This window comes from Engraulis encrasicolus, chromosome 3 (assembly GCF_034702125.1).
Source record: "Engraulis encrasicolus isolate BLACKSEA-1 chromosome 3, IST_EnEncr_1.0, whole genome shotgun sequence".
Classification (NCBI taxonomy): Eukaryota; Metazoa; Chordata; class Actinopteri; order Clupeiformes; family Engraulidae; genus Engraulis; species Engraulis encrasicolus.
The window spans coordinates 6,281,116-6,416,115 of record NC_085859.1 but is presented as its reverse complement, the minus strand read 5'-3'; the positions used below and the strand labels follow the sequence as shown (position 1 = coordinate 6,416,115).

Here is a 135,000-nt window from a genome sequence, read left to right as displayed (position 1 = left end):
GCAATGACAGAGGTAGAGAGAGAGGGAGGGAGATAGAGGGAAGGCGAGAGGGAAGGAGAGGGGGAAGGAGAGAGGGAGGGGGAAGGAGAGGGAAGGAGAGAGAGAGGGAGGGAGAGGGGGAAGGAGAGAGAGAGAGGGAAGGAAGGAGAGAGGGAGAGAGAGGGAAGGAGAGAGGGAGGGAAGGAGAGAGAGAGGGGTAAGCAGTCAGCCTCATTAATTTTCATCAGCAGTCGGCCTGCTGCGTCTTAAATAATGTATTGATCGCTGCGCTTGTTGCTAATTCCTTCCATCGGAGTGTGCATGTGTGTGTGGGTTTGTGTGTGTGTGTGTGTGTATGTGTATGTGTGTGTGTGTGTGTGTGTGTGTGTGTGTGTGTGTGTGTGTGTGTGTGTGTGTGTGTGTGTCACCGTTATCAGGGTGTATTATATGCTGTGACGTCAATGCTCCATTCATTTCAACGGGGCTCCCCAACGTTCGCACGTCTGTTATTTTTCGATAACGGACGGGTTGGTCTAACAGACCGCTGTCAATGGCAACAAGACTTTTCACTGCTAAAGCGACTTTTCAACAAGACTCTAATCAGCTGCTGTGATAGACAACACCTGTTGTCCTTGCTTAGCAGTGTTCCACAACGGCACTGTTTTGTTTTGCGCAGCAACAATCTTAACATTAAATAGGCCTACAGAAATGTCCCCGCCATGTGTGAATCATTTAAGTATATCCATATAATAAGCGGGTTAACTTTCGGCGAGTCGGTCGCTTTGTGGAATAGCAGCACTTCAGAGAGAACAAGACCCCTCCGCTCCGCGTCGGGGTCTAAAGATTCTCTCTGTCGTGCTGCTATTCCACGGTAGCGACCTTCTCGCCGAACGTTAACCCTTACGTATAAAGTGGTGATGGTGTTCTGACAGATGAGAGGCCAGAACCAGCTGTCTATTCGCCTTGACAGACAAGAGTCCCTCTGCACTGCAGTGTGTGTGTGTGTGTGTGTGTGTGTGTGTGTGTGTGTGTGTGCGTGCGTGCGTGTGTGTGTGTGTGCGTGCTTGCGTGTGTGTGTGTGTGTGTGTGTGTGTGTGTGTGTTTGTGTGTGTATGTGTGCGTCCGCATGTTTATGTGTGTGTATGTGTGTGTGCGCGTGCTTGCGTGTGTCTGTGTGTCACACACACACACACACACACACACACACACACACACACACACACACACACACACACACACAAATGAGTGCAGCAAACTTGCCGGAGAAGCACAGCTCACGTCATCAACTGTACTTATCTTCCCTTATCTTCCAATCCTGTCCATTGTATGGGGCCGCTGTGGCTTAATGGTTAAGGAGATGGGCTTTGGATCAGAGGGTTGCAGGTTCGAATCCCACCCTTCCACTCCATGGCTGAAGTGCCCTTGAGCAAGGCACCTAACTCCACATTGCTCCAGGGACTGTAACCAATACCCTGTAAGTGGCTGGGATAGAAGGATCAGCATGGTGTAATGTATGTAATCTATGTTATATGATTTATTTGAAGACGTCTAGTGGTACATGGAGGTCCTCAACAATGTAGGCAACTCAAGAACTGTAGATCAGTAGTTGTGTTCTCAATTTTTTCTGAAGAAATTCACTTTGAATGGGCCTTTGCTCTCAACACCCCACCAGAGGCCCCTGTTGGGCTATATGGCCTTGGTAAGAAACACTATGCCATAGCTAGATCTTGCGAGTTTGATTTTCAATCCACAAGTTGTGGATAGTTATTCTATTCTAGTTAGGTTGCATAGTGCCTTTTTAAAAATGAATTCAGCTTGCAATCCACAAAATGTAAAAAGTATGCCTATATTTGCTGGAAATCTAATATTCATATTTCATGTATGAAAAGGAGAATTTCAGGGAAGGTTTGGGAAACCGTTTTCTTTCTTAACACAACACCAAATCAAACCGACATTGCATGACTGGAATGAAAAATTGCTGAAAGAGTGAAACATTCTCAATAGGAACATTCCCACAAAACAAAACAAGTGACATTGTTGGTAAGCTGTCGATGCATTATACGTTTTTTAAGCAATGCTGACACAGGAATTGGAGTGGACTGATTATAGAAGAATAAGTTGGTTCATGTCTGTGACTATGAAGGTATCCCCACTCCACAATAATGCCATATTAGTGATTATAAACCCCTTGATTGCTTTTCTTTAGAGCCGCTCTATATAGATCTATAGCCTAGAGCATGTTAAATAAATCTTTCTAATGATTATTCTTATCTAGGCCTGGTATTGACATGAGTTTGATAAGGGGAAACACCTCCTTTTGTCCCCACGAGATTTAAATATGTCTAATTGTTTTAATCTGGTCATTTAATAGTTATTGTGGACCTTATTATTGTGTTTCAGTGAGTGGAGAGGTATGAGCATTTTTTTTGGTGTAGCCTACACAAATATTGTACAGTCAGGGACACATAATAGGCCTATTCTATTCTTTTTTGTTTGTTTGCAGAAAGCTATGCTGCAACATATAGCACACATCAAATGTTTTCTTGCAACCCTTTCATATTTATTTCATAATCACATCTTTCTTTCTCCCTCTTTTGGCTTGGATCGCGGAACTTTTGTTTTGAAATGTGGTTACTTTTGGTGACGCTTTTCACATATCCGTTTAAGTGTTCTAGATTCACGCTTAGCCTACTTGCTGACAGGAACCACGGGATTTCTATTTGTAAATAAAGCGAAGGTTATGTATATAACCACGGTTCTATGAGTTCCGGATGACCGCCAGGCGGTGCTTTCAGCACTGAATGTTCATCACATGCTTGCATGCAGGTCGAGTCTTAATATCAACAAAGTCACATGGTGACCCCCGGGTGACGTGCACGCTTGCCCTGGCATTAATTGCGTGCTCACCCGGAAGTCAATGCTTGGCAATCTTCTCGTCAGCATTCCGAGTGACTGCCAAGGCCTGGCGGTCATCCGGAACTCATAGAACCGTGGTTATATACATAACCTTCATTCTATTTCGTTCCTTCTGACCGCCAGGCGGTACCTTTCAGCACTGGATGACGTATAACAAAAAGGTCACGAGGAATACCAACGCACCCAGCCTGAGAGTTACGAAGAGCCTTGAAGGGTCGCCGCGGCCAAGGAGCCATGCGTCACCACGTTGACTCGATAAAACCGGGCAAACGTACAAGCCGATGTCCACGATGCAGCGGCACAAATGTCGGGGAGCGGGATTCCTCTCAGGGCCGCCCACGATGTAGCCACACTCCGCGTGGAATGACCCCGAACGCCATGAGGTGCTGCCTGGCCGCTGTAGGTATAAGCACAGGAAATGGCATCCACAATCCATTTGGACAGCCGTTGCTTGGACAAAGCTTGACCCCGCCTACTCCCAGAGTGGCAGACAAAGAGGCAATCGGACTGTCGTGAGGCAGCAGTCGCCCGCACATATAATCCCAAGGCTCGTACAGGGCATAGCAGGGTGTCGGTCAGCTCGCCGTCACCCTCCTGGGATGAAGAGCGGAAGGCAGCCAGTCGCAGAGGCACGTTGACATATGACGATGGCAAGACCTTTGGTAGAAACGAGGGGTTGGGCCAAAGGGTAACCCCGGTGCCATCAGAGCTCCACCGCAGACATTCCTGGCTGACCGAGAGGGCGTGCAGCTCACCCACTCTCCTAGCTGAAGCCATAGCCAGGAGGAAGGCAGTCTTCAGAGAGAGCCACTTGAGGCCAGCCTCCTCCAGAGGCTCGAAAGGTGGCTTGCGCAACGCCTCCAGCACCAAGGGCAGGTCCCACGGTGGTGTCGGGTCCCGTCGCTGAGGCCTCAGCCGTAGCGTGCCCTTTAGAAAACGCTTAACTAGTGTATGCGAGCCCACTGTCATGCCCCCCACTTTGGCATGCATGGCTGATATTGCCGCCGTGTACACTCGGATGGTGGAAGGCGCAAGACCCTTGTCAAAAAGGGACTGTAGAAAGGCAAGGACATCAGGTATAGGACAAGACGTCGGCTCCAAATCCCGTCCGACGCACCACTGAGTAAACAGGCACCACCTGTTGTTGTACAGCGCAGTGGTGGAAGGTGCGCGAGAGTGCGAGATGGTATGCGCAACGGCCGGATCACACGCAGCTAGCAGGGGGTCAGGCCCCTGAGAGGCCAAATCCACAGGCGCAGGCATGCCGGGTTCGGATGCCAGAGCTGACCGTCCAGCTGAGAGAGGAGGTCCAGTCGGTGGGGAAGGCACCAGGGCTCCCCGTCCAGCATGTGGTACAGTATCGGAAACCAAGGCCTCCCGGGCCACCTGGGTGCCACGAAGAGGACCTGGTGGCCCCCTCTCCTGATCCTCTCCAGGGCGGGCAGTATGAGCGGGAGGGGCGGGTAAGCATACAGCAGCGTCCTTGGCCATACGTGGGCCAGCGCGTCCTGGCCCAGCGGACCCACAGGGACCCCGAGCGAGAACCATAGGGGGCAGTGAGTGGTCGCGAGGGAGGCGAAAAGGTCCACCTGCGCCCTCCCGTATCTGCTCCAAATGGCCTGTACCACCTCCGGATGCAGTCTCCACTCGCCAGGAGGAGGCTGTCCTCGGGAGAGGAGGTCGGCAGCAGAGTTTAGAATGCCGGGCAAGTACACCGCCCTCAGGCCCAGGGAAGCAGGCGCTGGGATAGTCTCAGGGAGGACCGGGACCTCGTCCCCCCTTGGCGGTTGATGTGGTGGACAACAGAGGTGTTGTCCGTCCTCACCAAGACATGCCTCCCCGCAAGCCAGGGTAGAAAATGTCTGAGCGCCATCATGACAGCCAGTAGCTCCAGGTCGTTTATGTGCAGGCGCTGTTGTCGTGGGCTCCACAAGCCGCGGGCGGTCCTGCACTGCCAGACCGCACCCCATCCGGACAGAGATGCATCCGTGGTCACCACCTCTCTGCGGTGGGCGATCACGCCCATGGGAACACCTTGCGTCAGACGAGAGCGCCTCCTCCAAGGACGAAGGCACAGTAAGCAGCTGGACGTCACACTGATCCGTCTGTGACGGTGGTACTGGGGGTGCAAACCAAGGTCGTTCACCCACACCTGGAGAGGCCTCAGCAGGAGGAGGCCGAGGGGAACAATGCGGGATGCCGCAGTCAGCATACCGAGTAAAACTTGGAAGGAGTGTAGGGTCTGTGACGAGCCCCTTCGGAACAGACTCACCTTGTGCAAGATGGCGTCTATCCGTGGATCGGACGGGCACGCAGTCATCGACCGGGAGTCCACCAGGATGCCGAGGAAGATTGTCCGCTGCGCCGGCGTCAACAAGCTCTTCTTCCGGTTCACAGAAATTCCCAGCTCTGTGATGTGTGCAAGGAGCCTGGCCGAGTCCCGGAGCGCCTGCTCTCTGGACTCCGAGCATACCAGCCAGTCGTCGAGGTAGGGGAACACCCGCAGCCCGCTGCTCTGCATCGGGGCCAGCGCCGCAGCCACGAACCGCGTAAACACCCTTGGAGCCAGGGATATTCCGAATGGCAGAACGTTGAATTGGAACGCCCTCCCCTCGAAGGCGAACCGCAGATATTGCCGGTGCCGAGGTGCAATCGGCACGTGGAAATAAGCGTCCGTAAGGTCCACTGAGGTGAACCAGTCGCCCCTCTTTATGCCGGACAGGACGTCCTCTGTGCGCAGCATGCGGAACTTTAGCACCTTGAGGTGCCTGTTCAGGGGCCTGAGGTCCAGAATGGGGCGAAGCCCGCCCCCTTTCTTGGGAACGATAAAATAAGTGGAGTAAAACCCACCTTCTTGTGAGGATGGCCCGAGTTCTTGAATCGCATCCTTCTGCAGGAGGGCCTGGATCTCCTGCCTCAGGGCCAGGGCCGTGATGTTGTCCTTGACCCTGGTCATCTGTACCCCCCGGAACCTTGGCGGCCGGGACCCAAACTGGATGCTGTACCCGCGGGATACCACAGACAACACCCAAGGGTCGGGGGTGGTGGCTTCCCAGTGCGCCAGCTGGCGACTGGTGAAGCGACCGACCGCCGGCGGGGGGCAGTCATTGGCGTCGCCCACGCCTCCCGCCACCCCTAGGGGGGCGCGAGTCAGGCGGTCCGCTCCGACGGGTCCGGGGCCTGGAGGGTTGCTGGCGAAATCCAGAAGACTGTGATGGCCGAGGCTGCGAGGCTGGAGACGGTCTCTGGGGAGGCTGACGTCGAGCTGGGCTGGGCCACCGACTCTGAGCGGGGGTCCGGCGAAGACTGGCAAAGTCCCTCCTGGCCTGAGTGACTTGAACGCCACGCTGAAGCGCATCTTGGGCGGCTGGTCCAAAGAGGTGACGGTGGACCACTGGTAGAGAGCGGAGGGCCCTCCTACATGACTCAGACAGAGGCGACTGAGCGAGCCAGACCTGTCTCCTCGCCATGGTCAGGTTGGACATGACTCTTCCTTGTTCCCTGGACATGTAGGCAAATGCCTGTAGTAGCGTGTCTGAGAGATCCCGCACAGACGAGTCGACCTCCGCAGTCTGGAGGGTCTGCGACATGGCCAACAGGAGGTGGGACATAGAGTTACCAATGCGCGCAGCGCGCGCAGCTGCGTCGTAGCTCCTGCAGAGGAAGTCATCCGTGACACGGCACTGCGGCCGCGGGCAGCGAGCATCTGGTCTCAGGGCCTCGTCCGGCGAGACTATCAGGGCAGCCAGTGTAGGCTCGATACAAGGCATGGAGTCAATGCCATAGGTGGAGGCCCCCTGCATATTGGCCAGAGCCCGGTCATCGCTGGTCCGGTGTGCAAAGCGCCTCGGATCCGCCCAACATTTGTGCAGCTCCTCTAAATACGGGGCAGACGGGGGCACGCAGAATCCTGCAGGGCCGGCGGGCTGCTGAAAAAATGCACTCTGCGAAGCCGATGCCGCCGGTGGCACATCCAGGCCCAATCGTGCCAGGGCCACCTTCAGGGTGGGCCTCACCACCGAACCCTGGACTCGCACAGAGCCCCTGGGGGAGCTCAGGGCAGAGGTAAGCCCAGCATCGTCATGGCCAGTACCGTCAGACAGGCCCTCCCATTCGTCGACCACTGCCAGGTTCTCAGAGGCCGCGGTCGAGAGGATGTCGTCTTCGCGGGCAGACACCGCCGGGGACAGTCGCGGGGGACCTCTCACCACAGACGACGAGGTAGCTGCTCCAGACGAAGTCGCTGCAGCCATCAACTCGGGCTGTCGTTGACCCAGGAGAATAGCTTTGAGTTCGGCAAACTCAGAGGCCATAGCATCCACTCTCTGAGCCACGAGGTCCACCCTCGACAGCTTTGCTGGCGCCACGCCTTGAGGGTCTCTGGCCTCCAGTCGGCGCCTCTTCTGTTGTCCAGCGGGCACCCACAAGGGCCAGTCGCTCTTGTCGGGCGGTGACGCTCAGGCAGGAGCAGTTCACACACGCCATCTCGGTAAGGCCTTGCCGCAGGTGTTCGAGACCGAGGCAGGTTGGACACTGGTCATGACCGTCATCAGGGTCGAGAGGGACACGGCAGTCGACACAGATGAACATAGCTGCGGGCGAAACACAAAAACACAAGCAGAGAGACAGGTAGGACTCAAAAGGCACCAAGCCAATGCTCCGCCACAGGCAGGGAAAAACGGGGCGGAAAACACCCACGCACAGCAGCAATCGCAGCCACAGGGGCGCAGACACCCACAGGCTCCACGTACCACCAGGGCGAAATCACCCACGGCCGGACTACCCCCGGCAGGCTAGAGAAGAAAGCACAGTAGACAAACTGAGCGGAAACACTCAAAAACAGCCGAAACAGTTCAGAGGCATATAAAAGGGGTTAATAAACCAGCACAGAATATGCGCCCTTGGCCTCAGATCACAAGAAATCAGACAACGGCAGGCTAGGAAGTGGAGCGGAAGCACTCACGCACAACAAGGTCGACCGCAGCAGCGTAAACACACACAGTCAAACGAGCACAGGACTAGAGCGGAATCACTCACAAATAGCAGTCGCAGACGGAGCGGCGCACACGCCACAGGCCAAGCCAACCTAAGGGAGGCGACGTAGAGCGAAAAAGCCGACAAGCAGGCAGTAGAAATAAAACGTACACAAAAGACGGAGCGAAAACACTCACAAACCGCCGCGGCAGCCGTAGCGGCGCACACACCACAGGCTAATAAACCGATATACACGAAACACTCGTAAAATGAGGAATACGCAGGAAACAGAGCACAACAGGAGTGGAACCACTCACGCACAGCAGCAGCAAAATAGCGACAAAATATAAGAGCGAAACCACTCACACCACCGCAGCCGTCGCGGTGCAAACACCTGTAGGCAATTAAACAGAAAAACGGAGCGAGGACACTCACGCACAGTAGCAGATGAGGGAAAAAAATCCCACGTCAAACAATGAGAAAACAAGAAATAGAGAACGGAGCGAAGCCACTCACCACAACCAAAAAAAAAAAAGCCATAGGCCAAAGTACCACCGGCGGCCCCAGGCAGGCCCGGGCGAAGCAGCCCACGGTAAACAATGCAGGGGCACCACTCGCAAGGAATAAACAAAACGGCTAGGCGAAAGCACCCAGGCAGACGTAAAGAAACAGCGAGTACACAAAGTACGAAAGTAATCTCCAAAACGCACACGATAAGTAGAAGCGAGATAACGCGAAAACCTCTGCGAACAGGCGAAGGCACCTACATCAGGGTAGAAGGCCGAAGCCAAAATGCTAACGCCAGATAACAGCTAACGGGCGGAAGCACCTGCGTCGCAATCAAAAGGCCACGGGCAACAAAACGCCCACTGTACTCACCAATTGAAGTCCGAAATGCGTTCACGGCCGTCAGGAGGGCGAAAAAATCCGCAGCCCCAAATACTTACAAGTACAAGACCGCTCACAGGAACGCAAACAACAGACATGGTTATCAGACCTGCGTCCTAGCGCACGAGAAGATGAAAAGCATTGACTTCCGGGTGAGCACGCAATTAATGTCAGGGCAAGCGTGCACGTCACCCGGGGGTCACCATGTGACTTTGTTGATATTAAGACTCGACCTGCATGCAAGCATGTGATGAACATTCAGTGCTGAAAGCACCGCCTGGCGGTCAGAAGGAACGAAATAAAGCAGCTGTGCAGGAAACTTCTGCAGTGCCACAGGCACGTTTGCTTGGCATTTTCTTCCAGCATTCTCAAACCTGTGCTCGATTTCGCACCGAAAATTAAACACATACAAAGCCGGTAAGACCATGTCACAGTCTTGGCGAGAGATAGTCTGCTTGTGTTTTCTGCGCTGTAAGGCATTGAAATGAATGCAGGTTGACTGAAGACCGTTTGTGGATTGTTCATAGACAAGAGCACATCGTGTAGGCTACATCGTTTGGTCAATGTCATTACAATTTGCTTCAATTTATGATTACTTAATGCGAAAACTATATAGTAACTAAGTAATACGCAACAACGGGCATGTTGTTGTTGACCTGGCTGTCACGTTGGTTTGACACTGACACCAGACAGAAGTGGTTGTGTAGTTCCAGAGCACAAGCACCAGGTAGTAGGCCTACACGGCTCAAAAGGAGGTCCAGGAAAAAAAATATGTCAAGGCGAATCTAATTGGCTAGTTGGGTATTACACTATATTGGTATTGCACAGAGGCTCATAGCTGATGATCCTGAATTCACTTTCAAATCACCACTGTAACAAGTCAAAGGAAGATCAAACATATTATAGATGCCTATGTGAGCAAGCTAAGCTAAGAATATTAGTAAGTTAGGAGGATAGGGGAGAGTAATTACTAGCCTACTGCCTTCACCCATGTGGCGGGTCAGGAATCAACCTTTGGGTCTGACTCCCTAACCGCTTACCCATGACATGTTGTAGCCAATACTTTTATCCAAAGGAACGTACATTCAATGTATTTATATTATAGTATTATTACATTATGACATTAGCTGACACTCTTACCCAAAGGGACTTAGAGATATTATAGGGTATTGTTTACAGTCCCTGGAGCAGTGATGGAATAGGTGCCTTGCCTAAGGGCACTTCAGCCATGGAGGGAGGTAGAGAGGGATTGGAAGGTGCTGGTAAGGGTGGGGGATTGAACCTGCAACCCTCTGATATACAGTCCAACTCCCTAACCATTACACCACGGCTGCCACAAGCAGGGTTTTGGTTGCAGTCCCTGGAGCAATGTGGGCACTTGGATGGTGTCAGAGACGACATACATTCCTAAAGTTAAGGAGTAAGTTATTTGCCGTCACATTTGTAATAGCTTTTACCCAGCAGCCATTACTGCACTAGGTTATGCTGCCAAAGCATAGAGTGCATTCCAATATGCGACCTTGCATCCTCCACTTGTGCTTGTGGCCTTGCCCCGCCTCCTGGCCCCTCCTCTGTGGAGAAAACAATAAAGTTTCCCAGCTGTCAGCCCAGCCACAAGAATTTTTGGGGGACTATTCTTCATTCACCATCCAGTTTGCAAATGAGAAAAGGACTTTACAATTGAGTTTTTGCGAGATATTGAAATTAATTGCTGTTGTCAGTGATGTCATCATGACGTATTAATTCCTGGTATGAGGCCACAGGCACAAGTGGAGGACGCAAAGTTGCATATTGGAATACACACATAGTTTTATACCTATCCACTGGAGTAGTGTGGATGTGTGTGGATGTCTATGGCTGTGATACAGTGGTATGAGAAAGTTCGGGCACCCTTTTGAAAAATCATTACATTGGTTTATCTCTGGTGGAGCTTTTGAAGCTTCAACTGAAACCTCATTTCAACATGTGTTAAACCATAGGGAAAGAGAGACATTTCAGTTCTGAAATCATTTTAATAGGTGTAGCCTAACACAAACAATGTTGGGTGGTGTAAAGGGGTGGAGAGTAACTAATTACTTTTACTCAAGTATTGTACTTGAGTAGCTTTTATGAGTACTTTGTACTTTTTAATACTTTTACTTGTACTTGAAAACATTTTGACCCAAGTACTTTACTCAATTACAATGGAACCTGGCCTGAGTACTGAGTTAAAAAATAGACAAAATGCTGAGAGACAAAACCATGCACAATAATGCCACAATCCGCCGGGAATGAAAGATTGTGCAGGATGGCACACAGCATTTCCACTATTTTACTATCTTGTATCAATGTATTGGATGATGGCTGGTGCCAAGCAAGAGATAGAGGTTATGGAGGACGATATTCAAGAAAAATAAACATGCATTCTCAAGAGGAAAGCTAATTACATTTTAAGTGAAGTACTTTTTACTTTTACTTGAGTAGATTTTTAGATAGGTACTTTTACTTGTACTTGAGTAGAATTTAGGCAAAGTAAATATACTTTTACTTGAGTACACATTTTCTGTACTCTTTCCACCTCTGGTGGTGTATAAAAATAGGCATGTCCGTAAATGTGGACACTCAAAAGTAGGTATGTGTGTAAGGTGTGTGGATGTGTGTGATTGGACCACATGGTTATGTGTGGGATATTTTGTAAGCACTTTTTCCAACCTTTTTAATTATTCCAGTCCAGTCCTCCTGAAGTACACGGTTACATGCACAGTTATAGGCACACAGCAAGCATATCACTGGCCTTTTACTTTTATTATTACATTACACTGAGCTGATAGCCTGATAAACCAGACTAAATGTGGATGTCTAATTTAGTCTGGCCTCGATGCATAATAAATTCCGAAGATTGTTGATGAGAACAACCTTCCCTCAAAACCCTGCCCGCTTTGATTCAAAACACATCTTTGCGTTGTAATCGGTTTGCCAGATTCATGGCATTCTGGCTTCATTGAATCATTATGCGAGGCCAGACCCACCCGTAGACAAAACATTTTGCCGTCCAGCGGGTGGCGCTGGTTCACCAGGCTACCTAGCTGACGCTTTCCTTTTATTCAAAGCGACTTGCAGTTGTTATTATTACAGGGTATTACAGGGTGTTGGTTACAGTCCCTGGAGCCGTCTGGGGTTAGGTGCCTTGGTACAGGGTGTTGGTTACAGTCCCTGGAGCCGTCTGGGGTTAGGTGCCTTGCTCAAGGGCACTTCAGCCATGGAGTGGGAGAGGTAGTGGAAGGGTGGGATTTGAACCGGAACCCCTCTGATCCAAAGCCCATCTCCTTATATGAGAACATTCTGCAGAACTTGAAATGTTAGTGAAAAAGAAGCAAAATACTAAATACTCTTCTCTTTTTGCAGATTAAACAATGTACGAGAAGCCTGAATTGGACCAAGACATTAAAAGCGAAGAGGATGAGTCGTCTACTGCTCCTGACTCAGGGTTTCTGAAAATTGTCATTATTAAAGAAGAAGTAGAAGAGGAGGAAGTGGAGAAGGCACTAACTAAGGAAGATGGGGCAGGAAAGGAAGAGGAGGAGGAGGGAATGGAGAAGGCACTTATTAAAGAAATAGTAGAAAGAGAAGAGGAGGAGGAGGGAATGGAGAAGGCACTTATTAAAGAAATAGTAGAAAGAGAAGAGGAGGAGGAGGAGGAGGAGGAGGAGAAGGCACTTATTAAAGAAATAGTAGGAAGAGAAGAGGAGGAGGAGGAGGAGGGAATGGAGAAGGCACTTATTAAAGAAATAGTAGAAAGAGAAGAGGAGGAGGAAATGGAGAAGGCACTTACTAAAGAAATAGTAGAAAGAGAAGAGGAGGAGGAAATGGAGAAGGCACTTATTAAAGAAATAGTAGAAAGAGAAGAGGAGGAGGAGGAGGAGAAGGCACATACTAAAGAAATAGTAGAAAGAGAAGAGGTAGTCCGGCGGATTAGACACACAAAAGGGCCTAATCGTGCACTTTTGAGTAAAAGCATGAAAATTGGTACACATATCCTTCTCGATATGCTGATTAATATTAGCGTTGGAGGCGTCGCGAAAAATGAAGAATTTTCAAGATGGCCGCCAAATCCAATATGGTGAACCCAAATTAATGAAACTACCTGACATGTTGTTGTAAAAGCATGAAATTTGGTACATATATCCTTCTTGATATGCTGATTAATATTAGCATTCGAGGCATCGCAAAAAATTATGAATTTTCAAGATGGCCGCCAAATCCAATATGGCCAACCCATATTAATGAAACTACCTGACACTTTGTAGTAAAGGCCTGAAAATTGGTACACATGTCCTTCTTAATATGCTGATCAATGTTATCATTGGAGGCGCCGCGAAAAATGCTGTATTTTCAAGATGGCCGCCACGTCCAATATGGCCAACCCATATTAATGAAACTACCTCACACTTTGTTGTAAAAACATGAAAATGGGTGCCCAGTTACCTCTTTATATTCTGATTAATAAAATAAATGGAGGCATTGCAAGAAAGTTTAATTTTCAAAATGGCCGCCAAATCAAATCTGGCCAACCCATATTAATGAGACCATTGAATTTTAATTTAACACCCACTTTGTAGTAAAAGCATGAAAAATGGAACACATTTACCTCTTGATATGCTGATTAATATTTGAAATGGAGGCATAGCAGATAAAACCCGAATTTTCAAGATGGCCGCCAAATAAAATGTAGCCAACCCATATTAATTAATCCTCCAGGCACATTGTGGGATATACAGTACCTCTACCAGTTAGTGACGACTGCATAGGCCTTGTGTTTAATATGCCTCTCATAACTACAAATTCAAAAGGGTCAAGCTTTCAAGGTTGCTAGACAGAAAGTTCAATTGATTTGTCAATTCATGGACATGGTTAAGACATGGTTAAGAAAAGAAACCAATCATTAATTACTATAAAGTTTTCAAACAAACGGCAATCCTGTCCCATGCATGTTGTATGGGTATGTCTTGCCTGGTTAACACCAGTTGATCTCACAAGTGAGATACTCTGGAGGTTACATATGCAATTTCTCATAGGAAAGGTGTGGTTTAAAATTACCCATGGCCGTTAATTGGGTGTTACGAATGTTTCATTTGGCATATGCATAGCACAAAGCCAATCGTGTCAGTTGTATCTATTCAAACAAACTGCAGTCATCGCCTTTCCACCCCTCCCCGCTCTCTGAATGGAGCCCAAGATGTGGTACCCTTGCTAAGGGATGGAATCCATGCTGTCTTTCAGATCAGAACGATTGCGCAAAGCAGCATGGGATTCCCCAGGCTGTGGTATATCCTATGGCCAACATCATTCAAACTGCCAATAATGCTTAATTAAAAGATACACACGAACTTTGAATGAACAGTGAATGGCACAGTTGGTGCAAAGTCAACTCAGGGTATGTAAATTTGAGTAACCTTGAGTGAAAGTTTACTTGTACAGTATTAGGATTCATTTTTTGGCTATAATAATGGTGTGCCAGATTTGGCTCATGGTTAACCCAAATTTCTGTATTTGTAGTTCAAGTTATGCAAACTATGCGTCATATGCAAGGTGAAGTTGATAAGATTTGATTTAATCCCCATGTTGAGGGGGGACAAGATTTTGTTTTGTTACTTACAGTACTTGAGTGATGGTTGTGCACACTTTATTGCGATGATAAATGTATCAAATCCATTGAAAATGTGACTAAAATATTTATTGACTCATCAAAGACTACAAATGTTATTATGTTTTTACTACAAGTACAGAAAAATGTATACTGAGATAGATACAGGATATTTTATGCCCATTTATGCATCTATGGGTTGCCCATATTTGATGTGGGGCCATCTTGAAAATTCTTTTTATTCTTTGATGATGTTAATACAATAAAAAGATACATGTGTTTTCATGCGTTCTCGGCAAATAGTGCCCTGGTTTCAGTACTGTAACACAATATGTAACACTACATATAACTATATATATATATATAACATTGGTATTGATGTTTCGAAATTAGGCTATGTTAGGATCACTTTCAGAGTAATCTTTTTTAGGACTATTACTTGTGTGTGTCTGTGTGCGTGCACAAACTTTCTCACGTGAACCCTTATAGATTATTGTACACATCACTAAGTATATGTGTGCTGATTGCATGCTCCTGCTACAAAGTGCATGGTGGTTTCACTAATATGGGTCAAACATGTTTCATTTGTCTTGAAAATTCTGATATTTTTTTCATACCTCCATTCCTAATATTAATATTAATCTGCACATAAAGATGTAACTGTGTAGGCTACCAATTATCATGCTTTTACCACAAAGTGCCCGGTAGTTAATATGGGTTGGCCATATTGGATTTGACGGCCATTTAGAAAATTCTGTGTTTTTCACATCTAATATTAATCAGCTGAAAAAGAAGGAATTGTGTAACCATTTTCATGCTTTTACTACGTGCATAATGGATTCACTCATCTGCTATACAATTCCTGTTATATGGGTCGGCCATATTTCATTTGGTGGCCATTTTGAACATTTCAATTTTGGTTTTACGCAACAATTCCATTTCTAACATTAATAGGTACATCATAGAGTATGTATTTACCAAATTTGAGGCATTTATGACGCAGTGCATGATGGTTTCTCTCTAATATGGGTTGGCCATATTGGATTTGGCGGCCATCTTGAAAATACAGAACTTTTCGCGGCGCCTCCAACAATAACATTGATCAGCATATTAAGAAGGACATGTGCACCAATTTTCAGGTCTTTACTACAAAGTGTCAGGTAGTTTCGTTAATATGGGTTGGCCATATTGGATTTGGCGGCCATCTTGAAATTTCATAATTTTTCGTTACGCCTCCAATGCTAATATTAATCAGCATATCAAGAAGGATATATGTACCAATTTTCATGCTTTTACAACTACGTGTCAGGTAGTTTCATTAATTTGGATTAGCCATATTGGATTTGGCGGCCATCTTGAAAATTCTTAATTTTTCGCGACGCCTCCAACGCTTATATTAATAAGCATAGGAAGAGGTATATGTGTACCAATTTTCATGCTTTTACTCAAAAGTGCATGATCAATTCACCAATCCGCTGGACTAAGGAGGAGGAGGAGGAGGAGGAGGAGGAGGAGGAGCTGGAGAAGTCGTCTAGCCTTCCTGACCCTGGATGTCCGTGGATGATGATGATGATCAATGAAGAAGGAGAGGAAGAGGAGATGGGGTACAGTAAAGATGAAACATTTGCAGAAAGTAAGAAAGTCAAGTACTTTTTTCTTCATAAACATAGACATTGTTGACGTGTTATTTTATTCTTTGGAGTGTTTTTGTTGGGACTCTCTTTTGAACTGAGGAATGTTTTACATTATAGTAGGTGTATGTTAAAGGAATACGTCACCCCCAGGTCAATTTGAGTGTCTCCCATTGTCCCAAGACTTGAATGAGTGGGTGGACGCGTTTGGCAGGTGACCGCAGCCATTGGCCCAATCTACCAGCACTGACCCTTGCTGTAGTGTAGCAGCTGCAGTCTTAAATTGCCATCGAAAGATTTCGGCCAAAGTGGATGAATTTCTTCAACTTTTTTTTCAGGTGTGGAAAAACAGTCGAAGCACAGACAGTGTTTTCCAATGAGGTTCTACAGTGTTTGCGCCTCACAGCCGTGTCATGTACATATTTAGGACAATTAGTGAATTACATTGTGAGTGAATGTGTTGACCTATTGGCAAAACAGAAAACCTGCTTAAAAAAAACCCTTCATTGCACTACCTCCCCGGTCGCGTCATAACTCATTACCATAATATTAGCTAGCTTTTAATCACTAACAATCGTTGTGGTTGCCCAGGAATTAACTTACCCTCGATAGAGAAATGATGAATTCCGTCACTCCGGTAGCTTAGGTCCCTTTTGGTGTGAACGCACAGTTAATCATGGCATGCCTGAAAAATACCTGATTACCTGGGGGGGTTGGGCCAGGTATTGCAATGATCCGTTCTCTGTGTGTGCCTGTTGGGGGTGACACACACACACACACACACACACACACACACACACACACACACACACACACACACACACACACACACACACACACACACACACACACACACACACACACACCAGGTGCATCTAGCCAGGCGGGCAGGTTTCCATCTCTGATTGCTGTTGTTTATATTGCAGGGGATGTCCAAAGTGTCCAGTCTAATGGAAGTCAAAGCGGAGAAGAAAAAGGATGCACAGAAGGAGTCCAGAGAAACACGACAGACAAATGTGATCAGAGCAACACTACAGCCAAATGTCATCAGTGCTTCGAGTGTGGAAAGATCTTTAGTAAACTGTCCACTCTAAAAAAACACGAGGTCATCCACTCAGGAGAAAAGCCATTTGAGTGCTCTCAGTGTGGAAAAAGATTTAATGTCATGAGCAATCTAAAGGCACACCAGCGCACACATTCAGAGGAAAGACCGTGTCAGTGCCCAGTGTGTGGAAAGAGCTTTCAGGACACTGCACACCTCAACAGACATCAGATGGTTCACGCAGAGGAGAAGCCGTTTCAGTGCTCTCAATGTGGAAAGGGCTTTGGTCACATAAGCATTCTCAAGCAACACCAGTTGACCCATTCAACGGAAAAACCATTTCAATGTCCTCAGTGCGGAAAAAGTTTTGGTGGAAGGAACAAACTGAATTATCACCTGAAGATTCATTCAGGGGAAAAGCCATTCGAGTGTTTGCACTGTGACAGCAGCTTTGGCCGCATGAGCGATCTCAACAAACACCAGAAACTGCATTCAGCGGAGAAGCCGCATCAGTGCTCTCAGTGCGGCAAGAGCTTTGCCGTAATCAATTACCTCAAGTCCCATGAACGCATTCATACTGGGGAAAAGCCATTTCAGTGCTCTCAATGTGGAAAGAGTTTTGGTCACATGAACAGTCTCAAGAGACACCAGATGGTGCATTTAGCATCAAAGCCAATGCGCAGCGTTCGCAATGCGGAAAGAGCTGTGGTTTGATGGGTCCCAAATCAGTGGTTTAAACATTAATATATGTATATTGAGTTATTTTGATTAAAACAATACATATATACAGTACAGAGCTGTACACTGACTTCTTTTCATTGTGTCAGTGTCATTGTTTAGTGTTGTCCCAAGAAAATATGTCATTAAAGAGCTGTGGGAATGTGAGGGGTGCTCACTTTTATGAAACACTGTATGTGCACTCATTTTGCATACGGTTGTTCAGATTTTACAGAGTCAACATTTGTTTTGTATCAACCATGAGCTATCTCAAGTAAAATCATGGTGTGCCTAGGGCTGCTCAATCATGAGAAAAGTCAATATCATGTTTATATCAGTCAATATTGATATCATATCACAATATAAATTTGATATATTGCACAGCCCAAGGTGTACCTTATGTTGTCCTTATATTTCACAGCCCTAGGTGTACCTTATGTTGTCTGGAGATATTTCCAACTATGTGCGCAAGGGTGCCAATGCTTATAGACAGCACTGTATGTGCACTCTTTTTGCATGCAGTTATTAAGATTTTACAGGATTACATTTGTTTTTCTGTTTCCTACATATTTTACGTTGAGGATTTCCGGAGTCATTGAAAGTCCACATACATGTTAATGTAAATCTGACTCTTCGATTTAGCGATAGTGTGGGTCAAGAAGAATACGAGTTCGATAAAACTGTAAGCTTTCATTTTTCCCCATGTGAATTAATTTTGTTGTTTTGAATTTGGTTGTTAAATAGTTGAGGGCCTTTGTGTTAAATAATGAATGACAGGATCATGTGAGCATTTTTCTTCGATTAGCCTAATGGTAGATGTAGGCCTATGTTATTATTATCCCTCTTGTACACACTATGTTAAAACATAAAGCGGGGATTGTTGTGATATGTGATCTAACTGCACTATTACCCTACGCGGAGTAATATATAGAATGTTGGCCGCGCAGTTGCACTATATTCTGTGATGTGTCTATCAGTTGTTGTTAGTTACCAGTTGCCCAGTAAACAGTAATCAGCTGAGCTTTATATCCGAGACTCCTCGTCCTTGTGTCTTAAGTTATTATTATACAATAACACTTCATGGTGGCAGCGGAAAAGGATCGCTAATAACGCCATACATCACTGCTTTGCATGACGGAAGTAAACAAGATTGTCCGTGGATAACTTTGTTTTCGACACCGGTGAAACCCCAACGGCAAGCTAAGTGGCTAACGGTTTACGCTCGAGCCCAGTAAGGTAAACAATGGCTTCACATCTACCAACAATGAACTGGTCGGACCCAGATCTAAGCGAGGCAATAGCACTTTTTAAGCAAAAGATGTGCCTTTACATAGAGGATGAGGAAATAACCGATGAAGCTAAGAAAGCTAGGAAAATATGCCGAGGCATAGGAGACGAAGGACTCAAAAGACTTAATGCTAGCGGACTCAGCGACGAAAATAAAAAGAAACCGGAGCAGTTATGGACGTTTTTCGAAGGACAGTTAAAATTAAATGTGAACTTTAGGATACACAGACTTCAATTAATGCAATACAGACAGAGACCCGACGAAAGTATCGATGACTTCATTACGAGAGCCCGAACGCAGGCGCTGAAATGTCAGTTTGACGACGCTGAACTGAATGAGCGCCTTATTGAGCTCATTATAGCCAGTACCCCTCACGACGCGCTGAGGAACGATCTGTTCAGCAAACCCAAAGGCTACTCCATCGCCGAAGTGTTAACAGAGGGGAGGAAATACGAGGCGCTGTCAGCTGGCAACGAGCAGTTAAACCAACTGGGCATGACCACTGCCGAAAAGGTCCACGCCATCCACCGAGGACGGGCATGCCAGAACTGCAGCAGAACCCATCCACCGCGTCAGTGTCCTGCCTACAACGACGAATGCTCTGCGTGTGGTGCGAAGGGACACTGGGCGAGGTGCTGCAGGAAGAACAGACAACAACAGCCAGGCTACACTCCACAGAGATCAAGTAAGCCCCGACCACCACCACCACCACCACCAAACAAGCACTACTACAATCAACACCAGGCAGCCAGGGGGAGATACAAGCCACACCATAGAGCCAGAGTCGATGCAGTCGACTGTGAGGACTCAGAGGATGAAGACTACTACCAACAGTTCCACTCCATTACCATCAGCGAGAAATGCATGCACAGCATCAGCAGCAATTCACCCAGAGACGAAGCCTACACGACACTCAGCGTGAAGCCACCCGATGTACCAGGCCATGGACACACACTCAGGCTGAAAATCGACACAGGGGCATTGGGGAACACCCTTCCACTGCGAACATTCAGGCAGATGTATGGCAACGACACAAGTGCATACCAACGCCTGCAGAAAACCAACATGAAGCTGTCAGCATACAGTGGACATGAAATACGATGCCTTGGTACCATCAACATCCCGTGCCAGTACAAGGACTCCAGATGGGTGAGCACCAAGTTTTATGTTGTGGACGTACCAGGGCCCGCTGTTGTTGGATTACCCACCAGCGAGCTGCTTAACCTTGTGACACTGCATGTAGACACTGTAAAGAGAAAGACTGGCAACATCAAGAAAGAAAGACAACCACCACAACATTTGAAAGTAACCACCTGTACTGATCTCATGAGAGCGTACCCCAATCAATTCGACAAAATTGGCAACTTTGAAGGAACTGCAAAGCTCTTACTGAAGCCTGACGCCGAACCATTCATAGACCCACCAAGAAAATGCAGCATTCATATTAAAGACAAGCTCCAAGGTGAACTCGACAAGCTCGTGCAACAAGACGTCCTGAGAAAAGTAGAACACCACACTGACTGGTGCTCCAGCCTCGCGTACAGCACGAAAAAAGACGGATCCCTGCGCATCTGCCTCGACCCTCAAAAACTCAATGCCAGCCTGAGGAGATGCCCACACAAGATACCCACCGTGGAGGAACTGAATCCCAGGTTCGCAAATGCAAAGATCTTCAGCAAGCTGGATGCGAAAGCAGGATACTGGTCCATACATCTGGATGAAGAGTCCCAAATCCTCACGACGTTCCGCACTCCCTTCGGCAGATACTGCTGGAAACGTCTACCATTCGGGCTGAGTGTGTCTCAGGATCTCTTCCAGGCCAAGATGGACCAAATCCTGGAGGGACTACAGGGCGTGGCCAGCATCGCAGATGACATCGTTATCTATGGGAAAGATGAAGAGGAGCACGACAAGAACCTGACAGCACTGATGGAGCGCGCTGCAGAGGCAGGTATGGTGTTTAACAGTGACAAGTGTGTCATCAAACAGAACAATATTTCATTTTTTGGCAACCTGTACACTGACAGTGGCATTAAACCAGACCCCGCAAAGATTAGAGACATTCAAAAAATGCCAACACCACAAAACAAAGATGAGCTACACAGATTTTTAGGCATGTTAACCTACCTTGCCACATACAGTTGTGCTCATATGTTTACATACCCCAGCAGAATAAACGCTTTCTTCGCGATTTCTCACAAAATATGAAGGATTACACAAAACCTTTTTTTTCACTCATGGCTAGTGACTGGCTTAAGATATTTATTAGCAATATTCTGTGTTTACTCTTTCAAAAGCATGATCACAACCCAAACTACCCAAATGACCCTGTTCAAAAGTTTACATACCCTAGTTTCTGATGCTGAATATGGCCCTGTTTAACATCAGGGACCGCTCTAAATTGTTTGTGGTAGTTGTGGATAAGGCTCTTAATGTTCTCAGATGACAAAACAGCACATTCTTCCTGGCAGAATGGTTGTTTCCTATAATATCTTTGGGTGTCTTGCTGGAACCTCACATTTGAGGTTTCCCCTGAGTGGCTCAATGATGTTGAGATCAGGAGAGTGAGATGATCACTCAAAAGCCTTCATTTTATTCTTTCTGAAGCTAATGACGGGTTAATTTGGCTTTCTGTGTCGAAATATTGTCATGTTGGCACCGTTGGAATTTCAATTCAGAAATGCAATATGAGGAGTTTGGTTGGAATCAAGCCAATGGGCAAGGGAATCATTGCATTGCAATGATCATTGTAAGGGAAATTGTTCAGGAGGCATAGGACAACCAAAAAATAACTTCAGGTGAAATATAGGACAACATGAAAAAATGTTTTAAACTGTACAGGAAAGAGGCACTTGAGGAAAGATGGGCTGTTGGGGGTTGCCAGGAGAAAGCCATTACCACAAAAAAGCAAACATGTTATTTTGCATATGATACACCAAATAGCACAGTGAGAAGCATCAAAATGCCTGTGACAAAGTCATTTGGAAAAATTAGATCAATATGGAACTTTTTTAGGCCACTATTAACAGTACCATTTGGAGAACAGTCAATGGAGCCTATGATGAAAGTTACACCATACCCTTCTGTGAAACATGGTCATGGACCACTGATTTCATGGGGACATTTGAGTTACAAATGCATTATACTTTTGATCCATACTCGCAGAATGATGAATACATTGCCCTGTGAAAAATACTGGAGGAAACTTGACACACATCAGCCTTGAAACTGCACATGGTCCATTGTTTGGACATGCCAACATGACAATATTTCAACACAGAAAGCCAAATCAACCCGTCACTAGCTTCAGAAAGAATAAAATGAAGTTTTTGCGCGACCGTCTCACTCTCCTGATCTCAACATCATTGAGCCATTCAGGGGAAACCTCAAATGTGAGGTTCCAGCAAGACACCCACAAATATTATAGGAAACAACCATTCTGCCAGGAAGAATGTGCTGTTTTGTCATCTGAGAACATTAAGAGCCTTATCCACAACTACCACATACAATTTAGAGCGGTCCCTGATGTTAAACAGGGCCATATTCAGCATTAGAAACTAGGGTATGTAAACTTTTGAACAGGGTCATTTGGGTAGTTTGGGTTGTGATCATGCTTTTGAAAGAGTAAACACAGAATATTGCTAATAAATATCTTAAGCTAGTCACTAGCAATGAGTGAAAAAAAAGGTTTTGAGTAATCCTTCATATTTTGTGAGAAATCGCGAAGAAAGCGTTTATTCTGCTGGGGTATGTAAACATATGAGCACAACTGTACATACCAAAGTTTGCAGAGAAAGCGCACACACTGAGAGGACTGCTAAAAAATGACGCCTTGTGGCTGTGGGAAGCTGACCACCAGAAATGCTTCGATGACTTGAAATCTGCCATCTCAGAGGACGCGTGCCTGAAGTACTACGACGCCAGCACACCCCTGACACTGGAAGTGGACGCATCACAGAAAGGCCTTGGCATAGCACTGGTGCAGAACAACAGACCCATCGCTTTCGGATCCAAGACCCTGACCGACTGCCAATCCAGGTACAGCAACATAGAACGTGAGATGCTTGCAATTGTGTATGGAATGCAGAGATACCATACTTACCTGTATGGGAAGTCATTCACTGTGATTACAGACCACAAGCCACTCGTCACCATCTGCTCCAAGCCACTGCATGCTGCACCACCCCGACTCCAGCGCATGCTGATCAAGACCCAAGGCTACAACTACGAAGTGAGATACCGACCTGGCGCCGAAATGGTCCTGGCAGACACCCTCAGCAGACTTCCGAACCCAGAGAACGACGGCGACATCGAGCTGGATGAGCGGATAGACGGCATCAAGTCAAGTCAAGTAGGTTTTATTGTCAATTTCTTTACATGCACTGGTCATACAAAGAATTTGAAATTACATTTCTTGCTTTCCCATACAGACATAGACTAATTAAGGTAAGGACATAGACAGTATAGACATAGACAGTACTTATACATGGACTTAAGACAGTATGGACATAGACAGTGCTCATACAGACATTTAAAGTGCAAGACTGGACAACAGAAGACTTGTAGAGGACATACATTAAGAGGTATTTGTTGTGTTTTGTGCTTTTCCTAAAAAAAAGTCCTTTATAGCGTTCTGACATGGTAATAGTAGCATTTTGAAGAAAAATAAATATAAAAAGGTCTGTCAAGTACACCAGCAGCAGTGTGTGTGTGTGTGTGTGTGTGTGTGTGTGTGTGTGTGTGTGTGTGTGTGTGTGTGTGTGTGTGTGTGTGTGTGTGTGTGTGTGTATGTGTTTAGTGCAGGTAGAAGGTGCGGTGTGCGTCTTGTGTGTGTGTTCGTGTGTCTGTGTCTGTGTGTGTGTGTGTGTGTGTGTGTGTGTGTGTGTGTGTCAGTGTGTGTATGTTTGGGTTTAGTGCAGAAAGTGCAGTGTGCTTGTGTGTGTGTGTGTGTGTGTGTGTGTGTGTGTGTGTGTGTGTGTGTGTGTGTGTGTGTGTGTGTGTGTGCATTGTTTTGAGTTAGTGCAGGTTGAAAGTTCAGTCACAAGTATAGTAGTGCAGGTGGAATGTTCAGTCGCAGATATGGTGGTGGGGGGTGGGGGGGGGGTTGTCAGTGGCCTTGCTGGCTAGAGGCTGACAGTGGGGGGGGGGGGGGGGGTTGTCAGTGGCCTTGCTGGCTAGAGGCTGACAGTGGAGGGAGAGTGGGTTGAGTGTTCAGCATCTTGATCGCTTGGTGCATTGTGCTGCTCGCCAGCCGGGTGGTACGGGAACGGAGGCGCCTGTACCTCTTTCCAGAGGGCAGGAGGCTGAACAGTTTGTGTGCAGGGTGGCTTGTGTCTTTGATGATCATCAGTGCTTTCCGGGTGAGGCGTGTGGTGTAAATGTCCTGCAGGGAGGGGAGTGGTACTCCAATGATCTTCTTCGCTGTGTTCACAACACGCTGGAGTGTCTTCCTGTTTTTCTCCGTGCAGCTTCCTCCCCACACTGTGATGCAGTTGGACACGACGCTCTCTATGGTTCCTCTGTAGAATGTTGTCATGATGGAGGGTGTAGCACTTGCCTTCTTTAGTTTGCGCAGGAAGTAGAGACGCTGATGGGCCTTCTTCGCCAGTGATGTAGTGTTGGTGGTCCAAGAGAGGTCGTCGCTGATGTCCGACGCACAGTTTGAAGATCCAGAGAGGCTCACCATCGCCATTGTCAACTTTTCACCTGAAAAACAGGACTCTCTGCGAAGCCAAACTGCCGACGATCCAAACCTCTGCGCGCTGACAGAACTCATCCAGCAGGGATGGCCTGAAAACATCAAGGACTTACCAAAAGAGCTACGCCAATACTGGTCCTTCAGAGATGAACTTTCCACGGAGTCAGGAGTCATCTTCAAAGGGAGACAGGTACTCATCCCTGACACCATGACTGCAGACATACTCGCACAATTACACATAGCACACCAAGGCATAGAGAAAACACGTAGACTGGCAAGAGAAAGTGTGTATTGGATTAACATGAATGATGACATTGAAAGAGTCTGCAGATTGTGCGATGTATGTAAGGAAAACCAAGATGCCAACCCAAAACAGCCTCTCAAGCCACATGAGATACCATCCAGGCCGTGGCAATCTATAGCCTCTGACCTGTTTGAAACCAATGGACGCCACTACCTATTGACTGTAGACAGATACACAAAATACCCCCTTGTTGATGAAATGCCCACTCCAGTATCCAGTCATGCAATCACACAAAAAATGCAGTCCTACATGTCTCTGTTTGGCCGGCCAGACGAAATCCTTACAGACAATGGAGCACAGTATATGGGACAATCTTTCCAAGCCTTCGTGAAAAAATGGGGAATCACACATGTCACCAGCTCTCCCCACTACCCCAAAAGCAACGGGTTCATTGAAAGGCATGTCAGACACATCAAAGGCATCGTCAAGAAGACACTTCAGGACAAAAGCGACCTCCACATTGCCTTGCTGCAAGTCAGGGCAACACCAATCGACAGCAAGCTGCCTTCACCTGCAGAACTGCTCTTCGGCAGGCCTGTCACCACCCTACTCCCAAGCCGAGCAGAGCCGGGGAAAGAACAACACCATCAACACCTGGCCCACAGAGCAGCTGCGATGAAGGACCACCACGACCGCAGCTGCCGCAGAGAACTGCCTCCACTCCAGCCTGGACAGCATGTCACGGTGTGGAACAAGGAGAGGAGGACCTGGCACCCAGCAGTCGTCCAGCAGAAATGTCAGGAGCCAAGGAGCTACATCGTCCAGACACCCAATGGGCGCATGCTGAGGCGCTGCAGGAGCCACCTACGGGGCCCCTACAACACACCCGCACCCACACAACAGCACACCACACAGACACAGCAACAGCACACTACACAGACACAGCAACAGCACACCACACAGACACAGCAACAGCACACTACACAAGCACAACAACAGCACACTACACAAGCACAACAACCTGCTGTGAGCAGAGCACACTTGGCAATGCCACAAATGCTGGGTGAACGGCGAGGTCACAGTGAACAGACAGAGACTGCACCATCCTGTGAACCTGTAAGTAGAGCACCACTAAACACCAACTACCCTCCGCCAGTCCGTACACGATACGGAAGGGATGTGGTCAAGCCAGCGCGCTTTAAGGACTACGTCCAGTAAGACATGTTTTTCAACTTTGTTCAGCTAAGAGACTGAGTGAATGATTTTCTAAATGAGAAAAAAAAAAGAGTTCCAGTTGTCAATTTATAGTGATTACCAAAATTGAACAATATCAGTCAATATGTCTTGAATTAATCTAATATGCTTACTCCTTTGAATTATATGGGTTACAACAATGCATTAACATCAGCATTGTAGGAAGTGTGAAGGTAACTTGATAGAAAAAAAACATGCATATAATTTGCCTTTTGCTTAACAGTGAAGTTGAACTTTTTAAATGAAATATTTATGGTTGAAGTAATACGAAGTTAATGTATAAGCTTAGAACTTAATGAAATATTTATTGGATTGTTTTTTTTAAGCTAAACAGGGGGGATGTTGTGATATGTGATCTAACTGCACTATTACCCTACGCGGAGTAATATATAGAATGTTGGCCGCGCAGTTGCACTATATTCTGTGATGTGTCTATCAGTTGTTGTTAGTTACCAGTTGCCCAGTAAACAGTAATCAGCTGAGCTTTATATCCGAGACTCCTCGTCCTTGTGTCTTAAGTTATTATAGCCTAATACAATAACACTTCAGGGATGCTTTACCACAGATGTCTATTCTCAGGCCCTGGGGTCAAATTTGGCCCACAGAGTTATTTTATTTGACCCTCGACATTATTTCAAATGTGTATTACAGTTGGCCCCATTCACATTACATTAATTTTATAAAATCACTTCAACACGAAAAAATGTGTGTGTGTTACATGCTCACACAATTGCATCAGTGATATCTCTTGGACATCTCACTTACAACACACCTTGTAGGCATCATTTGAGTATTTTTTTGTAATGTTCAGATCGATTTTATGGCAGACTAAGATTTTGGCCCACTGTTAATTTGAGTTTGACAACTGCTTTACCATTTTGTCAACTCACTCCCATCTTTGGCGGTCTAACGACCTTTATGAAGTGATTCTTCCTTCATCTTGCCTACGACCAGAGCCATACAGAGGGTAGAGTTACGCAATTGGAGGACCAGGAATTAAATGGCAGCTCCGCCTTTCAGCGAGATAAGGGTGTTCCTAAAGCGGCTGTCTTTCCATAGACTCAACATAGAACCACCACATTAACAGCCAAAAATAAGGACTAACGAACTATACTGCGGGGTAATCACCACAAATATGTAAACCAACAACTGTCTCGGTGGTGATAATCAGAAAAGTTTACCATCTGTGATGTTTATCTGAAGTTATTACTATGAACAGCAAGTCTTGTCATATTCCCTGCATTGCATTTGCTATGTGCTACGCCCACTGCTAGGAACTAACATTCGCAACGCTGAGCAGTACTGAGAAGCTAAAACAGCTAATTTTGCTAAAGAGGAAGTCGGCCTAAGCACACGGCGGAGATTGCCCGACTCTACCCTCTGTATGGCTCTGCCTACGGCGGGAGCTTTTATTTTGACATAGTGATTGGATTGTTTATATTTTTCTGTATCCGGTTCAAACATTCTGCTCTACAGCCGTGATCCTGCAGCAGTGCAACTACGAGGTACAAAAGTTGCCTTTTTTCTTTCAACATTCTGCGAGTACCTTGTGGAATAGAAAACCAAAAACTGGACAGACAGCTGGTATGACCGCCGCAATATCCGGTTCAAAACATTCCCCGCCGCGAACCTTCAGCAGTGCGATGGACAAAAGTTGCATTTTTCTAACAGCATTGATTCTGCGAGTTCTGTTGTGTGGTATTGAAAACCAAAGACTGGACTGGCAGCTGGTATGACCGCAATACCACGTTAATCGAAGATTTCCTCTCCCACCTCCTTCCAGACCAAGGTAGAACATGAAAGCAGACATGAGTAGCCTACCATAATAAACACGGCGTAGCTCGCTGACATTTCAGCATGCTACAAACAACGTGAACAATGTGAATCAAGGGGTTTAGTTCAGCTGCAAGTAGTTCTAGGACTCCCCAAAGCTTAAACGTAGCCTATCCTCCTTGGCGTTGTGTGTGAGGATATTTATTCATTCATGCAACTTCTCTCCAGCAATTAAATTCAGCTTCACAATAGAGCTCTACGAAACTCTACGTAGCCTACGAAAAAGGGTTACTGTCAGGGCTCTCCAAATGCTGGTGAAAACTCAGTTTGGCTGTTAGAAGAGAAAACATATTAGTCACCTTGACTGATACAGAGTGTAATAGGGCCTATGTGTGGCTAGTAAGATTTAACTTCCACTGGCTAGAATTAGCTTCTGATGAAAAAAGTTAATTTAATTTATAGAGCTCTGGCCCTGGTTACTGTAATGTTCACAGATGGGGCATCAGACACCTACATAGGTAGGGTTGCCACCTTTCAGAAATAAATAATAAGGGACACTTGATTGTCGCGCAGGGTTTGATGGTCCTTTCCCAGGGGGAAAAATAGATGCAATTTACTGCATTATAACCAAATTGTGGCCCGTTTCAGCCTTAGTTATTCATGAAATAAGGAACAAATAGCGTCCCGTATCAGTTTGATAAGGGATTTAACTTCCAAATAAGGTACGATTCTGTACCCTGCTTCTGTGCCTTTTGAAAAGTATACACTGAAGGACCCACAAATACAGAATTATGAATAATTGTGTGTGTGTGTGTGTGTGTGTGTGTGTGTGTGTGTGTGTGTGTGTGTGTGTGTGTGTGTTGTAGGTGAAGAAGTGGAACTGTGCCGTGGTGGATAAGAAGTCAGCTTCCTTCATCAAGGAACTCAGACCACTACGCCAACAGTGCAACGTGAGCAGAGAGGAAAGAAGAAGAGAGGGGAAAGTTCTATTGGCCTGTATTGTTACCTCACCGACGCCGTCCGCCATTTTGATTTTGGTAGTCAAGGACGCGTCGCCAACGGTTCATTCATTCAGCATCAGTCAAAAACATGGCTAACACCGATCACAATTACGCAAAGGACCCAAATGCCCCAAATACACCAAAATATATAGGCACACAATGTGCTGCTGTAGGGTGTTACAAGTCCACAGGAAGGAACAAGGAGGTGGCATTTCATTCATTTCCCAAAGAAAAAAAAAGGTATAGTTTCGTTTTGATAGCCTAAGCCTGATGTGCAGATGTCAGATGGGCACAATGATATTTGAGCAACATGATGAGAACATTGTGTGTCAAAAGACATAACTTTGTGTGCTTAACTTCTAATGCGAGCACAACATTTAATTTTCTAGGCCTACCGAGTACCTTTTTTCACTTCTGATTTAGAAATGCATACTGTCGATGATCTGCAAGGAAGGCTGTTTTCAATGTCCAGCACCTCCCACCACAGTTTTAGCATAGCATACGTCACCTAGAAACTATTATTTTGCTCGTATATAATACGCCAACGACGTGCCACATCAAGTGCTATATTAACTAATTGTCTTACCTTAAAAGGATGTGTTGGGTAGGCAGATGATGCCACCGTTATGTCGCCGTAAAACAAAGTTGGATAGCCTGCTAGCGCAACAACCCACTGCATGATGAATCGAGGCGCTGAAATGATCTGACAACTGTGCAGTGGGCTTTGTTTATTCGTGTTATGATGATGCCCACATATGCATCTAACATTTTCCTTTCAAAATTTAACTCAATTAACTTTAAAATCGCCAGACTAAACATATCCACGGCAAAGTATCCAGTCCTTGTCCTATTGAAGTGGAGAAACTCACATAGACTTTCCTCTGACGGAAACTCAATTTCAACAAAAAAGCCAGACCCCTATAATTTGTGTTGTATCTCCCCCTAGTGGCAAAATAGAAAACATGAACCAGCGCAAATGTTAACCAAGGATATCTGTGATATTAAAACACACTACTGTTATTTTCTGCAGGTGTGCAGAATGGATTAATAACATCAGGCGGGAGGACCTATGTGGTTTACAGACCGATGAAATGAAGCATAGGAAAGTATGCAGTGACCATTTCGCCATTTCACAATTTGTGAACCCATTGGACAGGTAGAGACATTGCCATTTCATATTCTGAAAATGACACTTGATACTCTATAAGTTTTCAACATACTGTAAACCCAGATGTTTAGCCTGATTACTTGTGGTAATGTTGCAAATTCAAAACACACATATTCACAAAAAATAATTTAAAATTTTGGTTTTCTTTACAAAAAAAATACAACTAATTACATATTTAGAGAGCCACACATTGAGTGCTCCTCCTCTACCATTGCTGGCTTGAATCAAGCATAAGGCTTTTGCTCCTCACAAGCAGAGAGCGTCGTCAGGATCCGCAACAGGTTACACACACTGTATGACATGGAGAATCATGGCTTGTATTTATGTTCCTTCCAGGATGCTGCAGTCATTCACCGTCTAGCCATGCCCCCTGTTCACCAAAGGCCATTCCAGTCCACTAACAAGAGGCCATCCCCCTCAACCTTTAAGAACTTTGCCATGCACTCAACAATTTGTATATTGCTGCACTCTGTATTGTGCATGTATTTGTTCTTTCCAGGATGCTGCAGTCATTCACTGTCTAGCCATGCCCCCTGTTCACCAAAGGCCATTCCAGTCCACTAACAAGAGGCCATCCCCCTCAACCTTTAAGAACTTTGCCATGCACTCAACAATTTGTATATTGCTGCACTCTGTATTTTATATCACTGTGTATGCCTCCATCTTTTGGACTTTCATGGACTCATTCTGTTGCAACAGTTGAGATCCTTCCAGAACTGTAAGCTTATTTACATTGTCAGACCCCTTGCCTTTCATTGATGTTGACTGTGCATTGAACTATTGTCATTGTTTGATGACCTCTTTTATTTTTTAATTTCAACCCATATATGTTTGAAAAGTTCTAGACTTTTTCCATGGGATGTCTTCGTATTTGCGGAGTCACCTTATCCTGGTGTCATGTTTTCTGTTGATTGCCATTACCATCCTACATGTGTCTTCAAACCAAATCATATCTCAAATGTATTTATACATACTATATCTAGTTGACTCAAAGTGCTTTGGTGCCCTTGTCCTTGTGTTTGTCCTCACATTTGCCTGGAGTTCACATAATATTGTAAATCCTCCTGGATTTCACTTGTGCTTTAGCATCTTTATTACCTCCTTCGATTTACCCCCCCCCCCCCCCCCCCCCCCCCCCCCCCAATTCAGTAAAGACAAAATAAATTTGAGTCTTTCCCAGTCTTCATCGCAGTCTGTTCATCTGAGTGGCAAAGCCTTTGTTCATTGTACAAAAAAGTCAATATATGTTCATTTGTGCAACACTAAAGTTTTGATTACACCTTCAACATTTTTTACTCAGACAATTCATAACTGGGCTTACAGTGTGTTTGTAGAAATATAAACATTACAATACTTTGCATTCTGCAGGAAATCTGGCCTACTGCCAATGGCCGTACCCTGGCTAGTAGACTGTCCCAACCCCCCTAAATCTCAAGACACAGTTCGTCCACCACCCCGAAAACGGGTCGCACTTGAAATTGAGACAACAGACTCAGAGATCCTGGATAGTAAGTGATTTAATGGCAAATTTTTAATTATTTTTTTTTTTACAAGGAATGTGTAATCTATATAAACAATGCTAATTAAATAAACATAGCCATCATCAAGTTTATCTCTTCAGCATGCTTTTGACTCTTGATCATTTCACCTCAGTAGAGCTGATTTCAAATGAATGTATGAGTCCCCCTCTCAGCTGGAGATGATGTGCTGCGGGTTGTTCAGCCAGGGTGCCAGGGTAGTGCGTGAGGTGCATGTTCTGCTGTCCCAGGAATCTTGTACAGGTGGCTCTTCACACTAAATCTGCCATATGTGGTGAGGAGTGACACAAAAAAGAAAAAATATGCATTATTGTGTTAAGCTTACATGCAATGTTGACTGAGTTGCTAAAAAACTGCCAAACTTAAGGTATTCTCTGAGTTGCAGAAAAAAGTAATGCATTGCTGTAATTAATGCGTTGCTGGTTATGGTTTATCATTTCCTGCCACTGACTTGAATTAAGTATTAGTAATGTATCATTGTTTCCTGCTCGTGCGTGAAAATGCCTTAATCAATGTATAGTAGACATTCAAAACATTTGACTCCCAAGTCAGGTAAAAAACACGTTTCGCCTCACATGCGTTGGCTCCCAAAAAGTTAACTGACATCGGTCATGAAAACACCTAGAAGTACTCTAGGGGCCTACAACAGTCAAATGATATCATGCACATTTCCTGTTCACGTCAGGGTGAACATTAGGAGTGAAAATGGAAGTTTGGAATAAAAACCGGAACAACACAGCAGCAGAACTAACGTTGGTTTAGTGTACTTAGGCACGTATCCTTTTTCTGAAGAACTAGCACTTCTAGAAATTACACATGCCCATCGGACAAAATGTTCGCTGGCTGATGAAAATTTATGAAACTGGCCGGGAGACTAAGGCTAAAATTCCAAACAACGACTGGGAGGAGATGTGTTAACTTCCATTTTATACTTACGAATAAAATAGTTATACTCAACATAGGCCTAATAATTTAACATCATAGACACTTAGCTGTCCATGGAGATATGCTAACGTTAACGGCCGACACACATCACCCACTGTCCAGAAAGATCCATGAATACAACCATAATATTAAATCCATTTGATGACGAATATAAAGATAATGACGAACTTACTGCTAAGTGGATAGTTACTTGTCATATTTATGCAATACAAAAACATTAAGCCACTTGCCTTTTCAGGAAGAGTCAGCGTTGCGTCTAGAAGTTCCCAAAAAGGAACTTTTTTGTAGAGTTGCCGTTTCCAGTCATCACGGGTTTTTTTTTTAATAAAACGTAGAAATCAACTATTAATCCCGTATCAAATGAATACAATGCGAAATAAGTGAATTTGATGAAAATGTGGTCGACAGAGAAAACAACACACGGTTTCATTCCTCACTCATGTATGAGTCTGAACATTGTGTTATTTACATGGAACGTCCATATCTAACAAAATCAAAATGGCGGCGCGGTGACGCCATAGAGGCAGCTGTTTCCGCTCTCTTCTTCTTTCCTCTCTGACGTGAGGACACACACACACACACACACACACACACACACACACACACACATCCAATCCGAACTGAACTGATGCACATATGCACACTAGGAACTCAGACCATCACACCAACAGTGCAACGTGAGGACACACACACACACACACACACACACACACACACACACACACACACACACACACACACACACACACATCCAGTACAAGCACACAGTCTTTCCACAAGGTTGGGAGCATGGAATTGTCCAACATTGTGGGAACCGTTTGGAGCGCACCCACTGCTCCCTTTCGGGTGCCATTAGAGGCTGCGCCCCTGCATGGGTGAGGCATAAATGCAATTTCATTGTGTGCAGTGTGCACTTGTGTGCTGTGGGGTGCTTTGTCACATTGACAATGGGAGTCAGAGTTTCACAGTTGGGCTTTCACTTCACTTTTAATTACTAGTAGTGAAAATTGATAGTGAAAATAGTGAAAATTGATGGTGTGGTGTTAAATATTCATGAAAAAACGTTTTTGATGAGCAGCATAAATTCTAGAAATGATTTGCAAATGAATGCAAATACATTTTCCAAAACTACTTTTAAACATAGGCATGCTTTTTATGAGTGTCATATTTTTTAAAATTCCAGTTTGATGTCTCATTTTAATGAAAGACGAAACAAAATACTAAAAATGGCTTGCCATTATACTCTTCTCAACTGGCAGATTGCACAATGGATGAGGCGTCTGAAGTGGACCTTCAGCGAGACATTAAAAGCGAAGAGGATGAGTCGTCTATTGCTCCTGATCCAGGGTTTCTGAAGATCGTCGTTATTAAGAAAGAAGAGGAAGAGGAGGAGGAGGAGGAGGTGTCTAGCGCTCCTGTCCCTGGGCATCAGAGGATGATGATGATCAATGAAGAAGGAGAGGAAGAGGAGGTGGAGTACGGCACAGAGGGTCAGTACTGAAGCAATAAGCCACAAGAGGCTGTGTGTTGTGCTCGATTTACAAAGGGTAAGGGGAGTGGGGCACGATGCGAAGTGGAGTGCTGTAAAAGTCTCCTTACCCGTTTTAAATAGAGCACAACCCATGGGCTCAAGTAGCTCATTGCTTATCTTACACTGCTACACTTAATCGCTGACCACATTTCTTTAAAAAAGCTTTAATAACTATTATTATATGGTGTGACGTCATCGGTTGAATGCTCCATTCATTTCAATGGAGCTCCCCAACGTTCGCACGTCTGATATTTGAGATAACGGACGGGTTGGTCTATATCAGACCGCTTTCAATGGCAACAAGACTTTTCACTGCTAAAGCGACTTTTCAACAAGACTCTAATCAGCTGCTGTGATGGACAACACCTGTTGTCTAGGCTACCTGTTGCTTAGCGGTGTTCCACAACGGCACTGTTTTGTTTTGCGCAGCAACAATCTCTTGACATTAAAAATTATAATAAACGTAACATTAAATAAAGAAATGTCCCCGCCATGTGTGAATCATTTAAGTATATCCATATAATAAGCGGGTTAACGTTCGGCGAGTCGGTCGCTTTGTGGAATAGCTCCGCGTCGGGGTCTAAAGATTCTCTCTGTCGTGCTGCTATTCCATGGTAGCGACCTTCTCGCCGAACGTTAACCCTTACTTAATTTGCCCTGCGGCGTTCAGTTGACAAATTTGAGGAGAGGAAAGATTAAGCATTTTCAGACAGTAGAAGACAGAGGTACAACAGGTCAGGAAAGATGTTGTTACAGTCATTGATGTACACAATACATCTCATTGTACTGTCTATTTTGCACGTTTTTATTTTTCTAAAACTGGCATGTACAGTATTGTACTGTGTAGTAGTGCTGGAGCTGTAGTGATATTTTGAGAGTTCAGCAATTTTAGAAAATGAAAATGCCAAAGCCGTGATTTTGATGGCCATCTTGAAAGTTGTCTGTCTTGCAAGTGTTGACCCCAGAATTTCATCACTTTTGAATTCATGTGTTCTTATTAAATCAAGTCATAAGCTTTTTTTAATTTTAGTTCAACGGAGTAACTTCCTTTTTCATCAGAGAGTCACATAGATGTTGATATGTGACATGTTTTATATGTCAAGTAAAGGAAAAACCTTTGACATGTCTGACACAAAAAGAAAATTAATGCCTACATCAGTTCATGTACAGCAAAGGTCAAAAGTTTGGACACACCTTCTCATTTCACGCATTCTCTTTATTTTCCTGGCTGTACAACAGCTAGAATTTATATTTTTTGTTAAGCACATAATTCTACATGTCTTCGTACACAGGTTTCATGTCCCCTGTTAAAATTCACAATGTGCTGTAAATAGCCATGAAAATGAAGAGAATGCGTTAAATGAGAAGGTGTGTCTAAACTCTTGGCCTGTACTGTACTTACATTTGAACTTTTTAGTGACTATGTAGAACACCAGAACTGCATTGGCACAAGTCTGGTAAGATTGTATGTGGAATAACCCTTTAAAAATCATGACATGTCTGAAAAGGGTTTGATTTATTTTGCAGGTGAAGCCCAAAATGTCCAATCGAATGGGAAACAGAATGGAGGGAACAGTACACATCATCAATCCAAGGACCCATTCCCATGCTCTGTTTGTGAAAAGAGCTTCATTTACAAGGTCAGCCTGACGAGGCATCTGCTAACTCACACCGGAGAGAAACCATATCAGTGTTCTCAATGTGGGAAGGCGTTTAACCAGGAATCCCATATGAACAGACACGAGCTGACCCACACAGGGGTAAAGCGATTTCAGTGCTCTCAGTGCGGAAGGAAGTTTGCTCACATGAACAGTCTCAAAAGACACCAAGTGGTGCATTCAGGGGAAAAGCCGTATCACTGCTCTCAGTGTGGAAAGGACTTTGGTCACCTGAAAAGCCTCAAGAAACACCAGAGCCTGCATTGCATTTATAATAAAGCTCATGCAAAGAGTTCTGAAAGCACATAACAGGTTTGAGCGGGCTTCACCCAACATTTTTCTCCCTTTTTTTAGGGTGCTCACAAAAATATTGTAAAGCTGAAAATTAAGAAAAGGTTGCACCATGCATGTCCTTGTCTTATTATTACAGACATGTTTTCTGCCTAAGCCCATCTATAATAATGAAACAAATGTAGGCATGGTGTGACCTTTTCTCACTTTTCAGTGTTCTGAAAGCGGAAAGAACTTTGAAAGTGAAAGCCGAAAGCTCACCTGGGGATCTCCAACTCCCATTGTCATTATGACACGGCACTGCACAGCACATAAGTGCACACTGCACACAATGAAATTGTATTTATGCCTCACCCGTGCAAGGGGACAGCCCCCGATGGTGCCCGAAAGGAAGCAGTGTGGGGGGACAGTACCATGCTCAGAGTACCGCAGGCATGGAGGAGGATGGGAGACAGCACTGTTTAATTACTCCCCCCACCAACCTGCCGGGTCGCGAGTTGAACCGGCAACCTTTGGGCTACAAGTTTAACGCTGTAACCGCTCACCCATGATTGCCCAATGTTCTCAATGCGGAAAAGAAATTTGGTTTGATGGACGGTCTCAAATCAGTGGTTGAAACATTGACTTATTTTTTTCATTACATAAAGTGTCATTGTTAAGTGCTGTCCCAAGTAAATATGTAATTAAAGATTCGTACAAATGTGAGAGGTGTGCTCACTTTTATGATGCTGTATGTGCACTTGATTTGCAGGCTTTACAGGGTCTACATTTGATTGTTTTTGTTTCTCGTATATGTTATGTGGAGGATTCCTAACCAAAGAGCAGGATATTTACACTCGCCTCCAAAAGAGTTGTCACCTACCCATCTGTTTGGAATAACAGCTAATAACCTGACTTTCAATTAATCACTTGGCTTCAGAAGTCACTCATATGAACGCTACAACCCTCTCGAATGAAAATGAATGTACAAAAATAAATTTCATGCACCAAAGAAAGATTGACCCTTTAATGACCACAGACAGGGCAGATTTTGACAAGACAAAAGTTTTGTCGCCTATCGAACATAATGTGAAAATGAGCAGATAAGTCACTTCAAAACACTTCAAATACGCAGATTGGGTGTCATACTTAATCACTGAATCACTCTCACCTCTCCAGAAAATCAACTTTGGCCTTAGGTGTATGTTTAGGGTCATTGTAATCATGGAAAGCAACACAATGAAAATCAATGGAGTTCAATGAGAGATGGTGACATATTTGCTATTCGTAGAGCAATACATTTTTAACTTCCTGATGTAATCAATGATAAAAGCCCTCACACACCAGCAGCCCAAGCAGCAAAACACGTTTTCTGAACCAATTGACACGTTTTTTAACGGTGCCATTTAGGTGTTGAATAAAACCAACGTGTCAAACACGTTTGTGGAACGTTTTTTTTGACACGTTTGCAAAAACACCTTTTAAAAACGTTCAATACACGTTTAGGTTTAGTGTCAAATGACACGTGAAAATACCAACGCATCTGACACGAAATCTGAACGTACAAATCTGGTGTCAAAAGACACGTTTCTTAAAACACTGATCTGACACCAAATTCAAACATGCAGTTTTGGTGTCAAAAGACACGTTTTTAAAAACACTGATTTGACACAAAATCTGAAAGTACATATTTGGTGTCAAAAGACACGTTTTTTAAAACACTGATCTGACACTAAATTCGAACATACAGATTTAGTGTCAAAAGACACGTTTTTTAAAACACTGATCTGACACTAAATTCGAACATACAGATTTAGTGTCAAAAGACACGTTTCTTAAAACACTGATCTAGCACCGAAGTCCAAATTGTTTATGTCTGAACTGGATGCAGCTGTGCAGCTCGCGCCGCGGTTGTGGCCGGTTGCTAGGCGACCGCTCTGATTAACTGAAAACTCACTTCTTTTGCCGGACCTGACAGATCTTCACCCTCTTGATTTCTCCGTAAACTTTGACTATTGTATCCGTCATCTTTCATATTTTCACCTTCTTTGACTTTACCCGCATCCTCTTAACTACCAACTATCAACCCTCCTTTTGACAATTTCTCTTTCTGGATCGACGACGTGAAACTTCAAACGTGAAACTCCGGTGAGTTGTAATTAGCATTTCGCTAATAACATTTGCTCATTGGAAACAATGGGGGCTTTTTGACTGTAATGAAAGTGGTTTCCATACTTATAGCCTACCGTTACAAACATTGTTTGTACTAGACTATTATTTAAGATTACTACAGGTGCCACCTCTGTATCATTTTATTAAGGTGAGAAGACATAGAAGTATGTTAAGATTTTGTTTCATATTTCATACACGAGTCCCTTGAACCCAACGGACATTACAGTGAAATCCTCGCGACCAGCAAAGCATGATTTTAGAGTGGGCTCATGCAGCTGCGGCCCATTATGATTTGTCATGAGTGAGCATCAGTTGTTGAATAAGTTCTTCTTTTCATGTTTCAGGTGAAGCCAACTCAAGCGTCCTCTTCAACATTGACAACAGAAAGCCCAGACTGCACTCTCCAGCCCAAGTCCAAGTGGCAGCTTGTTTTTGTTTTCAAATAAATACATGCATTACACATATGCATTTGTTCTTTTGCATAACTAGGCTAACTAAGGCTATAATAATAACAGTAGTAATAATGGTAATGGCCTCATAAATGCTATAGGATAAAGCATAGGCCAAATTTTAAGCCCCTAACAGAAAAACAAGCCCATATGGTGCTGCGGCAGGTTTATTTTTGGTGTCAAAAAGAGGTGTTGAACACGTAATAAAACCCAAATGTACACCTTATTTGTACGTCCGTGGACGTGTTTTTCCGAACGTGTTGTTTGACACCATTATGAAACGTTTAGAGAACGTGTTGGACACCAAAAAATAACCCTTTCAGAACGTGCTGAGCACGTAATCGGGAACCTACAAATTAACCATATCTGAACGCAATTCTGAACCTATTCTGAACCAATTCTGAACGTGTCACTCACCAAAAATAAACGTTAAAAAAACGTGTTGGGCACGTTAATTTGCTGCTTGGGAGCATGCATTTGAATAAAACTGAGTTGAATAAAACTGAACAGTCATTTTTCCCTATGTGAATTACCTTTTTTGTTTTGAATTTGGGTGTATTAAATGGTTATTGTGGGCCATGTGCGATTCACTGTGTAGAATGAATGATCATGTTAAAAAAAACAAACAATTTTTCCCTTTTTTTCTTGACCAACTTTGTGCCTTGCAGAAATATTTCGTATAGTCCTTGGCGGACTAGTGGGCCTAGATAGAGACTTTTTGTAAAGTGATTCCTCCTCCCTATGTCGGACTTTTGTTTTGACATTGTGGTTGGATTTTTGTTTATAGTATTCTCTATCCTGTTCGGACTTCATGATTCCGCCAGTGCAGGCGCGAACCTTCAGCTGTGCAAGGGACAAAGGTTACCGTTTTCTTTCAGAATTCCCCTAGTTCTGCGTTGTTACTGAAAACCAAACTGTGGACAGACAGCCGGTAAGACCGCAAACCGTGTAATCAGCGACTTGTCATTCGCCACTTCTTTTTGCACATCACTAACTGTCCAATGGAGTCAGTGTCCATAGTAGCCTACTGCAGGCCTACACCGTAGTCATTGTATTGTTTGGGTCAATATGATTGCAATCTGCTTCGTTTTGCGATGTTCGGTGGCGACCTCCCGGTACACAGACTGTGTTTTGACGTTTGACAGACTGGCGTGGCGTCAGACAGAACGTCTGCGTAGCCTGTAACGCTGCATTCCAGAAAGTTTTCCAACGGGGTCCCACCTAAACAACCCAGAAACTGAGGTAGAGCATTAAAAAACAGACACAGAGGCGTAAGCGTAACAAAAACACAGTAGGGATAATTCCTATGACAGCTAGCCAACATCATGTGAGCAAATGCTATCGTAAACAAAGATTTATAGTATCAGCCTATCAAGAGGACTCCCCAAAGCAGAAACGTAGGCCTGTCCTCCTTGGGGGTGTCGTGCCAAAAAGTGAGTGCCTGCCAGAACACGAGTGCCCTCTTTGAAACCAATGACATTTTTGAGAGAAAATTATACCATTTCTTGCAGAATGAATTACATAATTTATGAACTAAAAATATGCTTATGAAACATTACTCGTCCTGCACTTAATATGAGCTATTTGAATGAAACTGTAACATTTGTTATGACAATTCTTCGATTCTTTCATGGAAATAATACTGAAATTGTAACCAGTTCTTTGTAATACTTCCAGAAGGAATGTAGATGCTTTATTGATAGGCTTTCCATCTTAAATTGTGTCAGATTTATCTGCAAAAATGGGTAAAAACTATCTGAAAAATTGGTCATCGGTTTCCATTGGTTTCAATGAGGGCACTCGTGTTCTGGCAGGCACTCGCTTTTCGGCACGACAGTGGCGTGTGTGGGAAGATCCATTCATGGAACTTCTTTCCAGAGGAATAAAGTTTAGTTTCACAAACAAACACTGTAGAACACATGGGTTACTGTAATGTGCACTTGTTCTCAGGGATGGGGCTCATGTTTTGGCGTTTTTAAACGAAAATTAAATGTATGGTGGAGATCGTTTTTCATATTGGCATATTGTTCATTTTCTGAATCAGCAGAGTGTCCCAAGTATCATGGTTATGAATTGTGTCCTTGGTGTTTTTTTCATGCCAGAGACAGACGAAAGCATACAGGTTAGCCAATTCTTTTGGGAAAATGTGGGCTATATCTGGTTTAATGAAGTGCTGTTACCTCTGTGTATATCAGACAGATTCAAAAATGAAAGCCTGAAAGGACCCCTTTCCAATGATAGACTATTATCAATACCCCCAACATGAGCCTAAAGCAGATAAACATCTGATCTGATCATCAAAATGAAATTGATCATTGATGTATTATTTATTACACATTTAAAAACTAACTCACCAAGCTGCTGTACAGTGTCTACTAAAACAATAATACAATAACAGTAAAGCAATTAAGCTGCATAATAAAATATTTTGCAGCATAAGGGCAGCAAGCATTGAAATATACAGTGAGTCCAATATGTATTTGATCCCTTGCTGATTTTGCCGGTTTGCCCCCTTATAAAGACATGATCAGTCTATAAATTTATGATAATATGTATTCAAACATGGAGAGACAGAATATCAAAAAGAAATTCAAGAAAATAACTTAAAATAATATATTTTAATTTATTTGTATTTAATTTAGGCAAATAAGTATTTGACCCCTCTAGCTTAAGAAGATAAAGTGCTTTGTGGCAAAGCCCTAGTTGTCTAGCACTGAGGTCAGATGCTTCTTTTAGTTGATGACAATGTTTGTGCATATAGTAGAACATATTTTTCTTTGCAGATTATCTCTAAAACATTAATAATTTGTGGCTGTAGCTTGGCAAATGGGAGGTTCAGTTCTCTCCATAGAATTACTATAGGTTTAATATTTGGAGACTGTCTAGGCCACTTCACAATTTTTAATATGCTTCTTATTGAGCCACTCCTTCGTTGCTTTGACTGCATGTTGTGTATTATTGTCATGTTGGGAGATCCAAAAATGGCCCACCCTTCAGTGTAGTGGTGGAGGGAAGGACGTTTGCACTCAGGATTGCACATTAGATGTCTCCCTCCATCCATTCGTTGACGATGTGAAGTCGTCCTGTGCCTTGGCCAGATAAACACCCTCAAACCATAATGATACCAATTTCATGCATGATGGTGAGGAGGGTGTTCTTGGGATCATAGACAGCAGTACTCTTTGTCAAAACACATTGAATTGTGTTAATGCCAAACTGCTTGATTTTGTTTTCATCTGACTACAGCACCTCCTTATCATATCCTAAACCAGTCTGATGTCCGTTGGCAAACCTCAGGTGGGACTGCACAGGTTCCTTCTGAAGTAGAGGTACCATGTGTGCACTACAGGATTTTAAACCTCTGTGGCATTAAGTGCTACCAGTAGTTTTCTCAGTGATTTTGGTCCCAGTAGCTTTGATATCATTGCCTAGTTCACCCCGTACAGGTTTAGGGTGCTTTCTTCCTGTTCTCTTGATTATCAAATCCCTACAAAAGGTCAAATTTTGTATAGAACCACAGACAGCCTGATGGATAGTCATTTTGAATTCCTCACATTTTGAAAGAAATGCATCAACAGCTGGGTCATTAATACCCAGTCTCTTTCTTGTGGCTTTGCAGCCCATTTAATCTTGTTCAGATCTAAAATCTTGTCCCTGATATCATTTAACCGCTCTTTGGTCTTTCCCATGCTGGTGAGGTTGGAGTGTGACTGATTCACTCATACTATGGACTGATTCTGCTGATTCAATGTGTCTTTTATGCATGTTAGTATGTACAGGTGTCTTTAATTCAGGTGACAAGTTGATCGGAAGTGCTCATCTGGTCTGTGGGCCCGGAACTGTAATCAGTTGGCAGGGGATCAAATACTTATTTTGCTCGATGAAATGGAAATAAATTAATATATATTCTTTTAAGTTAATTTCTGGATTTTCTTTTTGATATTCTGTCTCTCCATATTAGAATACATATTATCATAACAATTATTGACTGATCATGTCTTTGTTAGTAGGCAAACCAACAAAATCAGCAAGGGATCAAATACTTATTGGACTCACTGTATTTGTCTAAATTAAATAATTGAGCTTTATGCAAAGTTTACGGACCTTGAGACCGTTTCATATGGCCTTCGACATAATTTTAATGTTTTGCAGCGTCATATGAGAGGAATCATTTTGATACTTTAAACAGTGGCTTTAAACCTAGAGATGGTGGCCAGAGTAGGCATTGCAATTATGCTGCCCATTTCCAAATTTTATATTTTCATTAACATTTACGAAGTAATAAAGTAATATTTACTGGACTAAGCAAATACAGCAAGCCTATTACAATTTCTGGGTGGCGGACATGGAGAGAATCGACCTACATGTATTTTATGTAGGAAAAATGCAATTTATTCATAATGAATAATTAAAAATTGATAGTAGTGGTAAATATTCATGAAAATCATTTTTGAATGGGCAGCATTCATTCTGGAAATAAACATCTTGAAATATTGCAAACTCTACCTTTAAACAGGGGGCATGCTGTTTTATGAGGCTGCGATATTTTTTAATTCCAGTGTGATGTCTTATCAGAGATTAGAATAGAGAATCTTTGGTCTTATTTCAATGAAAGAGGAAACAAAATGCTATAACGGACTTGCTATTGTACTTCTTTGTTCTTGCAGATCAAACAATGGATGAGAAGCCTGAATTGGACCAAGACACTAAAACTGAAGAGGATGAGTCATCTACTGCTCCTGACCCAGGGTTTCTGAAGATCGTCGTTATTAATGAAAATGGAGAAGAGGAAGAGGAAGAAGAAGAAGAGGAGAAGGAAGAGGAGGAGGTGGAGAGGTCATCTAGCGTTCCTGTCCCAGGGCGTCAGAGGATGATGATGATCAATGAAGAAGGAGAGGAAGAGGAGATGGAGTACAGCACAGAGGGTGAGTACAGGAATGAGGAAGCATTTACAGAAAGGAGTTGTTGATGTACTACACCTGTCTATTTCACATTTGGCATGCACAGTAGGCCTATTAGTGTAGTGCATGGCTGCTGAAAATTAACGCCAAAACCGCGATTCTGATGACTCTGTGGCCATCTTGAAAGATGTCCGTTTCTCACACGTTGACCCTAGAATCAGTTCATTAAAAAATTATTACATTCAAGTTTCAAGTTTATTTAGCCATATCAACCGTATAGAAATACAATTGCTAGGAATGCACTTTGGCGAGCTCACACCTCCAACAATACAACTAGAAGACTAAAAACTAGGGGGGCGGGGGATTATGAAAGAAAACAAGGGGGTACGTAAATTAGTAGTCAGGGAATGACATACAAAAACATTGAAGACATTGAAAAGTGCATTTCGTTTATTACCTTATTTGACAGGAGCCATGTATAAGACAATTGTGGTACTAGAGTTACTCAGCTATAAAGCTAATTAGCATCGGTGGTCCCTGGGCAGGGAGCTACTGAACAAACACACATTAAAAACATGCACAATACATGTCCTATTGTAGCCACTAGAGGTACACACTAGAGCAGCAACATCACACTAAAACAGGGTTTCACAAACTGGGCTGCGTGGCCTCCTACAAGGGGATGCGCGAGCTGAATTGTGCAATGGCTGATATGTGTGTTTTTATAAGGTATTAATTAACATGAAGTAGTTTTTAATTTTATGGTAAATTGTATGCTTGAACAAACATCAGTTCTATTGGAAATTAGGATTCCCAAAATGACTGCACAATTTGTGACGATTTGCGCAGTGAAACCATACTTAAGTGGCCATCAGCACACCAAAATATTTGTTCAGGGGGTGCGTGAACCACATTGAAATGTACAAGGGGGTGCACGGGTAGAAAAGTTTGGGAATCCCTACTCTAAAACATACATCATACTAAGACATAAAGACATACACTATCGCATGACATAAAAAGCAATACATATACAAGGATACACATACCATATGGCAATGCTTATTGTAATAAAGCACATTAGTGATCACATCTTTGGTTAGCTTTTATCCATGCCTTTAGTGATGCCTTAAATTGGTTGAAGTTAATGTTGTTTCTGATATGAACAGGAATTGCATTCCATCCCAACAGAAAAGGCTGATTGGTTGTACAGAACACAGTTACATTGTGCACAGTAAGCAAGAGAGGTGGGAATGCCAGGTGGTGGATTATCTCTAAAACGCATATGAATGCATATTCACGTGGCGGGCTTGTCAAGTAATGACCGTTAGAAAAGTATGACCTGCCTGAAAAATGTTCTGTGTTTTATGTTGCAGGTGAGGGTCAAAGTGTCCAATCTGATGGAAGCCGGAATGGAGACGACAACAGGAAAGGAAGACGTCGTCAAGCCAAGCCCACATTCCCATGCTCTGTTTGTGGAAAGAGCTTCACTCACAAGATCAACCTCACAAGGCATCAGCTGATTCATACTGGACAGAAACCATTTCACTGTGATCATTGTGGGAAGACGTTTAACCAGCAATCTAGCCTCAAGAAACACCAGACCATGCATTCAGGAGAAAAGCCATTTGAGTGCTCTGAGTGTAAAAAAAGGTATAGTTCTAAGCAAAATCTGAAGGTTCACATGCGCACACATTCAGGAGAAAAGCCCTACGAGTGTCCACAATGTGGGAAGAACTTTACTTACGAGAGCAGCTTCAAGAACCACCTGATGAAGCATTCTGGCGAAAAGCCATTTCAGTGCTCCAAATGTGAAAAGAATTTTATTTTAAAAAGTGAACTCAAGCAGCACCAGATGATCCATACAGGCGAAAAACCATTTCAGTGCTCTCAGTGCGGAAAGGGATTTAGACTAAAATACAAACTCAAACTTCACCTGAGGTCCCATACAGGGGAAAAACCATTTGAGTGCTCACAATGCGGAAAGAGTTTTAGTGAAAAGGCCACTCTGAAAAAACACCAGAAATTTCACACAGGGGAAAAGCCATTTCAGTGCTCTGAATGTGGAAAGACATTTGGCGTAAAGAGCAAGCTGGACATACACATGAGGATCCACACGGGAGAAAAACCATATCCGTGTTCCCAGTGTGGAAGAAACTTTCGCCACCTGGGTGACCTTCAGAAACATCAGAAACTCCATTCAGGGAAAAAACCATTTCAGTGTCAGTACTGCGGAAAGACTTTTGCCATAATTAGTTATCTCAAATCCCACGAAAGGGTTCACACAGGGGAAAAGCCCTTCGAGTGCTCTTTATGTGGAAAGAGGTTTAGTCATCAGAACAGTGTCAGCACCCACCAGAAAGCCCATACAGGGGAAAAGCCATTCGAGTGCACTCAGTGTGGAAAGGTATTTCGTCAAAAGAGCAATCTCAACAAGCACCTGAAACTGCATAAAGGAGAGAAACCATTTGAGTGCTCTCAGTGTGGGAAGGGCTTTACTTACAAGAGCTGCTTGAAGAAGCATCAGAAGAAGAAGCATTCTGGTGAAAACAGCAACCAAAAACTTGATAAAGAGCTACTTGAGGAAAAGAGTGGAAAGAGTTTTGGTCCTGAGAACTCTCAGGAGAGCAGTGTGAAGAGGGCGATGCCGTCCGAGGAGAGACGCTTTCAGTGCTCTCGGTGTGGGAAGACGTTTAACCACCAGTCCAACTTGAGAAAACACGAGGCAATCCACTCAGGAGAAAAGCCATTTCACTGTTCTCAATGCGGGAAGGGATTTACAGATGTGTGCAATTTCAAGAGACACCAGATGGTCCATTCTGGAGAGAGGCCTTTTCTATGTTCTCAGTGTGGAAAGGGATTTAGTGAAAGGAGCAAACTCAATGAACACCTGAGATCCCATTCAGGGGAAAAGCCATATCAGTGCCCTCAATGTGGAAAGTGCTTTGGTCAAAGGAGCAATCTCAAGAGCCACCAGAAATACCTCCACACGGGGGAGAAGCCGTTTGAGTGCTCTGAATGTGGAAAGCGATTTGGTTTTAAGAACAAGCTGGACATACACATGCGGACTCACACAGGCGAAAAACCGTTTCCATGCCCACAGTGTGGAAAGAACTTTGGTCATCAGCACGATCTCAAAAAACACCAGAAACTCCATACAGGGGAAAAACCATTTGAGTGTTCTCTTTGTGGAAAGACTTTTGCTTTAATCAATTATCTAAAATCCCATGAAAGGGTTCATACAAAGGAGAAACCCATATGAGTGCTCTCAATGCAGAGAGTTTTGGTCACTTTTAATGATTAGCAGATCCAGGTCCATTCATGAGATCCGCAATTTTCTGAAAGTGGAAGGAGCTTTATGGTTCCATGGGCAGCCCTATTGAACACATGTTCCGCTCTCACAGTGATTTGAAAGTCATGATAATCAGGCTGGTTCTAATGGCCTCCAGGAGATCCAGTAAGGGCTTCCGCACACCGGCCCCGACAAAGTGCTAAGCACTGCTCAGCTAAAATTTGATTCCATTGTTTTCAATAGAACCACGCACACTGGCGCCGATGTCCGTGGACATTGGCCGATGTCGGATAGCAATTAGAGACGAGTTCNATTTTGTCGGCNCCGCCCATTGACTATCAATGCAATGTTTGTGTGAAATTTGGTTTGGTGGTCCGAATTCTGTCGGAAGCAAAAGTGCGCCGCACTTTGTCGGAGCCGGTGTACGGAAGCCCTCATACTGCTGTCAGGCCGGGGTCCAGGTTAGTGGCATTAAAATGTGGTCCAGGTTAGTGGCATTAAAATGTGGTCCAGGTTAGTGGCATTAAAATGTGGTCCAGGGTTGTGGCATTAAAATGTGGTCCAGGGTAGTGGCGAGCTGATGCTTGTTCCTGCACCCAGCTCAGAGAACGACTCACCCTGATACCGGGCTGTGCACTTCACTGCATGTGACCACTTGTTGCCCGAATGAACCTGCTGACATCTGTACTGTCATATAGTTTCCCAGGTAAAAAAGGATTGGTAACACTTTACTTAACACGTCATGAACATGACATACTGTAATCAAAGAAGCTGGATCTATAACAAGAAGCGTCATTTTGTTTCCTTTCCGGTATCCACTTTATGTCGGGTGAACGCCCCTTTAGGAGGCCTTCGGTTAGGAGACCTTCGGAGTCCTGAGGTTGAGAATCAATGAAGTCCCCTTAGCGCTGTAGATGGCGGTAGCGCATGTCTTGTGCAAACACCTCAAAAAGAGAAGAAGAAGCAGGGGACAACGCCCCCTTAGGAGACCCAACTTGAGCACACGCTTTTGCATTGAGTGGGCGTGTTTTGCGTTATCTTCCTCTTATCCAGTATTTTTGCTGTAATGGTGTTTTAACGTTGTCATAACACAGTCCTGCATCAAATGGTAATGCATCCCGTGATGGTAAAGACAGCCCTAACCATGTTAACTTTTCATGACCATAAACCTTTTATGACATTGACATCATGTTTATGACTCGTCCATGTGTCGTGACTCTGTTTTGACGCTATTATGACATTGTTATGTTATGTGTATGACGCCGGCATCAAGGAAAGTGCAAGCAAAGTGTTTTCCAGTTTCCATTGTGAACTATCTTGGGCATTTTGGAAAGCATGCATTTTCTGTGTGAATATGCCCGACAGTGGTAACACTTAACAATGATGTCCTCTTCACAGCTTTATAAACACTTTAGAAATAATTCACTAATTATAAACAAAATGTTTACAAATATTTATAAATGGGCAAGAAATACTATGCTAACACAGTAGACACAGCACACTCACGGCGGTCCTGGAAGTTTCTCCTCCAAAGACCAGAAGGCATGAAACCACATAAAACTCACATAGTAGAAGTTGATTCCCACTCCACTGTGCGGTCATAGTTTGGTTATTACTCATTTACAAACACTTGTAAATGCTTAAATATGAATTGTTACAACATGTTAATAAAGTGTTTATAAAGCTCTGAATAGGACACATTGTAAAATGTTTCCCTCAGTTTGAGATTAAGTGCAGGAAAGGTCACCAGCATGGTCCTCTGCCATCAGATGTAAAGCCCCATACTAGAGATATTCTAGACAGAGATAAGTCATTCTAGTTCATTTCTGGTATCCACTTTCTGTCGGGTGAATGCCCCTTTAGGAGACCTTCGGTTAGGAGACCTTCGGAGTCCTGAGGTTGAGAATAAATGGAGTCCCCTTAGCGCTGTAGATGGCGGTAGCGCACTTCTCATGCAAACACCTCAAAAATAGAAGAAGAAGCAGGGGACGACGCCCCCTTAGGAGACCCAACTTGAGCACACACTTTTGCATTGGGTGGGCGGGTTTCGAAGCCTCTTTATTACTCCACCCTCTTTACTCCCCATACCATGCTGTATTTAGCCCCATACCATGCTGTATTTAGCCCCTGACCATGCTGTAAGCTTATTTAGCCCCATACCATGCCGTATTTAGCCCCATACTATGCTGTATTTGGCCCCTGACCATGCTGTCTTACGTTTCATACATTTGAGGCTGTCACCTGACGTCTTGTGTGTCACAGTGCCACCTTAATTTAAAGGAACGTTCATTATTTCAGGAAATAATTGGCGTATCTGTTGTTAAATCCTGATAAAATATGCAGGGTTTTTTTTTTCTATGGGTTTGCAATAACCAGTTTAACAGTATGGCCATATTTAATGTAGCCATGGATTAGCGCGTCTGGTACCAAATTAAGCACCATCAAATGTACTTAGAGAGCACTTTAAAAGCATAATCAAATATACTTAGAGAGCACTTTGCGATGAATGTAAAACTCACCAGAGTGCAAAACAGTGATCACTTGTGTCTTGATGCTATTGGCAGGGCTTGAGTTGTAGGGGGATGAGGGGGGATGCCATCCCCCCAACAATGAAAATGGTCTTAAATCGTCCCCGTCAATGAAAAATGGTCCTTTTTTTATTCACATATTGTGTTAAATTTGCACTTCCAACAACTACATTTTCAAAATTTTCTCGGGGGAGAAACCCCCTAACCCGCAATAATCTGAATCAATCTCTGACCATCTCCCCTGCTTTGTTTTTACAACTCGACCACTGGCTATTGGTACCATTCATGATGCAAAAACATGCTGATAATGCCAATGAAAGCGAAGTGAAAGTGAAAAAAGTGAAAGCCCATTGGGAAACTCCAACTCCCATTGTCATTGTGACACAGCACTCCACAACACACAAGTGCACTCTGCACACAACGCAATTGCATTTATGCCTCACCCCTGCAAGAGGGCAGCCCTCAGTGGCGCCCCACGGGGAGCAGTGCGGTGGGACGGTACCCTGCTCAGGGTACAGGGCGGGTTATGCTTCCTACTTGTGCCACAGAGTGAGCTTGTCGCAGCCATGATGCAGTTAATTATATCCCCGAAACGCGGAGCGTCGGGGATGTAATGGTTTTGCGTGCGCCGCCGCCGCCGCCGCCGCGTCCGCCGCCGCGTAAGGTCTTTCGTGTTAACGCGATAACTTTTGAACGGATGTTTGGATTTGTCCCAGATTTTTTGGGTGAATGCTCTAGGGCAGGTTCATGAACTGATTTGAATTTGGAGGTCAACACTTTCAAGATGGCTGAATTCAAGATGGCCGAATTTTTGTTTGGTCCATAACTTCTGACCGGGTGGATGGATTTGTCCCAGATTTGGTGTGTGAATGCTCTAGGGTAGGTTCATGAACTGCTTCGAGTTGGGAGGTCAACACTTTCAAGATGGCTGAATTCAAGATGGCCGAATTTTTGTTTGGTCCATAACTTTTGAACAGATGTTTGGATTTGTCCCAGATTTTTTGGGTGAATGCTCTAGGGCAGGTTCATGAACTGATTCGAGTTTGGAGGTCAACACTTTCAAGATGGCTGAATTCAAGATGGCCGAATTTTTGTTTGGTCCATAACTTCTGACCGGGTGGATGGATTTGTCCCAGATTTGGTGTGTGAATGCTCTAGGGTAGGTTCATGAACTGCTTCGAGTTGGGAGGTCAACACTTTCAAGATGGCTGAATTCAAGATGGCCGAATTTTTGTTTGGTCCATAACTTCTGACCGGGTGGATGGATTTGTCCCAGATTTGGTGTGTGAATGCTCTAGGGTAGGTTCATGAACTGATTCGAGTTTGGAAGACAACACTTTCAAAATGGCGGAATTTTCATTTGGCCCATAACTTCTGACTGGGTGGATTGATTTGCCCGGTAACACCTTATTTTAATGGTTCACCATTTCAGTGAATCTACCATATTAGGTACAGTGTAATAACCAATGTAACAATATTTAATACCATGTAATACTAGTGTAATACCAGTGTAACAATAAGCAATATCAGGTACAGTGTAATAACGAGTGTAACAGTATGCAATACCATGTAATATAGTGTAATACCAGTGTAACAATATGCAATACCATGTAATACCACTTGAGCACAAACACATGATGTAGGCTAAGTAAAAAAATTACATTGTATTAAATGTTGTTACACTGGTTATTACACTGTACCTAATGTGGTATATCCACTGAACCATTAAAACAGTATTACCATTTGCCCCATTTTTTGCTTCATTTTCACAATAGTCGTTTGGTTTTAAGCCTAGGCACGTCATGTCACGTCTGTATGTATCATATACGTTTACGAAATGGTGGACGGGAGTGGTAGGAATGATGGGGGACTGGAATCGTCGCGTTTCGGGGATATACCTTAAGCAGTCGAAGGCGACTGCACAGGCAGTCTAGTTTTGCTTTATGCCCTGTTTTGAAGCACGGTCTGCGCGATGTCATTCCACGCTCAAACTGCCTTCAATACAAAGAGTAACCTAGACATGTCGGTTGTTTTTTAGCATCACAGACTCGACGACAATGAAAATGAAACATTAAATCTTTATATCACGTGCATGTTTGATCGCACTGGCAGCCACAGTGGTAGTTTGGAACAAAGAAGTGGCTCATTTGTCGAGGACGAAGCGGAATGTTTCCTCGACCTCGGAACCACTGTTCAACTGTCCAAATAACTTCAGCGTCGTTGCAAGCGCATGTGTTGTCATTGGTTCGTGTAAATAAATCAAACCACAAAGCACGGGCAACTTATTTAATGAAGAGCCCACAGTCCGTAGACCGACGAAGGTTAGAACAAGGAAGTAGCGCTTGTTCTCGACTCGAGGACAGAGCAGGCTGGTCGAGAGGACCAATCAGAGACCTATTTTCGCCCTTTCACGCCGTCGCTCCCTGCGTCGAGACACAATTTTGGGGAGGTGCCCCAGAGTACCTGCGTGATGGGGGGGGCTTCACTACGTTAACTGCGCGGCTCACTGCATTACGACGCAGGGACGCTGGACTGGAGGCATAAACCACCCTTACCTCAGTCATGGAGGAGGATGGGGAGAGCACTGGTTGATTACTCCCCCCACCAACCTGGCGGGTCGGGAGTCGAACCGGCAACCTCTGGGATGCAAGTCTGACGCCCTAACCGCTCACCCATGACTGACAATGTAGGTGCTGAGACGCACCTAGAAGAAAATGAAACGCACATACGTACATGTGTAATACTTGGAAATGCTGCCAGTATGAAAATCGAAAAATGGTGGCCTGTTTCTTTAAAAAGTGAATTTCTGTATTATTTTCATGTTGAGTGGTGGTGAAATGGCTCTGGTTTGGTCATATTGTTTAATCTGAACAAATTTTAAAAATACTTTTGTAGAAGAAGGTACCGCACACTCTTGTCCATCGTGCTGCAATTTATTGACAATTTGTCAATAAATTGCAGCACGATGGACAAGAGTGTGCGGTACCTTCTTCTACAAAATTGATCTTGCACCCGCTACCTGCACCTCGAAACCTCTGGTGTGCGTTGGTTTCCTCCCTCAAAAAATACAGTACTAAAACACCAGTGGGTTTATACACAGTTGTTTACACCCATCATTCAATGTCATGGGCCAAGCGACCATCCTACGGCAATGAAGACAACATCCACTGTGGATTCTCCAGTGTCCCATTCATCTCTCTAAATCAATAAATGGTTTCAACTTGAGTTTCCTACTTGCAGCTAAAAATGATAATCATGATTATTTGGATCAAAATTGCAATTACGATTATTAATCACGATTATTGAACAATGTTTTGGCTTTAAAGTGATACTGCCCATTTTTTGAAATAAGCTTATTTTACACCTGCACTTGAGTTAAATGATAGGGTTTTACCATTCTCCTGTACTTTCAACCATTCTCTGGGTATGGCAGTGCAAATTTGACGTCTAAGCTAGCAGTTAACATGTAGATCACCCACTTGTGTATCTATAGATACAATCTATTTTTTTTTAAAGAAATCTCCATAAAATCTGCTACTTTCTGCTCTTTATTGTATTTATAGACATTTGCATTTCAAAATGATGTCCAATCACTCAGAAAACCGTAGGCCTAGGTGCCAGCCCCAGATAAGGCCATTTTTATTCACTACCATGATATTAGGGATGGCGAAAATTACAAAATATCTTAACCGGTAACTGAGACATTAACCGGTGGTTAACCGGTTAACCGTCAATCTTAAATGATATAACGTTAGCGTGCCTGATAGAATTTTTAAAATTGCATTTTTCACATAAGCCTTTCTTTTTGCTGCTCAGACAGGACCTGTCATGTCCAGCCAGTGTCGCCAGATGGAAAATGCTGAATTATCGTACCAAAACCTCAAAATTATAGTTTTTTGGGGGCTTTTTGGGAGGAAATTATTATTATAATTTATTACCGGTTATCCGGTGGCAGAAAATGTAACCGGTTATCGTTGATCCGGTCGACTATCGGTTAACCGGTTACTGGTTAACATCCCTACATGATATGGGAATATGACCTCTCCAGCAGGTTGAGCTGGTCTTTTTTACTTGCCCTCTCTTCTGACTCTTCCTTCTGCACTGTCTCTCCTCCATTCTCTCTCCAGTATCCTTTTTGCCCATGCACCTCCCAGTCCCATCACCATTTTCATGGTTTCTTCCCTGGACCCTGACATACCGTATTTAAAATGAAGAAGGCCTCATTTGCATTTTTTTTTTTTTAAAGTGATACAAACATACCAAGTTTGAGGATAGTTACGTTTCACGTAAAACGTTTGAATTAAAACCTGTCAATTTGCTGTCATTATTTTTCCTGCCACATGAAGTTGAAATTAAGACAACTAGGCTACTACAACCAACTGTGTTATAGCAGGATAATACTACGCTATATAGCAAGATAATGTGAGTGGCATGAGCAAAATTTCAACATATTGTTTTGCAGCAACATTGTCTTGATAGAGGCCTGGTTTTCTGTACAAAGATACTGATTGAAAGGCGCACAAGATGATTAATTAAGTCTGGCAGCCTGACGACACTTTTGCAATTTATAGTAGTTCTTGCCCTTTTGCCTAGACCGTGGTGGGGCTTTTGTTTTGAAAGACACGTCAGTTGTTACTACCGCAGGCACGCGACGACCACCTGTCTCACATTCTCAGAGTGACAACAGTGCCTGTGCTGTGCAGGCGAAAACTTTCTGCAGTGAGAGAGAAAGAAGTTATGGCCTTTTCTTCCAGCATTACCGAAGCCCTGCTTGATTTGATACCAAAAATAAGAGAATGAACAGAGAGCTGGTGAGGGCGTAAACCACGTCAATCACAGCTTCACATTCCAGGTGAGTGATGTATCTGTCTCGCTGACCAGATGTGTTTGTCGGCAGGGCTGTTAGCAAGGTTGCTGCAATTTCCCATTGTTAGCAACGATAATACCAAAAATATTGGATAAGAGGAAGATAACGCAAACCACGCCCACTCAATGCAAAAGCGTGGGCTCAAGTTGGGTCTCCTAAGGGGGCGTTGTCCCCTCCTTCTTCTTCTATTTTTGAGGTGTTTGCTCAAGACGTGCGCTACCGCCATCTACAGCGCTAAGGGGGCTTGATTTATTCTCAACCTCAGGACTCCGAAGGTCTCCTAACCGAAGGTCTCCTAAGGGGGCGTTCACCCGACATAAAGTGGATACCGGAAAAGAAACAAAATGACGCTTCTTCCTTTGGATCTACTTTCTTTGCTTATAGTACTTAGGCCAGATAACGAGATGCTGACGAAAAAATAGAACTACACCTGATTTTTTTTTTATATGATTGTTACAGAGGAATATAGCCCTACGACGAGGTGTCTGCCTTGTTTGGTCAGTGTCACGGCAAATTGATTAATTTAGCTATTTAAAAGGCCACGTTTGTGAACAATAGCTCTGCTCCCCTTTCCACCCCAAACACTCCAGACCTCCAGGTAAAATTATCAAAGGGCGGGAGTGTTCATGCTATAAAACAAAACTGTCAGTGGGAATTAGTTCAGCGGTAGGGTCAGTCCACGCCAAATATCCGCCGGACCATCACCGCCAAATAAAATTACCGATACACTTTTCAATTAAGCTCCACATAGTTTTGATATTTTTTAAAAAAAATTACCTACCTGACCTGAAGCTCTCTCACAACATGTTAAGATTGTAGTACAGTAGTAATAGATTGCATGTGGCAAAGCTCATTCTAGATGGACCCAGAAGACATGTGAAACTGTCCTCTGATTACATCATCGTTATGTAGGCTAGTCATGTATGCACCCTCCAGGTTACACAGAAGATTAATATTTCAGCTTGATATAGTCAGTCTAAAAGACGGCGTAGGCTGTATGGTAAGGGGGTGCAGTAGTGCCTTGGTTATGGTCCTCTCACTCATGTGGCACGGTAAATCGCATACATAGCTACCAAGGCATTATATTTTGGAGCACAGTCTTTAGGTATTACCCCATAATGATGGAAAATTACATTCTCTAATATGTTGCAACATTATTGTTCCATCATAAGAGTAAACGGGTCATAAAATGGCCAGTTTGCAGTCAGGATATCTCTACATCTACCATTTCAATTTCCTTGACCTGAAACGATTCAGAGTGACAAAGATGCAATAAAAGCAAATAAATAGGTTACGGGGCAAACATTTCCACACAGCGCTGTATGACAGAAGTTGTTTACCTTTCTGAATAGAGGCCCTGATTTGATTTTGGAATTGATGATTTTTCAATGAAAAGTCAATTGTGTCATGCAATGGTCTTAGTTGGCATTTACATGGAATTGCCCAGTTACTAGTGCAGTAATGATCTTCTCTAATTCCAGATAAAGCAATGGACGAGGTGCCTGAAATGGACCAAGATATTAAAACCGAAGAGGATGAGTCGTCTACTGGTCCTTGCCCAGGGTCTCTGAAGCTCATCGTTATTAAGAAAGAAGAAGATGAAGATGAAGATGGAGAAAAGGAGGAGGAGGAGGAGGAGGAGGAGGTGTCTAGTGTTCCTGGCCCTAGGCGTCCGAGGATGATGATGCTCAATGAGGAGGAAGAGGAGGTGAAACACAGCACAGAGGGTGAGTACAGGAAAGAGGAAGTGAAAGTGAAAGCCCAACTGGGAGTTGGAGTTTCCCTGTTGGGGCTTTCACTTATAAGAAAACTCCACCGTCCACCAAGACCCCGCCACCACCTCACATTACTAAAGTAACCCAGTATTGCCACGTCAGTGAATTTTTCCTAGGTTTAGCGAGATAAGGCCGCCCCTGGTCACTTAACTATCTGGTTAGTTGTGGCCGTCTCTGTCAGGGGACTTAAAACTCGACGGAGACACATCTTTCGAAGGCTCCGGACGTGCTCCCCGCTCTGCGCTTCATAAACACAGATCAGACTGGCAGTCAGTCATAGAATAGAGCTCGTGCACGTAGGCGGCCAATAACGCCCGTTTTCAAAGCGACTGAAGTTGCATATGTCAGAACGCTATAAAGGACTTTTAGGAAAAGCACAAAAGCACAACAATTACCTCCTCTTAATGTATGTTCTCTACAAGTCTTCTGTTGTCCAGTCTTGCACTTTAAATGTCTGTATGAGCACTGTCTATGTCCATACTGTCTTATGTCCATGTATAAGTACTGTCTATGTCTATACTGTCTATGTCCTTACCTAGATTAGTCTATGTCTGCATGGGAAAGCAAGAAATGTAATTTCAAATTCTTTGTATTACCAGTGCATGTAAAGAAATTGACAATAAAACCTACTTGACTTGACTTTAGTGTGGAATTTCAGCCTTTCCACAAGCCTGGTATGATATCTCATTTCTGGTATGGATTGACCCTTACAAACAAAAAAAAAACTAAAAAACTGACGCTCCTTACATTTGTTTGATTTATGTTGCAGGTGAAGGCCAAAGTGTCCGATCTAATGGAAGCCAGAATGGAGAGGACAACACTAAAGGAACACATCATCAAACCAAACCCAGATTCCCATGCTCTGTTTGTGGCAAGAGCTTCCCTGACAAGATCATCCTCACAAGGCATCAGATACAGCATCATACTGTAAGGACGCAATTTCAGTGTTCTCAGTGTGGAAAGATATTTAACCGCCAGTGCGACCTGAAAAACCATGTGAGGGCACATTTAAAGGAAAAACCATATCCATGCCCACATTGTTGGAAGAGCTATTCTTCCAAGTGCCGCTTTGAGAAGCATCAGATGAAGCACTACCAGGAACTTCATGAAGGGGGCCTGGATATACATAAGACCACACATGTAGAAGAAAAACCATATCAGTGCCCACAGTGTAGGGGAAAGGGATTTAATGGCAGGACCCGCTTTGCGAAGCATCTGTTGTGGCACTTTGAAAAAAACGACTACCATAAAATTCTTAAAAAGAGCCCGAGAATACATGAGACCACACATGTAGAAGGAAAGCCATATCAGTGCCCACCGTGTGGAAAGAGATATGCTATACAAAAATTGTTGTTGAATCATGTGATGAAGCACTTTGAAGCAAACAACCACCACAAACTCCTGAGGAAGATGATCAATGAAGAAGGACAGGAAGAGGAGATGGAGTACATCACCGAGGGTGAGTACAGGTTCAAGTTCAAGTTAACTAAGCAATAAGACACGAGAGGCTGTGGGTTATGCTGGATTGATAACGGGCAAGTGGAGTGGGGTACTACGCGAAGCGGAGTGTCGTAAACGTCCCCTTACCCGTTATCAATAGAGCATAACCCACGGACTCAAGTAGCTTATTACTTATCTAACACCGGCGTTACACTTAATCACTGACCAAAGTTCTTTAAAAAGGCTTTAATAACAATTAATTTGATCCACGACTTTCAGTTGACAGGTTGAGGAAGTGATTGTGGTTATAAGGCATGAGTGCGTTCGTCGCGCTGGCAGACACACACACACACAAAAAAAAATGTTGCTACAGAGACTCAGAAAGGGGCGATTAACACCGCAGTAGGGCTGGGGCGGTTATTATTTTTCATCACTGCGGTAATAAAAGAAGAGCTAACCAGCGGTTTGGCAGTAATCATAATTGTGTCAACGTTTTCTTTCATATCCTTTGTTTTGGTAGTGTCGCCATGCGCAATATTGTGAAACAATAATGAAAAGGTGACTGCGCATAGTCGCCCTATATTTTGACGTTGCTTTGTGGGCAGCCGTGGCCTAGTGGTTAGAGAGTTGGTCTTTCAATCTGGGGGTTGCTGGTTCGAATCTCCACTGACCTCTCCCTACACCTCTATACATGGCTGAAGTGCCCTTGAGCAAGGTACCTAACCCCACATTGCTCCAACGACTGTAACCAATACCCTGAGAAATAATAGTTAGGGCAGCCTTGGCCTAGTGGTTAGAGAGTTGGTCTTTCAATCTAGGGGTTGCCGGTTCAAATCCCCCCTGACCTCTCCCTACATCTCCATCCATGGCTGAAGTGCCCTTGAGCAAGGCACCTAACCCCACATTGCTCCAGGGACTGTAACCAATACCCTGAAAATAATAGTTGTAAGTCGCTTTGAATAAAATGAAAGCGTCTGCTAAGTGCAATGTAATGTAATGTAATGATATATTTTGCAAGGCTGTGGCGTCCGTTATGAGCCAGTAGGTTAGTCTCTGCTAGTAAATATGGCTAGCTGTCCCTAAACCAAAGTTATTAGCGGATAGCAGTCAACATTAGCGACCATTTAGCATGTTTCTTTTTAACTTCAGCTTGAAGTTACAGTAGGATTATACTGTATTGTATCTTTTGCACAAGTGACATACGGGTCATTCCACGCCAAATCAACAAGTGCCCGCGCACTTAGGTCTCAAAAAAATCTGAAAATATTACCAAGTGTACCCATGGTACTTAAGAGAAACACTGCAAATTTATTTGAATGTAAGATGTACACTCTCCGTGTTACAGCCAATTTTACTAGGGGAGGGGGGTGCCCATTTTGTTCACACTCTTTTTTTTTGTCAAAATTCACAAGCCCCTAGCTCAATAACTAAACCATGTAGGAAGCTCAAATTTGGCTTGCTGGTACATAGATTGGAATAGTTTGTTGCTAAACTGTCAGTTTTGGTCTGTATGATCCTGCATCGTCATAGCATTCCCTCAAAGACTATACAAATTGTTCTGGAGTTTTGGCTGTGCTCTGTTTAGGCCTTCAGAATACATATTTGTGCCCAACATAGCATCTTGATTTTTTACCCTTGTAGAGACAAGTAGGAACACTCTCATAAAAAGCTATAAATAGAAAGGAAACCCCATCAGTGTTTGACCAGAAGACCTCACAAGTCTGACAAATCATTTTGGGTGTCATTTTCAGAGCTCCAGAACCCCTTGTGGGATTGTCCACAGATTTTTATTTTATTTTTTTCTTCATTCTCCATGAATTCTTCTTCTTAAAAATGCCAATGAGACTTGTCTTATGTGATGTTTTCTTTTTTAATTTCCAACCTGAACATGGGCAACATGCACATTGAGAGCAAAGTTCTGCTTAAACACTTCAGATTTTCTTTTGCCTTAAGACATTAGTTTTTATCTTTTACCTGACATGTTTCGACGGTGTTACTTCCATCTTCATCAGAGGGTCACTATGATGTCGATGAGTGATTTGCTTTAAAATCAGCTGATGTTAAAAAGATAAAAGATAAACACTTTTACATGTCTTAAGGCAAAAGAAAATGTTTAAGTAGAACTGTATTTGCACCAGTCTGGTATGATTTCATATGGATTGACCCTTACAACAAAAAAACCCCATAAAAATGATGACGTGTCTGAAAACTGTTTGATTTATGTTTCAGGTGAAGGCCAAAGTCTCCAATCTAATGGAAGCCAGAATGGAGAGGACAACAGGAAAGGAAGACGTCGTCAAGCCAAGACATTTCCATGCTCTATTTGTGGAAAGAGCTTCACTGACAAGATCAACCTCTCAAGGCATTGTACGCACAAGCACAATCCCAGGAACCAGCAGAGATTTCTCCATAAACATCGGTGCTCTGAATGTGGAGAGACCTTTAGACGAATGGACCATCTCAAGCAGCACCAGAGGACCCATACAGGGGCAAAGCCATGTGAGTGTTCACAGTGCGGAAAGAAGTTTAGTCATATGCGCTATCTCGAGACACACCAGAGAGTCCATACAGGGGGCAGGCTGTTTGAGTGTGCACAGTGTGGGTACGAGTGTATCCTTCAGTCCAGATTCACAAGGCACATGGCAGTCCACGCTGGAAAGGGATCCATCAGAAAGAGACCATCTAATGTTCACTTGAGGAACACACACATGAGGAAGAAAAAAGCATCCGAGTGCTGTCTTTGCAAAAAGACTTTTGCTCTGAAGAAGGATTTCCAATCCCACCAAAGGCGTCCACATTGCTCTCTATGTGGAACAGAGTTTTCTTCAATTGCTTGGCTAAGGAAACACGAGAAAAGGATCCATTCTGGCCAAAATATGATCACATTTCCAGAATGGGAAGGATCAATGAGTAAGTACACCTTCACATTTCAAATGGTGGTGATTTATCCTCCTTTAACCACAATAACCCTAGCCAATCTGGTCCAGACGTTTCCTGTAGTTGCAGATCAGATGGGCAAAACTGTCAGGCCTCTGTTTCCCACAAAAACGTAGGTGGTACTTAAGCCTTAGTAGTAAGTTACTTAAAGAAACACTATGCAACTTTTTCATAGTCATGAAATGGCTTTCAACTCAAGGTTTTCCTTGACTGACCCGTTATGGCGAAAATGGCAATATTTCCATCACCGCCTAGTGCTCCTGCTCCGAAACAGCACTTGCAGTTTTGCCTGGCGGCGCCGCGCCTTTTGTTGTTGTGGAATTTGCGGCCGCTAGGGGCGTCTAGATTTCTATGCTGTATGAGCGGAACGAGACCCATTCCCCTTCGTTTGCTAACTAAGCAGCAGCAGCTCGCTGAAAGCTGGCTACTGGCTAGCTGATCACGAAAAATCACGCTGGCATGCAGCAAAAACAACGAATGGGACTGCAAATAAATCACAAGCTAATTGAGATGAAAGGTTTGGACAGGCAAATAAATCGCTTGTGTGAACATTGGAAAAGGGCTTGAAACCGGAGAGAGCCGAACGCCAAAAGAGCAAAGATGTGGATTTTGTCATTCATTCACTGCACTGGGATTTATGCATTAGCATTATCAAAGCACACGCCACCTCGTTTAGTTTACAAAGCTACACAAATGTATACGAGTTGAAATCTGATGTCGCACATTTTACTTGATGTCAAAGGACACAATCAGTCGAGCGAGGCTAAAAATATATGTTGTTGCCGATCAAGAGGAGACAAAATGTGATCTCTGGATGTCCACTTTCACTTTCAACACCACACAAGATAAAAACGCGTCTTGTCACCTCAACTTCGAAATCTTTATTATAATGACAACAAAATAAGCAATAGCCTTTTGTTTCCTCGTTCTTGTAACGTACAGGTAGGCTTAGCCTACTATATAGTTACTGGAAATGTGAAATAAAGACGGGGATATCTGCCAGGAACAAGTGGATCAAATAATAGGCTTCATCTGAAGGAAGTGCAAACATGATTGCAGTTGTGTGAAGTGAATAGATGAAGCAGCAAACTCATAAGCAAGGGGGAGAATCGCATATACGATAAAGCCCCTTAAAAGTGGAGAGAGCTGAATGCAAGGAAGGCAATCTGGCCAATTACAGAAGACGGAGAAATTTAATTTGCACATAATCTCTGTCTAATTTAGTTCAATGCAGATTTTCGGCAGAACCACTAGAGGCCGCTATAAAGTTGTTTATATCGGTGTGTTTATGTCAAAGTTGCATAGGATATCTTTAAAGGGGCACAAGGTAGGATGATGTCGTTTGTGCAGTGCCTGTGGAATGCCTGTCTCAAAATCTACACCCTAATGAAAAAATGCTGTTCAAATAAACTGGCTGTGAGGCTGTTTTTCATCACGGAATGCCAGCAGCTGATACAAATCTGGATACGGTATGTGAAGCGATGTTTTCAAATGAAAAGTGTTTCCCACGACACTTCTTCGGACCACGCTGTCAAAACTTGCATGTGGGGTTTTTCTGACAGCGGACCGTGGAAGTGGTCGCGAGAGCCATCATTCACTTACTAATGACTCGCATAAGCGTCGGCTGACTTGGGACCGTGATTAATGAAACTTTTAATCCTACCTGGAGCCCCTTTAAGTATGAGGTGCCGCGTAGCCAATACATCAGAAATAGGTCTCACTTCATTACTAAACGTTTATACACTTTTTTTTAACCTCGTGCATGCACTTTGTGCAAGCATTTTAATTTCATGTGGGAGAAAAATACTGTATGTAGGCCTATTCAATTATTGAATGCATAAACTTATAGTGATGTGATATATTGCCAAGGGGGCCCCTCAGACTGAAGTACTACTTACGCTTAAGTACTACTAGTGAGTTTTTGGGAAACTTCTTAGGAACATAAAAATTATGATGTGTCTGAAAGCTATTTGATTTATGTTTCAGGTGAAGGCCAAAGTGTCCAATCTAATTCAAGCCAGAATGGAGAGGACAACTGGAAAAGAAGACGTCGTCAAGCCAAGACATTTCCATGCTCTGATTGTAAAAAGAGGTTCACTGAGAGGAAAGGCCTCACACACCATCATGCAGTTTTTCATGCTGTAAAGAAGCAATTTCAGTGTTCTCAATGTGAGAGAAAATTTCACCGGCAGAGCCACCTGACAGCACATATGATCGCACATTCAGAGGAAAAACCATATGCGTGCCCACAGTGTTTGAAGACCTATACTTTCTGGAACGGCCTTCAGAAGCATCTGTTGACGCACTCTAGTGAAAACAACTACCAGGAACTTCCTGAAGGCGGAGGGCAATTTGAGGAAGAAGAGGAGGAGGAGGCATCAAGCGTTCCTGTCGCAGGGTGTCAGAGGATGATAATGATGATCAATGAAGAAGGAGAGGAAGAGGAGATGGCCTACAGAGCAGAGGGTGAGGACAGGAAAGATCAAGATGGTAGAGCCTCTATCTGCGGACACGCATATCATTGTCCTGGCCGGTGTGGATTTTAATGAGCCTCAGATAGGGCTTTCAGACCGACCAGAATGGAGCCGGAACCAGTGCCCGCACCAGTTACTTTCGGCACTAAAGTGCTTAGCTGCGAACCGCCCGTGTTCATACCGGGCTCTGAACTTTTTCTGCACGTGACTGTGTTACCCGGATGAACCTGCTGACGTCCATGTTGTCGTCACGGTTCGCGGAGAAAAACCCAGTATTTTGCGGTCCGCATTGCGAACCAACTTTCCAGTTCACGAACGCTAAAATCTGTGGTGTGAACACGACGGCCGGTTCGCAATTAGGTGCGGGAACAGGCACCAGCACGGTTCTCAGTCGGCCTGATTGCGCTAAGAGTGTTTTTTCAGTGGCAGGGTAAAATAGGGTCATTTCACGTGAAATCAGACACTTTGGGACAAGACCGACACGGATTTCAATCATACTAGGCTGTGCATGTTTAGTAGCAAGGTAGCACCCCAGAGCTGCATTTGTGTGAATCTGACACCAATATTAAGGGAGAAACAGACTAGCGAAGGTTTACATATGAGGGTAGGACACTATGCTTTCAGCCTTGATTATATCAGTCAGTGTAAGTCACAAAAAGATGTCCGTGCTGTTGTTTGAAAGCTCTTTTCTGGCTCTAAATTACACAAACAACATTGAATAAAACAACCCTCAGAATATGAATTGGGGTGCTACCTTGCTACTAAACAGGCACAGCAAGTATGATTGAAATCCGTGTCGGTCGGGTCCCAAAGTGTCTGATTTCATGTGAAATGGCCCAATACCGCAACTGTATTCACACCAGTAGGGTATGATTGCATATGGATTGATTGCAAAAAAAAAAGTGAATAATACCTGAAAACCAATTTGTGTTACAGGTGAAGGAAAATCAGAAAGATAGAAAGCTAGTAGGCTGTATAGGCACTAATAATAAAGGTGTAGAAACTAGATCTTGCATTGATCACATTTATACTCTACATAACCACAGCCGGTAACCGCAAACTTTATAGTTCCCTCAATTATACCATAAGACCTGCAGTGCAAACATGTCCTGTGTTTTGTTATCCAACAAAATCCTACTGGCCTATAATCTACCATTCCCCCTTGTGTTCATTCATTAAGCACAGGGCTACTAAGCTCTCGCTCAAAATGTGTTTTTTTAAATTCAACATAACACAATGTATGAGTGAATCAACATAGTGCTCGTGTATCCAGGTTCCTTTAGCGGCCTAGTAATGTTTTTGTGACTGCTAGCCTTCCTTCTCGTCATTATAACTTCCGTTTCAAAATTAGCCCTTCAGGCGCCGGGGCAACTGGGAACTGTACTGTAGCCTTAGCTATTGAACTGGGCTGTTGGCTGAACACTGAAATGTGACAAATGTACTACAAAAAATATACTTATTTGTGCCCTTTTAACATTGTATTGCAATATAAAGAAACTGGCTGTTTCTGTGCACTAGCTTTTTACTGCATTATAAATCGGGCTTTCCTCAACAAGGCCCACTTAATGTCATCAACAATCATTGTTTGTTATTATGCTTGCTTACCTTACGGAAGTCTGGAAAATGTAAAACGTATAACCTCCTAGGCCCTTCACAATAGAGACGCTGTTTTAACAGTAAAACGAATGGCTCAGTTTGGAGATGTTAAGTCCTGTTAACATGATCTCTCAAAATTCTGTGGAATGGAGACAGACCTTAGGGACACAAAATCTGTGTCAGTTTCATGAATTTTGACTAAATTTCTTGCCCCTGGTCACAGAAATGGTCCCACGGGGACCCCGGTTCGAGTCCGGCCGGCGTCATTTCCCGGCCTTGCCCATCTCTCCCAATCATTTCCTATGAGGACCTACAGCTCCGGGTTAAAAAAAAAGAATATTGAAAATGAATATCATGAAATATTTCATTTATTTCCATAATTCCATCAATAATGTTAAACTTTCATGGATTATAGATTCATTGCCCACATTTTTTAACTATTCCAATCATTCATTTGTTATTCCTCACATATTTTGGACAGTTGAACCAAAGAGAGTATGTTGTCATATCTCTTTATACTTATAGAATCTCTGTTTGAACCCTGTTTGGCTATTAAGAAAGAAATGGTGGAGCCCTAGTCAGAGCATTCACCCCTGTCAAATGTCAAATGTCAAATCAAATAGCTTCCTTGGTGGAGGTCTGCACTCTATGAGCGCTTTTCCTCTTACCATATTATTATTATACCTACTGCACCCTTGAATAGATTTTATGGTTATTGTCCTGACCGGCATGGATTCTAATTAACCTTAGTGTGGCTTTCATAGCCTGATGAACCAGCCTGAATGTGAGACCGGAGTAATTTAGTCTGGCCCCGATGAACGATACCTCGGACGATTGCTGATGAGAACAACCTGTTGTTTTTTCAAACCATGCCGGCGCTCTGACCAATCTGCGATCTTTGCCGTTGATATGCTTTCCCAACGGTGTTGCAAGCTTCGTCGTCACTCCTCCAAAACCCTGCCCGCTTTGATTAAAAACAAATCTCTGCGTTGTAATTGGTTTTGCCAGACTCAGGGCACAGTGTTCAAAACGTTCTCAGATCCGAGGGCAGACCCACTCGCAGCTGAAAATTTTCGGCGGCCCAGCGGGTGGCGCTGGTTTACCAGGCATGGATTCTAATTAGGCAACCTTAGTGTGGCTTTCAGTGACAGAGTATACACCAGAACTGCATTTGCACAAGTCTGCTGTGATTTCATGTGGATTGACCCCTATTAAAAAAATAAACAAATTATGCCGTGTCTGAAAATCTTATCTAGTGTTTTACTTATTATTTGCCCTTCTTCTAATTTGTTACATGAGCCCTCTGTAGTTTTAGCATATTCATTGGCACCTAATTAGCCTCTTTTTTATTTTTATTTTTCAGACACTTCTTGTATATATGCACTTTCCATTGGTTATTATTGTTTTTAAGTGCTTCAAAGATTGCACTGTTTCTTTGGTTATTTTTATTTATTTTTGTTGTCTTTGTGTCTTAAGGGGTCCTCAAGTCCTTTTATCTGCCTGTCCAGCACTTTGGTCAGCTATCTTGTTGTATTTTAAAGTGCTCTATAAATAAACTTTGACTTGACTTGACTTGACTTGAAAACTGTTTGATTTGTGTTGCAGGTGAGGGCCAAAGTCTCCAATCTAATGGAAGCCAGAATGGAGAGGAGAACACAATGTGCTCTATTTGTGGAAAGAGCTTCGTTAGCAGCATCAACCTCAAAAGGCATGAGATACGGTTTCATACTGAGAAGAAGCTATTTCAGTGTTCTCAATGTGGGAAGATATACAAACGCCAGTGCGAACTGACGAGACATCTAAACAGACACTCTGAAGAGAAGAGGAAACTCCATGAAGGAGGGGGGCAATTTCAGGAGAAGGAAGAGGAGGAGGCGCCTAGCTCTCCCGGCCCAGGGCCTCTTCTGACGCCTGAATTGGACCAAGACATTAAAACCGAAGAGGATGATGAGTCGTCTACTGCCCCTGACCCAGGGTTTCTGAAGATCGGCGCTATTAAAGAAGAAGTAGAGGAGGAGGAACTGGAGAGAGCACCTATTGAGGAAGATGTAGAAGAAGAAGGAGAGGGAGGAGAAGAAGAGGAGATGGAGAAGTCGTTTAGTGTTCCTGGCCCAGGGCGTCACAGGATGATGTTGATCAATGAAGAAGGAGAAGAGTCGGAAGAGTTTTGGTCATGAGGACCCTCAGGAACAAACGTGCAAGGGGAAAACCAACCATATGAATTCTCTCAATGCGGAGAGAGTTTTACAAGATCACAAGAACCAGATTTGCTTTCTTAAATATTTGCTTTTATTTTTGCTTATATTTTACAATTATATGAGTAGATGGAAATTATTTTCAAGTTAGTTCATAGTCATTCCGTTAGAAAGTTCATATTAAGCAGCAAATTTTAACTATTGTGCTTGTATAGGCTGAGGTTTTCCTCAATACGAGGCAATTTTTTTTTTACAAAAGATCTTCCCCCTTTCCACAGCAATCCTGGCAGTCATTTTGTAGATCGACCTGGGCAATGTAAACAGGGAAGGTGTCACTACTAGTCCAATGTTCTACCTCTATGTATGTATTAAATACACTGAGAAGATATAAATATAAATAAAAAATATTCGTGTAATACTTGGAAATGTTGCAAGTATGGGCAAATCAATAAATGCTGCCCTGTTTCTCTAAAAAGTTAATTGCTGTATTATTTCCATGTTGAGTGGTGGTGAACTGGCTCTGAATTACTCATATCGCTGAAATCAAGGGTGGGGGACCTACTAGTCTAACTAGTGTGTCTGGAGGGCCGTTTATGGTAGCCTGGTCCTGACCATCCCATAATACTACCATTTCATTTCGTATTTTTGGTCTGGCATTTGTTTGCTCTGAAGCGATTGTAGGAAGCAGGAAATTTGCACTCCGTTATGGTTTGAAATTATTGGACAACTCTCACCCAATCGCTGGCAGTTACTCAACAACAACATAGGGCAGACCAATGACTCTGGCGCAGATGTGTACGTCATTGTCAAGAGCGTCCTCCCCCTTTCGCTAACTAGTGTGTCTCGAGGGCTGTTTATGGCCCCTGCTATACAGTAATGTTAGTGTTATGCAGCTTCTATTGTGACACACTTTATAAAGGAATTTGCAATACAATTAAGTTATATTCAGGGAACCTAGAGAGTGTGGTTCTCACGCGATGGTTGTTACCAGGCTATAAATGCCTGGCTTGTGTTCATAGTACGGCCCTTGGGAGGAATTTGACATGGCCCCTTGAATGAAAAAGGTTCCACAACCCCTGGCTGAAATGGTGCATCTTCTATAAAGAACAAATCTGAAAAAGTTAAAAAAAAACCACAGTGCTAAACACCAGTGGGTTTATATGTAGCAGTTTACATCCAACATTCAATGCCATGGGCCAGCGTCCCTAACCTTTCTCTTGCCCTCTGGTATGCCGTTCCATTTAAAGGGACACTGTGAGATTTTTAGTTGTTTATTTCCAGAATTCATGCTACCCATTCACTAATGTTACCTTTTTTTCATGAATATTTACCACCACCATGAAATTCTAAGTATTCATTATGACTGGAAAAATTGCACTTTTCATTCGTGAAAAGGGTGATCTTCTCCATGGTCTGCCATTTTGAATTTCCAGAAATAGCCATTTTCAGCTGCAAAAATGACTGTACTTGGGCCATATTTAAATATTAGTTTATTACTTAGTAAACTATCATGAAAAGGTCAAATTTGGCAATAGGCGACTCGGTTTCAATGAGCAGCATAGTTGCAGTAGGCCTACATTTTTTGGTAATTTCCTGCACAGTGTACCTTTAATGCTGTATAAAGGCAAATATATGTGCCATTGCTCAATTCAGCACACTGACGTGTATAGTATAACTGGACTGCGGAGTTCGATAGAACTCCATTCAACGGTTTTGAAGCAACCGCGGCTGATTTACTTCCGCCCCAAAAATGCGGAAATATAATAATCACCTTGACAACGTTGAGCTACATTGCTGATAGGTCGACATCGCCGGCCAATCCACAAACAGACACTTCAAGACATGTCCCGCCCCTCCCACCCGAATATGACATGGCGTCCCCAGCAGAAATATTGAACCCACTTTTCAGCTGTGGAACTGGTCGACACAGAAACCCTTGATTGTCATAAAAACAGCAACACAAGTTCAAATGGAACTGGTGATCGGTAAGTATGGCAAATATACCATGCTATTAATAAAATGATACTTTGGGTTAACGAAACCTTGAAGAGCTTGTTATGATGACCATAATAATTTTAGCTTAGCATCTAACGTGAGCCAGCCGAGTGGCGGACCTAGCTTACTATAAGTTACTTCACCACGTTGTAATGTAGCCGCAATTAAAGATAAATGGGAAGTTAGGCTACAAACAGAGCTGTACACAGAACATGCAGATGTGTCTTTGGGGTCGGCGTACCGTTTGGCAAAACATAATCCATGTCAGCAATACTCAGTATCAACATTGCTTTTGTATGACAATGCAGAATGCTCCAATTTTCATGTTGTACATCTGCGTAAAATATTGTTTGGTTTGTGTCTGCCACACCAAGTTAATCCTCTACGGACATTTGTAAATAACTTTGAATGTTTGGGCATCAAATGACATGCAAAACCTTTCCGTTTGACAGACAAACCATGGACGCTGAAGAAAGGCTCCTCGGCGCCAAGCTGTCATCCGGAAGATTGAAGATGAAGATTGCCGTGTCGAGCAGTCATCATGACCATTTTTTTTGCTGATCCCCCCCAGTTTTTGAAAAGATTCAGAATACAAAATCACTCTTAGAAGTAGACGGTATGGTAAACAAACCAAAGTTAACACCTTTCAGTTAGTAAAACATAGCTGGCCTACAATAGGCTATGACTAAACATCTGGGTGTTTTGTATGCTTGACATAAAGATTAAAATGAAATATTCACCCTTATGTTCAGCTTTTTAAACTTGCAAATCATGGAGTGGACATTCTTCCCCAAGCTTGTAAAGAAATGCATTACTTCAATCACACAGTGTCTCCCAACTTCTTTTTTGTCTCATGTACCCCCTAAGCATTTTTGTCATACCATGAGTACCCCCTCCCTCATGCTCTAGTCTACTGTATATCTTCCTCTATCCCAGTGGTTCCCAACCTTTTTCTTCAGGGACCCATATTTTTACCATTGTAAGCTTTGGTGACCCAATCATCGCCCACGCGAGAGGGAGTCCCAGGCGAGAGGGAGTCATGCGGAAACTCATTAGAAAATTGTATTCCTCAATTTGTCTTCAGTCAAATATAGAATGACTGTTTAATGTGTCGCTTACATTTTGTTGCCTCTATGCATATATCAGTTTAAAAGCTTTACTTTGTCATATATTCAACATGGGCTATATGGTATTAAAACGAAACCCTTAAAATCAAGAGGGCTTCGCGACCCACTGTGGATCTTTGGCGACCCATAAGTTGGGTCCCGACCCATAGGTTAGGAACCACTGCTCTATCCCAATATGATTATGCTCCATACATTTCTTTTTATTGATACCTGCCAATGCATGTACCACCTGCATTGTGTTCACGTACCCTAGTGGTACATGTACCCCTGGTTGGGAAACACCGATCTAAACAGTTGTAACAATAGTGTGTTAACCAATATTACAAATTAAACAAAATGTGCGGGCTGCTGTATATAAGAATTTATTAACTGTGTTTCATAATTGCAATGGTTTTTGAAGCTGGTTCTGCATATCGGATCCTCTGTGGTGGTAGGATGCAGGCAGTAGCGTACTGTGCACATCTTCAGCTGTAACGATAAATACAAATCTATTTTTAAAAAAGAATTAATGTAACATTAACATAATTGAAGCATATCACTGGTATATATAGAGTAACTATAACATTTCAGTGTCTACAAATGTCTACATTTGTTTAAAAAGGAAAAAAAAAACCCCATGAACATCCTTCTCAAAAAAGTTTTGGGTGCAGGACTAACAAAGTCAAATGACAACTGAAAATTAAGTCTGCTCACCAAGCTCCTGTTTTACTTATTTAATGTGATGAGCTTGAAGTGCAGACTTCATTTTCAGTTTTCAAATGTCTTTATTGTCCCATTACATCTGCAGAAATATGGGGGTGTACACTCACTTGTGTAATACACTATAGATGTAAAACAGAGACGTTGTCCAAGTCCTTGGTCATGTGATACCTGCTGCAGTGTACTCCACGTCTTCAGACCGCTCCGCTGTAAATAAAATAATGGCATATGAAGTGTGATGAGAATACGTCACCGTTTGATACACCAACAACTTAGGTTCATGGGAAGAAAACACAATAGATAAGGAGATGGGCTGCTCATGTTTCAAAGCATGCTGCCTAATCAGTGAAAATCATGGGGTGGTAGTTTCATGGTGTGGGCATGCATATCTGTCAATAGAATTGGTACCCTTGTAATTATTGAAGATAGTGGCTACTGACAAAATGCTAAGAGTTTACTACGCTTGATGTATACTTTTATCCAGTCCAATTACTTTTTGTCCCTTCAAATTGGGAGGCACATGTAAAAATAAGTGATAAGCTTTGGATGAAAGCATTGGCTGAGTGTAGTGTAATGTTACATACCGGGTACTATATAGTATCATAGATGGCAGCAGGCTGGTCGGGTCCTCAGTTGTGCACTGGCAACAGTGGCTGGTCCTTGTCCGTGTCTCTATGGGGCCTCTTCTCAGGTCGGAGTGACAATCCTTGATGATGTTGACTATGGTGAGACCTGCTGGTGTGTAGCCTACTGTACATTTTCAGACATCTGTAAAGAAAATGATGACAAACGAAGGGTGATGAGAACAACATATATTTCATTACTCACAAGCAGGTAATTGGAGTGCTTCTGGGTCTTCACCTTATTTCCTTGGTGCTCATCAGTGTAGGGCTCTCAAACTTGGTCCAGGAAGACAGTCAGATGCTGAGGCACTCAAGGTTGCATTTTTAAAAACTTTTTTATTTGGTTACAATGCCTACGCGTTTCGGCCCTTATGGCCTATACGTCCTGAAGAAGGCCATAAGGGCCGAAATGCGTAGGCATTGTAGCCAAATAAAAAGTAAACAACATTGCAACCTAGAGTGCCTCAGCATTTGTCTACTTGGACCATATTTCATTACTATTTTATTACTAATATATAAAACACATGCAGAGTAAGCAGATGATGGTGTTAGCTTTACATTGGAAGGTCTCTGGTCTTAAACTCAGGAGCATACTTTAAGGATTTGAAACTTTACTTATCTGACAGTGAGTCCTGGCTCTGTTTTCCAGGTGAAGTGTGGTTTGTTGTTTGCCTACAGAATGAAACCATGTCACATGAGGATGGGGAAATGTTTACTACACAATGCACTCGTCAGTAGGCCTACAATTAAACATTAATGACACAATTTGCATTACACTATGCACTCGTCACTCAGTACAGTCAACATTAATGACGCAATTTGCATACAGAAACGAACGTACCAATGACCATCATTTCATCACCAACTAGCAATTTGGCAACACAGAAACAAACAATATTTAACAGTTGACGGAGGAACACAGCTAGACTACGTTGCTTTTTCCGATGTGGCCACTGCCAGCATAGTGCCAGAATGGTAGTGAAATGTTTACTCATCTTGATGTAAGGACTTGGCTACGGTACGGAAGGAGGGAATTACACCTGACGCACGCCAAACAGACACATTTTGCTTTCAAAAGCAATGGCATTCAAATTATAATTAAGTTACTTGACAAGCCGACAGATCATCAAACACTGAAAAGATCAGGCATGCTGCCTTGGGCTAATAACAAGCTAGCATTGTCGTACGTGTTTGTTTAACAAAGCTCAGTCATTTTGGTCAATCAGCCACGTATATACATGTTTTTTATTTTACTTACCAAAACTGCAGAGGTCCTTACAGAGTACGGAGAAGTACATCCAAAAGTACAACAACGCATATTTGTGGGGAAAGTGTACCAAAATTAAATAACCCATCGCAGTAATGAAGCTGTTGAAAGCAGAGCTGGTTGAAAGTAATGCAGCAGGGAGGGAGGGGGCTTCCCCTGGAGACGCCGCGAGACTCGCCCTTCTCCTTGACAACGGCCTGCCTGTCAATCAAAACAATAATTCTAAAGAATGGCAACTGCCAATCAACCCAAATAGCCATGCTCATTGGTCATTTAAACTATTTTAATAGCTTTCTTAAATAAAGGGTCAGCCCGAAAAAAATATCTGGGTTGTTTGGGAGGGAGGGGAGACTACCGTTTTAACGAAACAGGGCCGACTCGGCAAGAATTGCCTAGGAACTATATGGCTTCAAGTCCACCATTGAGAATAATGGGAAAAGGCGCTCTACTTCCTTCTTCCGCCCAAAAATCGTCCCATGTCCCGCCCCCAGCCGTTGCTTCACAACACATCGAACATCCGCAGTCCAGTTATACTATACACGTCAGTGATACAGCATATTGCGCACCCCCTTGTGGAAGGCCACGCACCCTAGTTTGGGAAGATAGTCAGGCTTTTGTTTTGAAATTCGGGGTAGTTGTTGCAAATGTCTATTTCCGCTTGCTTCACACACTGCGAACCTACAGTCATTGCTGCAGTTGGAGACGAGAGAGAGACAGAACTTCAGTTTTGTTTTTTCTTCCAGCAATCAAGCCCTGCTTGATTTTGTACCGAAAACCAAAGCCTGAGCCGACAGCTGGTAAGACCATAGGCATCGGCCATCACCTGTTAGACTTCGTAGTAGGAGAACACCAGTGTAATTTGCGTTGCGTCCCAGCCAGGGACTTCTTCGTGCGCTGCTGTCGAGACAAAGTTAAAACATTCGCAACTAAGATCATTTTCAGCGTTGCATGTGGTGTTGTATTATGTGTGTTGACATTGGCATTATAACAACGATGTAGCACATGCGAGCGGAGACCCAGCAAAAAAGTCCACGGGCATTGCATGTCACCTAATGGCCTGGGCCTAGTCGTAATTGGCAGCAAAATAACAATCGATACCGTCGTTGTTTCTGGCTAGGCTCAAAGGGTGGCATGGGTGCGCGTCCAGCAGTTAAAACTATCAGAAGTCTTGTCTCGTGAATCCCTGAAATGTATTTAGCGTGAATCACAAATTGACAAGGCCATAGTGAGGTAGTAAGAGTCCAAGGTGCAGGAGTTTAGAAAATCCAGAATAGGTCTAGTCCAGTGTTTCTCAAAGTGGGGCGTCTGGGGGGGCGCGTGTGACATCTTATTTTGGGTTTTTTTCCCCCAAGGAAATGATTTCCTGTCTCGCCAATAAGTCAATACGTTTAAAGCCCTCACCAACATTATATTATTAATTGTCATGAATTTGAATACCATTGGAAATTAACACACATCTGCATTCGACTGCAGTCCCTCTTTGTTTAATCTCACCAGTCACCTTTCCTTTGACATGGGGGGGGGGCTCACAAGCATTCAGGCCCTCTGAAGGGGGGGGTAGATGATGATGGAAAACGTTTGAGAACCACCGGTCTAGTCTTTGGAAGTTAGTTGGCGCCTTCTTGGCAGCCTCTAGAACTGGTGCGTCAGTTTGAGAACGTGTTCGTTACCCCTACTACAGAATTTAGGCTACTTATGATTTTTCTGACATTGGGAAAAAAATGCACTGTAGTAATTTACTGTAAAATATTTGGTAACCACATGAGGGCAATTTTTAACTACTGTTATTTAGCTAGACGGAAGAAAAGGTTTGCTGCATCCACGCATCTGTTCATCAATCTCTTGTGTATGTGTAGGCCTATTTGAAAGCAATTGGAGTTCAATATGTTGTTGTGATTGGGCTATATAATTAATAATGGATGTTGTAGTGTAAATCGATGAAAATATGAAAAATGTTTGAAGCTTATGAATGGACAGGACGATCTGTCAAACACAATTTACCAATGTCAAGTATCAGCCTAATTACCGGTAGTCATGCTTGCTCAGTGATTGGATACTCTTTGGTGAACTCTAAGGAGTATCCAATCACTGGGCGTGATTACAAAGGCTGATGCACTTCGAAGGACACACACTCATTTGAGAAGTGTAAGTCTACTTTTATTTCCAAAAATCTATGCAACTGGTGTTTGCACAGAATATTGACATTGTGTTAGACCAGACTTCAGCGCGCAGTTCAACTTCACTTAGTTTTGATAGATATTCATGACACACACACACACACACACACACACACAGAAAAAGAAACAGAAACACATTTTTGAAATTGAGCAAGCATTCAATAGGTCTGAGAACAGTCGAATGACATTACTTTAGCTTATTACTTATTACTTCAGCTATAAAACAGTATATCAGTGACAGAGGAAACAGAAGAGTAAGACTTTGATGACTTGCAATGCTCTTCTTAACTTGCAGATCACACAATGGATGAGACGTCTCAATTGGACCAAGACATTAACACCGAAGAGGATGAGTCGTCTCCTGCTCCTGACCCAGGGTTTCTGAAGATTGTAGTTACTAATGAAAATGGAGAAGAGGAGGGAAAAAGAGATGGCGGAGAAGAAGAGGTGGAGGAAGAAGAAGATGAAGAAAGAGATGAAGTAGAGGAGGAGGAGGAAGTAGAAAGAGATAGAATAGAAGAAGAGGAGGAGGAGGCGACAAGTGCGATGATCACCAATGAAGAAGGCAAGGAAGAGGAGGAGGAGGAGGAGGAGGAAGAAGAAAGAGAGAAAATAGAAGAGGAGGAGAAGGAGGCGTCGTCCAGCGCTCCTGGCCCTGGGCATCAAAAGATGATTATGATCAATGAAGAAGGAGAGGAAGAGGAAATTGCATTTCCAGAAAGTAAGTGAAATGTTCCTGTTCATGTTAACCAACACAGTGGCCCTCATTCATCAAAGCCGCGTACAACGAGAATCGTACGTACGTCATGCGTACGTTCTTTTCCTACGACCAGTTGGCATTTATCAAATCTCATCGTAAGCGCAGGAAAGATGAAATCCTACGACTGCTCTCAGACGGTGTACGCCGTTTTCAAGTTGGACTTGAGATGACTATGATCACCAACTTGAGCAGCAGTTGTAGCGCAACAACTCCTTATCATAAATATGTGGCCTAGGCTTACATAATTACAAAATGTTTTTACATTGTAGCCTATACTTTGGCTATAAGCAAACTTCTACCTGTTTGAATTGGTGCACCCTTCCTGGGAACGCTGCGTTAATTTGGCATAGGTCAACAACTGCAAGAGACTTCTAATTTGTGATTCAGGGTGTCTGCAGCTTTTAACAAGTGAAATTTTAGACTTTTTTAGACCTTTTTTAGACCATCATGGGCAAAATTTTAGACCTTCGCGGAGTAATAAAAAATGAAATAAAGCCAGATTGTGGTCAATTGATACGCGCGCGCGCGCACACACACACACACACACACAAAAGCACACGCACACACGCACACACACAGAAGCCGACAGGGGAGGGGACAGTTGACCCGGCCCCAGAGAAAGAGGCCCCTCAGAATTGGGACCCAATTGTATTGTATTTATTGAGAGGGGGGCCCTTTCAGATGATTTAGCCCCGGGCCCGGTAAAAGCTGTCAGTGGCCCTGCACACACTACACTACACACACACACACACACACACACACACACACACACACACACTAGTGCATATTATAAGCATAAAGAGATCTGATCATAAATGACCAGTGAGAAGGTGCAATGCTCGCTTTCACAATTTCAAGTTATCAAAGCCAGCATTTGTGAACAGCCTGTCTTTACATTGCACTGACTGAGGTTTTTAAATCAAAATGTGATTGCCATGTGTGCAAGCCTATATCAAGAGGACCTAACCAAGAACAGAACATGAGCTAACACCACTACTGCCATAAAATGCTGCCATAAAATGACGTTTATTTGTTTCATCTATTGGAGGTGTCCAAGAGAACGTCTTGTGGCAGTTAATACTAATAACAAAATAGTTCTAAATTTTGACCAACTCAGCCCATGCCACTCAATCCAAAGATTCATGCTTTATTCGTTTTAGGGGGGTTGTACCAGAGGTCTCACGCAAGCGAGAGTGTAACTTGCATGACAGCTCAAGAGCGCGACGCGAGAAAGATTCTGCCACGGCGCGAGAGTCGGTAATGCGCAGCTGGCTACGGTATTCAAAATCTAGGGCTCTTTTGATGTAGACGTAGTTTAGGCTTAACATATTTTCAAGCAGCATAACGTGAAGCTAAATGGTGATCAATTCATAAGCAGCAGGCAAAGAAAACGCAAAACGGGGTTATAACAATTAAATCATCCATCAACATAGCATATCTTATCCATTTTGTTAAATGAATTGCACAATATGTTTCATGTGCTTTGACTCCTGAGGTCTTTCAAACATTGACGGACTGACTTTGAGCTAATGAGAAGTGCATGTGACAGCACAAACGTTTGTGCGTGGACATGACCGTAACAGCTCAAATGCCCACCAGTTTGCAAATTGCTACCACAGAACCAGCACAAAATACCAAGGCATCAAACAGAATAGGACTACAACAAAGGCACTTCCATGGGAATTCGACTGTTAAATCACTCATAATTTCAGATTAGCCACACACACACTGTCGCTACTCTCGCACAGACACAATCAAGCTTCGCCAACGTTGAGGCTAACAACTACGCTAGACTGCTAAGCCACAGCCAACACCTGACTATTCCATCACCACTGCAAGGACTAAAAATCACTTCTTACCTGCAACGATTCACACTGGTGCTGACATATTCCCTTGGCTTGCACTGTCACATTTGTCTTCTGTTTTTAATCGACATCCTTCCAAATAGAAATCTTTTTCAATGAGGTGGTGACTGACTATCCCTCATTAGTTAACTTCTTCCAGGTGTTTAAGACAGTCAAGAAGCCTAGTTATCTAATGTATGGCCAACGCAACGCCAATATCGCTTTTACAACGTCTAGATATAAACAATGTCTAGATATAACACCACTAAAGTGGGCTTTCTAGTCAGACTGTGCGGTGAAAGGGGAGGAGGAGCTACAGTACATTTCCGTATAACATCTGTAGTTTTATTATTGTACGTTACAAACAGCAACATTTCATGTAGAACTACACAGACCATAACTGCCACAATACCAGAAAAAGTGGCGTGGAAAAGGACGTAAAAACAAAGCAAAACAGAACAAATAAACATTAATCCTTTGTCGATATTTTGCATTGAAACGTAGGTCTTAAATTACTCAAACGCAATTTTAGACTCAAGTGCAAAAAATCCCTATATTTTAGACTTTTTTAGGCCTAAAATGGATTATGTGTAATTTTAGACTTTTTTAGACTTTTTTAGACTCCGCGGACACCCTGGTGATTTGATGTGATGTGTGAATAATTGTGCAATATACAGCCGCGTAGGCCCTATTGGAATGTGCCTTCAGTCGTGGAATCAACGGGCCGACGTCCTTTATTTTTAACAGCTGGGAGTTCAGGTGCAGCAATCAATACAATACAGTAATAATCTCCCGGTTGAGTTTCGAAACATGATTTCGGGGTAAAAACGCTGCTCATCAATTAATCGTAAGTCGATCGAGAAGGCAATCAACTAACGATTAATGAATTAATTCCTAATTGAATGCCTTGTTAGTATTGGTCCTTTTTTCCCCCCATACATTGCGGGCCAATCTGGAATAACATGTTTACATTTCTAAATGGACATTGTAAATGTGGGTACCACAGACACAGGCGTTCCTGATGATGTCCTCAGTTCAGTCAGTAGTTTAACCCCTTAAGGCGCGGCTTTATAAAGTCATTGTTACCAGTATGGTAATGACCAATTCGTGGTGCATTACTAAAGGGCCTGTGTTGTGTCATAGTATTGTAGTGCTATGGTAGTTACATTTCTATGTCTATTACAGCGTGCCTCAGGAGGTACGGCGCGCATTAAGGGGCTACTGTCTTGAAACAACAAACCATGCTTCTGGAACAGCCTCTTTCCTCTCAGAATAGCATAACAAGTGTACTTTTCAGAATCTCTCTCTTTTTTTTTTTTGCAACGTACACGCTTCAGGGCGGCAGGTCTTCTCTCTTTAGGGTCGGCACTGTCTGTTTGTGCGTGTGTGTTCGCAACCAGTTTTACATACAGCCTCCCCACTCCCTATTTTATCCATGCCTGCAGTTCACCTAGGGCCCGCTGTTGAGAGAGCACAGCCCATTCATTCTGAATGGAGTCTGCACTTCTCTGATGACGCCCCTAGAGTGCAATACCACCTGGAAGAGTGGAATCTCTCATAATACTCTTAAAGGAACAGACCATTTTACATTAATTTTAAAGTACTTTATAAGTACATTTGATGATGTTTTGTTAGCCCCGATAGACTTGCATTGCTACGCTTAATTTGAGCATACTGTTAAACTAGGCAATGGAAACGCATAGACGAAAACGATATGCAGATTCATGAATAATGCTGGGAAATACTGCAAATATGTGAAAATCAAAAATGGGTGTACTGTTCCTTTAAGGACATGCACTTGAAGGAGCATTTTTTTGCTCAGCCCTTTTCGAGATCTGAGCTATTCCAATGGGGGCAGATTTTGTGTACATTAAAGACTTTCTTAACATAGGCCTACTCCAAATATTTTCCCAAAAGGTAGCACTGTTTGCTAGTTGTCTAACCTTTTGGATGTTTGTAGGAATATTTTATTTTCTTTTTCTTTTTTTTTTTTACTGTAAACAAGCACCTGCCCCCATTACAGTGACCAGGATCTCGGAAAAGTCTGAAGGAAAAAAAAACTCAGATACTGACAAGTCCAGGGTAGTGTGAGCATTACAACTGCATGTTGAAATTGGCTGGAGTTATCCTTTAACCCTCTAGCTACCATAACGGCCGTGAACGTCCGGCTGGATCTGTACCAGAACGGCCGCGGCCGGCCGGAATATTTTCATATGAAAATACAGCTGAACGGCCGTCATCATGCAGTTTTTCCAGCTTTCAAACACTTTAGCTCAATATTACAGACCCTCCTCGATATACTTTCAGTATAAAAACTATATGTTTATATTATATTATTTTTCAGTATTTTAGATTTTGTTACGAGATGCGCCGCTTTATGCGATTTGGCAATCTGGCGTCAATTCAAATGACGGCCGTCCGAGATTGGATGGCTACAAACACAACCATTCTGTTTCTACAACCAATATACACTAAATATGAACACTTCCAACCCTCTTCGATCTATTTTCATGGTCAACAGCACATGTGTATGACTATTTAGGCTATTTTTAGATCATGTTGTTTTATTAGGCTTATGAGATGGTGTTCAACTGTGATAAGTTCTGCCATGGTCCTAAATAGCAAACACAACTGTCCAGCCGATGTCTACACGCTACATATTAAAAATGTAAAGTGTCTTCGGTGTGTTTTCAGAGTCAAACCATATGTTGGTATCCAACTATCTTAGTTTCCTGGAACAACTTACAGCGACAGCTCTGCGTAACCGGCGCATCGTGAAGGAAGCGCAGCATGGAACAATTGGCTACTCATTTTGCGTGTCAGCTTTGGCAAAGCAGTCAAGGACTGTTACTACTCCACGTTGTCCTTCATAAAAATGTGCGCGAACAGACGTTGAGTTGAATGCTAACTTTCAATAATAGCCTACCAACGTGGTGCTTGTAGCCCTTCAATTCCGGTCAAAGTCGGTGATGCCTGGCGCATCTACCTCTGCCAAATTGGGGGGGAAACTTCCTTACAGCTCCGTTCATGTCCTGTCTGCTTCCACGGACACTTCTACGGTTACCCTTACACGTCCTTGGCATGGTTTAGTTTAAACATTATGAGCAAGTCCATTACAGTTATACCGCTTGAAAACAGGACTTTTGGGTGAACGACATTTGTTGTCGTCACATGATCATTGTTCAACTTTGACCCTGGATGGATGGATGGATAGACGGAAGGATAAATAGATAGATGGATAGAGAGATCGATAGATAGATAGATAGGCCTAAATATATAGATATATAGATAGATAGGCCTAGATAATATCGGATTTTATCATATTTTTATCATTTAATCCACATAAAAGGCACTCTATGGGAATACTGAACAATTAATTATCCATAAATGATATACCATTTGAAAGTGTGTTTTCTCTACTTTAATATGAAAGTAACTTGTAATTGACACTTTTTATTTCTTTTCAAGTTATTTGACATTATTTAGAATATGACCAAAATGTCAATTTTTCCTTAGAATTCCTGGTAGGATTCCGGCCTATTCAAAAACCCACACAGCAAAAGTACACCGTAATGGATCCGCAGCGGAGTCCACCATCCGGAGGTCATCCTCCGGAACGGATCCGGTAAACGGGGCCGTATCGGCGTCCACTTGCACGCCGCCTATCATCCGACGCGGAGGCGTGGTGCGGACTCAAAAGGGACCCGTTTGTCACCCGCAACGGATCCGCGTGCAGAAGCGTACCTCCGCAGTGAGACCGGTTCGGAGGCGCGACATCCGATGCGGACTCATTCCGTGTCCACTTATTGTATCCGTCACGGTTCCACTACTTTTTATCAGTTACGGACCCATTCCGGACTCATAGATGTTCCGGGCCGGGACCATTTTGGATCCGTGCTCATAAAGTTACTTTCTTATTATGCTATAATCCCAATAAACGAACACTAAACCAGTTAACCGTTACAAACAGCATTTAGATTTAATTCTACAGATAACACAGACCTGGCCTAGACACCGTTTAAATAAGATCCCGAAAAAAACACAACCTGACGAGGAACTTCACTCATCATGATTTTTTATTTATCTTGACATTATTTTTCTGTCTCACTGTCATGTTGAACAATCGCGTGTCGTGGCTGCATTCTCTTCCTTCCCTCATCAGTCGACGGGGAAACATCACATCAGCGCTCCGATCTGAAAAGGCAACAGAGCTAAACTTAGAGAGCTTTCATTTAAATTTCGTAAGATGACAATCAGACATTGCATACGGAATGGACAACGCTCTTTCACATCTCTATCCTGTGACAGTAATGATGTTGAATATTAAGATGTACAATGTCCTACTTACTCTTGGTCGTAAAAGCCGGGAGGCAGGCGGGCATCACCGTAGCAGGGTGGATTACAGCTGGCTAGCCCTGTCCGACCCAGAGGTAATTCCACCTGTTTACTGTTGCACAAGATTAAGAACAAATTCAGATATGTGTAGCCCAACCACGGACATCTGTATCAAACTATGAGCCCAGCTACTTCATTCATTCACCAATGATGGACAGCATATGGGACGAGGGCGCAGTTCATGGCCATCCATTAATTGCTAATAAATAATTAGCCTGGATTTCGTTAACGTGAGGAAAACATGATGCCACCGCTTTAGGATTTGTACCGTTAAAAACACAGTTGGTGCCAAACCTGTTGAGAGCATCACCAATCCGTGTAAAAGTGTACCACGAGCCAAATTCAGCCGTTTCATAAGAGTATTTGAACACTTAGACCTACGTTTAACTTTAGTTTGCTTCAGTCAACCGGTTTGCTAGTAGCTGGCTAGCAAGCTAACGTAAACAAGGCTGTTAAAATGGGCACAATGTAGATAATTTTTATTCAACTGCACTTCCTCCATGTATCGGATGGCATCATATTTTAACAGCATTTAGGAAATACTACAATAGCCAATGTAGTTCTCCATGTCTTTGAATGAATGAACTAGCTGTCTCGTTTTGAAAACAACTAGGGTTTACATACACTTTTTAAAGTCATAAAACAAAATCATACCAAATATCAATAAGCATTGATAGTATAAAAGCTTCAGATATACTTTGTGTACTTTTGTGTATCACCTAATATAAATAAATCAATACTTACTGGAGAGCGCTGTTCGGTCGTGTCTGCCCCAACAAAAACTGTACCAACGTCCGTTAGATTTTACAGCGCGTCCGCGTTTGTGAATCAGATATGGATGCGATTATGGTCCGCGTTTTGACAGTAGAATTTGGGGCGGCGCACGGTGGCGACCCTGATCCACCAAGTGGAACCCAAAGGGATGTGACAGTGACACGGATGTGGTGACTTGAACGCGGCTCCGCATCGGAGTCCTCTGCTGTGTGGGTAGAGGGTTAAGATCAGAGGGTTGCTGGTAGGGGTGGGCGGTATGGCCTAAAATGTATACCTCGGTATAATTTTAGCCACGGTATATATCACGGTATATATCACGGTATTTTACATTTGTGTAAAATTTAAGCATTCCGTCGCAAAATGTACAAAACACCTTTTTTTTTACTTTTGCATTTTTGGAATGTGTGTGAATTCTTGCTATTCAAATCTTTTGAAAACAAACAAAAACTATATAAAATGCATTTTGCAATGCAATGCAATGCAGGCTACAACACTGTCAATTTCACCAAGTCTAGAAGGGGTTAAACTAGGGAAGGGAGGGGTGTCAAACTGAACATGGATTTTATCCAATAAATCGGTGGGGGTAATTTGGAAATGTGTGCTTGCATCTGTGATTATGCCAAGCCTAATAGTTCAGCTGTTATTGTTAAAGTAAAAAAAAACGAACTTCCACATGAGGCAGCTAGCAATGCATTGTAGAACTAATGCATTTAAATGTCAGCTATCACTGCAGCAGCGGTTAGCATGCTAACGTTAGCGAAATTGCTCAATCACATTTTAAACAGTGAACAGTCATCTAAGTTACTAACACCCAGCCAGATATTGTGAATGATTTTATCTCACCTGGACACAGTAACATACAGTAAGGCTGGCGCAAATGTAAAGCAACCAGTAGCACATAGATTTAGCACATTTCTGTTGTCAGACACCAGCATTGACATGAATGACTTGGGCTGTTAGCTTGCTAACTTGCTTTCCACTGTGGAAATTCCACACCACTGTACATTAAATTGTGGAGACCAGAATCGAAATCACATGCAGTTTAAAACAATAGTTCACTACACTAACTATACATTTTACACTTAAAGCTTAAATGAAATTGTGCTTCAGGGGGCGTATTACAGAAACTTCCTATCTTGAGAATCTTCTCTAATCGGTCTAGTTGCCGCAGCAACGGCACTTTAGGACCGAATTTAGGAAAAGCGTATTACAGAACAGCGTTTCCTAAGTTGTTTTGCGCATCCTATCTTAAGTTAAGAAAGGGGTATTACAGAAGCATCCTAACTTCGAAAAATCCTAAATAATTGGTCCTAACTTTAGGACAGCCACCCAGCTGTCCTAATTCCAGTTATCCATTGATTTGTTAGCCAAAATTTAGCTGGTGTTCATCACCATTTACCCACGCTCAGCTTGCTGTTTCAGCCAGAGCTAACAGTGAAGTCTATCCGGGAAAACAACGCAATTGTGAACGGATGAAATGTTAATTAAATTAGGCTATATTGACTGACCCAAACGATGTGTGAAGTGAAGAGTTGATGATAAATATACCCGACTTCGATATGAAGTCCGATATCAACTTCCTTAATTGACAGCCGACCATTGGGTCAAGCCAAGTCGGCTAATTGTCATTTATTTATATAGGCCTACATGCGCTGGTCATACAAAGACATTCTTTGAAATTACGTCTTAACTGTTTTGCGTGCATTCGCTTGGAAAAACAAAGCATTGGGATGAAAATATGGATAATGGGAAGCACTTTATTGGGACTGAATTTGAAACCAATGCATTTGGTCAACTTGAGGTTGCAGGCAGCGAGAATGACCTAATTTCGTCCTCACAGATGTTGCTGTAGGCCTATTATAAATCCGTTCGGTGGAACGTCACTAATAAGTGCGTTATTTAAAAGTAATGAGCGAAATATTTACGTCCTCTTCCTCTCTGGTTTAGTGTCACGCAGACCGCGAGATGCAGCAGCAGTCAAATCTGTGTGTATTCTAGCTTGCGTCGCACTACTGTTGCTAGGTAGCGGTGCATTTGTTGTCAGGTAACAGACATAAAAAGTAGATCGTAGATGTTTAGATCGCTACTTTAGGATTCCTAACTCAAGATAAGATAGGATTTCCAAAGATAAGATAAGAATCCTAAATGAAGTTAGGATTTGTTTCTGTAATACCAAACTGGAAAAAATCTTATCTCAAGTCAAAAGTTAAGATAGGACGACTGAAGATAGGAAGTTTTCTGTAATACGCCCCCTGTTCTACAACCACTTATTCTTTTGCTACTACGAGAGACAGTCGGTGGATGTTCAAAACGTTGTCTATTACTGCCATCTGCAGGACGCAATGCGCTATGGCGGTAGAGCGCTATGGACAAAATCCATACCTTGGGGGGAAAAATACCACGCACGATAGTATACCGTCCATACTGCGCACCCCTAGTTGCTGGTTCGAATCCCTTCAACTCCCAACCACACTCATTGGCTGAGGTGGCCTTGAGCAAGGCACCTAACCACCACACTGCTCCAGGGACTTTAACCAGTAACAGTAAATTGCTTTGGACAAAAAGCGTCAGCTATATCTAATGTGATGTAATGTATTATTTGGGCAAGTCTGGTTTATGTGGAATGGAAAAAAGAATTATGTCATGTCTGAAAACTGTTTGATTTATGTTGCAGGTGAGGGCCAAAGTGTCCAATCTAATGGAAGCCGGAATGGAGAGGAGAACAGGAAAGGAAGACGTCGTCAAGCCAAGCCATTTCCATGCTCTATTTGTGGAGAGAGCTTCACTGACAAGATCAACCTCACAAAGCATGAAATGACTCATATTGGACAGAAAACATTTCAATGTTCACAATGTGGGAAAACATTTAACCAGAGTTCCAACCTGAAAAAACACCAGGCCATATATTCAGGAGAAAAAAGCTGCAAGAAATCGTTTCAGTGCTCTAAATGTGAAAAGAATTTTAAGCTGAAAAAAGACCTCAAGCAACACGAGATGGTCCATTCAGGGGGAAAGCCATTTCAATGCTCTCAATGCGGAAAGGGATTTTGGCTCAAATTGAGACTCAATATTCACCTGAGATCCCATGCAGGGGAGGAGCATGATGATGAAATGACGCCCTCTAGAAGGAAGCCACTTTATTGCCCTCAGTGTGGGAAAAGCTTTACCTACAAGAGCAGCCTCGAGAAGCATCTGACCAAGCACTCTGGCGACAAGCCATTTGAGTGCTCTACATGTGAAAAGAGTTTTAGTGTACAAAGTGAACTCAAGCAGCACCAGATGGTCCATTCTGGGGAAAAACCGTTTGAGTGCTCCCAGTGCGGAAAGGGGTTTAATTACAAGAGCTGCTGGGAGAAGCATCAGATGAAGCACTCTGGTGCAAACGGCAACCAGAAACTTGATGAAGGGGGAGGGCAATCAGAGGAAAAGAGTGGAAAGAGTCTTGGTCCTGAGAACTCTCAGGAGAGCAGTGTGAAGAGGGCGATGCCGTCCGAGGAGAGACGCTTTCAGTGCTCTCAGTGTGGGAAGATGTTTAACCACCAGTCCAGCTTGAGAAAGCACGAGGCAATCCACTCAGGAAAAAAGCCATTTCACTGTTCTGACTGCGGAAAGACATTCGCACATTCAACCAGTTTCAAGGAACACAAGATGGTCCATTCTGGCGAGAGGCCTTTTCAGTGTTCTCAGTGTGGAAAGGGATTCACCCGAATGGGCTATCTCAATGAGCACATGAGAGCCCATGCAGGGGAAAAATCATTTGAGTGTCCTCACTGTGGAAAGCGCTTTGGTAAGAAAAGCGGTCTCAAGTCCCACCTTATATGCCTCCATAGCACCACGGAAAAACCATTTCAGTGCACTGTATGCGATAAGCGATTCAATTTCAAGAGGAACCTCAGCATACACATGAGGACCCATACTGGTGAAAAACCATTTCCGTGCCCACTGTGTGGAAAGAACTTTGGTCACCAGCACGATCTCAAAAAACACGAGAGACTCCATACAGGGGAGAAACCATTTCAGTGCACTCTTTGTGGAAAGACTTTTGCTCTGATAAATTATCTCAAATCCCACGAAAGGGTTCATGCTAGGGAACAAAATGTATAAGTGCTCTCAATGCTGAGTTTTGGTCACAAAAATACTCTTAATTAGACCTCTTGTCCCGGGCCGGTACTGATTTGTTATGAAGTTATGTCTCTCCTCTGACAGAGGGAACAACTAAGTTTTTAACAGCACTATATTGTATGTAAGGCTAAATGTTTAGCATTGATCTTATAAACCTGTTCACGTTCTGAGGAAAAATATTACCACTTTTGTATATAATTGCAGCATTAAGTATGTAACTTGCCCTGATCTTGTTATTGCTAGGGAGAGGAGACTTTGGTGAGGATGTGGGTTCACTTGATAACTTCTTCCTTCCTTCCTTCCTTCTTATTCTCTTACTACTGTTTATTTGTTTTAGCAAACAGTAACATTCTCAGGGGGAGCAGGGCACATTTTCATTGGCAAGCCATATTTGTTGCCAAAGTAATTCATAATTTCACTTCAAGTCAAGTGTACTTTATTGTCAAAATCTCTGACACATTCTCTGATTTATTCTCTGACACATGTTATTTTAAAGGAAATGTCTTTTGGTGGCATCCAATCAACAGTAGTGTTGTCAACAATGATCGATTCAGCGATGCAATCCAATGCGGGGCATGGACGATCCAGAATCGATCTGGCCATTTTTTTAAGTTTCAATTACTTCCATGGATATTTCGAGAGCAAATGAATGTTAAATTAAATAAAAGCACTTCAAAACATTGCAAGACTGATACAGAAAACAGCCAATAAATTGTTGCTCAGTATCTGTCTACTTGTATTGCCTCATCATGACTGATTAAACATTTGCTTTGCTTTCAGTAGAAATGTAATGCATTGCAATGCATTGTAGAATTGAATCGGATCGGATAGAATCGAATCGAATCGCTACCTCCTGAATCGGATCGTGAGGGCAGTGCCAATCCACACCACTAATCAACAGTAATGTAGACTTCCATGAATAGACCAATGATATGTTTGCAAAGGGTGATCTGTCTTATATATCCGAATGGTATGCCTCATTGCGCACAGTACATTGTACGGCAGGGGTAGGCATCTAGGTTAGGGTGCAGGACAAAAATGTTTAACATAAATGCAATAAATTTCATGTCATTTGAATTTAAAACATACATTTTCTTCTAAGTACTGATAAAATATGGTTATGACTGAGGTCATCTTGCACCTGATCGTCCCCCTCAAGGCGCGAACCTGCGACCTCGTCAACTAAGCTACATCGGTTGGGAAATGGCAGGTACTGTATGATACCGCTGGACTAAAGGACCAGTCCCCCTGCCCAACGGCATTGACACTGTAGAAGGCTGTCGGAAGGGAGGTTTACTAACGTTCCACGCCAACTCTGCTAGTTAGACCAGTCCCCCCAGGAAATCGCAATGTTGCGATCGCGTCGTTTTTCGCAACTTCAATGAATTCCCGAGAATTCTGTGCGAGAGCGTAACTTTAACCAATCACCACGTTTTCCCGCAACTTTGAACACTTTGAACCAATCCATGTTGCGCTGACTTCACTGACGTCGACAAACTTCCTTTCAAAAAGGATAATACAATAAAAAATACAATAAAAAAGTAACCTAGCAATCAGTCCCAGCACTTTACTATGCATGTACAAAGTTGTCGGTGAGGGGGAAAAAACTAATAAATACGAATGTAGGAAACGCCATGTTCTCATTGCGCGTCTGCTCGCATGGTCACAGGAGGGAAAATGTATGACTAGTCTGGCATAACCAATAGGCCTACATTTTTAAAATGTGGTAGGCCTACATAAATATATAATTAACACTTCATGACAGTCATCTACATTATGCCAAGCAGAGGGCTCCTACAACAAGATGTGTTTTCTTTTTTCTAAAGCGGTCCACCTGCTGGACCACTTTGGTGTTTGACTTGTGCGCATACAGAAGGCAACATTTTCCCTCCGAATTGAGATGTGCAAATGCCTTGTCCAAAACAAAGCAGTAATTTCCATCCTTCATTGTGAACGCTGCGTGCGTGCCTGGCCGATATAGTAATCTCTTTCGCGCAAATTGGGCTATGGCTGGATACGAGCACTTGGTGACCGTGGTGACCGTGTCGTGAAATCACTTTCGTTTAACCTGGCGCGGTCAAACGGACAAGGAACACTGAACATGAATAAATCCAGAGCAGACACGTTGGAAAGCTGTGGGAGTAAGTTGGAAAACTACTTTCTGTCTCTCCCTCTCCTTCTCTCTTCCTTGCACGATTGACGGTATTGATTGACAGCTGAGACCTCCGTTCTGCAGGCGACGTGGTGTTTTATAGATAACAATGTCGTCATCTTTTATATTCACAAGAGCACCAAAATTAATATAATTTCTGAGCATTATTCAGCAAGCACCCTTCACAAAAGGAAATCTGTGAACTCCATCCTCGTTACATTGAATGATGATCATCAGCCGTTAATTTAAAGCCGGCTGACGGCGCGGGAGAACAAAAAAAAAACCTAGGCTATGCCTTCTTTCGAAAGCGACCCCTCTCTCTGCTTTTATTTGTGTTGCTTTTGACAAGCTTGAAAATTAAACGGCGACACAAGCAGGCTATGTGTAGCAGACGACTCACATTAACCAGGATTTCAGTCACAAGAGTTCCTGTCGCGCAGCCTCTTCAACTGGGTGGACATGCCCAATTCCGCCCGCCTACTTATAGTTAATTATGTATCCACTTTTTTAAGTCAGGAATGGATATCGACATGATACGAAGTTTGTATGCTTACAATTTGAAACGGTGATGACATTTAAAACAGAGTCAAACGGCCATAAACAGCATTGTAATGAAGGGTGTCGTAATGACAGCATGAAAGAGATGGAACTTTTCACGACGACATTCTGGCTAAAAACTCGCCCTGGCAGCTTCCCTGCTTTGCCTAAGAACCAAAATTATAATATAAAAATGGAAATAATATAAAAACACCAGAGGACTGGAATGTGGCAGTGTCCTTTACTTTCAAGCGTGGGGAAACGCATTGAAAATCGCAACAAAAATCGCACCTTTCACTTCATGCCGCAACAAAATCGCAACAACACAGTAAGAAGCTCCGCAACTTTTATCGCGATTTTCTGGAAATCCTTGTGCACCATCTGGCAATTCCGACCGCGATTGTTTGAGAAAATGCCCGCGATTTCCTGGTGGGACTGGTTAGACTCCGTTACATGGTACCAATGCCATTTCTTTTTTTAAGCCCAGTCATTTTATGGTCATTTTCAAGCCCAGCAATCATTGTTTGACTCCCTCTGCCCCATGAACCAGGAAGTAGAGGGCGTGACTTAGGTGCCCCATTGACCTGGATTGCGGCAGGGGGTGTTCACTCACGGAACTTGCTACTAGCCACAACTGGCTAACCCTAACCACGGGACAGTGCAAAATGAATGGGTGTCAATGGAGTTTTTTACCATTATAATTTTTGTGATTTTTTAAATAATTTTTTGTCCTGAAATATTAATATTAAGTTCGAAGCTAGAAATAATAAGACCCCATTTGAGTAGCGTTTCGATTATTTTGCGCCACTAGATTATTATATACTGGGTCACAAAGCTCAATTTTTATGGGGCCAAACCCATAAACATTAGCACGATGCTAGCGAGTACAGGTTGAAATCTTCTAACCTGCTGTAAAACTACACACCTGAACGATTTGTCAATACAGCCTATTGTTAAACAACAGTCATAGTGCTTACCAGGAATGTTTTGTTGATAATATTTGTGACTGGAAATGGCAGTAGCAATGTATTTAGCATGGGTTCCCCTTTCCATTCCATACATTTTCCCACATGAAGGACTGGCCTACGCTCGTTACTGCAGTATGCATGCAAAGCTAACTGGCTACAATGGGAACCAATGAGACTGAACCTTCTCCCTGTGTTCTAATTTCTCTGCCCATGGAGTGGACCTCGTGTGTCTGGGTAAGGCCCATCCCATGTACCACCCTGTGGGGCACACTGCTGGCTATTGAATTGCTGAGCATAGTATGAGTTTCACAAAGAAAATCCCCTTGCTCCCTTGGAATTTAGCTCAAGTTTAGCACTACTTGCAATAATATATAATAATAAATAATAATTTACAGACTTTCTAAGAAGAAATAACTGGACACAATGTTTTGCTTTCGTGCTCACGTTATCTCAGTGCCCCCTGTGCCCCTGTATTGCATTAGGTCAGCTGACGCCACTGCTGGCTGCCCACCGCATTGACGGCAGCAAACACCTTTACAGTATGTCTATAATGAGATTTAAGAGCCTACACACCACATATGCAAAATAAAGAATACGACATTTAAAAAGGCAACTGACAGGACAGTCCTTTCCGATGAGATTATATTATACTTTATTATCATGCAAGCAAGCCGGAAATTTCCTTTGGTCTCACAGGGTAAAAAACAGGATATAAGCACAGATAGTCACAAATAGACAGAAAACACACATATAAATGCTGCATCCACACACACACACACACACACCCGCAACCACCCCTCCCAGCACACACATCATAAGTCAGACATTAGTTCAAAACCCCATCTCTAGCTTTTCCATAGCTTATTGACTATGGAAATTGCATTTTTCATAAAATTATGTTTATAAATGTTCTTGTTAGCAATGAATTATCCGTAGCGCCTCCCTGAGGGCAGCAGTTCAATTTTTGTTTGTCACAGTGTTATTACTGCTTTCACTTTTGACCTAATCCTACACGGGACTTTTGTTTTGAAATTGACGCTAGTTGGTTATTGCTGCTGACACGACATCCGAAACAAACGTGTATATGCGCTGGTTTCACGTTGTGCTGGCGCGAATTTACCGGACTGGGAGACATAAGTTGTCCTGTTTTTCCCCCGGAGTCCTTCATTTAATACCGAAAACCAAACACTGCACGGACAGCAGGTAAGACCTTAAACCACCTCCATCACCCAATTCTCCTCGTGAGTCCTGCACGTTCGTGTAATTTGGCTCGCCGTCATGGCTGCTGCATACCTGCAACTGCTGATAACAAAGTTATGCATTGTAGCCTAGGTCTAATGCAAATATGATTGAGCAATATTCATCCTAATAGATGTCTTAGGTGTTCAGAATCTCCTCTGATTGTGCCAAGGGTCAAGTCGAGACAGAGTGGAATGTAGTCATAGGCTGTGTCTCAAATCACGCACTTGAGCACTTCGGGCACTGTATTTCAGTGCCTAGGGCGCTCACGCTGACAATCTCAGTTGAGCCAGTGCACTGAAAGTGCCAGGATGATCCCCTAACAATGGCGGGAAAATGCAGTGCTGAATGGCTGGATCTCAAATGGCGCACTTGTGCACTTCAGGCACTAGTTTCAGTGCGTAACTAATACGGCATACACACTGAGGCTATGTCTCAAGTCACGCACTTGTGTCAGTGCACTGACAGTCAGTGCACAGTGTGCACAGTGCACTGAGGTCTTTAGTGCACAGTGTCGTGGAAAAATCTGAGCACTATGCACAGTGCCCTCGTTGGAAGTGACGGCTGAGCATGGCATTAGCTCGCCAAAATATGAGTTGGCAACTGTTTACAATGCACAGCGTCTGGTGCTTTTATTTCCATGGCCTTCACCCCAAAGGTCAACAATCACACATACAATACTTTGGTTTGCATGAAAAGGTTGGTGTCCCATCAACATTACTTACTGAATTAGGAGACTGTTGACCAAACTCTTCTACTGAACTGAATGCCACATTTCCTCCGTGTCATAGTCAACATGGCCGCCGTTTAGTGCGTGCAGTGTCCATCATTCAAGCACTGCATTTTTCCGCCATTGTTAGGGGATCATCCTGGCACTTTAAGTGCACTGGCTCAAATGAAATTTTCAGCGTGAGCGCTATAGGCACTGAAAAACAGTGCCCGAAGTGCACAAGTGCGGCATTTGAGACAGCCTGAAACATGAACACTGAAGTGCACAAGTGCACCATTTGAGATTCAGCCCATATGGACACTGCACGCACTAAACGGCGGCCATGTTGACAATGACACGGAGGAAATGTGGCATTCAGTTCAGTAGAAGAGTTTGGTCAACAGTCTCCTAATTCTGTAAGTAATGTTGATGGGACACCAACCTTTGTATGCCAACCAAAGTATTGTATACGTGATTGTTGTCCTTTGGGGTGAAGGACATGGAAATACAAGCACCAGACACTGTGCATTGTAAACAGTAGCCAACTAATATTTTGGCGAGCTAATGCCATGCTCAGCCGTCACTTCCAGTGAGGGCACAGTGCATAGTGCCAGAGAGTGGCTGGATCTCAAATGGCGCACTTGTTATGTGCACTTCAGGCACTATGTTTCAGTGCGTAACTAATACGGCATACACACTGAAACATGGACTCTGAAGTGCACAAGTGCACCAATTGAGATTCAGCCAGTGTTTATGGGTAGTACGAGAGAGGAATCTCGCGACTTTTTCCGGGTGGTACTGTCCACTAAGTGGCGCCATCCAGACAGCCCAGAGGAGCGCCAAGGAGCGCAGAGGCTGTTAGAATGAATGGGGTCCATGGAGCTCATCCACAGATGCTGCCATTGCTTTGGGAGAGAATTGGTATCGTCGTTTCATTTTATTTTTCCCAAAGGCAGATTGAATTATCCTTTCAAACAGCACTAAGTTTGAATGTTTAAACTCTCTGGATCTTTGTAAAATACGTCTTTATTGTCAAAATGACGTCATGAGTGGCTTCACACACTGCGTTTGGATTGGTCGGCCGGCTGCATTGCTGTGATCACGACGGCCGTAAAGCAATTTTGTTAGCAAGATGTTAGCGGAGCCTGACTCATAAATGCCAATGCTGTAAGAAATCAGAAGGACATACCTCCCAGGTTATTGTACATTTCATTTACATCCACATTGGTTTCTCAGAACTTACAATAATATTGTCAAGTTTCAGCCGACAGCGAGCACAATTGTCAGTTGTTAGCGCCAGCCTTATGGGCTCTGCTGTCTCGACAGCGCTCTCTAGGTGAACTGCAGGCACGGGTTGGAGGGCGAGATTGAACACTGTATGTAAACCCACTGTGATGGTGCTCAATTTTTTCCACAACACTATGCACTAAAGACCTCAGTGCACTGTGTGCACTGTGCAGTGACTGTCAGTGCACTGACACAAGTGTGTGATTTGAGACTCAGCCATAGTCATTATGCTGCAAAATGCTATCTAACTTCCAGTTCAAATTAGAACTGCCCCAACTGTAGCCCATCTTGTTTTTAAAATAAATTAAATATTTAATTAATTCTCATCTGCCTTTGGTGAATCAAATTATATCTATAACACAATGTAGTTTCTTTGTCATTGTCTTTTCTCTTTCTCTACTCTTTAGTACAGTGTGCAATTTTATGTATGATGATAATGTGCTAAAGTAATTTTGATTGATTGATGGATTGGTAACTTACCATTTACATTACTAAGCGGAATCATTGTTATCCAAAGCGACTTGCAGTTGTTATTATTTACAGGGCATTTGTTACAGTCCTTGAAGCGATGTGGGTACACGTGTCTTACTCGGGCGTGTAGGGAGAGGGAGGGCTGGGATTCGAACCTATACAAAAGCGGGGAGGGTGGGACACTACTCATTCATGCTTGGTCATATCAGTTCAATTAAGTGTCCTACCCTTTTATTTAAAACGTTCAAAAGTCCGATTCTCCCTTAATATTGGTACCATGATTCAGGCAACTGCGGTTCAGGGGTTCTACCTTGCTACTGAAAAGGCACACTTAGTTAACTTAGAATCTGTGTTTTGGTGGGGCCCCAAACTGTTTGATTTCATGTGAAATGACTCTTTACCCCTCTCCTCTTGCAGATTAGATAATGGATGAGAAGCCTGAATTGGACCAAGACATTAAAACTGAAGAGGATGAGTCGTCTACTGCTCCTGGCCCAGGGTTTCTGAAGGTCGTAGTTATTAATGAAAATGGAGAAGAGGAGGGAAAAGAAAGACATGGAGGAGGAGAAGAAGAAAGAGATGGAGAAGAAGAAGAGCAAAACGAAGAGGAGGTGTCTAGCATTCATGTCACAGGACTTGAGAGGGTGCTGATCATCAATGGAGAAAGAGAGGAAGAAGAAGAAGAAGAAGAAAGTGATAGAATAGAAGAGGTGGAGGTGGAGAAGATGTCTAGTGTTCCTGGCCCTGGGCGTCAGAGGATTGAGGTCATCAATGGAGATGAAGAGGAGGAGGAAGAAGAAGAAGAAAGAGATGGAATAGAAGAGGTGGAGAAGATGTCTAGCGTTCCTGGCCCCGGGCATCAGAGGATGTCTAGCATTCCTGGCGCTGGGCATCAGAGGATGGAGGTCACCAATGGAGAAGGAGCGGAACAGGAAGTGGGGTCCACTGAAAGTAAGTCAAGTTGGTTGTACATACTGTGTGTGCATTCCAATATGCAAACTTGGTTCCTTCACTTGCGCTTGTGGCCTCACCCCGCCTCCTGGCCCCTCCTCCGTGGAGAAAAGTTTCCCAGCTGTCAGCCTAGCCACAACAACTTCTGGGGGACTGTTTTTCATTCACCATCCCAATTGCAAATCTAGAACGGGCACTCGGTAGAGCGCAAACCTTCGCCTATGCCACTTATTTTTTCTGGCCATCTTCAGAGTGTGGGGCATAACATTCTCCAAATTTTGATGTTAGTTTCATTGAAATTGGACCGGAATATCGTAATATTACATTTTTGGCCCAGTCTTGACCTCTTATTCAATTCAGCATGCACACGTTGTTCTGGCATATAGTGCTTGGCAAAGAAAAACGTTTTTGACCTTTTCGTGACCTTGACCTTTGACCCAATCACTCCCAAAAAGTAATCGATTGTTCCTTTGGTCATGACCAGGGCTCTAAATTAACTTTTTCCACCACCAGCCAATTTGGCTAGTGGACATTTTTTCTTACCAGCCAAACAGAAGTTCAACAAGCCATTTTTTTATCTCGCCAAAATAAACTATGCTTTAGGCTAGTTTTTTTTTTAAGTTTTTTTAATTATGGTCATTTTGTTCAACTATTTCTACAGATACACCATAGGCCTGCATAAGCTACTATATGCCTACATAATAAGCATATTATAGGCTATATATTTTTTTCATTATTTTTTAACTTCTGCTTTATTTTTTACTTTCATTACTTAGGCATAATCAATTTGATTAGTTTTTGTTCAATTCCTCTGAAAACAGCTGAATCACATCACACAAGCCACTCACATAACAGACCTTTAACATACAGTAGGCTAACCAAGCACACAGCTTAACACTACAAAACCTCACATAGGCCTACGCACACCCCAAGGAAGGAGAAGAGATGAGAGGAGAGAGGAGGAGCTCTTCTCTACCATGCGCAACAAAATGACAAGAAGCCTAGTTTAACTAAAAGTAAACAATATCTCGGGAATATTCGCTTCCGTTGTTACTTCGACAGCTTCGTCGTTGGTTGCTTTTTTTTCTTTCCGATGGCTTTCCAACTTAGTTGCGCCAGGACTCGGAACATTTCAGAAGACAACTGAACTGACAGCTACGGTCACACTACTCTGACAGTCAGCTCTCCTCCTCTGCCCTTGTCGCTATTTCGTTCCACAGCCACTCATTTTTTAACGTCACTATTATTACGGTTACAATTACTACTAGCATTCACCAACGCACAGAACCTTGCGCTAACCCCCGTCACATTCTCATCACTCGCACAAAACATAGTCTACAGAACAGAAGTAGCTCTATGCATAATCTGCGTAACTCCTGTTATTGAAACGGCCAGGGCCTCGCTGCTTCAAAAATGCAGCCTGTTACAGCAATGTTCATAGCAGTAGTGACGTTAAAAAGGTTGTAGCGAAAGCGACGAGAGCATAGGAGGAGAGCTGCCTGTCAGAATAGTGTGAGCGCAGCTTAGCTGACAGAATGTTTTCAATCCTGGCGCGCGCAACAGCATGGAGTTGCCGCTCGCTGCACTGGAAAGCCCACTGTGGGAGGCTACGTCGTGACGCTAGTGTCCATGGGTAATGTAGGGAATCTCGCCGTCTAACGTTCGTCAGAGCAGCGGTTTACCGTTCATAATTTATTGTACTCGGGAACTACTAGCCAAATTGGCAAATTTTTTTCTACTAGCCAAAATGAATTTTCACCCCTGTTTGGCGTGTTGGCGTGTGTTAATTTAGAGCCCTGGTCATGACCAATCATCCCACTAAATTTCATAAAAATTGGCTTAATTTACGTTTTTGACCTTTTCGTGACCTTGACCTTTGACCCAATCACTCCCAAAAAGTAATCGATTGTTCCTTGGGTCATGACCAATCATCCCACTAAATTTAATAAAAATCGGCTCAATTTACGTTTTTGACCTTTTCGTGACCTTGACCTTTGACCTTTGACCCAATCACTCCCAAAAACGAATGGATTGTTCCTTGGGTCATGACTAGGGTGACCAGCTGTCCGGACTTCGGCCGGACGACCCCGCCCCTTAACTTTCTAACCTAGCGTCCTCGCGCGCACCCATTGCTTCGACTTGCCGAATCCCCGCCTCCGTGGAGAAAATTGTGAAGTTGGCATTCTAAACTGTAGGCAGAAATCAGGGAACAGCGCTGCCATCTTACCTCAGACAACTCAGCTGCCAACAACAGTTTTACTTGTAAAACAATATTTTTGGGGGGAAGGATTTTCGCATTGCATTACCTCACTCCGATAAAGGAGTCATCACCACTAACTTAATATTGTATCAGACGGCAGGTTACGATAGACAAATCCTTCCGTTGTTGTCTGTGTAGGCTATTTCATATTTTTAAAAAAAATGTATTTTGGGTAGTCGTGCAGGCCTAATAGCCAACAATTAATTTGATTTAGCCTACTTTACTCAAAGTTGGTCAGAAGTATTATCAGCGGGGTTTTAAGGGAGGCAAACCGCTTCTATCGACCTTTTTTTTTCATGTAGACGCTGGATAACCAACAACACGAGCTCAAAATACAGACAGCGCCCGTGCAGAAAGACGTTTCTTTGCCCTGTTTGTAAAGTTGTGAGAACCCTCGTATCGTTGTAAAGGCATTTAGCGGACACACTTAGCACTAGGCCAATGCGTTGCCAACAGTGCAGGAAAAAAAATATTAAACAGACAGTAGGCAATAATATCCTTATTTAACTTTCATACAGTCAGTTAATGAACTTCATATATGGCTATTGCACGGAGATTTCCCCGACACAAGGCGACAGCAATACAGTTAATTCGCTGGGCGAGGGGTTATATCTGGAGTAACATGGCGGCCGCAGATATCGGAAACGCGACCAACTATCAAGGTCTAGTTTGCGTCGATGACGTTGCCTCGCAGCTCGAGGCCATAAGCAAAAGGCTAGGAGGAAAGGAAAGACAAAGAGAGGGACACACGGATGTCGTGAACAGGTCGTAAAAACGGACCGATGGCCACCCTAGTCGGATGACCAATCATCCCACTAAATTTCATAAAAATGGGCTCAGTTCTGTCTGAGTTATACGAAGTACAAATAAACATTTTGACCTTGACCTTTGACCTTTGACCCAATTACTCCCAAAAACTAATCGATTGTTCCTTGGGTCATGACCAATCATCCCACCAAATTTCATAAAAATCGTCTAAGTTCTGACTGAGTTATACGAAGTACAAACAAACAAACATATTCACAAATAAATAAATAAATAAATAAATACACAGCGGTCAAAACATAACCTTGGCCGACTTTGTCTTGGCGAAGGTAAAAAGACTTTACAATTGAGCTTTTGCAGGATATTGAAATATAATGCTGTTGTCAGTGATGTCATCATGACTTATTACTTCCTGGTACGAGGCCACAAGCACAAGTGGAGGAAGCAAGGTCGCATATTGGAACATACCCTGTATCTGCTGAAAGACACATTATTGTGCTGTCCATGTTCAAATGTTTTTGTTATTCCAAAATGGATGCTCCTCTACTCTACTCTACTACAGTATTATCCTGCAGTGTAATGCAACGGGGGCTTTACAATGGCCAGGGGGCGTTGGGATGCACTAGGGGGGCATTAAGAAGGATACGTGTACATCTAAAGCAAATTTGTTTATCTTGGTCTCAAGAGAGATGAACAGACCAAGGATATGGATCACTGGAACCATGTTGTGTGATCTGAAGAGACCAAGATAAACAAATTTGCTTCAGATGGTGTCAAGCATGTGTGGTGGTAAACAAGAAATGTTTACAAAACAAGGCCGACAGGCGGACAACATATGCGTCCCTCATATGTCAACGAACGCCTGACTACTGAAAAGGCAGAAGTAAACTCGCTACACACAGACCTCTGAACCCGAGTTTGTGGACTGGAGAAAAGCAGAGGAAAATGTGAATGTTATGAAAGAAAGAAAAAGCTAACCAAATGTTACAGGTCCACGTTTAGAGGAAGAGCTGCGCTGCGGGTCGCCTGTCAACTAATTACAGTTCCATGTCGTGGAGCGTTATGCAATGCAAACGCTCTATCCACGCACAAAGGAAAATGTGAATGTTTTGAAAGGAGAAAAGCTATAACCAAATGTTACAGGTCCACGTTTAGAGGAAGAGCTGTATGCGCTGCGGGTCGCCTGTCAACTAATTAGGCCTACGGTTCCATGTCGTGGAGAGTTATGCAATGCAAACGCCTCTCTATCCGAGCACAAACATCTGTGTCAAAAACTGCCTGCCGACTTCTAAATCGTTCATTTCCGCGAGTTTCAGACGAACCAAAATAAAGTTGCCTCCCATTGTCCAAACGAAATTTGAATGCCCCCCTCAGTTGTATCACAATGCAATCAGGTTAGTCTTGCCTGTTTGGTAACATATCATATACGTTCTGGCTTGCATGCATTCGCTCCGGTCCAAAATGGCAACTCTGCCGCCTTGTGGCCACAGGAATGAACAATTGAAGGAATGCGTTTCAGACGGACGGACAGACAGACATAGATGCTGGGACGGATCTAAAAAGTGTATCCTCTCAATAGCCAAGCATGGTAGTGGGACTGACATGGTTTGGGGATGCATGAATGCTGTCAACATTGGCAATCTGAAATACACCTAAAAGAAACATGCATGTCAACATGCACTGTGACTACTGAAGCAGATCATGATATTCTCCATAGGATTGCATTCAAATCTCACACCAATCTATTTAAGTCAGATGCACACTCAAAATGTAAAAGTTCAATGCAAAGAAAGGTTGAAACGCACACTGATGACCTCCCTTTTAATCCCTTTTCATTTCGAGACGATTCGAGCCAACACAGCCCCTTCTCTACCGGATTTTAATCTGGGGTGTACTCACTTTTGTGAGTACATGTTCAAACATTAATGACTGTATTTTGGTTTTTTTCTCAGTGAACAAGAAATTTAAATGATTAAATATGTTGTTAAAATGTCACTAATCATTGTGTCAAAGTGAAATTTCTGTAATGCTTTCCTATGAAAAGATATACTCACAAATCTGCAAAAACTGTGTGAGGGGTGTACTCACTTTCGTGATGTACTGTTAAACAAAATCATTAATGACAGCATAGTCGAACTGCCACCATTTCTTAGAAGACATCCTGACTAAGGTATTCATTTTGGCGAGAGATGAATATTCCTCGAACATATTTAAATATGAAGTCAGCTGAATTGCCGTACTGACTTAAGTTAGGTGCACTGTGTAATATTTTGCACTGTGTAATATTTGTAGTGGTTAATTTCCAGAATTCATGCTGCCCATTCACAAATGTTACCCTTTTCATGAATACTTACCACCACCATCAAATTCTAAGTATTCATTATGACTGGGAAAATTGCACTTTTCATAAATAAAAAGGTGGATCCTCCATTGTCCGTCATTTTGAATCTCCAGAAACTCTTTTACCTGAAAACCTTTGTACTTTGGTCATACTTGTAAATATTAGTTTATTTATTTAGTAAATATTCAGGAAAAGACCAAATTTGGCATTAAGCAGCACTGTTTCAATGAGCAGCATAGTTGCAATACCTACTCTGACCACAATCTTACACAGCGCACCTTTTAAGGTCACTTAAAAGTACACTTCGGTAGCCAGACTGTGCCCTCCTAGTGACGCAACAGCTTCAGCGTTGCTACCAGTCAGGTCAGCAATGCAAGTACTTTCTGAGTTCCCGTAAATACGGGAACTCCTCCCACTTTGTCGGGAAGCAGACAATCATTAGCAAACCAAGGGAGGCCATTTGGGAAATGTTAATTGTTATGCTCTAGGTCAAGTCTCGAAGAGATTTGAAAGTCGATGATGATCAGGCTGACACTTCGGAGTCTGCCCGGTATGGTTTTTAGTGAACCTTGGTGTGGTTTTTCAGTGGCAAGGTAGAACATCAGAACTGTATTTACACAAGTCTGGTAAAATGTAAGTCTGACTCATGTGGAATGAGTCTTTTTTTTTTTTTTAAATGCCGTGTCTGAAAAGTGTTTTATTTATGTTTCAGGTGAGGGCCAAAGTGTCCAATCTAATGGAAGCCAGAATGGAGAGGAGAACAGGAAAGGAAGACGTCGTCAAGCCAAGCCATTTCCATGCTCTATTTGTGGAGAGCGCTTCACTGACAAGATCAGACTCACAAAGCATGAAATGACTCATATTGGACAGAAAACATTTCAATGTTTACAATGTGGGAAAACATTTAACCAGATTGCCAACCTGAAAAAACACCAGACAATGCATTCAGCAGAAAAAAAGCTGTTTCAATGCTCTAAATGTGAAAAGAATTTTACACGAATAAAAGAGCTCAAGCAACACAACATTCAGGCCCATTCAGGGCCGTTTAAATGTCCTCTATGCGGAAAAGGATTTTGGCAAAAATTGAGACTCAATATTCACCTGACGTCCCATGTTGGGGAAGAACCGGTTGAGTGCGGAAAGACGTTAAGTCAAAAGGACGATGTCAAGAGCCATCAGGGATCCGTCCATAAATCGTTTCAGTGCTCTGAATGTGGAAAGGAGTTTAATTACAAGAGCTGCTTGGAGAAGCATCAGATCAAGCACTCTGGTGCAAACGGCAACCAGAAACTTGATGAAGGGGGAGGGCAATCAGAGGAAAAGAGTGGAAAGAGTCTTGGTCCTGAGAACTCTCAGGAGAGCAGTGTGAAGAGGGCGATGCCGTCCGAGGAGAGACGCTTTCAGTGCTCTCAGTGTGGAAAGATGTTTAACCACCGGTCCAACTTGAGAAAGCACGAGGCAATCCACTCAGGAAAAAAGCCATTTCACTGTTCTGACTGCGGAAAGACATTAGCACACGCAACCAGTTTCAAGGAGCACAAGATGGTCCATTCTGGGCACATGAGAGCCCATGCAGGGGAAAAATCATTTCAGTGTCCTCACTGTGGAAAGCGCTTTGGTAAGAAAAGCGGTCTCAAGACCCACCTTATATGCCTCCATAGCACCACGGAAAAACCATTCCAGTGCACTGTATGCGATAAGCGATTCCATTTCAAGAGGAAACTCAGCATACATATGAGGACCCATACTGGTGAGAAACCATTTCTGTGCCCACTGTGTGGAAAGAACTTTGGTCACCAGCACGATCTCAAAAAACACGAGAGACTCCATACAGGGGAGAAACCATTTCAGTGCACGCTTTGCGGAAAGACTTTTGCTCTGATAAATTATCTCAAATCCCACGAAAGGGTTCATGCTAGGGAACAAAATGTATAAGTGCTCTCATTGCTGAGTTTTGGTCACAAAAATACTCTAAAATAGGACTCTTGTCCCGGGCCGGTACTGGTTTGTTATGAAGTTATGTCTCTCCTCTGTACTTGTCTCTCTCCACTGACAGAGGGGAACAACTAAGTTTTTAACAGCACTATATTGTATGTAAGGCTAAATGTTTAGCATTAATCTTATAAACCTGTTCACGTTGTGAGGAAAAATATTACTTTTGTATATAATTGCAGCATTAAGTATGTAACTTGCCCTGATCTTGTTATTCCTAGGGAGAGGAGACTTTGGTGAGGATGTGCACTCTGCCTATGGGTTCACTTGATAACTTCTTCTTCCTTCCTTCTTATTCTCTTACTACTGTTTATTTGTTTTAGCAAACGGTAACATTCTCAGGGGGAGCAGGGCACATTTTCTTTGGCAAGCCATATTTGTTGTCAAAGTAATTCAGAATTTCACTTCAAGTCAAGTGTACTTTATTGTCAAAAATCTCTGACACATTCTCTGATGCATTCTCTGACGTGTTATTTGAAGGAAATGTCTTTTGGTGGCATCCAATCAACAGTATTTTGTTTCTTTTCTAAATAAATGTAGACTTCCATGAATAGACCAATGATATGTTTTCAAAGGGTGAAATGTCTTAGATATGGAATGGTATTTCTCATTGTGCACAGTACATTGTACGGCAGGGGTAGGCAGTTAGGTTTGGGTGCAGGCCAAAAATGTTTTCTGTCAAGGCAAGGGTATCGCGGGTGGCAATAAATGTTATGTAACATAAATGCAATTAATTTCATGTCATTTGAATTGAAAACAAACATTTTCTTCTAAGTACTGATACAATACAGACTGCTACATCTCCTGTGCTGCTACATGACAAAGGGTCCGTTCGAAACAGGGAACAGCTGTCCTTCCAGTGAGCTAACTGGACATCGAGTCATGAAGTGTGGATCGAAACGAAAAATTGCTTTATTTCCTCCCTTGGCAGTTGACTGCATTTGTGGGCGTAACGGTGATATTTGAGGGCACCATCAGATGCTGACTTCGCTGCCTTTGTACCCAAAATGCTGTGCGCCACCTCCCTCTCAACCGGAAACCTAGAAAAACAAACATGGCTACTACCCAAGCTACCACCTTATAATGTTCTTTATTCTGACACTTATGTACACAGATGTTGAGAATTGAAGCGATAAATCAACGTTGTAGTATGTAAATATGCCGTCGCTAGATCTATTTATAGCCTATTTTACGATTCCGCCGTCTGGCGGTCATTCACCATTCAAATAGCAAGCTAAGCGCTAACGTGATGAACCTAACTCCCGCCATGGAATCGCCGTAAGATCAAATGCGCAGGGCAGCGCACTAGTTAGTGCCGTTCGAAACGACCGCCTCATCAGCTAACTTCACCTGTCTGATCAGAGACCTGTTCATGTAGGAGGGGAGTCATCGAGTCACTGCCTTCCGATCTGAACGCAACCAAAGGCGACCTGCTTTAGCAACCTGCGGTAACAATTGCCAGTTGTTAATTACTGTAATAAACTGTTTCATTAGCTGAAGATTGCTAGCTATCAATGCAAAATTTGGTTGTTAAAAGCCATGGAACAGAAAGTTGATTCTGAATGCAGGACAAACAAAGAAGCGTGGAACTAATACTTACTGTCTTCATTTTTTTTCAATAAGGCTATTTGACTGCACTTACTGGACTGCTATTTGTTGCATCTCACGGGCCGAATGTAATTGATGGCGGGCCAGATTTGGAACATAAGTGGATATGTTTACATGACATTTTTAATTCAGAATTAATAATTCAGAATTAAATAATTCCGTCGAGTTTACTTTGATCTTTCATTTAATTCCGAATTGTTGAGTGTTTACATGACGTTTTCAAAGTGGAATTAAGCTTTATTCAGAATTAAAGTGAGTTAATTCTGAATTAAATGTCTCATGTAAACGTAGCCAGGGTTATTTCAGCACATTGAGAGAAGGGTTTACAGGAGTAGGAGCGACTCAGAAGGTTGAATTAACGCTGTTACATTTACAGCCCCTCGGGGCGTGTACCTGCGACCTCGTCAACTAGGCTACATCGGTTGGGAAATGGGAGGTACAGTGAGTGCGTCTTAATATGCGACCTTGCCTCCTCCACTTGCGCTTGTCTCCTCATCCCGCCTCCTGGCCCCTCCTCCGTGGAGAAAACGATAAAGTTTCCCAGCTGTCAGCCTAGCCACAACAACTTTTGAGGGACTGTTTTTCATTCACCATCCCAATTGCAAATGAGGAAAAGACTCTACAATTGAGCTTTTGCAAGATATTGAAATATAATGCTGTTGTCAGTGATGTCATCATGACGAGAAGCAAGTGGAGGAGGCAAGGTCGCATATTAAGATGCACTCAGTATGATACCGCTGGACTAAAGGACCAGTCCACCAGCCCAACGGCATTGACACTGTAGAAGGCTGTCGGAAGGGAGGTTTACTAACGTTCCACGCCAACTCTGCTAGTTAGCCTCCGTTACATGGTACCAATGCCATTTCTTTTTTTAAGTAGGCCTATGCCTTCATAGGTAGTTTCATACATAGCATCTCCATCTGTTAGTCAGTGTTTATTCTGGCCGGAAGTGTAATCTGCCCTCTAAAATCTCTTCAAACTAAATCTGGCCACCTTAACCTGGGCATCCCTGCTCCAATGCTCTAATCTGACCACTTTAACCTGGGCATCCCTGCTCCAAAAGAGGGGGGGGGGCATCCCTGCTCCAAATTCAGAGGTTTCTGTCCTGGACCCAGCTGAAGCTGTCAGATACCCTGCTCTCAATTCAAAGTTGATTTTCTCATTCGCATTTGGGATGTTGAATGTTTAGTTTAGTTTATTTAGTTTAGTTTAGTTCAGCAGGGACCATGCACAATAGACATTGTTTACAGAGGTAAAAAGATGACTTGTGCCAGATTATAGCTATATAGTAGCTAATTTCCATCTGCAGTCCCTGGACAGGTAAACAAATATTAAAATACAGGGGGGGGGGCTAAAAGTGCCCGCACCAACTTTGATGTCGTATAACTCCTGAATGACTAAAGCTATGACTACGAAACTTTGTGACTTTTCCTAAAATGAAGTTGGCTACAGTGTGATACCAAAAGATTAGGTTTATCATTGCTGTTGTTGCCATGGCAACGGTTTTATGACAGGTACACCTGGCCAAAAATCACTGATCTAAGTCTCATCATCATCATTTTTCATATTTTTTTACATTTTCAATAGCATCAGACAACCTTGTGAACATTTGAAGTGGTCTGAAGGACATAATAACCAAAATTAATGTGCATTACCCAAGTTAGATGGAAAATACATTAAGGTGACATTTTGGGCAATAAAATCAGGAAATGACATCCTAATGACGTCATAATATCCAATAATGACACCAAAATGATGTCATTCATAGATCTTTGGCTGAAGATCATCCCTTCCAAGTTTGGCGGTCATACGCCATTCGGTTCATAAGTTATGAGCGGGGGGGTTAGGGGGTCAAAAGAGCCCCGGTCCCAGGAATGCCAAAAAAGCCCGGTCTGGATAGGGTTAAAATGGAATTCAGTATGAGTCATATTTTGAATGAAAAAACATATGATTAATGTTGACAAGACTGGTTGGTTAATTAATGGGGAAAACTACTCAAAAGGCTGTGTCAAGGTTGACAGCTTGGATAACTTAATTGATCTCTGCACGGAGGCGGGACATCGGCAAAGCTTGAGGCCAAAAGCACCAATCGAGGTCGGGAGTTTGGATAATGGAGTGGACCTCGTGTGTCTAGGTCAGTGTTTCTCAACCTTTTTTTAGGCGAGGCACCCTTTCAATTCATGACAAATTTCAAGGCACCCCAAACCAACAAGCCGTAACATGGCTCCGCATCCGATGCCACACAAGCTTAGAAAAGTAACACATTTGGAGACGTCACACGGCCTACGTTCGAAGTTGCAGCTGACTGGGGCGACCTATATTTACTTTACTGTGCGTAGATGGCAGATGAAAGATTCCACTGACTAACATTAACTTATCAATTTAGACAAATATGTATTATATTACATAATTTATTTATCAGCCACGTTTCCGCGGCACCCCTGAGGGAGGCCTGTGGCACCCCAGGGTGCCCCGGCACCCCTGTTGAGAAACACTGGTCTAGGTAAGGCCCATCCCATGTAGCTCACTACCCTGTTCAGGGGCACACTACTGGTTATTGAATTGCTGTGCCCTAGTATGGGTTTCACAAATAAAACCTTGCTACCTTGGAATTTAGCTCAATTTTAGCACTACTTGCTATAATATAATTGATTTACAAGCGTTCTAAGAAGAAATAACTGGACACAATGTTTTGCTTTCGTGCTCACGTTATCTCAGTGCCCACTGTGCCCCTGTATTGCATTAGGTCAGCTGACGCCACTGCTGGCTGCCCACCGCATTGACGGCAGCAAACGCCTTTACTGTCTATAATGAGATTTAAGAGCCTACAAGGCGCACACCACATATGCACAATAAAGACTACGACATTTAAAAAGGCAACTGACAAGATAATCCTTTGTTTATCAAAGTGTTATTACTGCTTTCACTTTTGGTCTAGTCCTACACGGGACTTTGGTTTTGAAGTTGACGCTTGTCGGTGACACGACATCCGAAACAAACGTGTTTGTCCGCTGGCTTCACACTGTGCTGGCGCGAACCTACCGGACTGGGAGACAGAAGTTGTCCTGTTTTTTTCCCGGAGTCCCTTCATTTAATACCGAAAACCAAGACTACACGGACAGCTGGTAAGACATTAAACCAAGTCCATCACCTGATTTTTTCCTCGTGAGACCTTCACGTTTGTGTAATTTACCTCGCCGTCGTGGCTGCAGCAACCTTTCCTGCAACTGCTGTGCTGACAACAAAGTTAAAGATACATTGTAGCCTAGGCCTAATGCAAATATGATTGAGCAATATCATCCTAATAGATGTCTTTAGGGTCTTCAGAATATCCTCTGGTTGTGCCAAGAGTCACGTCAAGAAATGTCATGTAGTCATAGTCATTATGCTGCAAAATGCTGGAACCAACTTCCAGTCCAAATTAGAACTGCCCCAACAGTAGCCCAACTTGTTTTTAAAATATTTAATTAATTCTCATCTGCCTTTGGTGAATTATATCTATAACACAACGTAGTTTCTTTGTTATTGTCTTTTCTCTTTCTCTACTCTTAAGCACATTGAACAATTTTATGTATGATGATATGCAAGTAATTTTGATTGATTAATGGATTGGTTCCATTCCATTACTAAGCTGAATCATTGTTATCCAAAGGGGCTTACAGTTATTAGGCCTATTTACAGGACATTTGTTAGTCCCTGAAGCGATGTGGGTACACTTGTCTTGCTCGGGCGTGTAGGGAGGTAGGGCTGGGATTCGAACCTATACAAAAGCGGGGAGGGTGGGACACTTCTCATTCATGCTTGCTCATATCAGTTCAATTAAGTGTCCTACCCATGATTCAGGCAACTGCGGTTCAGGGGTTCTACCTTGCTACTGAAAAGGCACACTTAGTTCATTTAGAATCTGTGTTTTGGTGGGGCCCCAAACTGTTTGAAATCATGTGAAATAACTCTTTACTCCTCTCCTCTTGCAGATAGATAATGGATGAGAAGCCTGAATTGGACCAAGACATTAAAACCGAAGAGGACGAGTCATCTACTGCTCCTGACCCAGGGTTTCTGAAGGTTGTAGTTACTAATGAAAATGGAGAGGAAGAGGAAAAGGATGGAGGAGGAGGAGGAGAAGAAGGAAGAGATGGAGAAGAACAAGAAGAGGAGGAGGAGGCATGTAGCGGCCCTCTCCCTGGATTTGAGAAGGTGATCATCACCAATGGAGCAGGAAATGGTGAAGAGGAGGTGGAGGAAGAAGAAAGGAATGGAGTAGTAGAAGAAGAAGAGGAGGAGGAGATGAAGAAGGTGTCTAGTGTTCCTGTCCCTGGACCTGAGAGGGTGATGGTCACCAATGGAGAAGGAGAGGAAGAGCATGAAGAAGAAAGAGATAGAATAGAAGAAGAAGAAGAGGAGGAGGAGGTGGAGATGGAGAAGATATCTAGCGTTCCTGGCCCCGGGCATCAGAAGATGTCTAGCGTTCCTGGGCGTCAGAGGATTGAGGTCATCAATGGAGATGAAGAGGAGGAGGAAGAAGAAGAAAGAGATAGAATAGAAGAGGTGGAGAAGATGTCTAGCGTTCCTGGTCCCGGGCATCAGAGGATGGAGGTCATCAATGGAGAGGAAGATGAAGATGCGTCCGCTGCATCTGCAGAAAGTAAGTGAAGTTGGTTGTACATACTGTATCAGACAGAATTATTGTGCTGTCCATGTTTACAAGTTTTTGTCCTTCCAAAATGCTGTACTCTACTCTCCACTCCGGTACCATCCTGTAGTGCAGTGTTTCCCAACCTTTTTTGTCCTGCACACCCCCTAAGCCATTTTGTCATATGATGAGCACCCCCTCGCCCTCACACATGCTCTGTTCCTCTATCCCAATGTGACTACACTCAATATATTTGCTATTATAAAATTTTTCTGTGTACCCCGAGGTGTGTTCGCGTACCCCTAGTGGTACACGTACTCCTGGTTGGGAAACACTGTAGTGGAGCATGGACGCCGGGGCAGTAGTGCTGTTTTGAGAGTTTACAGGGTTCCCACTGGTGCTTGAATTCCTTGAAAATACTATTCCTTGAGAATTTCAATTAAGTGTTTTCAAGGTTGTGAAAATGCTTGAATGTTTGGTGAAGTGCTTGAAAATGCTTGAAATTTGTGTCAAAAGTCAAATTCAGTAAGCCAAATAATTGAAATAAATTGTTCAGGTACATCAAAAATCTGAGGGAGTGAGATGTCAGATGGGATTTGCCATTCGATAACCTAAAATTGTTTAGAATGCAGGAGATTGCATCTTAAAAACACAAAATGCTGGGGGAGGACCCCCACACGCCCTTCCAGGCTTTCCCCCAGCGCTTTCTTATCAAGGCGGCCGCCTTGACTAAACCCCACCCCCGCCTTGGCTACGTTCCCTTAAAAAAAAAAAAAAAAAAAAAAAAAAAAAAAAATGCGTCCCAGGGCAAAAAAAAAAAAAAAAAACCTGTTAAAAAAAAACACGTTGTAATGCAAGTTGTAGCAAGCTGCTGGTTATGTATTGGTTAGATAATTAGTCCCACGGTAACACAGAATGGGGGGAAAGCATTAGGAAGTGACCGTAAGGGTATTGCAGTTGATTCATGTGTACACACAAGTAACATCGGGTGAGTAACAGAACATGTGCGCAACGATGCGTTATGACGCGGCGATATGCGAAAATCTTCGTCCAAATCGCATAGTCGCATGCATCATCGCTAACTGCGTTTACATCGCGTGCCGCGTGTAAGGGAAATGTTAGTTGTTGACATGTCTGGAATTCACATCAATTTGTGCTGTTTCTTGCTCCAGTTGTGGACAAAACGATTGGCCAAACTCACAACAGAAAGTCTTTGCTGTGCTACTGTCCCAGAGAGCTGAAAAAAACTTCATAGAAGTCACTCTTAAAGTGTTTATGAAACGAAAACAAAGTAAAGGAATTTGACCATTTCCAGGACAGATTCTGAAAGTTCTAAGCCTTGTGAATAAAATGGGATATTGTCTGGGTGCTATTTTGTCCTAAAAGTCATGTTAAAACGTTCCCAAAAAGTGTTATGTTTACTTTTTTTGGTGACATGCAAATTTTATGCTTGATATGCGTGACATAGAAGGGGTGAGTTCACCTCATTCCACCTTGTTCAGATCAATGGCGGCTAGTACCAAAACAAAGCGCAGTGTCAAGCAGTGTGTTGCTGGAGGGCCGAACGGTGCCAGCTGCAAAAATGGCTACTTGACAGAAGGAATATCTTTGCACCCCCCGCCACGCCGCCCCCCAGGGACAGACTCGAAGCCTCACCACCTTGACTAACCAATTTTCTGGGGGAAACACTGCCTTCCCGCGACCTATTTAAGGGTGCAGGAAAACTGAAAATTTGGTGCTTGAAGGTGCTTGAAAAGTGCTTGAATTTGTTCATGAAAAAGGTGTGGGAACCCTGAGTTTAGTTCTTTTAAAAAATGAAAACAGGTGATGCTGAATGCCAAAGTCACCTTCCTGTTGATGACTGGTGTGTCCACCTTAAAGGTTTGCTGTCTTGCACATGTGTTAAGCCCAGAATGACATCACTTCATAATTGTATTACGTTCATTGAGGGATATACAGCTCCTGGCCATTTTATTAGAATATCATGAATAAGTTTATTTATTTCCCTAATTATATCCCCGAAACGCGGAGCGTCGGGGATGTAATGGTTTTGCGTGCACCGCCGCCGCCGCCGCCGCGTCCGCCGCCGCCGCCGCCGCGTCCGCCGCCGCGTAAGGTCTTTCGTGTTAACGCGATAACTTTTGAACGGATGTTTGGATTTGTCCCAGATTTGGTGTGTGAATGCTCTAGGGCAGGTTCATGAACTGATTCGAGTTTGGAGGTCAACAATTTCAAGATGGCCGAATTCAAGATGGCCGAATTTTTGTTTGGTCCATAACTTCTGACCGGGTGGATGGATTTGTCCCAGATTTGGTGTGTGAATGTTCTAGGGTAGGTTCATGAACTGATTCGAGTTTGGAGGTCAACAATTTCAAGATGGCCGAATTCAAGATGGCCGAATTTTTGTTTGGTCCATAACTTCTGACCGGGTGGATGGATTTGTCCCAGATTTGGTGTGTGAATGCTCTAGGGCAGGTTCATGAACTGATTCGAGTTTGGAGGTCAACAATTTCAAGATGGCCGAATTCAAGATGGCCGAATTATTGTTTGGTCCTTAACTTCTGACAGGGTGGATGGATTTGTCCCAGATTTGGTGTGTGAATGTTCTAGGGTAGGTTCATGAACTGATTCGAGTTTGGAGGTCAACAATTTCAAGATGGCCGAATTCAAGATGGCCGAATTTTTGTTTGGCCCATTACTTCTGACCGGGTGGATGGATTTGTCCCAGATTTGGTGTGTGAATGCTCTAGGGCAGGTTCATGAACTGATTCGAGTTTGGAGGTCAACAATTTCAAGATGGCCGAATTCAAGATGGCCGAATTTTTGTTTGGTCCATAACTTCTGACCGGGTGGATGGATTTGTCCCAGATTTGGTGTGTGAATGTTCTAGGGTAGGTTCATGAACTGATTCGAGTTTGGAGGTCAACAATTTCAAGATGGCCGAGTTCAAGATGGCCGAATTTTTGTTTGGCCCATTACTTCTGACCGGGTGGATGGATTTGTCCCAGATTTGGTGTGTGAATGCTGCAGGGTAGGTTCATGAACTGATTCGAGTTTGGAGGTCAACACTTTCAAAATGGTGGAATTTTTATTTGGCCCATAACTTCTGACTGGGTGGATTGATTTGCCCGGTAACTCCTTAATTTAATGGTTCACCATTTCAGTGAATCTACCATATCAGGTAGGCCTACAGTGTAATAACCAGTGTAACAATATTTAATAACGTGTAATACTAGTGTAATACCAGTGTAAAAATAGGCAATACCAGGTACAGTGTAATAACCAGTGTAACAATATGTAATACCATGTAATACTAGTGTAATACCAGTGTACAAATATGCAATACCATGTAATACCACTTACACACAAATAGCCTACATGATATAAGTACAAAATTGGTACATGGTGTCACACTGGTATGACGTGGTATTAAATATTGTTACACTGGTTATTACACTGTACCTAATGTGGTATATCCACTGTAATAGTGAACCATTAAAACAGTGTTACCATTTGCCCCATTTTTTCCTTCATTTTCACAATAGTCATTTGGTTTTAAGCCTCTGCACGTCATTGATCTATGTGTAGATATTAAATATATTTATTTTATATTTTGTATTTATCATAAACGTTCATGAAAATGTGGACCGGAGTGGTAGGAATGATTGGGGACTGGAAGCGTCGCGTTTCGGGGATATACCTTAAGCAGTCGAAGGCGACTGCACAGGCAGTCTAGTTACATCGATCATGTTAAACTGTCATGGATTGTAGATGCATTGCCCAGATTTTTAACTATTCCAATCATTCATTTGTTTATTTTTAAATATTTTGGCCTTCCAGCTAAAACAAAAAAAACCCCACTAATTAGGGAATTCACATTATTAGAATATTGTAATAAAATTACTGTTTTCTTCAGCAAAATTCGGGTCACATCAAATCATTTGAAATTTGGTACTTGGTTAGAACTCTCTCTTTCTTATGTCCTTGATGCTTTGCTATCAGCTGTTCTTGTTTGTTGACCTGGTCACCCACACTTCACTCTTCAATGTACCCTGTAGAGTTCCACGCCATGTTTTGGTGCTTTGGTGGTATGGACATTCTAATACACCAGAAATAAGACCCCATTGAAAATGACTGCGGTTTTATTTCTCGTGCTTTAGAATGTCCATATTGTGCTTTGGTCATACTAGTACGTTTTAGTGTATTATTTAGCTGCACAATGAATCGAAAATAATCAAAAATTGTGATAAAACCGTGAAATCGAAGTCGTGATTTCAATCGTGATTTAATCGTGGCAATAGTGACCTGCCTTCGAGCGTCCTTGAAGCCAGAACATACTGACAGGCTGGTGTTTCTGGCCAGAAATCTGTCCACCTAAGTTTCATGCTATTGCCTTTACAATTCAATTTATTTTGCTCATCCCGTATATAATATACTCTTGGTTATATTTCATCTTGTTATAATTTTCAAAAAAATCTGTGAAAAATCAATAATCGTGATCAATAATCCTGATTAATTATGATTTCTTTTTTCCATAATCGTGCAGCCCTATTATTTGGTAAATATTCATGAAAGACCAAATTTGGCAAAAGGTAGAACTGTTTCAATGAGCAGCATAGGTGCAATGCCTACTCTGGCCACAATCTTACACAGTGCACCTTTTACAGTTTTTCTCGATTGCCTACACACAATTTTCGGAATCGGTCCTCGAATTCTCAAAACTCTACACACAAATCTCCAAACCTCACACACAACGGGCCAAACTCTTCACTACCTCTGAAAAATGCACGTCTTGTCTCAAAACAATGTACTCTCTTCTAAAAACCTCATTTTGTCGTCAAATGACACACAGAGACAGTCACTACAATACACATTTGCAGACCCATTAAAACACTGTTGGGCACAGGGTAAAACTAATTTCTCCCACTAACTTGGGCTTTTTTTGTTCTGGATTGCATGGATACTGTGACATAAGTTGGAAAAACTTCATTCCCACAACACAGAAACAGAAAGATTTTTATTTCTTTTTCACAAAAACAACACAAAGATAAACCCCATTGCCTATTTGGCAGTACAAAAATACTATTACATTGCTATGAAAAAAAAAAAAAAAACACACACACTCACATCTACTCTGCTTCATCCTGCCTTCTATTGTGGTCTGGCCACAGGACCTCATCCACATCACATGCAATCGTTTCCCTGGTCAGGCAGCGAGGGAAATACCGTCTTGCATGGCGCATCCACCCAGAGAAGGCATCAACAGCAAATTTTTGTCTGACATTTAAAAAAATGCACTAATTTATTGTAAAATATTGGGTAACCACATGGAAGTGATGTCTTGTATAACATATTTTTGAGTTCAAAAACTAAACAAATGTGTTTTCTCCTTGCATCCCCTCATTTTTCATCAATATGACGTGTACAATGTGTGTCCTTATGGGGTGATGATTTCAGATTGTAAACCGGTATGAAGAGAGTTTGCCCATGTGATGAGGAAGTGAACATAGTATGGCAGTTGATTGTAGTGTTGTGAATGACAGTGTGTTCCATGAGAAACCCAGTGTTTTTCTTTATGAAAATTGAGTGTAATCCAGAGAATTGTGTGTAATGGTGTGAAAAGAGTGTGTTTTAAATCTGGAATTTGAGTGTTAAGTAGGAATTGTGTTTAGTGTTCAGTGACATTGGTTAGGGGAGTTGGGAAATGGGTGAGATGTTCCGAGAATTGTGTGTGAAGTACCAGAACTTGTGTGGAGGCAATCGAGAAAAACTGTAAAGGGAGACTGTGCAGGAAATGGTCAAAAAAGGTACTGCAACTATGCTGCTCATTGAAACTGGGCTGCCTATTGCCATTTTTCATCTTTACATGCACGTTTAATAAGTAATAAACAAATATTTTCTAGTATGGTCCAAGAACAGTTATTTTTGCAGCTAAAGATGGCTATTTTTGGAAATTCAAAATGGCGGACCATGGAGAAGATCCCCTTTTTCATGTATGAAAAGGTCAATTTTTCCAGTCATAATGAATACTTAGAATTTGACGCTGGTGGTAAGTATTCATGAAAAAGGTAACATTAGTGAATGGGCAGCATGAATTCTGGAAACAGGGTAGCCCCAAGGTCTAAAAAGTCTAAAAAAAAGTCTTAATTTTTTTATCCCCTTTTTTAGGCCTAAAAAAGGTCTAAAATATCTGTCCCAGGTCTAAAATTTTTAACCAAGGTCTAAAATTTCTTTAGTCTTTTTTCCCCCAACCGGTCTGCTGCGAAATGCAATGTACGAAACGTGACCTTCAAACATGAACATTCCTTTTGGAAAATGAGCGCAAGCGACGCTCGTGCATTTCGGTTCTGTTAGCGCGTGAGGCAGCTGGTCAGGGGAGGATTGTTTGTAGGCTATCTAAGAGTGGTTGTTGAGGATATTTGGGTCATCGTGCAAAATTGGACATTTAAACCACGTTGTGCCAAATGCATTGCGTCCTCCCGGAAGACCGAATTGTGTAGATTGATATACCTCTCCACTTCGACTGACAGCCAGCAACAGAAACCGTGCCAAGCGATAAAGTTTGGTGGAGCTCCGTCACTTCTGGCAGAGGTGTTCTCTGCGTCTTACAAACATCACGGACCACCACTATAACTGCCGTTATGTTATTTTAACAATGCGCAAATGTCTCGCCAAAACAATGAAACACGTGGCGAAACTAATCATATTAGCTGTAAACAGCGCATCTATCTGTAGTCAACTTGGAAGATTTTTTTATGAATCATAGAAACATGCTTACAGTTTGAATAAGGGCTCAACGGTGGGCTGAGAGAGGTGCCTGCGCCGTGCGCGCATGCAGGGCTGTGACTTTCTCCATCGACGGGGAGAGTGATTGTCAAACTTTAAAAAAAACAAAAAAAAACGGCTAGAAATGCTAATCTCCGTTTAGCGTAACTGCTAACAAGTTATGAACCTGTTAACTTTATGAGGGAGTGCAACATATCTAGGTATAAAGTCATCATTGGACTTAATCATAACTTGCCCTGTTCATGTTAGGGGAGAGATGGGAGACTTGGCGACTGTGAGTGCCTGTTCACTGCTCATTTGTTGTACAACAACCTCACCTGAAGTTTGTAGGACTTTATAGCATACAGTAACTCTCAGTAACATAATGTTTTAATGTGCAAGGCTTCTGTATTGTCAAAGTAATTTACAATTTGCCTACACATCTTATTTACAGATGTTTTGGCAAGTGTAGACTTGCATGGATGGAAGAAATATCTTCTTTTCAAATGGCACATTTCTTTAGATAGGCTACTATGAAAATATGTCTCATTGTAAGGCTAGGTACTGGTACAGTACCAATGAAATAATTTTATATATAGCATACCTTCATGGCATATTGGGGCCTACTATGGGTTGACAGTATTTTCAGGTTGGATGTGTTGCCAAATATGCCCCCTAGCTCTGTCTTGTAAAAAATATGCCCCCCCCAGACCAATTTCACTCCAGAATTGCTGGAATATAAGACAATTATGACTTAATTATTGTTATCCTTTCGTGACACTAGTGCGGCAACTGGGAATGGGAGCGATGCTGGTCTAAATTTTCATTTTTGTGGTCTAAAATAGGTCTAAAAAAGGTCTAAAATTTGATGTGGTCAAACCTGGGGACACCCTGTATAAATAAACAACTAACGTGTGAAACTGGACACCTCGGAGCCTGTCCGGTGTGGTTTTAGTGAACCTTGGTCTAGCTTTTCAGAAGGGGTTTAAATCGCAGCCTCCATGACGATACAATACAGTATCGATTTCTCAAAGCAGGGATTCAATTATTTTCAATACTTAAGAATTCCCCACGATACTATACGATTCAATTTGATTTTTTCCAATTACTTTTCCACTTCTATTATGTAATGGAGATAAGGCATTGGACAGGGGCCAGAGATTCGATTTTTTAAATATATATACTTAGGACACTGTGTGAGATTTTTAGTTGTTTATTTCCAGAATGCATGCTGCCCATTCACCAATGTTACCTTTTTCATGAATGCTTACCACCACCATCAAATTCTAAGTATTCATTATGACTGGAGAAATTGCATTTTTCATACATGAAAAGGGGGATCTTCTCCATGGTCCGCCATTTTGAATTTCCAAAAATAGCCATTTTTAGCTGCAAAAATGACTGTACTTGGACCATACTAGAAAATGTTTGTTTATTACTTGGTAAACTTTCATGTAAATATCAAATTTGGTGATAGCCAACCCAGTTTCAACGAGCAGCATAGTTGCAGTACCTTGTTTGACCAATTCCTGCAGTGTCCCTTTAAGAATGCCCCACGATACGATTCGGTTAAATCGCCAGCCGATACATCGATGCATCGATTCATTTTGATTTATTATTTACTTTTCAGTGACAAGGTAGATTTGTATTTGCTATTAGGTATTGTTATTTGGTACTAGCCTAGAAATCTAGACGCCCCTAGCGACCGCAAATTGAATTTGCTCCCGGGGGCAGTCTAGCGGACCCCGGTCGTTTTGCGAGGCTGAAAGTTATCCGATGACAGGGCCAATCAAATCGCGAGGGGGGCTGGGCTACTTAGTAAACAGGAAACTTTCTAAGAAGAAGCATGGTGTCCGTCCGTGCTACGTACAGCACGAAAGTGTTCACTTAATTTAAAAAGAATGGATGATGATACATTTCGTGTCTGACATGGATTGATGTAATAATACACCATGAACTTATCGGACACAAATAGATCACAACACATTACCATTTGATCATTCGATGTTTTAAACCAGCTCGGTAAGCTAAGTTGAGCATTTTACAGGACCAGATAGTCACACGCTATTATCAGACCACTACTGTAGGTGTAGAATGAAATTGCTGCCCCAATTTCTAATAAGACACATGCCATTAAAAACGAGACATTTGGGAGCTTTGAAAGTCTTTGAGTAGCTTACTAAATAGATGGGAATGGCATAGTCTACCAAGCTAGTGGCTAGCTAACCTGTCGTCAATAACACAGAGCTAGGTATCCAGTCTTAATATAACCATTTAACAAGCCCCAAATGGCTCAACATTTCGCTGGTTGATCAAGGAGGACCATGTGGTTGAAAACGAGGCATTTTTGAACTGTATAAGTGAAAACACGATTTATTAGGACACTTGTTTGTGGCTGTGGTCATCACATGCATTCACTGCTACGACGGCTCGAATTTGCCGCTCCACCTACAAAGGGGCCCTCGCTGGCTAGCTAACCTGTCGCCGATAACACAGAGCTAGGTATCCAGCCTTGTATTATATGCCTGCCCCAAATTCTAATAAGATCCATGTCATTAAAAACGAGACATTTGGGAGCTTTGAAAGTCTGTAAGTCGCTTACTAAATAGATGGGAATGACACCTAGTCTGCCGAGCTAGCGGCTAGCCAATCTGTCGTCAATTACACAGAGCTAATATCCAGCCGTGTATTGGTTAGTTATGGGTATACAGCTAGCTAGCTAACACCGAACATGCCATGTTGACAACAATCATAAATATAACCATTTAACAAGCCCCAAATTGCTCAACATTTCGCTGGATGGTCAAGAAGGGCCGTGTGGTTGAAAACGAGGCATTTTTGAACTATGTAAGTGAAAACACGATTTATTAGGAAACTTGTTTGTGCCTGTGGTGATCACACGCATTCACTGCTACGACGGCTTGGAGTTGCCGCTTCACAAGACAGCTGTGACGTTACACAGAAGTGTGTGGGGATTGGTTGTTTGCCATCCAATTGCGTGGCGTTGAGTGCTGAAGCAACCGTTTATCCCGCCCACACTGCTGCCCAGCCCTCCTAGACCCTGGTACAGCTTTTTGCTGTACGGGTCTGGCTCGCTAGGCTAATTTGGTACTGTATTTGCACAAGTCTGGTATGATTTTGTATGGATTGACCCTTACAAAAAAACCCATAAAAATGATGACGTGTCTGAAAAGTGTTTTATTTATGTTTCAGGTGAAGGCCAAAGTCTCCAATCTAATGGAAGCCGGAATGGAGAGGAGAACAGGAAAGGAAGACGTCGTCAAGCCAAGCCATTTCCATGCTCTATTTGTGGAGAGAGCTTCACTGACAAGATCAACCTCACAAAGCATGAAATGACTCATATTGGACAGAAAACATTTCAGTGTTCTCAATGTGGGAAAACATTTAACCAGATTTCCAACCTGAAAAAACACCAGACAATGCATTCAGCAGAAGAAATGCTGTTTCAATGCTCTAAATGTGAAAAGAATTTCACACGAAAAAATCAGCTCAAGCAACACAACATTCAGGCCCATTCAGGGCCGTTTAAATGTCCTCAATGCGGAAAAGGATTTTGGCAAAGATTGAGACTCAATATTCACCTGAAGTCCCATGTTGGGGAAGAACCGGTTGAGTGCGGAGAGACGTTAAGTCAAAAGAACGATGCCAAGAACCATCCGAGATCCGTTCATAAATCGTTTCAGTGTTCTGAATGTGGAAAGATATTTAACGTTAAGAGCATGCTGGACAGACACATGATTATCCATACGGGGGAAAACTCGAGTTACCGTAAAAAACACCAGAAAATCCATTCACAGGAAAAGCCTTTTAAGGAAAGGAGTGGAGAGAGTTTAGGCGGGGAGAACCCTCAGGAGAGCCGCTTGCAGACACAGCACACGAGGCTCTCTGGAGAGAAGCACTTACTCTGCTCTCACTGTGGGGAGCTGTTTAACAACCGCGCCGACCTGAAAAAACACGAGAAAAAGCATTTGGACAAGTTTAAATGTTCCGAGTGCGAAAAGGTATTCATGTATAAGTACGACCTCAATGCACACAAGAAGAGTAATCATTCGGCTGAGGTGCCATTTCTATGTTGCCAGTGTGGTAAGGGGTTTGCCGCAAGGAGCAAGTTCGATGAACACATGAGGTCCCACACAGGGGAGAGGCCAATTCAGTGCCCTGAATGTGGAAAGCACTTTCGTCATAGCAGCGGTCTCCGTGGCCACCAGAAAGTCCATCACAGAATGGAAAAACCCTTTCAGTGCTCCGTATGTGAAAAGCGATTCGGTTTTAAGAGGAATCTCGAGATACACATGCGGACTCACACAGGCGAAAAACCGTTCCCGTGCTTCCAATGTGGGAAGAACTTTGGTCACCAGCACGATCTCAAGAAGCACCAGCAACTCCATACTGGGGAGAAACCATTTGAGTGTTCTCTCTGTGGAAAGACTTTTGCTCTGGTTAGGTATCTCAAAACCCACGAAAGGGTTCATGCTAGGGAGAAAAACACATGAGGGCTCTCGATGCAGGCAGAGTTTTGGTCACAATAACACTCTTAATGAGCATTCAGGTCCATTGATGAGATGCACAATGTTCTCAAAGCAGCAGGTGGGGGGGGGGGGGGGGGGGGGGGGGGGGGGGGGGGGGGGGGGGGGGGGGGGGGGGGGGGGGGGGGTTCGATGGGCAGCCCTAATGGCCTCCAGTAGGGATGCACGATGTATCGGCCAGATGTATCGGTATCGGCCGATATTTGACATTTCTCAACACATCGGATATCGGTCCGATGGGTAAAACTGGGCCGATGTTAACGCCAATGTTTTTTTTAATATGTTACGGTTCAATGTTTGTCTTCTAATTTGTCTCTATTTTTTATCTAATTTTATCACAGGGAGATAAAAAGTGTTTTTTGGAAATAAGAGGACATTCAAAAATTATGTTTGTTTGTATCATTGTCATCGGTATCGGTTAATATCGGTTATCGGCCAAAACGGCAATATCAATATCGGATATCGGTATCGGCCGAAATTTTTGACATCGTGCATCCCTAGCCTCCAGGAAATCCAGTCATGCTGCTTTCAGGCCGGCCAGAACTTTGCTGATGCTCATTCCTGCATCGGGCTCAGAGAAAGGCTCACAGTCATGCCATGTTGTAGGGCAGCACTACTAAAGGAACAGACCACCCTTTTTTGATTTCCACATATTTGCAGTATTTATAAGCATTATTCATGAATGTGCATATCATTTTCGTCTGTGTTTGCATTGTCCCGTTTAACAGTATAGCCAAATTAGGCATAGTAATGCAAGTCTGTGGCACAAAATAAAATATCATCAAATGTACTTATAAACCATTTTAAAATGAAGGTAAAATTCACCAGAGTGAATTTTAAGGCAATTTTAATTCTGTCCAGTGATCACTTGTGCAGCACGATTAATTGTGATCTCGTTATCAGGATTTAATAGAGGTTGCCAAGACATGTGACCAAATGCAACGCCTTTTGCCCTCCTCGTGGCAAATCAATTTCTGGCTTTTGTCAGATAGTAGATAATAGTCTAAGTCGGGGTATGCCAATCCTAGCTGTATAAACAGCTTGTCAGATAGTAGCCTGGGTCTGCCAATCCAATTGGTGTAAACAAGAAAAAACAGACATAAAAGTAAATTTGGTGAGGGCAGTGACGTTACGTCTCTATAGTGACAATGGGGCACCTAATGTCGCATTACCCGGCGGTAGGAGCTTCCCAATAAGCAACCAGGAGGCAGCGACCTCCCACTTGAAAGTGTTCCAACTAGCAAGTCAAACTTGAACTATTTCATTCACTGTGCATCCATGCAGTGCACTGTCATAGCTGTGTTGACGTCACGATTTCGAAGTCGGGGTAGGCCTACTTCAATTTGGCCCAAGATTGCGACTTGAACACTCCGCTTCAACAGGCGTTCCAATGCATTTCAGCATGTAGGAGGTCAGAAATATCCCATCTCCCACCCTCGGGGAATGCACCATTAGTCATGCCGTTCTACTTCCGTTCGGGGCTGAAACTCGCAACATTTTGAATGGGAGTAAATGGAGCGAGTCAAGCTAAATCCTGATTCCGTTCGGCATGTGCTCTGGATTTCACATATTGCAGTGAATTTTAAAGGTTTGGATTGGCGTCTTAAGGCCAATCATTTTCGGCGGGCAAGAAAGATTATTTTAGTTTTTTGCGCTAAACTGGGTAGCCTGAGAGACTCCAACGGGCGCCGGCCTCACGTATTTGACGTGAACTGAGGCTGTCAAAGTGCACCGGCAGCCCTACTGCTGCACTGTGGCTGAAGTGGCAGCACGTTACCGCAGAAATACACCAGCGGCGATCTGAGCGAGTCGCGCGACGGAAGTAATTGACTTTGTATTGAGTCAAGAGACAAAAGAGATTCTGGAGACTAGAGCGATTTGCGCGACGAGCGCGACAGTTTGAAGTTGAAATCTTTTCAACTTTCTATGACGCGGTTCGGCGACATGCCGCGACAGCCAATGACTGTATAGAGGTCAGTGACCACAGCCAATGGGAATGCTTGAATGCTTTGCCTTCTGCCTGTACGGACATACTCTAGTCTCCTCAATCTCTCGTATCGCTTGCTGCTACACTCTGTCGCTTGAATCGCGTCGCCGCTGGTGTATCTCTGCGGTTAGACATGCGACCCCCAACCCTACTGCTGCACTGTGGCTGAAGTGGCAGCACGTTAGACATGCGACTTCTGTTGTGTCGTCCAAATAATTACATATTTTTGCCTGCACTCAACTCACAAATCACTTGACAAGTGAAGTCGTCAATCACATCATTGGTTATCATTAATTCTGAGGTACGGCATATGTGCGATATGGGGGGAATGCGATGTGGATCGTGGAATAGATTTTATCAGTCCATTACAGCCCAGTCAACAGTTTTGACTTTCTCAGCCCCATGAGCAGCCTGGAAGGGGCAGAGACTTATCCCATAGTGACCTGCCTTTGAGCATCTTCCAAGCTTGAACATGCTGATAGGCTGGTGTTTCAGGCCAAAAATCTGTTGGCCCATCTAAGTTCCATGCTATTGCCTTTTACATAATTATTGCAATTCAGTTTTATTTTGTTGGTTGTTTTGTGATTTTTAATAAAATTTTACCAAAAAAATCAGTTGTGTTTCGTTGTTCAATAATCGTGATTAGTTATCTTGGTTTTGAGCCAAATAATCGTGATTATCCTTTTCCCCATAATCGTGCTGCCCTACAGAGCTGTGCACTACAGTGCATGTGACAGCTAGTGCGGGGCGATATATTGCAAAAATAAGGTTTTTGAAGGTTTCGTTTGGATTTTCTAATTGGAGGGTTTTTTTGTATGTACTGCAAACCCCATAGTCTTCAAATCCACCTGTTTCCAATTTTTTTGTTTGGATTAGGCCTACTTTGAATTTTTCAAAGATGCTGTGTATGACAACTTGTCTTTCCCCCAAAACATGCCTACAGGGTTACTGACTTCTGAATATCCGGAGATGGCTAAAGCTACTACAGCCAACTGTATTTAAAGGGACACTGTGTGAGATTTTTAGTTGTTTATTTCCAGAATTCATGCATGCCTTTTTCATGAATACTTACCACCACCATCAAATTCTAAGTATTCATTATGACTGGGAAAATTGCACTTTTCATACATGAAAAGGGGGATCTTCTCCATGGTCCGTCATTTTGAATTTCCAAAAATAGCCATTTTTAGCTGCAAAAATGACTCTACTTGGACCATACTAGAAAATATTTGTTTATTACTTAGAAAACTTTCATGTAAATATCAAATTTGGCAATTGGCAGCCCAGTTTCAATGAGCAGCATAGTTGCAGTACCCTTTTTGACCATTTCCTGCACAGTGTCCCTTTAACCAAATATAATGTGAGTGACATGAGCAATTATTTCAACATCATCTTGTTTTTCAGCAACATTATCTTGATAGAGGCAGAGGACAAGTAAACCTTATACTGTACAATGATATTTAAAGCCTTCCTACAAACGCGCAACACATATATAATAATATAGTTTATAATAAAGAATATTCAGTTAAAACAAAAAAGAAACATTGATTGATTTGTTTATTTATCACAGAATTATTCATACTTCTTGCCTTTTTGCCTAGCCCTAGGGGTACATCCCAATATGTCACCTTGCCTCCTCCACTTGTGCTTGTCTCCTCGTCCCGCCTCCTGGTCCCTCCTCCGTGGAGAAAACAATAAAGTTTCCCAGCTGTCAGCCTCGCCACAACAACTTTTGAGGGACTGTTTTTCATTCACCATCCCAATTGCAAATGAGAAAAAGACTTTACAATTGAGCTTTTGCAAGATGTTGAAATATGATGCTGTCGTCAGTGATGTCATCATGACGAGAAGCAAGTGGAGGAGGCAAGGTCGCATATTAAAACGCAATCTAGATCGTGCGACTTTTGTTTTGAAATGATGTTAGTTGTTGATGCCACATCCGATTCAAACGTCTAAATCCGCTTGCTTCACGCTGCCTGTGCAGGCGTGAAACTTCCGCAGTAGGAGAGAAAGAAGTTTATTTTGCCTTTTTCTTCCAGCCTTCCCGGAGCCCTGCTTGATTTGTTAGCCTACAGATATATAGAGCTAAGCGACGAAAAAGACAGCCGGTAAGACCGTAAAAGCACGTCAATCACAGCTTCATATTTTGTGTCACTTGTTGCATTGTGCGCGCTGACCAGTGAGCGAGATGCTGGCAGAAAAATACAGGTTTAAGTGATTCACCCTACAGTGCAGTGTTTGGTCATTGACAGTGCAAATTGCTTCATTTTGCGATTTAAGTGGCTATTCGTTTGTTGACACCATTAAGTTTAATGAATGATGACAGCCATATTGTTGACATTGGACATTTGCGCTGACGTTGGTTTGACAGACTGATGGCAGACAGAATGTCTGTTTTGTCTGTAACCTTGCATTCTAGAACACTAAGCAGTATTCCGATGGGAGTCAGACACTTCCCACCTCCAAATATTGGACGCCCATGTAAAATGAATTACACGGAGGATCTAAACAGAGATCTGTTCATGCTTTGAGAACAAGCTAAGCTAAGGAGCTAATGTAAACAAAGCGATGTCAAACTCGGAGCTCCGCTGGCTGTAGTGTAGAACTAGGGTCATTCTACGCCTAACCTCCGAACCCCGCCGCCTCTCCCAAAGGGGGTTCGCATTTCACGCATTTTTCAATTTTGCTCTCAACAGTTTTGTTATTTGGAACTATTCTGTCAACTGATTTGAACATAGCTAGGTAGGCTCAAACACGTTCATATTGTGAGGAGCCCTACACTATTCAATATGGGTATGGCAGTAGGTAAAGTGTGACTGAGTGAGTCAAGGGCTCAAGTTGTAGGGGGATGAGGGGGGATGCTATCCCCCCAACAATGAAAATGGTCTTAAATCATCCCCCTCAATGAAAAATGGTCAAACATCATCCCCCTCTAAAACATGCCTCTCTTCTTCACATATTGTGTTAAAATTGCACTTTTTAACAAGTACATTTTCAAAAATTTCTCGGGGGAGAATTCCCCAAACCCCCAATAATCACATTCAATCTCTGACCATATCCCCCCTGCTTTGATTTTACAATTTGACCACTGACAGAGTCGCCAGGGCCATGTAGGGGGCCCACACACAGTGCGACTTAAGTAGGCCTACTAGATACAGTGCCCTCCATAATTATTGGCACCCCTGGTTGAGATGTGTTAAAAGCCTTAAAATAAATTCAGTGTTTATTGCAGAAGAATACTGTCACACTGAAAATTGTAGGAAAATGTAGCCTTCAACTCAAATGAATTGTAAGAAAATAAAAAAATCCCTGACTAAAAAATAATTATTTTTCATTAAATCACCTGTTCCACAATTATTGGCACCCTTAACAATTCCCAGGAAATAAATATAATTGAAGCATTTCTGTCATTTCTACAGTAGTTTACACAGTTTACCAGAGTATGTAGGAACATTTAATTAGTAATTCATCACTTCCTGTTTCCCTGGGGTATAAATATGACGTGACACCGAGGCCATTTCTCTTATCCACTCTTAAACATGGGAAAGACAAAGGAACACAGCATACAAGTGAGGCAGATGTGCGTCGACCTTCACAGGTCAGGCAGAGGCTACAAGAAGATTGCCACTCAACTGCAGCTGCCCATATCCACTGTGAGAGGAATAATTAAGAAGTTCAAAACAACTGGAACAGTGGTAAACAAGCCTGGACGAGGACCCAAGTTTATTTCGCCACCACGCACAGTGAGGAGGATGGTAAGAGAAATCAAAAGATCTCCAAAGCTCACTGTTACAGAATTACACCAAATGGTAGCATCCTGGGGTCACAAAGTCTCCAAATCAACCATCAGGTGCTGTCTACACGCCAACAAGCTGTTTGGGAGGCATGCACGGAGAAAACCTTTCCTCACTCACAATCATAAACGCAAGCGTCTGGAGTTCGCCAAGCGGTATTGGGGCTTCAACTGGGAACGTGTGCTTTGGTCAGATGAGACCAAGATTGAGCTTTTTGGCAACAAACACTCTAAGTGGTTCTGGCGTACCACGAAAGATGCGCATGCTGAAAAGCACCTCATACCCACTGTGAAGTATGGGGGTGGGTCAGTGATGCTATGGGGCTGTTTCGCTTCCAAAGGCCCTGGGAACCTTGTTAGGGTGCATGGCATCATGAATGCTTGGCATCATGAATGCTTTGAAATACCATTTTAAATCAAAATCTGTTGCCCTCTGCCCGAAAGCTGAAGCTGGGTCGTCACTGGGTCTTTCAGCAAGACAATGACCCTAAACATATGGCCAAATCTACACAGAAATGGTTCACCAGACACAAAATCAAGCTCCTCCCATGGCCATCTCAGTCCCCTGACCTCAACCCAATTGAGAACCTGTGGGGTGAGCTGAAGAGGAGAGTACAGAGGAGAGGACCCAGGTCTCTGGATGATTTAGAGAGATTCTGTAAAGAGGAATGGCTGAAGATCCCTCTTTCTGTCTTTTCCCATCTTGTGAAACATTATAGGAGAAGATTAGGTGCTGTTTTGTTGGCAAAAGGGGGTTGTACAAAATATTAACACCAGGGGTGCTAATAATTGTGACACACATTATTTGATGTCAAATAATTATTTCTTTATGTGGGATTTTTTCCCCACTGAATAAATGCACTTGTATTGAAGGTTGGATTTTTCTCTTTTTTTCCATTAAGGTCCCATATTATTTAGAAAAAAAATAAAATATTTGGAAGCTAAAAAACACATCTCAACCAGGGGTGCCAATAATTATGGAGGGCACTGTATATAGCTGGGGGGTCCATTTCAGCTGATTTCAGTAGGCCTACTAGATATAGCTGGGGGGTCCATTGGAGCTGATTTAAGTAGGCCTACTGGATATATAGATGGGGGGTAGCCTGATAAACCAGACTAAATGTGGATGTCTAATTTAGTCTGGCCTCGATGCATAATACATCCTAAGATTGTTGATGAGAACAACCTTCCCTCAAAACCCTGCCCGCTTTGATTCAAAACACATCTTTGCGTTGTAATTGGTTTGCCAGATTCATGGCATTCTGGCTTCATTGAATCATTATGCGTGGCCAGACCCACCCGTAGACAAAACATTTTGCCGTTCAGCGGGTGGCGCTGGTTCACCAGGCTAGGCTGGGGGGTCCATTGGAGCTGATTGTACACACTACAGGGCCCACAATTTGCTGCCATCCCTGTTGGTGCTGATGGCACACGAGGTCCCGTTTTCCTTCCTTCGTCCTCATTGAAAATCCCAGTTGACCTTTATTAATCTCTACATCATTCATTATTTTATTTTTGTATTAGCCTCAACTTTGCATGCTGTTAAGGGTACACTGTGCAGGAAATGGTCAAAAAAGGTACTGCAACTATGCTGCTCATTGAAGCTGGGCTGGCTAGGGCTGCTCGATATTGGAAAAAATCAATATCACAATATTTTCTGCAAATATTGATATCACGATATTTTAAGCGATATATATGAAATTCCCAACCCCCGCCATTATTATCGTAGTGGAGTAGCACACATAATGTCTTTCTAGTATCTAGTGTTTTCTAGTAGCATAATGTCTAATTAGTCTGCGTGAATGTAGACTTGAGGAGAGCGCGAGACTCGAGAGGCGTCTATTTTTCTCGCCATAGAGCTGGTTCTGATGTACCACCCCTGCGTTTTGCTTAATCCCTTGGCTGCCATACTGCACCGTAGCGTTGCAAATGACAAATGACAAAATATCACGATATATGAATTTTGATATTGATATCACGATATATGATGAATATTGATATCGCGATATAAATACGATATATTGCACAGCCCTAGGGTTGGCTATTGCCAAATTTGATCTTTACATGAAAATGTACTGAGTAATAAACAGATATTTTCTAGTATGATCCAAGTAGAGTCATTTTTGCAGCTAATAATTGCTATTTTTGGAAATTCAAAATGGCGGACCATGGAGAAGATCCTCCTTTTCATGTATGAAAAGTGCAATTTTTCCAGTCATAATGAATACTTAGAATTTGATGGTGGTGGTAAGTACTATTCGTGAAAAAGGTGACATTAGTGAGTGGGCAGCATGAATTCTGGAATTAAACAACTAAAAATCTCACACAGTGTCCCTTTAAGGGTACATATGCTAGGCTCATTTTGTCATTGTGAATGATATCTTTGCTTTCCATGGTTAGGTCCCTCTGGCGTGTTACTTATAACTCCTAGACTTTCATGCACCAAGTTTCAAGTTTTTTTTATATGATGATTCCCCAAAGCGACTGCGCACAGCGATTTGCTGTCCTACTGAAGACATACTTGCGTGATCATCAGCACAACAAAACATTACATTTTATGCTAACAAAACCCCTGAGTATTATTTTTTTAACACCACCATGTTGCCCGCATATCAGTGCAGGTCAATATGAGTTCAGTGTCCTCCAGCTGCCGGGTCAACCAAATCATAATTCTAAAATGGCATTATCAATTGGACTACTAACCAATGAAAGCAAAGATATCAGTCACGATGACAAATTAAGCCTTGCACAACAGCATGCAAAGCTGATGCTTTAAAAAAAAAAAAATGATGGAGAGATCAATAAAGGCCAACTGGGATTTTCAATGAGGACTAAATCATAATTCTAAAATGGCATTATCAATTGGACTCCCTTCCAGTTTGATGTTAAATCTATGAAATGGAAAAAAGGCATATTTCATTGTACAATGTGTCAAACTACTTCATTTTCATTAATGCTGTATAAAAGCAACATTAATCCACAATTTCTCAGTACACCTCACTACTTCAATTACCTCATTTGTTATTATTGACTCATTAGAAAATGCACATAAAAGGTTGTCTATACGCATTTATTGTGAGAAAGTAATACTCTTCTCTACTTGCAGATGAAGCGATGGATGAGACATCTGAGTTGGTCCTCAAGAGCATTAAAACAGAAGAGGACGAGTCATGTACTGCTCCTGATCCAGGGTTTCTGAAGATCATCGTTATCAAGGAAGAAGTAGAAGAGGAGGAGGAAGAAGGAGAAAGAGATGGAGACGGAGGAGGAGGAGGAGAAGAAGAAGAAGAAGAGGAGGAGGAGGAGGAGGAGGCATCAAGCGTTCCTGTCGCACGGCATCAGAGGATGATAATGATGATCAATGAAGAAGGAGAGGAAGAGGAGATGGAGTACAGCAAAGAGGGTGAGTGCAGGAAAGATCAAGATGGTAGAGCCTCTATTTGTGCATCATTTTCCTGTTTATGTTAACATTACATTCCTCCAAAACAAAAGCCTATGGCAGAAAAGTGGAAGGCTGTGATGAGCTCTCCAAGGTTATTGTATTATTATCCAGTTTGCTAGACTTAAAGGACCAGTTCAGTCAATTTCAACATGCAGTTGTAATGCTCACACTACCCTGGACTTGTCAGTGCCTGAGATTTTTTTTTCTTCTTCTGCAGCCGTTTCCGAGATCCTGGTCATTGTAATGGGGGCAGCTCTTTGTTTACATTTCAAAAAAACATTTTTATTTATTCCCAAAAACATCCAAAAGGTTATAAAACATCAGAAGACAACTAGCAAACAGCAGTACCTTTTGGGAAAATATTTGGACTTGGGCTATGTTTCATTTTCTTTTAAATGTAAACAAACGCTGAGCCCATTAGAATTGCTCATATCTCAGAAAGGGCTGAGCCGAAAAATGTGACATCACTGTGTACTGACAAGGCAAGGGTAGCTTGAGCAATACAACAGCATATTGAAATTGACTGAACTGGTCCTTTAAGAAGCTGTACTGAATGAAACAATCATAAAAGCCTGATAACATTAAGCTTCTTCTTACTTTCTGGATTGACATTACGCACCAAGCCATACGTAGGCGTGGGTATGCCACCTTTACCTGCTTAACCATCTTAAAATCAGTTCATCTTTAGCATTGTACAGTAATGTCTCATTTATGTTGCAGGGGATTTTAAAAGTCTCCAGTCCAATGGAAGCCAAACCGGAGAGGGAAAAGGACGGCGGACGAAAGGAGTGCGTCATCAAAACAAGCCCTCACTGCAGTGCTCTGTGTGTGGAAAGGTGGGTGTGGTTGGACCGGGGGTTGGGGTGCAACTTTTTGTATATGTGTTTTTGTCTATTTGTGTTTTTTTATTCAGTGAGACCAAAGGCAATTTCCGTGCTGGCATGACAATTAAGTCTCTTCTATTTTAATCTGTTCTGTTCTATTCTATTCTATTCTATTCTATTCTATTCTATTCTAAAGAGCTTCACCTGCCAGAGCCGCTTCAAGAGACACCAGCTGGGTCACACGGGGGAGAAACCATTTCAGTGCTCTCACTGCGGCAAGAGCTTCAACCAGAAGTCTACTCTGAAAAATCACGAGGCCATCCACTCGGGAGAAAAGCCATTTGAGTGCTCTCAGTGTGGGAAAGCATTCAGCGTGATTGGCAATCTGAAGGCACACCAGCGCACTCATTCAGAGGAAAGACCGTGTCAGTGCCCAGTGTGTGGAAAGAGCTTTCGGGATACTGCACACCTCAACAGACACCAGATGGTTCACGCAGAGGAGAAGCCATTTCAGTGCTCTCAATGTGGAAAGGGTTTTAGTGACAAAAGCACTCTGAAGAAACATCAGATGATTCATTCAGGGGAGAAGCCATTTCAGTGCTCTGAATGTGGAAAGAGTTTTGGCGTTAAGAACAAACTGGACATACACATGAGGACTCATACAGGGGAAAAACCATTTCCGTGCTCACAGTGCGGACGGAACTTTGGTCACATGGGCGACCTCAGAAAACACCAGAAACTCCATACAGGGGAAAAGCCGTTTGAGTGTTCTTACTGTGGGAAGACTTTTGCCATAATTAATTATCTCAAATCTCACGAAAGGGTTCACACAGGGGAAAAGCCTTGTCAGTGCTCTCTATGTGGGAAGGGCTTTGCTCAAATGAGCAGTCTAAAGAGGCATGAAATAAAGATCCATTCTGGAGACGCACAGTAGTCCAGGAGCCATGGGGTTAAATCCAGAATAGTGCGGAAGCCACGGGGTTGAACCCTGAGTTCTCTTTGCTTTTAGGAAGTTTAAAATTGAGGAGGGTGTCTGGTGAGATCCATATCCACAAATAAGGGGAAAAAAAATGTAAAAAATAATAATTGTGATAATGCTTCTAATAATATGGTCTCAACATCCCCAAGAAAATGCAAAAAATGAACTTCATGCCAAATTTTGGCTTCCTAACTGCAATGTTCTCAAATACTGTTTTCAGGCCAACCTTTGCTATTTTGTTCGTTCTTAAGACCAACGTTGTAACCAAGGTCTTGAGTTGGTCTTAAGTTGTTCTTAAATTGGTCTTGCGTCTAAAGACCAACTGAAGACCAACTCAAGAGCAACTTACGACCAACTCAAGACCGACTTAAGACGGTTAGCAACGACAAGAATCGAGAAAGGGACCCCAGAAAGGTGCCGTGTCTGTTCCCACACCAGTTTCTGTTTATTCGGTACTAAAGTGCCGACCTGCGAACCACCGAGTTAATACCGGAACTTTTACGCACATGACTGTGTGTTACCCAGATCAACCTGCTGACATCCACGTTCTCATCATGGTTTGTGGAGAAAAAACAAGTATTTTGTTCACATTGCGAACCAACTTTCTGTTTTTTTCTGGATTACGTGTGGGAACGGGCACCGGCTCTGCTCTCAGTCAGCCTGCATGAGGCTCAAGTGGACAGAGCTGTGGTTTCTGTGCCCACCAGACAATCATTCCGAAGAACATACGGCTCCTCACTGGGTACATATTTGGTTGTTTTCACAATCTTAAGACGCCAGATATCAAAATGTTGATATGATACAACATTCATGTTGCTGTTCGACATGGAATTTTTCCATAACACTAAACTCTCTTGCTTACTTTTTACATGGCATAATGGCACTGTACTTTTGTGTGTTTTAGTATTTGACTTATGTAATGTAATATTCACTTAATCATGATGCTGATTAAATTGGAAATGAGATTTTATTGCCTGAACTTCATAATGTCTGGAATGTGCTTGCTTACATGTCGTGCATATACAGTTATGCTCGAAAATGGAGCTACATTCCCCACTTTTCTTGCTTTGAAATAGAATGTGCAGTGATTGTGCAGTGTCCCAAATGCATTTTTACTCATGTAAGTACAACGTACAGGAATTTTGACATTTTACTCACTTTTGTAAAGGCACTGCTATTATTTTGAGCATAACTCTACATATTTTATGTGATGTCCATCTTATGTGGCTCTCAGTAACGCAAGCTTATATCCCTCGTACAATATGGCAACCAAGATGAAACATTCTACACTTAAAGGGACACTGTGTGAGATTTTTAGTTGTTTATTTCCAGAATTCATGCTACCCATTCACTAATGTTACCTTTTTCATGAATACTTACCACCACCATCAAATTCTAAATATTCATTATGACTGGAAAAATTGCACTTTTCATACATGAAAAGGGGGATCTTCTCCATGGTCCGCCATTTTGAATATCCTGAAATAGCCATTTTTAGCTGCAAAAATGACTGTACTTGGGCCATACTAGAAAATATTAGTTTATTACTTAGTAAACTTTCATGAAAAGATCAAATTTGGCAATAGGCAATCCAGTTTCAATGATCAGCATAGTTGCAGTACCTTTTTTGACCATTTCATGCACAGTGTCCCTTTAACAATAACACAAAGGAGCAATTATGGGATTCTTTCTAATATGCGGTCTCCCGTCCTCCCTTTCTCACTCGCCGGCTCGTGATGATGTCATTGACGACAGAAATGTATTTCAATAGCTTATCTCACAAAAATGCAATTCTAATGGAATTTTCTCATTTGCAATTGGGATGGTGAATGAAGAATAGTCCCCCAAAAGTTGTTTTGGCTAGGCTGACAGCAGAGAAAAAAGTTCTTGTTTTCTCCACGGAGACGCCGCATCAGCGAAACGTGAGGCCTCTAGCACAGGCCAAGGACGGGAGTCCACATATTGGAAAGAGCCCGTGGTCCTCTAAATATGTAGGTGCTGCGTTCATCAATCAATTCCTTGTCAGACCCCTCTTAAAGGGACAGTTTGGTCAATTTCAACATGCAGTTGTATTGCTCACGCTACCCTTGACTTGTCAGTACCCGGCTCAGCCCTTTCCGAGATATGAGCAATTCTAATGGGGGCAGCGTTTGTTTACATTTTTAAAAAATGAAACATAGGCCAACTCCAAATATTTTCCCAAAAGGTACTGCTGTTTGCTAGTTGTCTGCTGATGTTTTATAACCTTTTGGATGTTTTTGGGAATAAATAAAAATGTTTTTTTGAAATGTAAACAAAGAGCTGCTCCCATTACAATGACCAGGATCTCGGAAACGGCTGAAGAAGAAGAAAAAAAATCTCAGGTACTGACAAGTCCAGGGTAGTGTGAGCATTACAACTGCATGTTGAAATTGACCAAACTGTCCCTTTAAAGGGGCTTTGCAGCGCATGGACATGCGACTAAGAACCTTACGTCACAAAAATGTTGTTTCAGTTGATGCTGTCTCGTCTGAACATCTGGATAAAGACATTCAGTGACGCACTGTTTTAAGCACATTCCATACCTGGCCAAATCTTCAATTAACTAAATAAATTGAGACCATTACCCAACATAACCAATAGCCTATGTTGTATAACAAGTCATGTGATATTTCTGGCTAAGTTTCTGCCAAGATGTGAGATTTCATGCCAGGGATTTCGCATTGTACCCGAATAGAGAATGCTGTTATCTCAGCTCTTTTTGCCACCCAGCATTGTTGGCGCATGCGCAGCTTTGCGCACAGCATGTTTACAAGATTCGCCTATAGATTGGTTAATAATAGCTAAGACTTTTTTTTAAAGTTGTGGCAATTTGTTGTGAATGTTAATTTTTTGGAATCTCGCTTGGGGCCCCAGCTTATCCTAGAATCGCCTCTGATAGTAAGATTTTAACAACTGCCTTTTTTCATTATTATTATTAACTTGGAATTATAATTTCAGAGCTGTTGTTACGATGATATACAGTAATTCTAGAGCTATGGTCTGGCTTGGTCTACATTGCCTGCCATAGCAGAGAAGAGGAGAAAAATATATTGTAAAAGGCAGATGAAAGTAAAGCTGTTTTTAAACTGAAACTGTTGATACTGTTGTGACGGTTCTTTGGACAGGAGGTTGGCTCCAGTATTTTGCAGCATAATGACTAAATGCCATTTCACCCTGTCTGGATTTGACCCTTGGCACAACCAGTAGAGGACAGTCTGAAGACCTAAGACATCTATTAGCATGATTAGATGACCTTGTTTCGACCTTGCGGACTTCAGATATGTCATCCATCCCCTGCCAGGAACTTAAAAACAAATTGTTCAGCTTCAGGGTGATTGTGCACAAACCCAAGCCACAAGCAAATGTAATGTGACAGATGATGAAACAGCTTTGAGTGTTAAAATAATCAGCTGGGTTCCATAAGACACTACGCAGGAGCTTCTCTTTCTTCTCCTATTCTCCCTTTCTTGGTCTCTCTCTCTCTCTCTCTCTCTCTCTCTCTCTCTCTCTCTCTCTCTCTCCTTCCATCTCTCTTTGTGTGTGTGTGTGTGTGTGTGAGCACATTACGCAAATGTTCACACATTCAACCCCAGCAGTACCTGAGAGAGCACCCAGGTGCGTCGAGCGACCTGCTCGTTGTAGGTCGGGTTAATGAATCACAATAAAAATAGATTTGTTTACGTTTTCAAAATGTTAGCCCCACTGCCCTGGTTATGCTGTATTGATTAAAATGTACACGTGTGCAGTTTTGGCCCACGCAGGAGAGCAGGGGTGGACTGGGAGGAAAAAAAAAAAAAAACAGCTCCGGCATTTTTTGCCCTTAACCAGGCCCTCACACAACCCTCTGCTTGTCTACAATAGCCTCAGACGACTTTGTTGGCAACGGTTGATGTTGACAAAGCATGTGAGTGAGAACTTGTTGTCACGATGTGGGTGGTATTAAATACAGCGCATTTAAAGTTGGCCACAAATATGCACGAGACGATGAGCTCGCACCAGTTTGATCTACTAACACACCACGTGTGAGGAGTGGGGGGACAGGCAGTGAGGAGGAGCTGAAGTGGGGAGCAGTGCAAACTTGTGTAGGGGTGTGAGACAAGGTGCATATACACGCGTGAGTGAGTTGAAGACCAACCAGTTCATGGGAGCGTGACCTCGGAGACGGTCTGCAGACGAGCATCGACG

At 42.9% G+C, this 135,000-nt stretch overlaps 4 protein-coding genes and 3 long non-coding RNA genes across 9 annotated transcripts in view; 5 read left to right on the top strand and 2 right to left on the bottom strand.

The window, feature by feature from the left end:
* Positions 1-39,519: 39,519 nt before the first annotated feature.
* Positions 39,520-48,133, top strand: LOC134445630 (oocyte zinc finger protein XlCOF6-like). 2 transcript variants are annotated; one of them, XR_010034316.1, is made up of 4 exons: positions 39,520-39,690; positions 43,427-43,684; positions 45,034-47,410; positions 47,489-48,133. XR_010034316.1 is itself a non-coding variant. In XM_063194682.1 (3 exons), the coding sequence occupies exons 2-3, from the start codon at positions 43,435-43,437 to the stop codon at positions 46,917-46,919; spliced, it is 2,136 nt and encodes a 711-aa protein (XP_063050752.1). In that variant the 5' UTR covers positions 39,520-39,690; positions 43,427-43,434; the 3' UTR covers positions 46,920-48,133. The 2 variants fall into 2 exon arrangements, 1 of the variants encoding a protein (XP_063050752.1); XM_063194682.1 differs by having other exon boundaries at positions 45,034-48,133.
* A 7,234-nt stretch (positions 48,134-55,367) lies between these two features.
* Positions 55,368-66,743, top strand: LOC134446486 (zinc finger protein 420-like). The gene is made up of 5 exons (XM_063195854.1): positions 55,368-56,071; positions 56,889-57,578; positions 59,789-60,469; positions 62,483-62,986; positions 66,172-66,743. Exons 1-5 carry the CDS (start codon positions 55,834-55,836, stop codon positions 66,741-66,743), a joined length of 2,685 nt encoding a protein of 894 aa, XP_063051924.1. The 5' UTR covers positions 55,368-55,833.
* A 1,676-nt stretch (positions 66,744-68,419) lies between these two features.
* On the top strand, positions 68,420-69,415 carry LOC134445197 (uncharacterized). The gene is made up of 2 exons (XR_010034198.1): positions 68,420-68,746; positions 69,209-69,415. It is a non-coding gene; the product is annotated as an uncharacterized LOC134445197 (long non-coding RNA).
* Positions 69,416-70,207: 792 nt separating this feature from the next.
* LOC134445196 (uncharacterized) lies at positions 70,208-71,437 on the bottom strand. The gene is made up of 3 exons (XR_010034197.1): positions 71,167-71,437; positions 70,693-70,789; positions 70,208-70,351 (listed from the first exon to the last, which is right to left on the bottom strand). It is a non-coding gene; the product is annotated as an uncharacterized LOC134445196 (long non-coding RNA).
* A 1,662-nt stretch (positions 71,438-73,099) lies between these two features.
* On the top strand, positions 73,100-102,928 carry LOC134445623 (zinc finger protein OZF-like). 2 transcript variants are annotated; one of them, XM_063194668.1, is made up of 3 exons: positions 73,100-73,269; positions 74,945-75,370; positions 100,937-102,928. In XM_063194668.1, exons 2-3 carry the CDS (start codon positions 74,953-74,955, stop codon positions 102,157-102,159), a joined length of 1,641 nt encoding a protein of 546 aa, XP_063050738.1. In that variant the 5' UTR covers positions 73,100-73,269; positions 74,945-74,952; the 3' UTR covers positions 102,160-102,928. The 2 variants fall into 2 exon arrangements, with proteins under 2 accessions (XP_063050738.1, XP_063050737.1); XM_063194667.1 differs by lacking the exons at positions 73,100-73,269; positions 74,945-75,370 and adding exons at positions 91,232-91,404; positions 94,325-94,858.
* Positions 81,078-82,588, bottom strand: LOC134445195 (uncharacterized). The gene is made up of 3 exons (XR_010034196.1): positions 82,393-82,588; positions 81,602-81,700; positions 81,078-81,447 (listed from the first exon to the last, which is right to left on the bottom strand). It is a non-coding gene; the product is annotated as an uncharacterized LOC134445195 (long non-coding RNA).
* Positions 102,929-123,733: 20,805 nt separating the features above from the next.
* Positions 123,734-135,000, top strand: part of LOC134445611 (zinc finger protein 271-like) — a 24,852-nt gene continuing 13,585 nt past the window's right edge. Inside the window, exons 1-5 of the mRNA XM_063194658.1 lie at positions 123,734-123,864; positions 128,656-128,952; positions 129,712-129,827; positions 130,012-130,660; positions 134,911-134,915. Coding sequence (XP_063050728.1) covers positions 128,664-128,952; positions 129,712-129,827; positions 130,012-130,660; positions 134,911-134,915 — 1,059 coding nt within the window. The 5' untranslated portion in view covers positions 123,734-123,864; positions 128,656-128,663. The remainder of the gene's footprint in view (positions 123,865-128,655; positions 128,953-129,711; positions 129,828-130,011; positions 130,661-134,910; positions 134,916-135,000) is intronic.

Bases quoted from the DNA above. Each gene is read 5' to 3' on its own strand.
- LOC134445623 (XM_063194667.1), top strand. From the start codon at position 94,333: ATGGATGAGAAGCCTGAATTGGACCAAGACATTAAAACTGAAGAGGAT. The intron at 94,859-100,936 runs GTAAGTCAAGTT...TTTATGTTTCAG, and splicing joins GGAAGTGGGGTCCACTGAAA to GTGAGGGCCAAAGTGTCCAA.
- LOC134445630 (XM_063194682.1), top strand. From the start codon at position 43,435: ATGGATGAGAAGCCTGAATTGGACCAAGACACTAAAACTGAAGAGGAT. The intron at 43,685-45,033 runs GTGAGTACAGGA...TTTATGTTGCAG, and splicing joins GATGGAGTACAGCACAGAGG to GTGAGGGTCAAAGTGTCCAA.
- LOC134446486 (XM_063195854.1), top strand. From the start codon at position 55,834: ATGGACGAGGTGCCTGAAATGGACCAAGATATTAAAACCGAAGAGGAT. The intron at 60,470-62,482 runs GTAAGTACACCT...TTTATGTTTCAG, and splicing joins AGAATGGGAAGGATCAATGA to GTGAAGGCCAAAGTGTCCAA. The intron at 62,987-66,171 runs GTAGAGCCTCTA...TTTGTGTTGCAG, and splicing joins GGACAGGAAAGATCAAGATG to GTGAGGGCCAAAGTCTCCAA.